The sequence below is a fragment of the Ornithorhynchus anatinus genome, chromosome 2, assembly GCF_004115215.2.
Source record: "Ornithorhynchus anatinus isolate Pmale09 chromosome 2, mOrnAna1.pri.v4, whole genome shotgun sequence".
NCBI lineage: Eukaryota > Metazoa > Chordata > Mammalia > Monotremata > Ornithorhynchidae > Ornithorhynchus > Ornithorhynchus anatinus.
In genome coordinates, this window is record NC_041729.1 from 163496195 (window position 1) to 163640373 (window position 144179).

General features: G+C 47.1%; 1 protein-coding gene and 1 non-coding gene across 3 annotated transcripts; one reads left to right on the forward strand and one right to left on the reverse strand.

Annotated features, from left to right (window-relative positions):
* Positions 1 to 12762: 12762 nt before the first annotated feature.
* On the forward strand, positions 12763 to 76569 carry BCAT1 (branched chain amino acid transaminase 1). Of its 2 annotated transcripts, none has more exons than XM_029058749.2 (11): positions 12763 to 12879; positions 15709 to 15780; positions 30162 to 30362; positions 38518 to 38628; positions 40081 to 40200; positions 45862 to 46025; positions 54786 to 54928; positions 57762 to 57847; positions 61990 to 62130; positions 67347 to 67421; positions 76347 to 76569. In XM_029058749.2, the coding sequence occupies exons 1-11, from the start codon at positions 12817 to 12819 to the stop codon at positions 76386 to 76388; spliced, it is 1218 nt and encodes a 405-aa protein (XP_028914582.1). In that variant the 5' UTR covers positions 12763 to 12816; the 3' UTR covers positions 76389 to 76569. The 2 variants fall into 2 exon arrangements, with proteins under 2 accessions (XP_028914582.1, XP_028914583.1); XM_029058750.2 differs by lacking the exon at positions 12763 to 12879 and adding an exon at positions 14287 to 14406.
* On the reverse strand, positions 63483 to 63622 carry LOC114809901. Its single transcript, XR_003757672.1, has one exon. It is a non-coding gene; the product is annotated as a small nucleolar RNA SNORA7 (small nucleolar RNA).
* Positions 76570 to 144179: the final 67610 nt, after the last annotated feature.

The following is a 144179-nucleotide window of genomic DNA, read 5'->3' on the forward strand; positions in this document are numbered from 1 at the left end:
AAATAAAACAAGGGAGATAGAAGCTAAAATCCAGCACTTAGTACAGTGCCTGGTACACAGAAAGCTTTTAACAAATGCCATAAAAAATTAGTTCTGATATAATGCCCATCAAGATTCTAATAATTCCACCTGTCATCAAGATTCTAATACTCCCACTTGTCAACCAGCCTAAATTTAATGTGTGTTCAAATAGAAATGTAAGGACGTATGTTGTATTAAGTAAATTTACCCAAGTCGGTCAAGTAGACGGAAAGCAGCGTGACCTAGTGGAAAGAGCACAGGCCTGGCAGTTACGGGTCCTGGTTGTAATCTCACCTCCTCCAGATGCCTATTGTGTGACCTTGGGCAAATCACTTCACTTCTTTGTGCCTCAGTTTCCTCATTGGCAAAATGTGGATTCAATACCTGTTTTCCTTCCCAACTGTGAGCCCCATGAATGACAGGGACCGTGCCCAGCCTGATTAATTTGAATCTACCCCAGCGTTTAGAACAGTGCTTGCCAAATGCCATAAAAAAATGGAACTACTACTAGTGGGGAAGCAGCGTGGCTCAGTGGAAAGAGCACGGGCTTGAGTGTCAGAGGTCGTGGGTTCTAATCCCGGCTCCGGCACTTGTCTGCTGTGTGACCTTGGGCAAGTCATTTAACTTCTCTGTGCCTCAGTTACCTCATCTGTAAAAATGGGGATTAAAAACATGTGAGCCCCATGTGGGACAATCTGATTACCCTGTATCTACACCAGCGCTTAGAACAGTGCTCTGCACATAGTAAGCGCTTAACAAATACCATAATAATAATAATAGTGACACAGATCATGGCTTAGAGGCAAGAGCAAGGGCACGGGAGTCCGAGCTCGTGGGTTCTAATCCTGCCTCTGCCACTTGTTCATTCATTCAATCGTCTGTCTGCTGTGTGACCTTGGGCAAGTCACTTCATTTCTCTGTGCCTCAGTTACCTCATCTGGAAAATGGGGATGGAGAATGGGAGACCCATGGAAGACAGAGGCCCAGAGAAGTGAAGTGAAGGTTACAGAGCAAAGATTCATTCATTCATTCAATTGTATTTATTGAGTGCTTACTCTGTGCGTAGCCAGGACTAGAACCCAGGTCCTTCTGACTCGCAGGCCATGGCTCTATCCACTAGCCCACGCTGCTTCTATTTTTGCTTTTGGCCAAAGTAACCCTTCTTTTGTTCAGGCCTGTCTTCCTCAATCAGTATTGAAAACTAGTGTTCAGGGTTTAGGGATTTTTTTTTTCCGGAATATCACTTGGGAATATTACTGGGGACTTGCACTCCTGGCTTCCCCAGGATCCTGCTTTCCTGTTCTGCCTCTGGTTAAAAAGCAAATGGAATCCATTCATTTCCTTAATTAGGCTCCCAAAGTAAAAGGCCTATTTTTCACTTTATACCTCGTCCGGATGGAAAATCTCCAAGTGTTTTACAAATATTTAATTAATGAAACTCTATCGTACCCTTGGGGGAAAACTTTCCAATTAACTTGCCGCATCATTAAAAGGACAAAGCTCTCACCCCATCTGCTCCTTTCAGGTAATCTCGAGCTCCCCAGAACAGAAGTATTTTACGTTTACACCATCAGTCACTCAGTAGTAGTTCTGGCGCACCTACTGTGTGTAGAACACTGTGCTTGGGAGAATCCATTCACACATGCAGCTCAACTCTCACCTCTTCTGGTTGTGTAAAGGATGGTTTTAATAGCTCTTTGGCATTTTTGGCAGAGAAGCAGCATGGCTCAGTGGAAAGAGCCCGGGCTTGGAAGTCAGAGATCATGGGTTCAAATCCCAGCTCTGCCACTTGTCAGCTGTGTGACTGTGGGCAAGTCACTTAACTTCTCTGTGCCTCAGTTACCTCATCTGTAAAATGGGGATTACGACTGTGAGCCCTAAGTGGGACAACCTGATTAACCTGTATTTACCCCAGTGCTTAGAACAGTGCTCTGCACATAGTAAGCACTTAACAAATACCAACATTATTATTATTATTATTTTTGGTTTGCAATATCAGTCGTCCCTTGTGTAGACCCTTGACAACTCTCTGGATTAAAGTGAAATGCAACTAGGGTATTGATGCATCTTTTAGAATGAGCCTGTACTGTATCACGGACCCTCTCAGGGTGGCACCTGGAGAGTTTCCTGTCCTCTACCAGTCTCTGCTACGGGAGGGAGAGTGAAGCAGAGTCCTTTCCGGTCCATTCCCAGTTTGGCCAGTGGCTAGCGAGTGGCAGGCCATCCGCTACAGGTCAAAACTCACCCGTGCTGGACGGCAGCGGCCTGGGAGAGAATCGAGGGCGGAGACTCAAGTTGACTGTGCGGAAGGAGACGACGGTAAACCACTTCCTTATTTTTACCAAGAAAACTCTGTGGATCCACTACCAGAATGATGGCGGATGGAGGTGGGGCGTTCTGGGAAAGATGTGTCCATGAAGTTGCTATGGGTCGGAGACGACTCGACAGCATAAGACAAGACTGTGTCATGGAGAGATGGAACGATGGTTAAAATCATTTCCCATGGCTGGGAGATTTGAGGTTCTGAGGCCTTTGGGAATGTTACCCTCAAGGACTAAAAGAGAGGGAAGAAGTGGCGTGGATGTGGTATTAGTAGGAGTAGTATTTATTAAGCATTTAGTTATGAAGTAACTTGGCCAAAGGAGTGAGCAAGGGCCTGGAAGTCAGAAGGACCTGGGTTCTAACCCTGGCTACACCATTTAATAATAATAATAGTTATTCATTCATTCATTCAATAGTATTTATTGAGCGTTTACGATGTGCAGAGCACTGTACTAAGCGCTTTGAATGGACAAATCGGTAACAGATAGAGACAGTCCCTGCCCTTTGACGGGCTTACGGTCTAATCGGGGGAGAGGAACAGACAAAAACAATAGCAATAAATAGAATCAAGGAGATGAACTTCTCATTAAAACAATAGCAAATAAATAGAATCAAGGTGATGTACATCTCATTAACAAAATAAATAGGGTAATGAAGATATATACAGTTGAGCGGACGAGTACGGCGCTGAGGGGAGGGGAAGGGAGGGGGGGAGGAGCAGAGGGAGGGGGGGAAAAGAGGGCTTAGCTGAGGGGAGGTGAAGGAGTGGGTAGAGGGGGAGCAGAGGGAACAGAGGGATTATGGTACTTGCTAAGTGTTTACTATGTGCCAAGTACCGTTCTAAGCACTGGAGTAGATTCACGTTAGTCCCTGTCCCACATAGGGCTCACACTCTTCATCCCCATTTCACGAGGCCCACAGAAGTGAAGTGACTTTCCCAAGGTCACACGGCCACCTTGGGGCAGAGCCGGGATTAGAACCCATGACCTACTGACTACAGGCCGGTGCTCTATTCCCTAAGCTATGCTGGTTCTGCTGTATGACCCTGGGCAAGTCATTTCACTTGTCTGGGCCTCAGTTCCTTCATCTGTAAAATGGAGATTAAAAATGGGAGCCCCACATGGGACAGGGACTACGTTCCACCTGGTTATCTTGTATCTTCTCCGGCGCCTGGCACATAGTATATGCTTAACTAATTTCATAAAAAAATTGCTTACCAAGTGTAGAGCGCTGTACTCACCTCTGGGACAGAATACACAGGGGAGAATCCGACACAATCTCTGATCCTAAGGGGGCTCACGGTCTCAAACCAGGGTGGAAGGTTGTCAACGGGCTGGAAGGTCGTTGTAGTCAGGGAATGTGTCTGCTATTTTGCTCTCCCAAGCGCTTAGTACAGTGTCCTGTGCAAGGTAAGTGCTCAGTAAATATGATTGACCAACTGACTGACAACAGTGAGACAACATGTCTAGGATGAGAGATGTGATCCCATGAGTCATTTTAAGGTGGCTTGAGTTGGCACAGTTTTATTCTAATTAGAACCCTCCCGGGGCACTGAATAATGAAAGTTTGAACAACCCTCATGTGGAGACACAATGTGTTCGTGTTATTGGCTTAGTGGAAGGAGCCCGGGCTTGTCCCGTTGTTGGGCCGGGATTGTCTCTACCTGTTGCCGAATTGTACATTCCAAGCGCTTAGTACAGTGCTCTGCACACAGTAAGGACTCAATAAATACGATTGAATGAATGAATGAGTCAGAGGACGTGGGTTCTAATCCTGGCTCCACCACTTGTCAGCTGTGTGACTTTGGGAAAGTCACTTCACTTCTCTGTACCTCAGTTACCTCATCTGTAAAATGGGATTAAAAGTGTGAACCCCATGTGGGACAACCTGATAATCTTGCTTAGAACAGTGATAGGCACATAGTAAGCACTTAACAAATAATGATTATTATTATTATTATTATTACAAGATTGTCAGGTTTGAGAACAGTAGGATTTCAAAAGCCGCTCCCCAAGCCACTCATATTCAAAAGGCAGCCGTTGTCTCACTGAACACCAGACTGTGAACAGAAATCTCTTCCGCTCTGCCGTGTCTCCTCCTTCCTGGTTTGGGAGGAAGGATTCTTAGATATGATAGTTGTCAGGATAATGAAAATGATAATAATAAAAATAATTGTGGCATTTGTTAAGCACTTCCTATGTGCCAGGCACTACTAAGCACCGGGGTAGATAGCATGGGGTAGCATGGGGTATGAATCCATGACCTTTTGACTCCAAAGCCTCTGCTCTATCCACTCTGCTAGGCTGCTTCCCCAATGAAGAGGTGTCATGGATAATAATAATAATAATAATAACTGTGGAATTTGCTTAGCACTTATTATTTGCCAGGCACTATACTAAGCACAAGGGTAGATACAAGCTAATCAGGTTGGACACAGTCCCTGTCCCACATGGGGGTCACAGTTTCAATCCTCATTTTTACAGATGAGGGAATTGAGGCACAGAGAAGTGAAGCGACTTGCCCCAGGTCGCACAGTGGACAAGTGGCGGAGCCTGGAATGAAGGGTTTGGCATAGTAAGCGCTTAACAAATACCATTATTAAGGGCCCCTCCTCTCTCATCTTCATTCAGTCATGAAAATACAAAAGTCTCTAACAGCTCCAAAACGTGAGTGGTCCTTGGGAAAAAAGGAAGAGTCAGATAAAGGATACACGATTCCCTCAGCCTGCCATGAACTCCCCCAGACAACAGAAAGGAGGCTGAATTTCAAGGTACCAAAGGACCAAATTACGGAGTAGGGCTGTTTCAGTATTCTCTGCTCCCTTTCCAAGCGTGCTGTTAGAGCAGCCCTGTAATTTGGTTCAACCCGATTTAACAGGGGCTCTATTTAGTTCTGTGTACGTGGAAGAAGGAGAACATTTAACACCCTTGAACTTGAGCCATAAGGGGAGGGGTCTTTAGAGGAATAATCTGGGTTTTTCTATCACATGTTCAAAGATGTATGTTTTGACCAGGGGATCACGAATCCCAACTCTGTTGTACTGTATTCTCCCAAGCGTTTAGTACGGCGTAGTAAATGCTCAGAAGATATGACTGATTGATTGACTGATAACATAAAGGCTAATCGGCAACAGAGGTTCAGCTACCTGTTTGGAGCCTTTCCTTTTACCATCATCATGTTTGTTTTCTGTTTTAGTTTCATTTTTTATAGTATTTGCTAAGTGCTTATTATGCTCAGCATCTGTAATTGATTTCTAGATCTGTAATTCATTTCTAGAGCTGTAATTGATTTACTTCTATCTATGTCTGGCTCCCCCTCTAGACTGTAAGCTCATTGTGGGCAGGGGATGTGTCTATTCATTGTCGTATTGTACTCTCTCAAGTGCTCTGTACTCAGTAAATACGACTAAATGGATTGAAAGAATGAACGAATGAGCCAGTCACTGTACTAACCGCCAGGGTAGAGAAGTAGCGTGATCTAGTGGATAGAGCATGGGCCTGGGAGTCAGAAGGTCATGGGTTCTTTTCCCAGCTCTGTCACTTGTCTGCTGTGTGTCCTTGGGCAAATCACTTCACTTCTCGGTGCCTCAGTTCCCTGATCTGTAAAATGAGGATTGAGACCGTGAGCCCCACCTGGGACAGGGACTGCGTTCAACCCTATTTGCTTATATCCTCCCAGCGCTTAGTACAGTGCCTGGCACATAAGAAGTGCTTAACAATTATCAAAATTATTATTAGATACCAATCAACCTGGACACAGTCCCTATCCCATACTGTGCTCACAATCTAAGTCAGAGGGAGGAGGATTTGAATTAATGATGAGTTGAGTTTCTAAAGTATTGCCCTCTTTCCATTCTTGGCAGATTATCTATGTCTCCGGTCAGTTATCATAATTTGATGTATTGGGCCCCCTTTCTGGAAGCAAGTCCTCATTTCTTTCTTTCACCATTGCACAACTGGTGTAGGGCAAAGACTGGCAAGAATCTTACCACGTCATTGGCACAAGGGCAGCAGAAGAGTCAATCCCCCTTGCCTCTTTTCTAAAAGCAGAAAAAAAATTGTAACTCTCCCCACATTCTTCCGCCACAGTAATTATTGTAAGTAACCATATCACATCATCAAATCATTATGTTTATGGGCTCAATGTTCTGTTCTTTTTCCCGACTGTTTTGTGGGTGATGTTCGGCTCCGAAAATGGCTCTGATTTTATCTGAGCAGTTATGCCAACGCAACGGGTAAAGCCTGCTTGAGAAACAGGAATTCAATCCACTGCCATTTCTAGGTGAACCTTCTGGACTTTCTGGTGTTTTCTAGGTCCAATGTCACCCTTATGACCGGAAGTAGAACTAAAAATAAAATGATGTATTAGGGTTGGGGGAAGGAAGGATGTTCAATAGTATTTATTTATTTATTGAGCACTTACTATGTGCAGAGCACTGTACTAAGCGCTTGGAATGAACAAATCGGCAACAGATAGAGACGATCCCTGCCATTTGACGGGCTTACGGTCTAATCGGGGGAGACGGACAGACGAGAACAATGGCAATAAATAGAGTCGAGGGGAAGAACATCTCGTAAAAACAATGGCAACTAAATAGAATCGAGGCGATGTACATTTCATTAACAAAATGAATAGGGTAATAAATATATACAGTTGAGCAGACGAGTACAGTGCTGAGGGGATGGGAAGGGAGAGGAGGAGGAGCAGAGGGAAATGGGGGGAAAAGAGGGTTAAGCTGCGGAGAGGTGAAGGGGGGGTGGTAGAGGGAGTAGAGGGAGAAGAGGAGCTCAGTGTGGGAAGGCCTCTTGGAGGAGGTGAGTTTTAAGTAGGGTTTTGAAGAGGGGAAGAGAATCAGTTTGGTGGAGGTGAGGAGGGAGGCCGCTCCGGGACCGCGGGAGGACGTGGCCCGGGGGTCGACGGCGGGATGGGCGAGCCCCAGGGACGGTGAGGAGGTGGGCGGCGGAGGAGCGGAGCGTGCGGGGTGGGTGGTAGAGAGAAGGGAGGAGAGGTAGGAAGGGGCAAGGTGATGTAGAGCCTTGAAGCCTAGAGTGAGGAGTTTTTGTGACTGGCAACCTTACCTGATGCTAAATCCTTCATAGAAATAACAATAACTATGGTATTTGATAAACGCTTACTACCTGCCAGGCACTATACTAAACGCTGGGGTGGATACAAGCAAATAGAATCGACACAGTTCCTACCTGCATGGAGCTCTCAGTCTTAATTTTCATTTTACAGATGAGGGAAGTGAGGCCCAGACAAATGAAGTGACTTGTCCAAGGCCACGCAGCCGAAAAGTGGTGAAGCCGGGGGTTAGAACCCATGACCTTCTGACTCCCAGGCTCGTGTTCTATCTGCTAGACTTTGTTTTTTAAAAACCAGCCTCGCTACTTAACACTCCCCAACCTCTCCTCTCAGGATGCAGAGGTCTCCCTTCCCCATCTCCCCCAGGTACAAAAAAAGAAAATAAGTCTTCCTCTCTTGTCCCGTCACCCGATACGTTCCTCATCTGTGCTGCTGCCTCTAGCTTTAAGCTCCTAGCAGACAGTGTGTGGAATTCCCTGACCAGTTGCTACTCTGACTCCTCCCCTATTAAGGAGAAGCTACGTGGCCTAGCGGATAGAACCGGAGCCTGAGAGTCAGAAGGACCTGGGTTCTCATCCCGCCTCTGCCACATGCGTGCTGTCTGACTTTGGACTAGTCACTTAGCTTCTCTGGGCCTCAGTTCCCTCATCTGTCAAATGGGGATGGAGACTGTGAGGCCTACATGGCACAGGGACCGTGTTACGTCCTCCCTTCTCAAAGCTGACGGACAATGACTGTCTCCCGCTTCTGAGCCTTATCGAAGGCACATCTCCTCCAAGGGGCCTTCCCAGACTAACCCCCTCTTTTTCCTCTTCTTCCACTCCCTTCTGCATCACCCTGCCTCGCTCTCTTTATTAATCCCCCCATCCCAGCCCCACACCACTTAGGTCCCTGTCATATTTTTATATGTATCAGTGTCTGTCTCCCCCTCTAGACTGTAAGGTCGCCGTTGGCAGGGAATGTAATTGTTATATTGTTAGACTGTACTCTCCCAAACTCTTCATTCATTCATTCAGTTGTATTTATTGAGCGTTTACTAAGTGCAGAGCACTGGACTAATAATAATAATGTTGGTATTTGTTAAGCGCTTACTATACGCAGAGCACAGTTCTAAGCACTGGGGGAGATACAGGGTAATCAGGTTGTCCCACGTAAGGCTCACAGTTAATCCCCATCTTACAGATGCGGAAACTGAGGCACAGAGAAGTGAAGTGACTTGCCCGCAGTCACACAGCTGACAAGTGGCAGAGCTGGGATTCGAACCCATGACCTCTGACTCCCAAGCCCGGGCTCCTTCCACTGAGCCACTCTGCTTCTCTAAGTACTTGGAGAGTACAATACAGACATAAAGAAAAATCCCTGCCCACAATGGGCTTACAGTCTAGAGCCCTTGGTACAGTGCTCCATAAATACAGATGAGTGAATGAATTAGCTTGTATCCACCCCAGTGCTTAGTACAGTGCTTTGCACGCAGCAAGCGCTCAGTAAATACGAATGAATGAATTAGCTTGTATCCACCCCAGTGCTTAGTACAGTGCTCTGCACGCAGCAAGCACTCAGTAAATACAAATGAGTGAATTAGCTTGTATCCACCCCAGTGCTTATTACAGCGCTCTGCACACAGTAAGCACTCGATAAATACGAATGAGTGAATGAACGAAATTAGCTTGTATCCACCCCAGTCCTTAGTAGAGCGCTCTGCACACAGTATGCGCTCGATAAATATGAATGAGGGAATGAACGAAATTAGCTTGAATCTGCCCCAGTGCTTCGTACAGCGCTCTGCACACAGTAAGCACTCGATAAATACGAATGAGTGAATGAATGAATTAACTTATATCCACCCCAGTCCTTAGTAGAGGGCTCTGCACACAGTAAACGCTCAATAAATATGAATGAGTGAATGAACAAAATTAGCTTGTATCCATATGAATGAGTGAATGAACGAAATTAGCTTGTATCCATATGAATGAGTGAATGAACGAAATTAGCTTCTTTAATAATGTTGGTATTTGTTAAGCGCTTACTACGTGCAGAGCACTGTTCTAAGCGCTGGGGTAGATACAAGGTAATCAGGTTGTCCCACGTGAGGCTCACAGTCTTAATCCCCATTTTACAGATGAGGTAACTGAGGCACAGAGAAGTGAAGTGACTTGTCCACAGTCACACAGCTGACAAGTGGCGTAGCAGGGATCCACCCCAGTGCTTCTTACAGCTTAGTAAGCGCCTAACCAATACCAGAAAAAGAAGAATAAAGGCAGCCCCTGGAGAATCCATGTGTTTGGCACACCTTTGCTCCACAGAACCAGGCAGGAGTCCATCCAGCTGAAAACTGAACATGCTCGGGAAGAAACGTTTCCACGACTTGGGCCAGGCCGTGTTTACTCTGACTAGTCAGCGTCTAGGGACGTGTACAAACTGCCCCGCTGCAGCAAACGGGGCCCGTCTCACGGGCCGGGCTTCATTCTGCTCTTTGGAAAACACCGGGAGGACCAAGTGGAGAGCAGACAGGAATGGCAGTCATGAGATCTGGATTTTAGTCCTGACTCACCACTGGCTTCGTTCGATCATATTTATTGAGCGCTTACTGTGTGCAAAGCACCGTATTAAGAGCTTGGGAGACTACAAGCGTGGCTCAGTGGAAAGAGCCCGGGCTTGGGAGTCAGAGGTCATGGGTTCGACTCCCGGCTCTGCCACTTGTCAGCTGCGTGACTGTGGGCGAGTCACTTCACTTCTCTGTGCCTCAGTTACCTCATCTGTAAAATGGGGATTAACTGTGAGCCTCACGTGGGGCAACCTGATTACCCTGTATCTACTCCGGCGCTTAGAACAGTGCTCTGCGCATAGTAAACGCTTAACAAATACCAACATTATTATTATTACAATAGAACACAGACACATACCTGCCCACGCCGAGCTCACGGTCTAGTGTGATCTGATCACTTGGTTGCTCTGTCCCTCAGTTTCCTCATCTGTAAAGTTGCCATTAAATACCTGTTCACTCTCCCCCTTTGATTTTGAGGCCCGGGGAAGCAGCATGGTGTAGTGGGTAGAGCCTGGGCCTGGGAGTCAGGTCTTGGGTTCTAATCCCAGCTCCTCCGCTTCTCTGCCGTGTGACCTTGGACACTTCACTTCTCTGGGTCTCAGTGACCTCATCTGTCAAATGGGGATTGAGACTGTGAGCCCCACGTGGGACAGGGACCGTGTCCAACCCAATTGGCTTGTATCCACCTCAGCGCTTAGTACAGTGCCTGGTACATAGCAAGCACTTAACGAATACTACAGTGATGATTGTTATTATTATGTGGGGGAGGGAATGTGTCCAATCTGCGGGTATTTTATCTCTCCCGGTGCTTCTGAGGTGCTGGGCCTGGCCTAGTGGCAAGAACCCAGGTTTGGGAATCAGAGGGCGTGGGTTCTAATCCTGCTCTGCCCCTTTTCTGCAATGGCAAGTCCCTTCACTTCTCTGGGCCTCGGTTACCTCATCTGCCAAATGGGGATTAAGACTGTGAGCCCCACGTGGGGCAACCTGATTAGCCTGGATCTACCCCAGTGCTTGTCACATAGTAAGAGCTCAACAACCACTATTATTATTACTATTAGTGATGAAGTCATACACGATGAACTGCATCTGCAGAGCAATGGTCATCCAGGGAGGTGGCCCGGCGGGGTGGGGGGTGGCTTTGGGGTTGGGAGGCTGGGTCATAGGCTGGGGGAGGGGTCCCAATGTTGGCCTGGCTGGGGGGTGGGGGATTTGGGGGGCAGGGTCTGCCCTCTGGGAGGGGGTGGGGGAATATGTCATCTGTGTGACCTTGGGCAAGTCACTTAACTTCTCTGTACCTCAGTTCCCTCATCTGTAAAATGGGGATTAAGACTTTGGGCCCCATGTGGGACAACCTGATTACCTTGTATCTACCCCAATCCTTACAACAGTGCTTGGCACATAATAATAATGTTGGTATTTGTTAAGCATTTACTATGTGCAGAGAGCCGTTCTAAGCGCTGGGGAAGATACAGGGTAATCAGGTTGTCCCACGTGGGGCTCACAGTCTTCATCCCCATTTTACAGATGAGGTAACTGAGGCACAGATAAGTGAAGTGACTTGCCCACAGTCACACAGCTGACAAGTGGCAGAGCTGGGATTCGAACCCATGACATCTGGCTCCCAAGCCCGGGCTCTTTCCACTGAGCCGTGGAACAAATACCAACATTATTATAATTTTAAGGTGGAGGGAGGGAAAGAGGGGGAGATGAAGGGGAGGGAGGGAGGGACGGGAGGAGGGGGAGCAGGAGGAGGAGGAGGAAGGAGAGAAGGGGGAGAAGGGGAGGAATGGGGGAGAGGAAGAGGAGGAAAGGGAGGAGGTAGAGGAGGAGGGGAGGGGGAGGAAGGGAGAGAAGAGAGGAGGAGGAGGAAGGGGAAGAGGAGGAGGAGGGGGAGGGGGAAGAGGAGGAGGAGGAAGGGGAAGAGGGGGAGGGGAAGAGGAAGGAGGAGGGGGAAGAGGAGGGAGGGGAAGAGGAAGGAGGAAGAGGAGGAAGAGGAAGGGGAAGAGGAGGAGGAAGGAGAAGAGGAAGGGGAAGAGGAGGAAGGGGAAGAGGAGGAAGGGGAAGAGGAGGAGGAAGAAGAAGGAGGAAGGGGAAGAGGAGGAAGGAGAAGAGGAGGAAGGGGAAAGAGGAGGAGAGGGAGGAGGGGGAGAAGATGAGGAGGAGGAGGAGGAGGAAGGGGAGAATGGAGGAGAAGGGGGTAAGAGGTAGGCGTCGGTGGCCGGAGATGCCCGCAGGACTGGCCTTGTGCGGGTGGGGCGGGGGGGATGGACGGGGGGATGGACGGGGGCCCGGACGCCTGGGGGCCCGGACGCCTGGGTCCTCACCCCCTCCCTGAAGGAGGGGACGGGAAGGGAGGGGCGGGGGCGCCGGGGAGGGGCCGGCCTGGGGCTGTCTGTCTGTGTGTGGGGGTGTGAGTGTGTGTGGGTGTGTGGGGGGGGGGTGTGTGCGTGCGTGCGGGAGCCTCCTCCTCCTCCTCCTGCTGTTGCTGCTGCTGCTGCTGCCGGTGCCGGTCCTCCGCAGAGCGCGCTGCTCGCAGGCCCCAGCCCTCGGACCCCCAGCCCCCCGGACCCCCGGACCCCCAGCCCCCCGGACCCCCAGCCCCCCAGCCTCCCGGACCCCCAGCCCCCCGGACCCCCAGCCCCCCAGCCTCCCGGACCCCCAGCCTCCCGGACCCCCAGCCTCCCGGACCCCCAGCCCCCCGGACCCCCAGCCCCCCAGCCTCCCGGACCCCCAGCCTCCCGGACCCCCAGCCTCCCGGACCCCCTGCCTCCCGGCCCCCCAGCCCTCCAAGCCCCCAGCCCGGGGCAGAGCGTGGGGCGCAGCGTGGGCCCCCGGCCGGCAGCATGGCCTCGTCCCCGCCGGGCCCCGGTTCCGGTCCTGCTCCCAAAGCCGCCCGTTGTTGCCAGGTAACGGCCCCCCACCCCGATCCCGACACCCCTCCCCAAACACCCCCAACCCACCCCGACCCCCCATTCTTCCCCACCCTCCATGCTCCTGCCCCCCGCCCCTCCCCATCTCCCCATCCCCCCCAAACACCCCCCTCCTCCTCCTCCCCCAGCCCCCGCCCCTCCCCCATCTCCCCCCAACCCCTCCCCAGCCCCCACTCTCTCACCAGTGACCCCCACCGCCTTCCCTGACCCCCCATCATCCCCCTCCTCCACCCAACCACCTCCAACGCACCCCCAGGCCCCTCCCTCGACCCCCCCATCCGCCCCCAACGGCCCCCAACGGCCCCCCAACCTCCATCCTCTCCCTCCACCCTCCCCATCTCCCCCCCAAAGACCCCCATCCTCCTCCTCCCCCGGACCTCCCGACCCTCTCCCAGCCCCCACTCTATCATCGACCCCCCCACCTCCCCCGACCCCCCCATCCTCCTCCTCCTCCACCCCAATCACCCCCAACCCACCCCCAGCCCCCACTCTCTCATCGCTGACCCCTCATCTCTCCCCCCCAACCACCCCCCAACCCCTATCCTCCTCCTTCTCCACCGCCCCATCTCCCCCCGACTGTCCCCCGACCCCCCATCCTCCCCCACCGCCCCCTTCAATCCCCTTTCTCCTCCACCTACTGATCCCCAACAGCCCCCCAGCCCCCACTGTCTCATCGCTGCCCCCCGACCCCCATCTCTGCCCACCAACCGCCCCCGACCCCACCACCCCTTTCAATCCCCCTCCTCCACACCGCCCCCCAACCGACCCTCCACCCCCATCCTCCTCCTCCTCCACCACCCCCAACCCCTCACCCATCTCCCCCCAACCACCCCCCGACCCCCCCATCCTCCCCCACCACCCTCTTCAACCCCCTCCTCCGTACTGCCCCCCAACTGGCCCCCCAGCCCTCACTGTCTCATCACCGACCCCTGACCCCCCAATCTCCTCCTCCTCCTCCACTGCCCCCAACCCCTCCCCCAGCTGCCACTGTCTCATCGCCCCCCCCCATCTCTCCCCACCAACCACCCCCCAAACCCCATCCTCCTCCACCGCCCCTTCAATCCCCTTCCTCCACCAGACTGACCCCCAACCGACCCCCCATCCTCCTCCTCCACTGCCCCCCCCAAACCCTCCCCCATCTCCCCCCCAACCTCCTCCCGCCCCCCATCTTCCCACCAACCTCCCCCCAGCCCCACCATCTCATCTACCGCCCCCAGCCCCCTCCCCCCACACTGTCTCATGGAGAAGCATAAGGGTAGGGTAGGGTACTAGGGTAGGGAGAGCCTGGGTCTGGGAGCCCCAAGGACCCGACTGCTCATCCCGCTCCCCCCGCCCCCGTCGTCTGCTGGGTGACCTTGGGCCAGTCAGCTCACTCGTCTGGGCCTCAGTTCCCTCCTCTGTCAAATGGGGATGGAGACGTGGAGCTCCACATGGAGACAGGGTCTCGGTCCAACCCGCTATGTTTGGATCCACCCTAGCGCTTAGTACAGTGCCTGGCTCGTGGTGAGTGCTTAAATCCCACCCCTAGTCTGATGATTAAAGCTGTTTTCCCCCCACCAGCCCTCACGGTCTCATTGCCGCCCCCCGATCCCCCTACCCCCGGCCCCCAGGACCCGCCAGCCTCCTCGGAAGGAGGAAGTGATGACCACCACAACCACCACAATGACACCATGAGGCGGACAATGACATCCCCTCAAACAATTGTTCCTTGTCCCCCACCCCGCCCTGGCCCTGGCTCAGCAGGGCCATGTATTTTTCTACTGGACTCTCCCAAGCGCTTAGTACAGTGCTCAGAACACAGTAAGCACTCAATCCCAACCCCTTCAGGGGCAAAAAGACCCACATCCCCGCTCCCCCTGCCTCCAACAGCCAGGGGCAGGATGCAAACCCAGAAGATAAAGGAATATATGCATATATTATATATATATTTATCTATAATTCTGTTGGTTTATATTGATTCCTGTTTACTCGTATTGATGTCTTTCTCCCTCTAGACTGTGAGACCCTTGTGGATAGGGATTGTCTCTCCTTATTGCTGTATTGTACTTTCCAAATGCTTACTCCAGTGCTCTGCACACAATAGGCACTCAATAAATAAGATTGAATGAATAAATGAGTGAATGAAAAGGAAGGGCAATCTTGGCCTCTTTTTTTTTTTAAATGTACTTGTTGAGCACTTACCACATGCCAGGCTCTGTAGTAAGTGCTGGGATAGATAACCAGTTAATCAAGGTGGATACAGTCCCTGTCCCACATGGGGCCCACAGTCTTGATCATCATTTTATAGAGGAAGCACGTGAAGCACAGAGAAGCTTTCCCAAGGTCACACAGCGGGAAATGGCAGAGCTGGAATTAAAACCCAAGTCCTCTGACTCCCAGGCCCGGGCTCTGTCTGCAATGCCATGCTGTGACTTCCTTCCATTCATTCATTCATTCAGTCATATTTATTGAGCACTTATTATGTGCAGAGCACTGTACTGAGCACTTGGAATGTACAATTCGGCAACAGATAAAGACAATCCCTGCCCAACAACGGGCTCACAGTCTCAATGAAGTGGTCAACCTAGTGCTCTGCATACAGTAAGCGCTCAATAAATACGATTGAATGAACTCCACCGTATGCCTCACCCACCTCTTCCTCCTCTCCTCCAGTTCGTCTTTGTTACGGGATTAGGAAAAGGGTCAGGATTTAGAGGTGGCCCCCGGCCAAGAGTGAATGGGTTTCAATATTTATGACGGACCGTATCGGATCCCCCTTCGTTTGCACGAGGCCATCTTTTGATGTAGACTTTGTTTTCTTGGCAGGGTTGTCATCCTGACTGCTCAATGGGTGGTGCAGGGAATGGAGGTATACAGAGGGTCCAAGACACCTTCAAGGTAAGATGCCGACCAAAGCTAGGGGTTGAGGTGTTAACGTTTCTGCTTCCACAGTGCTTCTCACCCACTCGTTTGAGCCTGCACATTGGAGTGTTGTTGTTTGGCGGTCTGTGTTTTTTGTTTGTATTTTTTTGGGGGGGTGTTAAGCAGTTACTATATGCCAGACACTGTACTAAGTGCTGAAAAAATAACCCTAGACTTTAAGCTTGTTGAGGACCGGGAATGTGTTCTATTTATTGTTACAGCAGCGTGTTGTTAAGCAGCATGGCTTAGTGGAAAGAGCACGGGTTGGGGAGTCAGAGGTTGTGGGTTCTAATCCATGCTCCTCCACTTGTTTGCTGTGTGACCTTGGGCAAGCCACTTAACTTCTCTGTTCCTTAGTTCCCTTGTCTGTAAAATGGGGATTAAGACTGTGAGCCCCACATGGGACAACCTGATTACCTTGTATCTACCCCAGCACTTAGAGCAGTGCTCGGCAACATAGTAAGCGCTAACAGATACCATCATTATTATCATTATCGTACCTAGTACTCCCCCAAGCGCTTAGTGGCAGTGCTCTGCGCACAGTAAGAGCTCAAAAAATATGACTGAATGAATGAAATAAGCTGATCAGATTGGACATGGTCCATTTCCCTCTGTGGGGTTCACAGTTTTAACCCCCATTTTCCAGATGAGGGAACTGAGGCCCAGAGAAGTGAAGTGGCTTGCCCAAGGTCACGTAGCAGACAAGGGGCAGAGCTGGGATTAGAATCATTCCCAAGCCCCTGCTCTCTGCGCTGGGCCATGCTGCTTCTATGTTTAGTGGCGAAATCATTTGGAGAGAATGCATTAACCCCTGTCTCACATGAATGGAGAATGTTCATTCCCGATTGCATCAGCTGTTTTAATGCCAGAATACCCCACCCTATAAATTCGCTAGTAACCACAGTGAAATTTTCTCCTATATAGCATTTTGTAAAAAAAACACTTTCTCTTACTGTCCTGACTCTAAATACTGTATAGAAAGCTCCCTAGTGATTAATATAATAATATTGGCATTCGTTAAGTGCTTACTATGTGCAGAGCACTGTTCTAAGCGCTGGGGAGATACAGCGTAATCAGGTTGTCCCACGTGAGGCTCATAGTTGATCCCCATTTTACAGATGAGGTAACTGAGGCACTGAGAAGTGAAGTGACTTGCCCACAGTCACACAGCTGACAAGTGGCAGAGCCGGGAGTCGAACTCATGACCTCTGACTCCGAAGCCCAGGCTCTTTTCCACTGAGCCACGCTGCTTCCCATGGCCTCTTTACTGAAATTTGTCAGCTTGTGTGGACAAGGAATGTGTCTGTTATCTTGTTCTATTTGTCTCTCCAAGGCACTTAATACAGTGCTCTGCATACAGTAAGTGCTCAAAAAATACGATTGACAATTAGCTTCTGCATTTCCCTCTGCTGTCAGCCTTTCAGCTAGTTCACTGCTTACTATCAATCAATCAGTCAATCAATAGTATTTATCGAGGGCCTACTGTGTGCAGAACACACTACTGAGCTTTTTTGGGAGAGGAAAGTAGGACAGAGAACAGACCCAAGAGAACAGAGTTGGTAAACTGATCCCTCAAGGAGCATAAAGTCCAGAAGTAATCAGACATGTGTGGCTTGGTGGAAAGAGCCCGGGCTTGGGAGCCAGAGGTCATGGGTTCGAATCCTGGCTCTGCCACTTGTCAGCTGTGTGACTGTGGGCAAGTCACTTCACTTCTCTGTGCCTCAGTTACCTCATCTGTAAAATAGGGATTAACTGTGACCCTCACGTGGGACAACCTGATTACCCTGTATCTACCCCAGTGCTTAGAACAGTGCTTGGCACATAGAAAGCGCTTAACAAATGCCAAAATTATTATTATTGTTATTATTCAAACAAATTCCGGATGTGTATTTCATTCATTCATTCAATCGTATGGCTTAGTGGCAAGAATATGGTCTTGGGAGTCAATCGTGGTTCTAATCCTGCCTCTGCAGCTTGTCTGCTGTGTGACTTTTGGCAAGCCACTAAACTTCTCTGTGCCTCAGTTACCTCATCTGTAAAATGGGGATTGAAATCACCCCCACGTGGGGCAACCTGATTACCTTACATCTATTCCAGTGCTTAAATCAGTGCTTGACACATAATAAGCATTTAACAAATACCATAATCATTTGTTTATTATTCATTCCTTTATTTTATTGAGAGCTTACTGTATGCAGAGCCGTGTACTAAGTGCTTGGAAAGTACAATAAAGCAAATAAAGAGCGACAATCCCTGCCCACAGAAGGCTCGCAGTCTAGAAAGGAGAGGAGTTGAACTGCATTAAGAAGCATTTTCACTAGTGTTGGCGCTGCTTTTTTTTTTTAAAGTGATGTAGTTGGGGAACAGTTAAATAAGGATTTTAGAGAGTTTTCTATTACTCCTATTGGCTGTGACCCCTTAGAGTGAGAAGCAGCGTGGCCTAGTGGAAAGAACCATAGGCCTGGGAGTCAGAGGGACCTGGGTTCTAAACCTGGATCAGTCACGTGTCTGCTGTCTGACCTTGGGGAAGTCCCTTCACTTCTCTGTGCCTCAGTGAAATCATCTGTATAATGGGGATTGAGACTGTGAGGCCCACGTGGGACAGGGACTGTGTCCACCCCAATTTGCTTGTATCCATCCTTGCACTTAGAACAGTGCCTGGCACATAGTAAGCACTTAACAAACACCACAATTATGATTATGATATTATTATCAGCCTGACCATGTAGAATAAACCACATTTCTGGCTTTGCTGTAGCAGTAATCCTGGACTCTGACAATTGCCTGCTGTATAACTTCAGGCAAGGACACTTAACTTTTCTGAGCCTCAATTTTTTCAACTGTAAAATGAAAATTAAATCCTTCTTCCTCCTATTTAGACCGTGAGCCGTATGTGGTTCACGGGACAGTGTCTCACTCGATTTGGAATAGTATCCACCCCAGCACTTAGTACAGGGTTTGGCACAGATTAAAGCCCTTAAGAAATACCACGATTATTACTGTTTGTGGAAAAAGACCAGCACATAAAGCTGTATGAGGTAATGGTAAGAAGCAGCGTGGCTCAGTGGAAAGAGCACGGGCTTTGGGAGTCAGGGCTCATGAGTTCGAATCCCAGCTTCTGCCACTTGTCGGCTGTGTGACTGTGGGCAAGTCACTTAACTTCTCTGGGCCTCAGTTCCCTCATCTGTAAAATGGGGATTAAAGACTGTGAGCCCCACGTGGGACAACCTGATTCCCCTATGTCTACCCCACGCTTAGAACAGTGCTCGGCACATAGTAAGCGCTTAACAAATACAACATTATTATTATTATTCAATGGTGAAATTAGTAAACAAAAGACATTCCAGTTAGTGGAGTATTCAATATTTCCTGTCAGTCAGTCAGTCAGTCAAGTTGGTCATTGGTCTGTTGGTCTGTTACCGATCTGTAAATTCCAAGCGCTTAGCCACAGTGCTCTGCACATGGTAAGCACTCAATAAATACTATTGAATGAATGAATGAATTTGTATTTATTGAGCATTTACTGTGTTGCGGATTACTGTACTATGCACTTGGGAGGGGACAATACAACAATACCCAGACACATTCCCCTGCCCACAAGGAGCTTTACAGCCCAGAGGGAAGACAGATGTTATAGAAATGAATAAATGGCAGATAGGGACATTATAATCCCCAGGTAGACAAGCTTGCAAAAGGTTTTGCAAAGTGCAAAGGAATAGGTATTGGGAAAGAAAACCACCCTGCCGTGGTTCTGCTGGTGTGACCCTCGGGCAAGGAAGTGACCCTCTCTGGACCTCAGTTTCCTCAGCTGCTCTTCCTACCTCCTAATCAATCAATCAATGACATTTATCGATGCTTTTACTGGGTAGACTGTAAACCCAGTGTGGGCAGGGAGTGTATCCACTGGATTATTTTGTATCTTTCCCAGGACTCAACACAAGCAATACCCCTAACTAAAATGGTCCACCTCACCCTCCGAGTCTTGGCAAAATAGCTGTTATTTCTCACTCTTCCTGCTTATTTTATTCAGGTCGTTTCATAATCCAGTCCTTTATGACGTGCCAGGTTCTTCCAGAAGTACGTGGAATTAAACATTCAGCATGGAAAATGAATAAAAATAATTGGAGCCTATGAAGACACTGATTCATTATGCAGGAGAAAATCTCTTTTTATGTGAATAGTACTTTGATGTTTGGTAATGTTTATGAAGGAAATGCAAAAAAGATTTGAATAGTTTGAAAAGGCAGCGGATCTTAAAGTAATCTGTTATCTTTTTTTTCAGTGATGTGATGGAGAAATCCGTAGTTTTGCAGAGTTTCCTTGAACTACAAAAATCTAACCTTTTTATACTCTCATGTTTCTTTTACTTTGTCAGTTGACAGGTAAAGGTAATTGCAATAAAATAAACTGCCATCCTCATATCTGAAGATTGGAGAGAAGCATTCATATTGCTAAAAGATGTCATTATTGTTAAGGTGGATTTGGTAAAATTTCCATACAAATATTTCTTCTGGAAACCACTTGGGGTGATGGTCTTGGGTATTGGCTTTTCCCAAGGCAATTTTTACCCTTAATCAATCAATTAGCAGTATTTATGGAGCACCTACTCTGTGCAGAGAACTGCACTGATTGCTTGATAGAGTTCAAATAATTATAATAATAATAACGGTGGTATTTTGTTAAGAGCTTAGTGTGTGCTAGGCACTGTACTAAGCACTTGGGAATATACAATACAACAGAGTTGTCAGACAGATCCCTGCCCTCAAGGAGCTTGAGGTCTGGGTGATTACGTGCCAGTCTCAACAAAACTGAAGTCTTCAAAATCTGCTTGAGATTTATGTAATAATAGTAATTATGGTATCGTTAATTGATCATTACAATACTACTAATTATAAATAATACTATTGATAATAAAAATTATGGTATGGTATTTAAGTGCTTACTATATGTCAAACATGTTCTAAGTGCTGGGATAGATACAAGATAATCAGGTCAGACAGGGTCTCTGTCCACAGGGGGCTCACAGTCTTATCCCCATTTTACAGATGAGGTAACTGAGGCACAGAGAAGTGAAAGGACTCACCCAAGGTCATACAGTACACAAGTGGTAGAGCCAGGATTAGAACCCACGACCTTCTGACTCACTAGGCCAGGTTGCTTCTAGGCATAATTAGAATGATTAGAGATGTAGTGCTGTGTGGAATGACAAATCAGCATCAGTGGGCCGAATCATTCTCGGTCTCCTACGCTGGAGCCTCCTCCCCCTCCCCATCCTTTAACTGTTGGAGTTCCTCAAGGGTCAGTTCTCGGCCCTCTTCTGTTCTCCATTTACACTCACTCCCTCGGTGAACTCAATCCGCTCTCACGGCTTCGACTACCATCTCTACGCAGATGAACGCAGATCTACATCTCCGCCCCCTGTCCTCTCCCCCTCCCTTCGGGCTCGCATCTCCTCCTGCCTCCGGGGACGTCTCCACCTGGATGTCGGCCGCCACCTAAACTCACATGAGCAAGACTGAGCTCCTCATCTTCCCTCCCAAGCCCGGGTCCGCTCCAGACTTCTCCATCACCGTGGATGGCACGACCATCCTTCCCGTCCCGCAGGCCCGCAATCTCGGTGTCATCCTTGACTCGTCCCTCTCGTTCACCCCACACATCCTATCCGTTACCGAGACCCGCCGGTTTCACCTCTACGATATCGCCAAGATCCGCCCTTCCTCTCCACCCAAACGGCTACCTTACTATTACGGGCTCTCGTTATATCCCGGCTAGACTACTGTGTCAGCCTTCTCTCTGACCTCCCTTCCTCCTCTCTCGCCCCGCTCCGGTCTATTCTTCACTCCGCTGCCCGGCTCATCTTCCCGCAGAAACGATCTGGGCATGTCACTCCCCTTCTTAACAACTCCAGTGGTTGCCTATCGACCTCCGCTCCCAAACAAAAACTCCTCACTCTAGGCTTCGAGGCTCTCCGTCACCTTGCCCCTTCCTACCTCTCCTCCCTTCTCTCTTTCTACCGCCCACCCCGCACGCTCCGCTCCTCCGCCGCCCACCTCCTCGCCGTCCCTCGGTCTCGCCTATCCCGCCGTCGACCCCCGGGTCACATCCTCCCGCGGTCCCGGAACGCCCTCCCTCCTCACCTCCGCCAAACTGATTCTCTTTCCCTCTTCAAAACCTTACTTAAAAATCACCTCCTCCAAGAGGCCTTCCCAGACTGAGCTCCTCTTCCCCCTCTACTCCCTCTGCCATCCCCCTTTTACCTCTCCGCAGCTAAAGCCTCATTTTCCCCTTTTCCCTCTGCTCCTCCACCTCTCCCTTCCCATCCCCACAGCACTGTACCCGTCCGCTCAACTGTATATATTTTCGTTACCCTATTTATTTTGTTAATGAATTGTACATGGCCTCGATTCTATTTAGTCGCCATCGGTTTTTACGAGATGTTCTTCCCCTTGACGCTGTTTAGTGCCATCGTTCTCGTCTGTCCGTCTCCCCCGATTAGACTGTAAGCCCGTCAAACGGCAGGGACTGTCTCTATCTGTTGCCGACTTGTTCATCCCAAGCGCTTAGTACAGTGCTCTGCACATAGTAAGCGCTCAATAAATACTATTGAATGAATGAATGAATGAATAAAGCCCCAGGCTGGGAGTCAGACGGACCTGGGTTCTAATCTCCTCTCCACCACTTGTCTACGTGTGGTCTTGGGCAAGTCCCTTCACTTCTCTGTGCCTTTGTTACCTCATCTGTAAAATGGGGACTAAAACCAGGAACCCCATGTGGGACAGGGACTGTGTCCCACCTGACAAACTTGCATCTACCCCAGTGCATAGTACAGTGCCTGGCATATAGTAAGCGCTTAACAAATGCCATCAAAAAAAAAAATAAATCCAGTATTTTATACATTCGGGATTTCGTGCTTTGTGTTTTTGTCTGAGTCAGGCATTGAGAGAGTCAGATGATACATTACATGAGTGAACATATAACTTCAAATCTCATAAACGCTCACCCTGGATGCTGCTTGCTATCTGATGTCTCCTTTTGCCCTCATTATGGCAGCTTATCTTTTTTGGGAAGTCTACATTAGAATACATTAGAGTAGTACCTTTTGAATGAAATGGATGATGTGTCCCACTCTGAGCCACCGTTGCTCCAAATTCCGCTCCTCCTGCCACAGCCCCTACCCTGTTTTCTCCTCGTCTCCAAGTCATCTTACTGCTCTGTTTCATTCTCATTTTCATTTTTATTGTGATTATGTTGTCTTGTTTTTATCCATCTGTCTCCCCTGATTAGACTGTGAGCCTGTCATTGAGCAGGGATTGTCTCTATCTGTTGCCCAATTGTACATTCCAAGTGCTTAGTACAGTGCTCTGCACATAGTCAGTGCTCAATAAATACTATTGAATGAATGAAGGAATGAATAACGTCTCGCCTTTGTAAGCTACTCCGTTACCAGAGGTAGAAGCAAAGTAGCAGAGGTGGAATGTGTCCCAGGATTTCAGAAAGGGGAGCATAGCACAAAAGGCTCTCGCCAACTCTCCCCATCTATTCTCCGTCTCCACAAGGAGCAAAGCCTAGTGGTCCTGGGTTCTATTTCTGGCTCTGCCATTTGTCTTCTCTGTGACCTTGGGCAAGTCACTTCACTTCTCTGGGCCGCAGTCACCTCATCGGTAAAATGGGGATTGGGACTGTGAGCCCCATGTGGGGCGGGGACTGGGTCCAACCCTATTGCTTGTATCCACCCTGGCGCTTAGTACTGTGGCCTGGCACATAGTGAAGTGCTTAGAGATACTATAATTACTAATGATTATTATTATTATTGTTACTGGATAGAGCACAGTTCTAGGAGTAAGATGACCTGGGTTCTAATCCCGACTCCATCGCTTGTCTGCTGTGTGATCATGTTCATTCATTCATTCGGTTGTATGTATTGAGCGTTGAAGTGTGTGCAGAGTACTGTATGAAGTGTTTGGGAGAGTACAGTATAACAATAAATAGACATATTCCCTGCCCACAATGAACTTACAGTCTAGGGAGGGGAGACAGACATTAATACACTTGCTTTTCTGTGCCTCAGTGACTGTCACCTGTCAGCTGTGTGAATGTGGGCAAGTCATTTCACTTCTCTGTCCCTCAGTTCCCTCATCTGTAAAATGGGGATTAAGACTGTGAGCCTCATGTGGGACAACCTGATTACCCTGTATCTACCCCAGCTCTTAGAACAGTGCTCTGCACATAGTAAGCGCTTAATACCAAAATTATTATTATTATTATTACCATCTGTAAAATAGGGCTAAAGACTGGCAGCTCCGTGTGGGACAGGGATGGTATGTCCAACCTGATCACCTCGCATCTACCTCAGTGCTTAGAACAGCACATAATAAGCACTTATCAATTACCTGGCACTGTCGTCTCCTGGTTCTCCTTTTATCTCTCTGGTGGTTCATTTCAGAGCACTGGCTCTGCTCATTCATTCACGGGCTCATTCATTCATTCGTTCAAACAATCATATAATTGAGTGCTTACTGTGTGCAGAGCACTGTACTAAGTGCTTGAAAAGTACAGTAGTTCAGCAGCAAAGAGAGAAAATCCCTGCCCACACTGGGCTTACCTTCTATTCTCCACCTACACCCACTCCCTTGGAGAACTCGTTCGCTCCCATGACTTCAACTATACTTCCATGCAGATGCTACCCAAATCTCCATCTCCAACCCTGCTCTCTCTCTCCTCTCTGCAGTCTCGCATTTCCTCCTGCCTTCAGACATCTCTTACTTGGCTGTCCTCCTGTCACCTCAAGCTTAACATGTCAGAAACAGAGCTCCTTATCTTCTCACCCGAACCCTGTCCTCCCACTGGCTTTCCCATCACCGTAGACGTCACCGCCGCCCTTCCTGTCTCACAAGCCCATAACCTTGGCTGTTAACCTTGACTCCTCTCTTTCATTCATCCACATATTCAAACTATCACTAAATCCTGTAGGTCCCACCTTCACAATATCACTAAAATCCACCCCTTTTTCTCTCCATCCAAACCGCTACCATGTTACTCACCTTAATTACCATATTATCAATCACTCATCCTGTCCCACCTGACTGCATCAGCCTCCTTGCTGACCTCCCAGATTCCTGTCTATCCTCACTCCAGTCTATACCTCACTCTGCTGCCCGGATCATTTTCTACAAAAACGGCCCAGGACATGTCACTCCCGCTCCTCAAGAACCCCCAGTGGTTTCCCATCCACCTACGCACCAAACAAAAACTCCTCACCACTGGCTTTAAAATCACTCAGTCACCTAGTCCCTCCTACCTCACCTCTCTACTCTCAGCGTGGCTCAGTGGAAAGAGCCCGGGCTTGGGAGTCAGAGGTCATGGGTTCGAATCCCAGCTCTGCCACTTGTCAGGCTGTGTGACTGTGGGCAAGTCACTTCATTCTCTGGGCCTCGGTTACCTCATCTGGAAAATGGGGATTAACTGTGAGCCTCACGTGGAACAACCTGATTACCCTATTTCTACCCCAGCGCTTAGAACAGTGCTCTGCACATAGTAAGCGCTTAACAAATACCAACATTATTACCCTCCTACTCCACTTGTCGCTCCCCTAATACCAACCTTCTCACTGTGCCTCCATTTCATCTGTCTCACCTCTGACCCCTCGCTTGCATCCTGCCTCTGGCCTGGAATGCCCTCGCTCCTCAAATCCAGCAGACGATGACTCGCCCTGCTTTCAAAGCCATATTGAAGGCTAATCTTCTCCAAGAGGCCTTCTCTGACTAATTTCCCACCATTTCCTCTTTTCCCACTCCCTTCTGTGTCACCCTGATTTGCTCCCTTTGTTCATCCCCCCTCCCAAGCCCACAGTACTTATAATAATAATAATAATGTTGGTATTTGTTAAGTGCTTACTACGTGCCAAGCACTGTTCTAAGCACTGGGGTAGACACAGGGTAATCAGGTTGTCCCACGTGAGGCTCACCGTTAATCCCCATGTTACAGATGAGATAACTGAAGCACAGAGAAGTGAAGTGACTGGCCCACAGTCACACAGCTGACAAGTGGCAGATCCGGGAGTTGAACCCATGACCTCTGACTCCGAAGCCGGGGCTCTTTCCACTGAGCCCCACTGCTTCTCTATCTGTCATTTATTTATTTCTATTCATGTCTTTTTCCCCATCTCAGACTGTAAACTCTCTGTGGGCAGGGAATGTGTCTGATTATTGTGGTATCATACTCTCCCAAGCACTTAGTACAGTGCTCTGCACAGAGTAAGCACTCAATGAATGAATGAATAACAAAAAAATGAAAGACCAACGAGGCTGGGTCCAGGATTTGGTCTTAGCCGGGCGTGAGGGAAAGAGGAGAAGGAAGAGAAGAGCTATGTCGTGGCTGTGAAATTGAACGGTGGCTGGGGGTGTGTTGGGGAAGGTAAGAAAGGGAGAGGTGAGTGAATAAAGGAATAAAACAAATGAACTCATTTCTCTGGGCCACTGGCCGGTAGCAGAGTCAGTGCTTAAGGTAAAGAGGAGTCTGACCCAGATCGAAAGAGTGATGAGGTCAAGGAAGAAAGAGAAATCTCTCGTTTTGAGTCAGTCTCACACTATGTTCTCTCGGGGCTCCGAGTGACACATTGACGACTCAGCGAATGGTTTTTTGACAGAGTTATCACCGCAACAGGAAGCCGGTATCTTCGGAGGCAGGTTTCCCCACAGGACATCTCTCCCGTGAGGCTGCCATTTCACATCTGTCGTGTCTCTGGGTTGGCCGTACCGTCTGGTGATTAGACAGCCATCGGGTCAGAGATACCGGCAACGCAGATTGCTCTCTGGGCTCGCGAAAACCTTCTAATAACAGTGAGAACTGTGGGCGTTTGTTAAATGTTTACTAGGTGCCCAGCACGGTGAGGTAGACACAAGATAATCCAGTTGACACAGTCCCTGGCCCACAGGGGGGCTAATGGTCTTCTCTCCCGTTGGCACAGGCGTACCCAGTTTTCTTGTCAGCCCCGTCAGTGAAAGGCCAAGATGAGAAGCAGCGTGGGCGTAGTGGAAAGAACTCGGGCCTGAGAGTCCTCTAACTAACCCCGGCTCCGCCACCTGCCCGCTATGTGACCTTGGGCAAGTCATTTAACTTCTCTGGGCCTCGGTTTCTTTCATCTGTAAAATGAGGGCAGGCAAGGTGGGTTCTCACTCCAACTTCGACTCTGAGTCTCACACGGGACAGGAACGGTGTCTGACCTGAATCGTTCGTATCTGCCCTAGTGTTTAGAACAGTGCTTGACACAGTAAAGTGCTTAACGAAAATAATAATGATAGTAGTAGTGATAATAATAATAATAATAATTGAAAGGACACGGAGGCAATAATAATCCTAAAAATCGTAAAAATAATAATTGAGTGAATAATAATAATAATAATTCAAAGGACACGGAGGCAATAATAATAAAAATGGTAAAAATAATGATAATTGAGTGAACACAGAGTTGGGAGCTGTGATTTTTCTGTCCTGGGTGTCCTCACAGAGAGGCCAGACCTCTCTTGTACTCTTCCCTTGCGCTTTGCACAATAAATACTCAATAAATATCAACTGAACAAATGCTAAAAAGGTAGGCTCTCGTAATAATAATGAGGTATTTGTTAAGCGCTTACTGTGTGCCAGGCATTGTACCAAGCACTGGTGCAGATATGAGCAAATCAAGTTGGACACAGTCTCAATCCCCATTTTACAGACGAGGTCACTGAGGCCCAGAGAAGTGAAGTGACTTACCCAAGGTCACCACAGCAGACACGTGGCAGAGCCGGGATTAGAACCTGCCGAGTCCAGCCGAGTCCACTACGCCATTTCTGCTTCCCACGTAGCTAGCTTTGTGGTCGCCTGTAGTAGCCGTGCGTGCGATAGTAGATGGCTTCATTCTGCATTTACGATTGGAAGCAGCTTAAGGGCAGGAGCCAGACCTACCGACTCTATTGGGCTCCTCCAAGTGCTCAGCTCAGTGCTCTGCACACAGCCCCGGTTACACACTGACTCTAGACGGTTAGCCCGACACGGGCAGGGAACGTGTCGGCTAATTCTGTTGCACCGGACCCTCCCAAGTGCTTGGTACAGCGCTCGGCACATAGTGAGTGTCAGGTTGATATGCTCGATTGACTGACTGACTTCAATTTCACCGGCCCAAATTTCACTTTAGAAAAATCTTTTCCAGCAACATCGAAGAGAGTGCTGATACAGACACGGACTTCCCGCGTAGGTGGAAGTAAGGCCCTAAGTTATTTGATGACCCAGCTCTTTCCTCCATGGTTTTTTTTTTTCCTTTCTATTGTTTATCTTGCGCTTCTGATAAAACACTGATATGGCCTCTCTTCATCCACCAAAGCGTGTCGATGTCAATAACGACATTCCTTTTCATCCCTACCGGTTTGGCGCTTAGGTGGGGAGCTTTTGGAAGGAAACTGAATCTCCCTTTGGGTTTGACAGGAAACCTTACCAGACCGAAACACCAGAAGCGCCCCTAGGGCGCTGAGAACAATGCTTTCGAACAGACCGAGGGACATGTTTTAAATAGTGGAACGTCTCGTCAAGTCTCCTGCTGTCCTCTCGACCAAATCACCTTTTGATTTCTCGACGTATCTTATTCAGATGAACTTTTTGATATTGCCCCAAGGATGCAGAGATATACACTTTCAGATAAGAGGTTTGGGACAGAGTTGAAAAGAAAAAAAAGGAATTGTAGACAGAGGTAAAGTGATGTTTGCTCTTACCCAGTCTCATTTGCAGTAGTAGCGATAGTAGCAGTAGTAATACTTGTTGTAGCCGTAATAATCGTTCTGCTTAGTGACTGCTTACTCTGTGCTAGACACTGTGCTTGGCGTCGGGGTGAAAATAAGCTATCAGATCAGACATAGTGTCCTCTCTTGCAGCTCCCAATCTAAGTAGAAAGAGCACAATAGACAGGCATGGAGGACATTTAGGAGGAATTCCAAATCCAATGGGCTAAAATAACAGTGTTCCCATCGGTGAAGAGGGAAGTGCTCAGAAATATCGGCCTAGTGGCTAGAGGCCGGGCCTGGGAATCAGAAAGACCTGGCTTCTAATCCCAGCTCTGCCACTTGTCTGTTGTGTGAGCTTGGGCAAGCCACTTCAATTCTTTGGGCCTCAGTTTCCTCATCTGTCAAATGGAGATTGAGACTGTGAGCCCCCTGTGGGACAGGGATTCTCTCCAACCCGATTTACTTGTATCTACCCCAGCGCTGAGTAGGGTGCCTGGCATATAGTAAGCATTTAAAAAACATCACAATTATTATTATTATTGAGTCCATATCTATTGAGCATTTGATTACTCACCACTGCACCCACAGTATTTATGTATGTATTTACGTTTTTGGAAGTACAGTGCTTAACCCCATCACTGATTTTTTTTTTTCATTTTGCCTTCCACTGATCAAGTCTATCCCTGGAATTTATCAAGGATCTAGTGAGCACAAAACACTGTGCTCAGCACCTGGGAGAATACAGCAGAAGCAAGACCAACTGTCCTGGTCCTCAAGGGGAAGTGTCACTTCACTTCTCTGTGCCTCAGTTACCTCATCTGTAAAATGGGGATTAACTGTGAGCCTCACGTGGGACAACCTGATTACCCTGTATCTATCCCAGTGCTTACAACAGTGCTCTGCAAATTTAAAACGCTTAACAAATACCAACATCATCATTATTATTATTACAATGCTCTGCACACACAGGAAGTAATCTCCTACTAACATTGACAATAATAGTGTTTGTCAAGAACTTACTGTGTGCCAAGGACTGAATTAAGCCCTGGGGTAGATACAAGATCATCAGTTCCCACATGGGGCTCCCAATCTAAAGAGGAGAGAGGGAGAAGAGGGATTGAATCTGCATTTTGCAGATGATGGAACTGAGGCACAGAGGAAGTGAAATTACTTACCCAAGGTCACACAGCAGGTGTGCAGTAGAGCAGGGATTAGGATCCGGGTCCTCTGACTCCCAGGCCGGGGACTTTTTCCACTAAGCCTCACTGCTTCTCTAAAGCAGCAGCACTCAATAAACACCATTGATAGATCAATGGGTTGAGGGAGTTTTAAAGGGGGGGGTCAAAATGGTGCCCATAGAGACCAAGTAGAACTGGTCTACGGTTCTGTAACTCCTCTTCTTTTTTCAGTGTTGACCTGCATTCCCAGTCTGAACACAGGTGACACCAACTGCTTTTTCATCTGGTAAAGGAGGGCTCCTTTTCCAGAATTCCTAGCAGTGGCCAGAGATTCCAGCCTTCTGTCACACGTCTACCAGAAACTCCACAAGGGCTCGACAGACCAACTCAAAATGCATTTTTCTTTCTCCCCCGTTCCCTCCATCAGGCCAAAGATCTGCTGATCACCCCGGCCACCGTTCTGAAGGAGAAGCCGGACCCGGAGAGCCTGGTTTTTGGGACCGTTTTCACCGACCACATGCTGACCATAGAGTGGTCTTCGGATTCCGGATGGGAGAAGCCTCACATCAGACCCCTGGAGAATCTTTCGTTGCACCCTGGCTCATCAGCTCTGCATTATGCTGTGGAAGTAAGGGCAGCAATGGGGCGAGGGGCAGAGGGGAGAGAGAAGAGAAACATGCACCGGCCACGTGTGTCCATGGCCGCTACGGAGAGGGGTCCTTGCAAGATTACGGGGCATTTTAACTGATTTCTTGGGTGATTTTTTTTTTTTTTGGAATGTGCCTTTTAAGTTCTAAGGATAATTGATAATAGTGGTGTATATGAAGTGCTTACCATGTTCCCAGCACTGTGCTAAGTGCTAGGTTAGGTCTAATACAATCTGATCAGACACAGTCCCTGTCCCACATGGGGGCTCATGGTCTAAGAGCCTGTTAGCTCCTTGGAGGCAGCGATTGTATCTACCAACTCTATTGGTAGAGCAGGGGCCTGGGAGTCAGGGATTTGGGTTCTAATACCGTTTCCATCACGTCTCTGCTGTGTGACCTTGGACAAGTCACTTCACTTCTCTCGGCCTCAGTTACCTCCTCTGTAAAATGGGGATTAAGACTGTGAACCCCACTTGGCACAGGGTCTGTGTCCAAACACATTTGCTTGGGTCCACTCCAGTGCTAAGAACAGTTGAGACTTCATAAGTGCTTAACAAATACCACACTTATCATTTTTATTATTGCTTTGTTCTCTCCCAAGCATTTAGTAAAGTGTTTTGCAAACATAAAGCACTCGGTAAATACCACTGACTGATTGATTGGTTGAGGGAGAGCAGATATTGACTCCCTAATTTACAGATGAGGAAACAGACCCAAAGAAGTTATGTGACTTCCCCGTCAATGAGTAGGTGTGAGGCAGAGCCCAATTTAATACATATTTGAATATGTACTAAAGAAATTGCCGAGCATGTCGGTAAGAGCAGGGAGAAATCTGAATTGATATTTCCTTCTTTTTTAATGGTATTTTTAAGCGCTTAATAATAATAATGTTGGTATTTGTTAAGTGCTTACTATGTGCAGGGCACTGTTCTAAGTGCTGGAGTAGATACAGGGTGATCAGGTTGTCCCACGTGGGCTCACAGTTTTAATCCCCATTTTACAGATGAGGTCACTGAGGCACAGAGAAGTGAAGTGACTTGCCCACAGTCACACAGCTGACAAGTGGCAGAGCTGGGATTCAAACCCATGACCTCTGACTCCCAAGCCCGGGCTCTTTCCACTGAGCCACGCTGCTTCCCTGCTTACAAGGTGTTAAGGGGGGTCTAAGCTCTAGAGTAGAAGTGGCATGGCATAGTGGATAGAGCAAGGTCCTGGAAGCCAGAAAGACCTCAATTCTAATCCCAGCTCTGTCACTTGTCTGCTGGGTGACTGGGCAAGTCATTTCACTTCTCTGGGCCCCAGTCACCACATCTGTTAAACAGGTTGTGAGCCCCACATGGAACAGGAACTGCGTCAGACCCGATTTGCTCTGGGTACGGTGCTTGGCACATAGTAAGTGCTTAACAAATACCAGAATTATTATTATTATACACGTTAATGAGGCTTCATCGTGACTCCACTTATTCTTAAGATGATCTCAAGTTTTCAACCTCCCCTTTGAGAGTAACCGAGGTTCAATAGGAAGGTCCAATCAATCGGTGCTATTTATTGAGCGCTTACCATGCACTTGGGAGAGTCCTGTACAACAGAGCTGGTTGTTGTCGTGTAAACTCGAGACCGGAAGCTCATCAAGGGCAGGGAATATGGCTGCTTATTGTTTTAGTGAACTCTCCCAAGCATTTAGTACAGGGCTCTGCACACGGTAAACACTCAATAAATACGATGGAATGAACGAATGAACGAATGAACTGGGAGACACGCTCCCTGCCCACCACCAGGTCACTTAATGAGAAGCACCAAGGGAACAACCAGAAGCCAGGACGGTTAATATTTTGCTAAATGCCCGAGCCCCGAAGATCCTGCAGGCAGGTGACAGAGAGCCGGTCAGCACGGTCGTTTGTGAAGGTGGACGGGAGAGTTGAAGACTCTTGGACCTTTCGGAGCGACGCATATTAAGAGGCGTATAATCAGATGACCTTGTACGGGCACAAACGGGAAGCGTGAAGGAATGAGGGCAGCACGTCCTTCCGCTCCTTGCCCCCAGCGACAGGATGTTGGTCAGGTGCCTTCGGATCGGTTGCTTCCGTTCCCTCCCCCTGACCTGAAGTAATGATGGTATTTGTTAAGTGCTTACTATGTGCCAGGCGCTGTACTGACCGCTGGGGTGGAGACGAGCAAATCGAGTTGGATGCGGTCCCTATCCCTAGATAAATAGGCTCATAGATATATACACAGTCTCTAATTTCTGCTTGTATCGCCATTCCTAGAGCTTAGTACAGTGTTCTGCATGCAGTAAGCACTTAATAAATACAATTACTACTACTATGACCACCATCACTCCTCTTCCTCCCACCTTGTTTACTGAGTGACCTTGGGCAAGTCACTTGACTTCTCTGTGCCTCAGTTACCTCATCTGTAAAATGGGGATTAAGACTGTGAGCCCTGTGTGGGACAGAGATTTTGTCAACCTGATTAGCTTTCATTTACCCCAGTGCTTAGAAGAGTGCTCGACATAAAGTAAGCACTTAACAAACAGTCAGGAGATCTGGGTTGTTGTCCCAACTCTGACAGTGGCCTGACATGTGACCTCAGGCAATCAATCAACCAGTCGATGGTATTAATTGAGCGCTGACTGTGTGCAAAGCACTGTACTAAATGCTGGGGAGGGGCAAGTCACTCGGTTGCTTGACTTCTCTGGTCCATGGATTCCTCATCTGTAAAATGGGGATAATAATGGCTCCTTCTCTCTACTTCAGGGGTACATTATGAGGGCAAAGTTGGAGAATGAATTAGAAAACATTCTAGGGAATATAAAGGAGTTGTATAAATTGAAGTTTTCATAAATATGAGGATTTTTGTCCTTTGATTCTAGGAGGTGGAGTACAGTGCTAAGCACTTACTTACTAAGCTCAATAAATACCATCGATTGAAGGATTGGTATGTTTACTGAAATCATCCCTCTGAAAAATGGCAAGGCCAAGTGGAAAAAGCACGGCCCTGGAAATCAGAGAAAGTACGTTGTAATCTGAGCACCCCCACTTACCTGCTGTATGGCCTTGGACAAGTCTCTTAACTTCTCTGTGCCTCAGTTTCCTCCTCTGTACAGTGGGAATCAAATACTGGTTCTCTTCACCCCCACAACCTCTGCTCTTAGACTCTGTGTGAGCTCAATCGCTCCTATGGCTCCAACTACCACCCCTACGTGGATGACTCCCAAATCTCCATCTCCAGCCCTTATCTCTCTCCCTCTCTGCAGTCTCACATCTTCTTCAGCCTTCAGGACATCTCTACTTGGACGTCCTGCCGTCACCTCAAACTTAACGGATCTGAAACAAAACTCTTTTTCTTCCCACCCAAACCCCGTCCTCCTCCTTTCATTCATTCAATAGTATTTATTGAGCGCCTACTATGTGCAGAGCACTGGACTAAGCGCTTGGAATGGACAAATCGGCAACAGATAGAGACAGTCCATGCCCTTTGACGGGCTCACGGTTTAATCGGGGGAGACGGGCAGACGAGAACAATGGCAATAAATAGAGTCGAGGGGAAGAACATCTCATAAAAACAATGGCAAATAAATAGAATCAGGGTGATGTACATCTCATTAAACAAAATAAATAGGGTGATGAAGATATATACAGTTGAGCGGATGAGTACAGTGCTGAGGGGATGGGAAGGGACGGGGGAGGAGGAGAGGGAAAGGGGGGAGAAGAGGGTTTAGCTACGGAGAGGTGAAGGGGGGATAGAGGGAGCAGAGGGAAAAAGGGGGGAGCTCAGTCTGGGAAGGCCTCTTGGAGGAGGTGAGCTTTAAGTAGGGATTTGAAGAGGGGAAGGAATTAGATTGACGGAGGTGAGGAGGGAGGGCGTTCCGGGACCGCGGGAGGACGTGGCCCAGGGGTCGACGGCGGGATAGGCGAGACCAAGGGACGGCGAGGAGGTGGGCGGCAGAGGAGCGGAGGGTGTGGGGTGGGCGGTAGAAAGAGAGAAGGGAGGAAAGGTAGGAAGGGGCAAGGTGATGGACAACCTTGAAGCCTAGAGTGAGGAGTTTTTGTTTTGAGCAAAGGTTGATAGGCAACCTGACTTTCCCATCACTGTAGACAGCACCGCCATCCTCCCTGTCTCACAATCTGGTAACTTTGGCTTTATCCTCGACTCATTTCTCTCATTCGACCCTCCTATCGAACTGTCACCAAATCCTGTCAGTTCTACTTTCACAACATCATTAAAATCCACCATATTCTCTCCATCCAAACTGCTGCTAACGCAGATCCAAGCACTTCTCCTCTCCCACTTTAACTATGGCATCTGCCTCTTTGCTGCTTCCCGTCTCTTCCCCATTTCCGTCCATACTTCACTCTGCTGCCTGGGTCATTTTTCTCTAAAAACGTTCAGACCACATTTCCCCACACCTCAAGAAGCTCCAGTGGTTGACCATCCCCCTCGGCATCAAACAGAAACTCCTCACCATTGGCTTTAAAACCCTCAACCTCCTCCCCCATCCTACCTCACCTCACTCACTTCTTTCTGCAAACCTGTCCATTCACTTCATTCCTTTAACACCAACCTAATCACTCTCTTCTATCTCTTCTATCTCACCCCCCCACCCCTTGCCCTCATCCCGCCTCTGGTCTGGAACTTCCTCCCCCTTCATATCTGACAGAGCATCACTCTCCCCAACTTCAATGCTTTAGAGAAGCAGCATGGCCTAATGGAGAGAGCATGGGCATGGGAGTTAGAAGGACCTGAGTTCTAATCCCAGTTCTGCTAGTTGTCTGCTCTGTGACCTTGGGCAAGTCACTTAGCTTTTATGTGCCTTAGTTATGTTATCTGTAAAATGGGGATTAAGACTGTGAGTCCCTTGTGGGACAGGGACTACGTCCAACCCTAGTACAGTCCCTGGCACGTGGTAAGTGCTTAACAAGTACCACAATTATTATTATTAGTAGTATTATTATCACATCTTCTCCAAGAGGCCTTCCCTAAGCCCTCATTTCTCCTACTCCCTCTCTCTTTTGCATCACCTATGCACTTATTGAAAATTCAAACAAAATTCAAAATTCAAAGGGCCTTCAAAATTCATCCCTCCCTCAGCCCCACAGCACTTATGTTCATACCCATAATTTATGTAATGTCTTCCCTTCTAATTATGGTAGTAATAATTATGATACTTAAGTGCTTGCTATAAAGCAAGCACTGTTCATTCATTCATTCATTCAATAGTATTTATTGAGCGCTTACTCTGTGCAGAGCACTGTACTAAGTTCTTGCAATGTGCAATTCGGCAACAGATGGAGACAATCCCTGCCCAGTGATGGGCTTACAGTCTAAACGGGGGAGACAGATGGCAAAGCAAAACAGAACAAAACAAGAACAAGACAACATTATCAAGATAAATAAAATCAAGGGGAATTACACCTCATTAACAAAATAAATAGGCTAATAAATACTATATACAAATGAGCACAGTGCTGGGGGGGGAGGGGGAGGAGCAAAAGGGGGGGGAGGGGAGGTGAGGGGGAGCAAAGGGAAAGGGGGGCTCACTCTGGGAAGGCCTCCTGGAGGAGGTGAGCTCAGTAGGGCTTTGAAGAGGGGACGAGAGTTAGTTTGGCAATGTGAGGAGGGAGGGCATTCCGGGACAGCGGTAGGACATGGGCCAGGGGCCGACAGCGGGATAGGCATGAACGGGGGACAGTGAGGAGGGGAGCGGCAGAGGAGCGGAGTGTATGGGGTGGGCAGGAGAAAGAGAGAAAGGAGGTGAGGTAAGAGGGGGCAAGGGGATGGAGAGTTTTGAAGTCAAGAGTGAGGGGTTTTTGTTTCGTACGAAGGTTGATAGGCAACCACTGGAGGTTTTTGAGGAGGGGAGTGACATCCCCAGAGCATTGATGATAATGATCCGGGCAGCGGAATGAAGAATAGATGGGAGGAAGGGAGATCAGAGAGGAGGCTAACACAGTAATCCAGTTGGGACATTATGAGAGCTTGAACCAGCATGATATCTGTTTGGATGGAGAGGAAAGGGTGGATCTTGGCGATATTGTACAGGTGAGACCGGCAGGTGTTGGTGCCAGATTCGATGTGTGAGGTGAATGAGAGAGCTGAGTCAAGGATGACACCAAGGTTGTGGGCCTGTGAGACCAGAAGGATGGTCGTGCCGTCCACAGTGACAGGGAAGTCAGGGAGAGGACAGGGTTTGGGAATGAAGATAAGGAGCTCAATTTTGGACATGTTGAGTTTTAGATGGCGGGCAGACATCGAGGTGGAGACGTCCTGGAGGGAGGAGGAGAGAACAGAGGAGGAGATGTAGATTTGTGTGTCATCTGCGTAGAGATGATAGTTGAAGTCGTGGGAGCGAATGAGTTCACCAAGGGAGTGAGTGTAGATGGAAAACAGAAGAGGGCCAAGAACTGACTCTTGAGGAACCCGTACAGTTAGTGGATGAGAGGGGGAGGAGGAGCCCACGAAGGAGACCGAGAATGAATGGCCAGAAAGATAAGAGGAGAACCAGGAGAGGACGGAGTCTGGGAAGCCAAGGTGAGATTAGTGTGGAGGAGGAGGGGATGGTCGACAGTGTCAAAGGCAGCTGAGAGTTCGAGGAGGATCAGGATAGAGTAGGAGCCATTGGATTTGGCAAGAAGGAGGTCATGGGTGATCTTTGAGAGAGCAGTCTCGGTAGAATGGAGGGGATTGAAGCCAGATCGGAGGGGGTCCAGGAGAGAGTTGGAGTTGAGGAATTTAAGGCGGTGAGTATAAGTGACTCGTTTTAGGAGTTTGGAAAGGAAGGGGAAGTGGGGTGGAGAGAGGGTTTTTTTAGGATGGGGAGACATGGGCATGTTTGAAGGCAGATGGGAAGAAGCCGTTGGAGAGTGAGTGGTTAAAAATAGAAGTTAAGGAGGGGAGGAGGGAAGGGGAGATAGTTTTTATAAGGTGAGCGGGAATGGGGTCCGAAGCCCAGGTGGAGGGGGTGGCACTTGCGAGGAGGGAGGAGATCTCCTCTGAGCATGCTGCAGGGAAGGATGGGAAAGTAGGGGAGAGGGTTGGGAGCAGGGAGGGGATGGAGAAGGGGGAGGGATGACCTTGGGGATCTCACGCCTGATTGTGTTAATTTTCGTGATGAAGTAGGTGGCCAAATCATTGGGGGTGAAGAGTTCTGGTGCAGAGAAGCAAGATGGCTCAGTGGGAAGAGCCCGGGCTTGGGAGTCAGAGGTCATGCGTTCTAAGTCCGGCCCCACCACTTGTCAGCTGTGTGACTTTGGGCAAAGTCACTTCTCTGTACCTCAGTTACCTGATCTGTAAAATGGGGATTAAAACTGTGAGCCCACATGGGACAACCTGATCACCTTGTATCCCCCCCAGCGTTTAGAACAGTGCTTTGCACATAGTAAGCGCTTAACAAATAACATTTAGAGAAACAGCATGGCTTAATAGAAACGGCATGGGCTTGGAAGTCAGAGGTCATGGGTTCTAATCCCAGTTCTGCCACTAATCGGCTGTGTGACTTTGGGCAAGTCACTTCACTCTCTGTGCCTCAGTTACCTCATCTGTAAAATGGGGATTAAGACTGTGAGCCTCATATGGGACAATGTGATTAACTTGTATCAACCCCAGCGCTTAGAACAGTGCTTTGCACATAGTAAGCGCTTAACAAATACCATAATTATTTTTATTATTAGATACCTGTTAATCAGTTTGGCCACAGTCAGGTTGGACACAGATTGGACACAGTCCCTCTCCCTTAAGGGGCACTCAGTCTTAATCCCCATTTTACAGATGAGGTAACTGAGGCATAGAGAAGTGAAATGACCCACCAAAGGTCACGCAACAGAGGAGTGGCGGAGCCAGGATTAGAACCCAGGTCCTTCTGACTCCCAGGCCCGGGCTCTGTCCACTAGAATTGTAAGCTCCTCTTGGGCCGGGAACATGCCTGCCAACTCTGTTGTGTAGTACTCGCCCAAGAGCTCGGTTCAGTGCTCTGTAAACAGAATGTGCTCAATAAATACCATTACTTGATCGACTGGGACAGAGACTGGTTATCCTTCATCTCCCCCAGCGCTCCGCACTGAGCAGACGGTTAACAGATACCCCAAGGAGTTGGTCATCGTTGCTGACCTCTTGTCCCTGGTCCTTTTTCTCTTCCAGTTATTTGAAGGGCTGAAGGCGTATCGAGGGGTGGACGAGAAGATCCGTCTGTTCCGCCCGAAGCTGAACATGGACAGGATGCTGCGGTCGGCCGTGAGGGCCACCTTACCTGTATGTACCTTCCCTCAATCACCCTACCCCCTCCTACCTCACCTCGCCGCTCTCCTACTCCAACCTAGCCTGCACACTTTGTTTCTCCAGTGCCAACTTGCTCACTGTACCTCCCTCTCGTCTGTTTCGCCAACGACCTCTCGACCCTCCCTCCTCAAATCCGACAGACGATGACTCTCCCCCACTTCAAAGTCTTCTGTGAAAGCCTGTCTCCTCCAAGAGGCCTTCCCTGACTAAGCCTTCCTTTCCTCTTTCCCCGTTCCCTTCGGCGTCTCCTTGACTTGCTCCCTTTATTCATCCCCCTCTCCCAGCCCCACAGCACTTATGTCCATATCTGTCATTTATTTATTTCTCTTCACGTCTGCCTCCCTGCTCTTGACTATCAGCTCACTGTGGGCAGGGAGTGTGTCCATTTATTGTTCTCTTGCCCTCTCCCAAGTGCTTAGTACAGTGCTCTGCACACAGGAAGCACTCAATAAATACGATTGACTGACTCTTTTTCAACATGAGGCTCAAGGTGCCCTTCTTGTCACCTGGGCTGAGGCGGGGGTGGTCTCAGAAACCCTTGGAAACTACCGACCGTGTGTTACCGACCGTGTGTAAGATCATCTCATAGGAAATTAGACATGTTAGATCACATTGTGGAACTTTCAAATGACTTCTACTTCTGAATAATCAGAACCATCCTCTTTATGGGCAGGGAACATATCTGCTAATTCTGTTGTATTGGACCCTCCCAAGCGCTCAGAAGGCTCAAAGTCAGCACTTATATTCTTAGCTGTAATTTATTTATAATAATATCTTTCTCCCTCTCTAGATTGTAAACTTGTTGTGGGCAGTGACTATGTCTGCTATATTGTTTTGTTGTACTGTCCCAAGTGCTGATTACAGTGCCCTGAACAAGTGCTCAATAAAAACCATTGATTGATGGATGAAACCAATCTATGGGAAGCCCCGCAGATTGCCCCAAAAGTTACATGGCCGAAGGTCATAGTTTCCATTTTTATTACCGTTTCAGCTTATTAGTGGAGGAATTCTTCTTAGGCCCCAAATAATCTCTTTAAATCTCTCTTTCTCATCTCTCATTCTCTCTCTTTCCCTGCCATCTTGCTCCCTCTTTTACCCACGAACATAATTCACAAATTTCGACCTCACTAGCATTAAAGCGATCAGCTTTGACTGTTTGGGAAGAAGACAGATGAGCCGTGGTATTTAATTAATCAATCAGTGGTATTTATCAAGTGCTTACTATGTGCCAGGCCCTGTACTAGGCGCTGGGGGAGGTACAAGCTAATGAGGTCAGACACGGTCTGTTGGTTTAGAGCTAAATCCCAAGATCCTTTGCTGTGTTTGACATTGCTCCTCCTGAAATGCCATATTTAAAGGGAGATCTTCCACATCAGTGTCCATCACATCAGTGATTCCCCTGATTGTGGTCTTCCCTCCTTGCAGGAATTTGACAAGGAGGAGCTGCTCCAGTGTATCGTCCAGCTAGTCAAGGTGGACAGAGAGTGGGTGCCCCACTCCACCGCTGCCAGCCTCTACATCCGCCCCACGCTCATCGGCACCGAGGTGAGAACCGCCGGATCTTTCACTGACAGGGATAAGAATCGGTAGGGAGAACGAGAAGCAGCGTGGAGAGAGCACAGGCCCGGAAGTCAGAAGGTGCTAGGTTTAATCCCGGCCCCGCCATTTTTCCGCTGTGTGACCTTGGGCAAGTCACTTCACTTGGGGAAGCAGCGTGGCTCAGTGGAAAGAGCCTGGGCTGCGGAGTCAGAGGTCATGGGTTTGACTCCCAGCTCTGCTGCTTGTCAGCTGTGTGACTGTGGGCAAGTCACTTCACTTCTCTGGGCCTCAGATACCTCATCTGTAAAAAGGGGATTAAAACTGAATCCCCCCAGCGCTTAGAACAGTGGTTTGCACATAGTAAGCGCTTAACAAATACCACCATTATTACTTCACTCTCCCTCATCTGCAAAGTGGAGGTCAAGACTGGGAGCCCCTTGTGGGAGGGGGAATGTGTCCCACCCGATTAGCTTGTATCTACCCCAGCACTGTTAATCAGGTTGGATACAAGTTAATCGGGTTGGAAACAGGTCCTGCCCCACATGGGGCAGGTCTTAATACCCAATTTACAGTTGAGGGAACTGATACCCAGAGGAGTGAATTGACTTGCTCAAGGTCACCCAGCAACAAAGGAGAGAAGCCGGGATTAGAAACCAGGTTCTTTGTCTCCAAGGCCCATGCTCTATCTGTTAGACCATGCCTCTTCTCTAACTTCTCTTTCTCTCACTTTTCCTACTGTAAAATGGGGATTCAGTGCCTGTTCTCCTTCCCACTTAGAGTGTGAACTCCATGTGGGTCAGGGGCTGTGTCTGACCTGATCAACTTGTGTCAGGACCAAGGGGTCCAAGATCACAGGGTTGGAGGTCTCTCGGTCTCAGCCAGCCCACCCCAACTGTCCTTGGGCTATTCAGAGTCTTCTCATTCATGCATTCGTTCATTCAGTAGTATTTATTGAGCGCTTACTATGTGCAGAGCACTGTACTAAGTGCTTGGAATGTACGAATCGGTAACAGATAGAGACAGTCCCTGCCCTTTGACGGGCTCACGGTCTAATCGGGGGAGACGGACAGACAAGAACAATGGCAATAAATAGAATCGAGGGGAAGAACATTCATTAAAACAATAGCAAATAAATAGAATCAAGGTGATGTACATCTCATTAACTAAATAGGGTAATGAAAATATATACAGTTGAGCGGACGAGTACAGTGCTGAGGGGAGGGGAAGGGAGAGGGGGAGGAGCAGAGGGAAAGGGGGGAGAAGAGGTGCCCCTCAACTGGAGACTGTCTGCTCCTTGAGGGCAGAGATCATGCATGTTCACTCTACTGAACTCTCCCAAGCACTTAGTTCAGTGCTCTGCCCGAAGTACACTGTAAGCTCCTGGAGGCCAGGGATCATTTGAGAAGCAGCATGGCCCAGTGGCTACAGCATGAGCTTGGGAGTCAGAGGATGTGGGTTCTAATCCCAGCTCCGCCCCTTGTCTGCTCTGTGACCTAGGGTGAGTCAGTTGACTTCTCTGGGCCTCAGTTACCTCATCTCTAAAATGGGGATTAAGTCTGTGAGCCCCACGTAGGACAACCTGATTACTTTATCTACCCCAGCCCTAAGAAGAGTGCTTGGCATGTAGTAAGCACTTAACAAATACCATAATTATTATTATTATTTGTATTCACTCTCTTGTGCTCTCTCAAGCACTTAGCACAGTGCTCTGCACACAGTATACTGTAAGCTCCTTGAGAGCAGAGATCTCCTCTACCAAGTTTACTATACTCTCCTAAGCCCTTAGGACAATGCTGTGCACACTGAAAGCCATCAAATCCTAGAAATCAGGGATTACCTGCTCTAAATCTATCAGTCAATCAATCGGTGGTATTTATTAATCCTTTACTGTGTGCAGAGCACTGTCCTGAGCACTTATCTATTGTTCTCTCCCAATTAAATCGTCATAAAACTATAAAATAGTCCTGGAAGGCTGAGAGAGTATTATTTTCTGCACTTCACCAATCAGCAGATGACAGGGAGAGAGCTGACTAAAATGTGGTATAAAACTGCAAGTCTCTTGTCAGCTTTGTAAAAGAAAGTCAATAAATTGAACCATTCAACCTAGGCAGTTATTGTCTTCAGAAGTGGAGCTGGCTCTCCCTATCCTCTATGCCCCTGCAACAAAGCCACAGGAAAGTACTTAGTTTAATCTTAATTTCCTGTGGTAATAGGGTGGAGAGATAATTCACAGATAATCCCCAAACCTAATTTAGCTAGCACTTTCTGGCTTTCTTCCTCTCTCCCTTTGTAAGCATTTCACCACTAAGCAAAATTGCCCCCAGATGATTTTCATCTCTTTTACAAATCTCCCTCAGCAGCTCGGTGTGCAAAAAGCGGGAAAGCTGGATTGAGGGGGAGGAAAAGGACAAGGAGCAATTGGATAACCAGCACTCCTCTTTTGATGGTATTTATTAAGCATTAACTCTTGGCCCCTCAGCCCCCCTTCCCTTTTTATAATAATAATAATCATCTTGGTATTTTTTAAGTGCTTACTATGTGCCAGGCACTATACTAGGCGCTGGGGTGGATACAAGCAAATCAAGTTGGACCAAATCCCCCAGATGAGGGAACTGAATCAAAGACAAGTTAAGTGATTTGCTCAAGGTCACTCACCCTGAAAGTGGCGGAGCCCTGATTTTTCTTTACCTATTTTTCAGTGATGTCACATAGTAAATAGCAGTAGCAACGGCAGCCGCGGTGTTTAGTGAGTGGCTGCTTAGGAGAGATCATCAAAGCACAGGCACCCTCCCTTCTCGCAAAGAGTTTACAACCGAATGGGGAAGCCAGGCCTAAAAATAAAAATCAGCAAGCAGTGGAATCAGAATGAGGGAAAACATTCATCCATTCAGCCAATCATATTGATTGAACATTTACTCTGTGTAGAGCACTGTACTAAGCACTCGGGAGAGTTCAACACAACAATAAACGGGCACACAGCGATAATTTTGTTTGCTTGTTTTTATGGTACCCGTTAAGCGCTTACTTTGTACCAGACACTGTACTAAGTGCTGGGATGGGTACAAGTTAATCTCTTTGGACACAGTACCTGTCCCATGTGGAATAAGAGGCAAAACAGTAGGCAAAACACACGTTGGATCCCCGATTTAAAGATGATTTTGAGCCCCGTGTCAGAGAGAGACCATCTAACCCGATGAACTTCAGAAGCAGCGTGGCTCAGTGGAAAGAGCACGGGCTTGGGAGTCAGAGGTCATGGGTTTGAATCCCGGCTCTGCCACTTGTCAGCTGTGTGACTGTGGGCAAGTCACTTAACTTCTCTGGACCTCAGTTACCTCATCTGTAAAATGGGGATGAAGACTGTGAGCCTCACGTGGGACAACCTGATTACCCTGTATCTACCCCAGCGCTTAGAACAGTGCTCTGCACATAGTAAGTGCTTAACAAGTACCAACATTGTTATTATTATTAACTTGTGTCTCCCCAGCATTTAGAACAGTGCTTGGCCCATAGCAAAGACTGAACAAATACCATTATTATTATAAGGTAATCAAGGCCCAGAGAACTGAAGTGACACGCCCAAGGTCACCCAAAAGGCGAGTGGCAGAGCCGGGATTAGAACCCACGTCCTCTGACTCCCAGGCCTGTGTTCTAGCCTCTAGACCACACTGCTTCCATCAAATGTACCTATATAAACCAGTGCTGTGCCTCAGGTGATGGATCTAGAGAAATATAAATAGCGTGTAGGCGTCACACCTTGCCAAATATTCAATTTTCTTTAATTGGAGACACTAACCTTTCTGTAACTCATTATTTCCTCATAATTAGTCAGTCATGGTAGTAGTAAAAGTGAGACCTAGCCAATAATGTGTTCTTGCCAGTAGTAGTAATAATAATAATGCTGGTATTTGTTAAGCGCTTACTATATGCCAAGCCCTGTTCTAAGCGCTGGGGTAGATACAAAGTAATCAGGTTGTCCCACGTAGGGCTCACAGTCTTCATCCCCATTTGACAGATGAGGTAACTGAGGCCCAGAGAAGTTAAGTGACTTGCCCAAGGTCACACAGCTGACAAGCGGCAGAGCTGGGATTAGAAACATAATAGGAGTAGTAGCCGTAAGTTCGTTGTGGGCAGGAGATATGTCTGCCAGCTGTGTTCTATTGTACTGTCCCAAGCACTTAGTACAGTTCTCTGCACACAGTAAGTGCTCACTAAATTCCATTGATAGGCTGATTGATTGCACGCATGGCCTAGTGGAAAGAGCAGGGGCCTGGGAGTCAGAGGACACAGGTTCTAATTCCAGCTCCTCCACGTGTCTGCTGTGTGACCTTGGGTAAGTCACTTCACTTCTCTGTGCCTCAGTTCCCTCAGGTGGAAAATGGGGATGGAGACTGTGAGCCCCATGTGGGACAGGGACTGTGTCCAACACGATTGTCTTGTATCTATCCCGCTGCTGAGAACAGTCCCTGGCACATAATAAGCACTTAAAAGATACCATAAAAAAATACCACCCTTATCAGGGGAAGGCTCAGTGGCAAGAACATGGGCTGAGGAGTCAGAGGACGTGGGTTCTAATCCCGACTCCCCCACTTGTCTGCCGTGTGACCTTGGGCAAGCCACTTAACTTCTCTGTGCCTCAGTTACCTCATCTGTAAAATGGTCATTAAGACTGTGAGCCCCTCGTGGGACAACCTGATTACCTTGTAACCACCCTAGCGCTTAGAACAGTGCTTGGCACATAGTAAGCGCTTAACAAATACCATCATTATTATTATGATTAAGGCGATTTGGCTCTACTGGGCCACCTAGTGGACGCAGTCCATTTCTGCAGTCATATTCTGGGCCCGAGGACACAGGATCCTTTGGGGCCAATTTGCTCAGTTTTTCTTTTTTTTCTCTTTTATGGCATTTGTTAAGCGCTTACTATGTGCTAGGCACTGTTCTAAGCACTGGGGTAGAAACAAGTTAATCAGGTGGGACACAATCCCTGTCCCACAAGGGGCTCACAGTCTCCATCCCCATTTTCCAACTGAGGGAACTGAGACCCAGAGAATGATGATGATATTTAAGTGCTTTCTTATGTGCCCAGCACTGTTCTAAATGCTGGCTTAGATACAGGGTAATCAGGTTGTCCCCCATGGGGCTCACAGTCTTAATCCTTATTTTACAGATGAGGTAATTGAGGCACAGAGAAGTGAAGAGGCTGGCCCAAGGTCACACAGCAGACAAGTGGCGGAGCTGGGAGGAGAAGCCAGGTCCTTCTGACTCCCAGGGCCGGGCGATAGCCACTAGGCCACACTGCTGGGTTCGTGGCAAATGGCGAATGAACGCGAAGACTAGTAATAATAATAATAATAATGTTGGTATTTGTTAAGCGCTTACTATGTGCCGAGCACTGTTCTAAGCGCTGGGGTAGACACAGGGGAATCAGGTTGTCCCACGTGGGGCTCACAGTCTTCATCCCCATTTTACAGATGAGGTAACTGAAGCATGGAGAAGTGAAGTGACTCGCCCACAGTCACACAGCTGACAAGTGGCAGAGCTGGGATTCGAACTCATGACCTCTGACTCCAAAGCCCGTGCTCTTCCCACTGAACCACGCTGCTTCTCCAGCGGGGGGCGGGGGGGTCTCTTCAGTCTGTTGTCCCCACACTCTCCCTTCCCCCGCAGCCTTCTCTCGGAGTGAAGAAGCCCACCAAGGCTCTGCTCTTTGTCATCCTGTGCCCGGTGGGGCCCTACTTCGCCAGCGGCAGCTTCAACCCCGTCTCCCTATGGGCGAATCCCAAGTACGTCCGAGCGTGGAAAGGAGGCACCGGGGACTGCAAGATGGGCGGGTAAGAGACTGACGGATCGACACTGCCTCTTCCACGAGAGGTCCCTCCGTCCTCATCAGCAACGGCCGGTTCCACGTCCTTAGAAAGCCCCGATTAGGCCTCCGCGATGACGGCTCATGAGGAGGGGCCTAACGGCAAAGGGCTACTGAAGGGCGGGCAAATGGCAGCACGACTGGGACAGGGAAAGGGACTTGGAATCTGACAGGATTGGAGCTCTCACTAAAAAAATTCAACCTGAAATTGCTCCCACAGGGGCTTGTCACTTTGGGTGCTGGGACCGGAGGATTTGGAGGGAGGAGGAGAAAGAGGAGAAAGATGAGGAGGAGCAGGAGGAGGAGGAGAGATGAGAGTGCCTGATTCCCAAGTGTGGTCTCTCTGGTGACTGTAGAGAGTGCCCCTCATTGGCTGTTGACTCCAGGACCATCACTCCCGGGCGTCCCTCATCTCCCTCACTGGCTGGGTGAGGCTGGCAAGATCATGCCTACCAACTCTATCGGACTAACCTTCTCACTGCTGTCCATCTTGTCCATCTCGCCACCCACCTCTCACCCACATCTTGCCTCAGACCTAGAATGCCCTCCCTCCTCATAGCCGACAGAAGATGACTCTCCCCACCTTCAAAGTCCTATTGAATAATAATAATAATAATAATAATAATGGTATTTGTTAAGTGCTTAGTATGTGCCAAGCACAATTCTAAGCACTGGGGTAGATACAAGGTCAGGTTATCCCGCATGGGGCTCACAGTCCTAATTCCCATTTTACAGGGGAGGTAACTGAGGCACAGAGAAGTTCAGTGACTTGCCTAAAGTCACACAGCTGATAAGTGGCAGAGCCGGGATTAGAACCCACGACCTCTGACTCCCAAGCACGTGCTTCTTCCACTGAACCATGCTGCTTCTCAAGGCCCATCTCCTCCAAGAGGCCTTCTTTGACTAAGCTCCACTTTTCCTCATCTCCCACTCCCTTCTGCATCACCCTGACTTCTTTCCTGCATTCATCCCCCCTCCTAGCACCACACCACTTATATGGTTCTCTGTCACTTATTTCTTTCTATTAATGTCTGTCTCCCCCTCTAGACTGTAAGCTCGTTGCAGGCAGGGAATGTACTAAGCGCTTGGGAAAGAACAATACAACAGTGAACAGTGACATTCCCTGCCTACAGTGAGGTTACAGTCTAGAGCAAGGGAGACAGACATCAATACAAATAAATAAAATGACAGATAAGTGCTATGGGGCTTGGAGTGGGAAGAGCAAGGGGAGCAAGTCAGGATGACACAGAAGGGAGTGAGAGATGAGGAAAAGTGGGGCTTGGTGTGGGAAGACCTCTTGGAGGAGATGGGCCTTCAATAAAACTTGGAATCGGGAGAGAGTAATTGTCCGTGGAATTTGAGAGGGAGGGTGTTCCAGGCCAGGAAAAAGATGTGGGCCGGCGGTTGGTGGCAAGACAGTCGAGATGGAACCACAGCGGACAGGTTAGCACCAGAGGAGTCAAGTGTGCGGGCTGGGTTGTAGAAGGAGAGAAGCCAGGTGAAGTAGGAGGAGGCAAGGTATTGGAGAGCTTTGAAGCCAATGGTGAGGAGTTTTTGTTTGATGCGGAGGTGGGTGGGCAACCACTGGAGTTTTTTGAGAAGTGGGGTGAATAGGCCTGAACGTTTTTGTAGAAAAATGATCCAGGCAGCAGAGTGAAGTATGAACTGGAATGGGAAGAGACAGGAGGCAGGGAGGTCAGCAAGGATGCTGATGCAGAAATCCATGTGGCATAGGATGTGTGATTGTACTAACATGGTAACCGTTTGGATGGAGAAGAAAGGGTGGATTTGAGTAATGATGTGAAAGTATTTAGTGACAGTTTGAATATGCAGATTGAATGAGAGAGAGGAGTCAAGGATAACGCCAAGGTTCCGGACTTGTGAGTCAAGGAGGATGGTGGTGCCGTCTACAGTGATGGAAAAGTCAGGCAGAGGACAGGTTTGGGTGGGAAGATGAGGCGTCGAGCCCCATGAGGGACAGGGACTGTGTCCAACCCGATTACCTTATATCTATCCCAGCGCTTAATATAGAGCCTGGCACCTAGGAAGTGCTTAACAAGTACCATAAAAAAAAGATAATAATGAAAGGTGTCAGAGAGTTTCTGCTATCATATTAATCAGACCACAAGTGACCTTTTTTTAAAAAAAGCAGGGGGCAGGGCCGTGTCTTCCTTGCAAATTCCTTTCTGTACCTTTCCTCCCTCCTTCCCTCCCTCCCCCGGTATGTTCTCCTCTGTCAGGGAACTCCCGGGGCCCGAGCAGGGGGAAAAACGGAGGACCGGAGCCTGCGCCAGTGTCCAGGGCTTCCCGGAGTCTGCGAGGACCCCAACGGCACGGTCTGTGTCTTCCTCCCCGCCTCCTCCTGCAGCTCTCGCCCTCTTCCCCTTCCGGCCCCAAAACTCCGCTCAGGCACCACCACCACTTCCCCGCCTCGCCTTACCCCCTTCTTTCCTCCCTCAGCTTTCCTTTCACTTCCACCCAACCCTCCCACTGCCACCCACTTAAGGACAAAATAATTTATAATAATAATGACATTTAAGTGCTTACTATGTGCCAGGCACTGTGCTAAGCACGGGGGCAGAGACAAGCTAATTGGATTGGACAAAGTCCCCGTCTCCCATGGGGCTCACAGCCTCTATCCCCATTTTACAGATGAGGAACTGAGGCCCAGCAAAGTGAAGTGACTTGTCCAAGGTCACACGGCCAGACGAGTGGCGGAGCTGGGATTAGAACCCTGACCTTCTGACCCCCAGACCCGTGCTCTAACCACTGTGCCGTGCTGCTTCTCTAACAGACCAAGCTCCTGCATGTGTTTGCGTGTGTGTGTGTGTGTTTGTGCATGTGCATGCGTATGCAGGCACATGGGGGTGGCCTTGGGTTTCCACCCCCAGATTCCCAGATCCGTAGTCCATCCCTGCTTTGCCCTTTCCCAGCTCAGCTTGAGTTTTTCCTGTCGTTTCACCTCAGAGTTTCCCTTCTCCCACATCTTCCTCCCCCTCCCCAGACTGTGATGTTGTAGAGAAGCAGCACGGCCTAGTGGCATGAGCACTGGCTTGGGCATCAGAGGATGTGGGGTTTAATCCTGGCTCTGCCACACTCTGTTGTGTGACCTCAGGCAAGTCACTTCACTTCTCTGGACCTCAGTTCCCTTATCTGTAAAATGGGTATGAAGACTGTGAGCCCCATGAAGGACAAGGACTGTGTCCAACCTGATTATCTTGTATTCATTCAATAGTATTTATTGAGCGCTTACTATGTGCAGAGCACTGTACTAAGTGCTTGAAATGTACAAATAGGTAACAGATAGAGACAGTCCCTGCCCTTTGACGGGCTTACGGTCTAATCGGGGGAGACAGACAAGAACAGTGCCTGTCACATTGTAAGTGCTTGATAAAAACCATAATTATTATTATTAGGTACTTGGGACCACAGAATGCTGAGGAAAGTCAGTAATTGAATGCTTACTGTGTTCAGAGCGTTGTACTAAGAACTTGGGAGAGGACAATGGAACAATAAACAGACATTTTCCTTGCTCACAAGGAGCATTCTAGAGGGGGAGACAGACATTTAGAGAAATAAATAAATTACCTGTGAAGCTACCTTTTCCCTCTAGACAGGAAGGCTGTTGTGGACAGGAAACGTGTCTGCTAACTCGGTTGTAATCAGTCTATCGTATTTATTGGGTGCTTATTATGTGCAGAGCACTGTACTAAGCGCTTGGGAGAGTATAATACAACAATAAACAGGCACATTCCCTGCCCACAGGGAAGCAGCATGCCCTAGTAGATAGAGCATGGGCCTGGGAGTTAGAGGGTCATGAGTTCTAGTCCTGACCCTGCCAGTTATCTTCTGGGTGACCTCGGGCAAATCACTTCACTTCTCTGGGCCTCAGTTCCCTCATCTGAAAAATGGGGATTAAGACTTTGAGCCCCACCTGGGCCAAGGATTGTGTCCAACACGATTATCTTGACTCCACCCCGGTACTTAGAACGGTGCCTGGCATGTAGTAAGCGCTTGACAAATACCTTAATAATTATTATTTCCTGTCTAGAGACTCTCTCAGATGCTCAGTTCAGTGCTCTGCACACAGTAAGTGCTCACCAATGCCACTGACTGATTGACTGATTTGTCAGTAGCAGGGCCAAGTGGAAAGAACCCAAGCGAGGGAGAGGAGAGGAGGGAGCTGAGGAGCCAGGATTCTTGCTGCCCTAAATAAAGTAGAAGAAATCCCCAGGCCCTGGGGCTTGCCTGCCCATCTGTGTCTAGGACTGGCAGGGAGAGGAGGAGGAGGTGGCCTCTCTTTTTATTAGAAAATAAATGAAAGCGAAAGCCTGGGCTTTGGGGTTTCTTGGGCCCGTGGTTATGATGAGCCGGGAGAGGCGGGGGTGGGTATGCATTTTATTTAAATAAAAAAAGAAAATAGATTCCCCAGTGCTGGGGCTTCCCCGGTCTCTGGTTCTGAGTAGTCGGGAGAGGCAGGGTCGGGCATTCATTTGATTTAGGAGAAGCAGAGTGGCTTAGTGGAAAGAGCCCGGGCCTGGGAGTCAGAGAACGTGCGTTCTAATTCTGGCTCCGCCATTTGTCTGCTACGTGACCTTGGGCAAGCTGTTTCACTTCTCTGTGCCTCAGTGACCTCATCTGTAAAATGGGGACAGAGACTGTGACCCCCAAGTGGGTCAACCTGATTACCTTCTAACTATCCCAGTGCTTAGAACACTGCTTGGCACATAGTAAACACCTAACAACTACCATTATTATTATTATTATGATTTAAAAAGAGATAAAAAATAAATTCCCCAATATTAGAGCTTCCCAATCTCTAGAGAGGGCTGTTACAGGGAGGAAAGTGGCATTCTTTTAACTGAAAAATAATAAAGAAATGAATCTCCCGGCACTGGTGAGTTTGGGTTCTCTCCCTCCCAGGCACCGGCTCCTATCCGCTCTGGGTCTCTCCACCCTCTCTCCATATATTTCTGTGTTTCTCCACCCTACTCTGTTTCTCTCTGCCCCCTGGTTCAGAGCAGTTCAGTGCTCTGCACACAGTAAGTGCTCACCAATGCTACTTCCCTGTGGGTATTAAGTCCTTGAGAGAATACAATATAGTGTGGCTTAGTGGAAAGATCATGGGCTTAGGAGTCAGGAGTCGTGGGTACTAATCCCGGCTCCACCCCTTAGCAGCTGTTTGACTTTGGGCAAGTCACTTCACTTCTCTGTGCCTCAGTTATCTCATCTGTAAAATGAGGATTGAGACTATGAGCCCCATGTGAGACAACCTGATTACCTTTTCTTTACCCCATTGCTTAGAACAGTGCTTGGTACATAGTAAGCACTTATACCATCATCAAAATCAGTTTGACAGATGAGGAAACCAAGGATCCCAGAGAAGTAAAAAGATTCTCCCAAAGCGGCACAATAACACTTTGGCCGTCTTGGGAGTCGAACCCAGGGCTCTTGACTTTCAGTTGAAGACAAACGACCTTCTAGACTGGAAGCTCGCTATGGGTAGGGAATGTGTCTGTTCATTTTTTTATTGTACTCTCCCGGGTGATCATACAGTGCTCTACACATAGTAAGTGCTCAATAAATAGCATTGACTGACCGACTGACTTCCCAGGATCTCCTGGACTCGAATGAACTGTGATCCCAGGGTTCCTCAGCCCTCTCTGTGTCTCTCCACACCCTCTCTGTGTCTCGCTGCACCCTGGGAGCAGGGGGGTGGGGAGGGGAGGAAGGAGAGAGAGTTGAGGTTCCTGTTGGGACCTCTGGTCTTCATCATGTAAATCGGAATGGGTTTACTCTGTCCCCCGATTCTCCCGTCCATCCTGTATTTTTTTAATGGTATTTGTTAAATGCTTACTATATGCCAGGCACTGTCCTAAGCGCTGGGGTAGATGCAAGGTAATCAGGTTGGACACTGTCTTGTCCCACATGGCACTCAGAGTCTTAATCTCCATTTTACAGATGAGGTCACTGAGGCCCAGACAAATGAAGTGACTTGCCCAGCAGACAAGTAGCAGATTCAGAATCAGAACCCAGGTTGTTCTGACTCCCAGGCCCGGGCTCTATCGCAGTGCCTGGATGTTTAGTTCTTCAACGAGAACTGGTTTTGCTTCACATTTTAAGTAGAATGGATTTTCACTAGCCTGTAAGCTCCCTGTGGGCAGGGATCATGTCTACCAATGCTAATAATAGTAATTATGGTATTTGTTGAGTGCCTATTATTTGCCAAGAGCTGTACTAAGCACTGGGGTAGACATACAATCATCAGGTCTCACAGTCTAAGTAGGAGGGAGAATGGGTATTGAACGCCCATTTTACAGATGAGAGAACTGAGGCACAGAGAAGTTAAGTGATTTGCCCACAGTCACACATCTGACAAGTGGCAGAGCCTGGATTTGAACCCATGACCTCAGACTCCTAAACCTGTGCTCTTTCCACTTGAGCCATGCTACTTCCCTTGCCCCCTCCTACCTCACCTCACTAACTCTCCTACTCCAACCCAACCCGCCCACTCCGCTCCTCTAATGCCAACCTACTCACTGTCCCTGCATCTCGTCTATCTCGTCGCCAACCACTTTCCCACATCCTCCCCCTAGCCTGGGCCTCCTCCCCCTCCATATCTGCCAGTCCACCACTCTCTCCTCCTTCAAAGCATTATTAAAGTCACATCTCCTCCAAGAGGCCTTCCCCGATGAGGCCCTCTTTCCCCCAGCTCCCTCTCCCTTCTGCCTCATCTCTGCATTTGGACCTGTGACCTCTGGGCATTTGATATTTGCCCCACCCTCAACCCCACAGCACTTACTTTCAATTATATGTTCTAAATTCCTTATTTTTATTAATGTCTGTCTCTCCTTCTGGACGTAAGCTCGTTGTAGGTAGGGAACATGTCTACCAACTCTGTTATATTGCACTCTCCCAAGTGCTTACTAATAATGCTTTGCACATAGTAAGCTCTCAGTAATTATAATTGATTGATTAATTGATTGTACCGAGTACTTAGAAGAATACAGTAATAATAGCATCGGTAGACACATTCCCTGCTCACAAGGAACTTACAGTCTAGAGGCTGATACAGACAGTAATGTAAATGAGTAAATTTTGGATAAGTGCTGTGGGGCTGAAGGTGTATAATAATAATAATGTTGGTATTTGTTAAGCGCTTACTATGTGCAGAGCACTGTTCTAAGCGCTGGGGGAGATACAGGGGAATCAGGTTGTGCCACGTGAGGCTCACAGTTAATCCCCATTTTACAGATGAGGTAACTGAAGCAAAGAGAAGTGAAGTGACCTGCTCATAGTCACACAGCTGATAAGTGGCAGAGTGGGAATTTGAACCCATAACCTCTGACTCCCAAGCCCGGGTTCTTTCCACTGAGCCACGCTGCTTCTCTGGAAGGGCATAAAGGGTGCAAATCCAGGTTCCAGGGTAGCACAGAAAGGAGCGAGACAACAGAGAGTGAGGGCTTAGACAGGGAAGGCTTCTTGGAGGAGATGGGATTTTATTATTCCTTCATTCGGTCGTATTTATTGAGCGCTTACCGTGTGCACAGCACTGTACTAAGTGCTTGGAAGAGTACAACAATAAACAGACACATTCCCTGCCCACAATGAGTTTACAGGTTAGGGGTGGGGGGAGACAGATAATAATATAAAGCACTAACCTTCTTTTTCTTCCCCATTCTGAGCTCCTTGATGTGGACTTTAGTTACGCATTAAATTACTGTGATGTCTTTGAAGGTGGTACTTGTTAAGCACTTAATATATTCGAAGCACTGTTCTCAGCTGGCGGAGATACAAGTTAATCAAATTGGGCACAGCCCCAGTCTCACATGGGGCTCACAGACGTAATCCCCATTTTACAGATGAGGTAACCGAAGCCCAGAAAAGTTAAGTGACTTGCCCAAGGTCACACAGCAGACATGTGTTGGAGTCAGAATTAGAACTCAGGTCCTTCTGCCTCCCAGGCCCGTGCTCTATCCGTTAAGCCAGACTGCTTCTCTCTCAAGCGCTTAGTCCAGTGTGCACACAGTAAGTGCTCAATAAATACCACTGATGGGTTGATGGATTGTTTGAACGCTGGGTGGGAATTGGAAACGGACTAGCAACAGCCCACGTCTGCTGAGATGGGAAGCCTGCCTAATAATGATGTTGGTATTTGTTAAGCGCTTACTATGTGCCGAGCACTGTTCCAAGCGCTGAGGTAGATACAGGGTAATCAGGTTGTCCCACATGAGACTCACAGTTAATCCCCATTTGACAGATGAGGTAACTGAGGCACAGAGAAGTGAAGTGATTTGCCCACAGCTGACAAGTGGCAGAGCCCGGGATTCGAACCCATGACCTCTGACTCCCAAGCCCGTGCTCTTTCCCTGAGCCACGCTGCGTGCCTTAGACACGTTTCAGTTGAGAACCGACCAGAGAATAGAATTTGCTCAGAGAAAGCCCGTCTTCTTCCGGAGAACTCTTTGGGAAGCCTATCAACCAATATTTATAATTATCTTTATAATCGTGTGTGCATGGGTGTGGGAGTGTGCGTGCGTGTAAAAGAGAATTGAGATCGGTGGTGTCAAGCCGAAACCATTTAAATGACAAGGATGAAGCTGGTGATTTTTTTCTATTCTGTTTTGAAACTATCGTCGCTATGCGCCTCAAAGTTCATTTGCATTTTGGGGGAGCAGAGGAGAAACCCAGCCTGATGACGCTTCCTGTGTTTCCTCTTTCACAAAAGGAATTATGGTTCTTCCATTTTCGCCCAGCGAGAAGCTCTGGATTATGGGTGCCAGCAGGTTCTGTGGCTCTATGGAGATGACGAGCAGATAACCGAAGTCGGGACGATGAATCTTTTTCTCTTCTGGGTAAACGAAGATGGAGGTAACGTGAGATTTCAGCTCATCGTTCTTCTTCGGCTTTCCGGGTTGGTCGAGGCCTTCGTACTTTTGGTGACAGATTTGGTTTGCCGTTGACGTCTGGTTGAGCTCAGTTTTCCGCAGAGCTGATGAGAATGCCTGCCCACCTTTGAATTTTTTGTAGAAAAGGAGAGTTTGCACCCTATCGATCGATCGATCAGTCGTATTTATTGAGCATTTATCATGTGCAGAGCAGCGTGTGTTAGCGGATAGGCCATGGACCTGGGAGTCGAAAGGACTTGGGTTCTAATCCCGGCTCCGCCACTTGTCTGCTGGGTGACCTTGGGCAAATCACTTCACTTCTCTGGGCTTTAGTTGCCTCATGTGTAAAATGAGGATTAAGACTGTGAGCCCCACATGGGACAGGGACTGCAACAGAACTGATTTGCTTGTATCCACCTCAACACATAAAGAGAATGTGATACAGTGCATTAACACCAATAATGATAATAATAATAACAATGATAGCACTATTAAGATTTACTAAGTGTCACACTGTGCTAAGCACTGGGGTAGATACAAAATAACCAGATCAGATACAGTCCCTATCCCACCTGGGGACCACAATCTAAGGAGGGAGAACAGGTTTTTAAACCCTACTGAACAGATGTGGAGGCTGAGACACACAGAACTTCTGTGTGTTACGTACTTTGGCCAAGGTCACTCACCAGGCAAATGGTGCAGGGGAAATTAGAACGCAGGTCCTCCTATTCCCAGGTCTGTGCTCTTTCCTCTAGGCCATGCTGCTTCTTGCCTGTGCTGTGTGACCTTGGGCTAGCCACTTCACTTCTCTGGGCCTCACTTATCTCATCGGCAAGGTGGGGATTGAGACTGTGAGCCCCACGTGGGATTGGGACTGTGTCAATCTTGACTATCTTGTATCTATCCTAGCAGATACCATTAAAAAAAAAAAGACAGGGGCAGGATTAGATCCCAGGCCTTCATTCCAGATCCTATGCTCTTTCCACTGAACCATACTGCTTCTCGAAGTTGCCCGAGGACACACACTATTACTCCAACCTGTCCATACCCTCCATCACTGTAGACTTCCCCTCTCAGACTGATGCTGTTTATAACAGATTCATTCATTCAATTGCATTTCTTGAGCATTTACTGTGTGCAGAGCACTGGACTAAGCACTTGGGAGAGGACAATACAGCAATAGTCACGTTACTTGCCCAAGACAAGCTGCAAGTTGTGTTAAAAATTCTAGAAGCAGGAGCATTGCGGCAGGAAGGTATCTAGTGAAGAAGAGAGGACCGTTCCTCACAAAGTGGACGGTCTGGTCCTCAGGTGGGACCGGCGGAGAAGCAGTGTGGCCTAGTGGATAGAGCACGTCCCTGGGAGTCAGAGGGACCTGGGCTCTAATCCCGCCTCTGCCACTTATCTGCTGTGTGACCTTGGGCAAGTCACATCGCTTCTCTGGGCCTCAGTTACCTCATCTGTAAAATGGGGATTAAGACTGTGAGCCCTGTGTGGGGCAGGGACTGTGTCCAACCTGACTGTCTTGTATCTATCCAGTCTTGACACACGATATGTGATAAGTGCTTAACGAATACCGATATTATTATTGCTACCTTCCCACCATCAACATCTACATAATAATAATAATAATAACAGTAACTCCGTGGACACATCTTTCCCAGAACACCCCACCTCCGATCATTCTGGTAGCATATCCGTAGATTTTTCTTGGTAGAAATGCGGGAAGTGGTTTACCGTTGCCTTCTTCCGCACATTAAACTTGAGTCTCTGCCTTCGACTCTCTCCCGTGCCGCTGCGGTGAGTTTTGGCTCGTAGCCGACGGCCTGCCACTCGCTAGCCCCTGGCCGAGCTAGGAATGGAATGGACGGGCCTCTGCTTCCCCCTCCCTCCCGTAGCCGAGGCTGGTAGAGGACTGGAAACTCTCCAGATGCGATTCTGAGAGTGGACCGCACGCTGTAATAATAAGAATATTGGTATTTGTTAAGCGCTTACTATGTGCAGAACACTGTTCTAAGCGCTGGGGAAGATACAGGGTCATCAGGTCGTCCCACGAGAGGCTCACAGTTTTAATCCCCATTTTACAGATGAGGTAACTGAGGCACAGAGAAGTGAAGTGACTTGCCCACAGTCACACAGCTGACAAGCGGCAGAGCCGGGATAAGCTCTCAATAAAGTAAGCTTCTTTAGACTGTAAGCTCAGCGCGGGCAGGGAATGTTCTTTTGTCCTCTCCCAAGCCTTCAGTACAGTGCTCTGCACACAGGAAGCGCTCAGTAAATGCGATCAAATGAATGAATGAAATGATCGATAGGAGTTTGATGAGGAGTTTTGAGATGTCTATTTTTTTTGGTCCTCTCCCGAGCGCTCAGTACAGGGCTCTGCACACAGCGTGAAGCAGCGTGGCTCAGTGGAAAGAGCACGGGCTTTGGAGTCAGAGGTCATGAGTTCGAATCCCAGCTCTGCCACTTGGCAGCTGTGTGACTGTGGGCAAGTCACTTCACTTCCTCTGTGCCTCAGTGACCTCCTCCGTAAAATGGGGATGAAGACTGTGAGCCCCACGTGGGACGACCTGATTCCCCTGCGTCTACCCCAGCGCTTAGAACAGTGCTCCGCACATCGGCGGCGCTTAACAAATACCAACATTATTATAATAATTACAATGTTCAATAAACGATGAATACGATGAATAGTACGAGGAATAGCTCAATAAATATGACTGAACTGAACCGAATTGAGTCGATCAGGACCATCCCCGGTTGAATTTTTCTTCCCTCTCTCCTCCCGCCCCCCCGCGTCTCGTTTTTCTAATCGGCAGAGGAGGAGCTGGCCACACCACCTCTAGATGGCATCATCCTTCCAGGAGTGACGAGGCAGTGCATCTTGGACCTGGCACGCAGATGGGTGGGTGTTCGCGGCGTTGGACCTCCAGATTTCTATGGCCGGGAGATGAACGGCGGGGCGGGGGGTGGAAGGGAGCCCACCCTACGCGCCGAAATAATCACCACCACCCGTCTCTCCGCCCCCCTCCGGCTCCGACCCAGCCTATCTGCGCTTTCCATCGGAGCACGAGTGAAGAGAGCTCGTTTGGAAGAGGCCGTCTTGGCGGGTCCATCAAATAACCGGCCTCCGATCCAAAGGAACCTGTCGGGCAGGATTGGGCAGTTAAAAAGGAAAAGGGAAAAAAAAGAAAGAAGGCTTCCAGGCTGGAGTCTGGAATGCAAATATGTGGAGCGAAGACTTAGCTGGGTTTAGAGAAGCAGCGTGGCTTAGCGGAAAGAGCACGGGCTTGGGAGTCTAGAGGTCATGAGTTCTAATCCCCACTCCGTCACTGATCAGCTGTGTGACTTGGGCAAGTCACTTCTGTGTGCTTCAGTAACCTCATCTGTAAACTGGGGATTAAGACTGTGAGCCCCATTTGAGAAAACCTGATTACCTTGTCTCTACCCCGTCGCTTAGAACAGTGCTTTGCACATAGTAAGCGCTTAAGGAATCATTGTTATTATTTTCCCTCCATCCTTTTGTCTGTCGACCACTCAGTTCCGAAGAGGTAAATGAATCAGTCACATTTACCGAGCGCTTGCTGTCTGCAGAGCACTTCACTGAGCAGCTGGGAGAGTCCAGTATAACAAAGTTGGTGAGGCACATCAATGTCTGTCTCCTCCTCTAGACTGTAAACTCATTGTGGGCAGGGAATGTGTCTCTGTGTTGCTCTATTGCACTCTGTCAAGCACTTAATACAGTGCTCTGCACACAGTAAGCGCTCAGTAAATACGATTGACTGACTGAATGACCAAGGGGCCGGTGGCAGAGTCAGAAGGAGAAGCTTGGTCTCCCAAGTCCCAAACCCACTTCCTCTTGCTAGGCCGCCCTGCACTGCACCGGTATTGTACTTCTTTTTTTAATGGTGCTTACTTTGTGCCAGTCACTATACTAAGTGCTGACTTAATAATAATAATAATAATGGTATTTTTTAAGGGCTTATTCTGTGCCAAGCACTGTTCTAAGCTCTGGGGTAGATACAGGGTAATCAGGTTGTCCCACGTGAGGCTCACAGTTTTCATCCTCATTTTACAGATGAGGGAACTGAGGCCCAGAGAAGTGAAGTGACTTGCCCAAGGTCACCCAGCAGACAAGTGGCGGAGCCGGGATTAGAACCCAGGTCCTTCTGACTCCCAGGTCTGGGCTTGCTCCACCAGACCTTACTGTTCCCAGGACTCCTTGAGTAATAATAATAATAACAGTAATAATAATAGTTGTAGTGTTTGTTGAGCACTTACCATGTGCCATGTGCCAAGCACTTGGGTGGATACAAGCAAATCGGCTTGGACACAGTTCCTTGTCCCACGTGGGGCTCGTGGTCTCAATCCCCATTTTACAGATGAGGGAAGTGAGGCCCAGAAAAGTTAGGTGATTTGCCCAAGGACCCACAGCAGACAAGTGGCGGTGCCGGGATTAGAACCCGGGTCCGTCTGACTCCCAGATCTGGGCTCTGGCCACTAGGCCACCCTAGAGGAGGTCAGGGGGTGGCGGATGGGGGCAGAACAGCCTACCACAGCCTCTCGTTGGGAGCGAGGAGGGCAATCTCATGCAGGTAATGCATGTTAACAAAAGACAGGGGCCTCTGTCCATGCTTGGCTTCACCCAAGCAGCCGTGCCGGCCAGTCCGACGTCTTAAACGCGAAACAAAGCATTCGTTCATTCAGTCGTATTTATTGAGCCCTTACTGTGCACGGAGCACTGTACTAAGCTCTTGGGAGAGCACCGTACAACAATAAGCAAGCACGTTCCCTGCCAATAACTAGCTTACGGTCTAGAGGACGAGCGACAGACGGAGCCGCCCGCCCTCTGCGTGCTTCAGGAAATTCCCAGCTGCCATCGGAGGCCCGGTCCTCTACCTCAGTGAGGCCGGCAGACACATTCGACCGCTTGGCTCCGGGAAATATTTTGCCAGACGCCGAGCCCAAGATGGAGGCTTAATAAGGCATCCGGCAGACGGAATTCTCCGGGGGCACTTGGAAGGCGTTCGAGAGGCCCTGGCAAAATCCCGACCGCCCGGGGAACGAGGTCCTGTCCTCGCCATAATCCAGCGCCGCAAATGAGAAACACGTCGATAAATCCACGTGCTTGGCGAATCGTCTCTCCACCCCGGGCCGGCAGGGATTTCTGAAAGGAGGAAAGGTGCCCAGACTGAACCGCTGCGGCCTGGCTGGCACTTTGGCAAAAGCCGCCGGGATCATTTCAAACAGCCTGCCCTGCGTAGCGTTAGACTCGTGCGCTTTGGAAGATCAGTCGTGTGTGTTTTAATGAAAAGAGAAAAAGAAACGAGTTTCCAAACTGAGCGCCGGCAGACTCTGTGTGGAAAATGCTTCAGGATTAAGCTTGCAGGAAAAATAGGCTCTAATGGAGGAAGGGTTTCCTCCAAGGCCCCCAACCCGGTGGATTTTTGACAAGCTATTTTAAAAGAGAGATGTGAAACATCAAGAGGGGAGGGGGTGGGTTGGGGGTGGGAGCTGCGTCTCACCAGGCAGGGCAAACTGCCCCCAGCCCCCAGATAAGGACGGAGAGCAAAAAAGCGGCTCTGTTTGACGTAATTGTTTTTCCCAAAGACTCAGCTTGTTTTCCGTCAGCTCGGCTAATCCTTTCGGACAGACGTCCCATCGAAGGCCTCTGTAACCTTGTGGGTTATAAAAACACGACAGTCGCGGTCGGCCAAGATGAAGAGAAAGCCGCCGATTGGCTCCACCTCCCCGGGTGGGGCTCCGCTGTCCGTCCTCTGTCACCTGGCTCCGGCCACCCAGGCCAGCTTGGTACCGTCCGGTGCTGGGTGTCCAGTTCTGAGGCTTCCGCTTTACTCTTGAAAAGAATAAATTGGGGTATTTGTTCAGGACTTAACTTGTGCCAGATACTGTACTAATGTACTAATGTACTGGTCATGGGTTTGAATCCCGGCTCCTCCACCTGCCAGCTGTGTGACTGTGGGCAAGTCACTTAACTTCTCTGGGCCTCAGTTACCTCATCTCTAAAATGGGGATTAAGACTGTGAGCCTCACATGGGACAACCTGATTACCCTGTATCTACCCCGGCGCTTAAAACAGTGCTCTGCCCATAGTAAGCGCTTAACAAATAGCAACATTATTATTATTATTACTAAGCGCTGCACTGGAGCCAAGCAAATCGTGTTGGACACAGCCCCTGTCCCTTGCGGGGCTCAATCTCCATTTTACAGGTGAGGCTCCACCACGTGTCTGCTGTGTGACCTTGGGCAAGTCACCTCACTTCCCACATTTGGAAAATGGGGATGAAGATTATGAGCCCCGTAGGGGACAGGGACTGTGTCCAACCCAAATTGCTTGGATCCACCCCAGTGCTTAGTACAGTTTAGCAAGTGCTTAACGGATACCATTATTATGATTATTATTATTATTGGGGGGTTAAAGATTATGAGCCCCATGGGGGACAGGGACTGTTCCAACCTGATTAGCTTGGACCTACCCCAGTGCTTAGACCAGTGCCTGACACATAATAAGTGCTTAAAAATACCATCTTCATTATTATTATTATTACCTAACCTGAGACATATATATTTGGTATCAGACAGAACATGCACCCAGGGGTGTAGATATGATATTACCACGTGTGTTTAAAAGAGAGTCAACTTTGTGAAGCCCTCTCTTCTCCTCTCTTTCCTCCTGTCCCTTCTCCCCCAGCCCCACCACTCCAAGATGAAGCCATTCAGAGAAGCAGTGTGGTTTAGTGGAAAGAGCACAGGCTTGGGAGTCAGAGGATGTGGGTTCTAATCCCGGCTCTGCCACTTGTCTGCTGTGAGACCTCGTGCAACTTACTGAACTTCTCGGTGCCTCAGTTCCCTCATCTGTAAAATGGGGATCAAAACTGTGAGCCCCACGTGGGACAACCTGATTACCCTGGATCCACCCCGGTACTTAGAACAGTGCTTGACATATAGTAAGAGCTTAACAAATACCACAGTTATTATTATTACGAAGGATGAAAATTGACGGTTGGCTTTTTACCATTCCCGTAGGGCGAATTTAAGGTGTCAGAGCGGTACCTTACCATGAATGACCTCATCGTCGCCTTGGAGAGAAACCGAGTTAAGGAGATGTTTGGCTGTGGCACAGCCTGTATTGTTTGTCCAGTTTCTGAAATACTCTATCGAGGGCAGGTAAGAAAAAACACTTTTATTTCTTTGCTTTTCACTACTTCCAGAGTCCCCGAACGATGGAGTTTTGTTGATTCGTGTTTGTCCCTCTAAGATCGGAAATGGAGTTGACCACTTCTTCACAAGGGTGTCAGAGGACCTAAATTCTAATCCCGGCTCCACCACTTGTCTGCTATGTGACTTTGGGCAAGTCTTTTCACTTCTCTTTGACTCAGTTGCCTCATCTGTAAAATGGGGATGAAGACTGGGAGTCCCATGCAGGACATGGATGGTGCCCAACTGGATTATCTCGTATCCACCCCAGAATTTAGTGGGTACCTAGCACATTTGTAAGTGCTTAACAAATACCATTTAAAAAAAAAAAGTTGTTTATTTTTCCCTTGAGGATTATTCTGTAATTGAGTTCCCCTGTAATGTGAGGTGTTGCGTTCTTGAGAAACCTCATATGACTGAGCTCTTCCATTAGAACATAATATTAATAATTGTGATATTTGTTAAGCACTTACATTGTGCCAAGCACCATTCTAAGTGCTGGAGTAGTCACACGGTAATCAGGTTAGAGACAATCCCTGTCCCTCCTGGGGCTCACACTCTTAATCCTCATTTTACAGATGAGATAACTGAGTCCCAGAGAAGTGAAGTGACTTCCCAGGGTCATGGAGCAGACAAGTCGCAAAGATGGGATTTGAACCTATGACCTTCTGACTCCCAGATCCGAGCTCTATCCACTAGGCCACGCACAGATCTCGTTTTCTTATCAGTTCTCTTCTCTGACACTCTAGCATACTCATTTTCCTCTCTGATGCCTCCATATTCATGGTAAATCCTTGCAGTCGAGTTCATTTCCAAAATACGTATTTTATTCTCCTTTGTCATCTGGCAGAAATCACCCCCTTAGACAGCTAGCTCCTTAAGGGCAGAACACGTGCATCTGGCTTCTATCCTTGTCTTATGCCTTCAAGTTGTTTCTGACCCATAGCGACCCCATAGACACATCTCTTCTAGAAGGCCCCGCTCTCCATCTGCAATTGTTCTGGTAGTGGATCCTTGGATTTTCCTTAGTAAAAATACTTTCATGCAGTAAACTCCAGTCTCCGCACTCGCCTCTCTCGTTGCCATTGTTTTTATGAGACGTTCTTCCCCTCGACTCTATTTATCGCCATTGTTCTCGTCTGTCCGTCTCCCCCGATTAGACTGTGCGCCCGTCAAACGGCAGGGACTGTCTCTATTTGTTGCCGACTTGTTCATTCCAAGCGCTTGGTACAGTGCTCTGCACATAGTAAGCGCTCAATAAATACTATCGACTTGAATGAATTGAATGAAATGCCGCTGCTGCCCAGCATGGGTGAGTTTTGACTTGTAGCCGATTGCCTTCCACTTGCTAGCCGCTGGCCAAGCTAGGAATGGAATGGGTAGACCTCTGCTTGACTCTCTCCCTCCTGTAGCTGAGACCGGTAGAGGACTGGAAGCTCTCCAGGTGCGACCCTGAGAGGGGGGCTTCTATCCTACTAATATAAATTATGGCATTTGTGAAACACTTGCTACGTGCCAGGCACTGTACTAAGCACTGAGGTAGATACAAGATCATCAGGGCAGGTGCAGTGTCTATCCCATATGAGGCTCACTGTCTAAGGAAAGCGACTAGAATTTAATCCCAATTTTACAGATGAGGTAACTGAGGCAGAGATAATTTACAGCAGACAAGTGGTAGAGCTGGGATTAGAAACCAGGTCCTCTGACTCCCGGGCCCATGCTCTTCTTTTTTTTTTGTCATTTGTTTCAATATTATTTCTTAAGAGCTCACTATGTACCGGGGACTATACTAAGCAGCGGGGTAGGTACAAATTAATGAGGTTGGACACAGTCCCTGTCCAACACAGTGCTCACGGTTTTAATCCCCAAGAGAAGTGAAGTGACTTGCCCCAGAGTTCAGTAGGCCATGCTGTTTGATTCATTCATTCATTCATATTTATTGAGCACTTGTGTGCAAAGCAGTCTACTAAGCACTTGGAAGAGTACAATGCAAGTTTCATATAGAAACTTCCTTCATTACTATATTATTTTAGGGAGATGTATTATTAATCATTATAAATTTATGTTTACATTATATTTACATGTACATTAACAGTTTCTCTATATATACATATATACACACACACATATATATATATATATATGTGTGTGTGTATATATGTATATGTGTATATATACATATATACACACACACATATATACATATATATGTGTGTGTATATATGTATATGTGTAAATAAATTATGTTCCCACTTGAGAATTTTTAGAGAAACTTAATTTAATAAAAAAAAAATAATAATAATAATTATGGTAGTTGTTAAGCACTTACTATGTGCCAGGCACTCTACTAAGTGCTGGGGTGGATACAAGATAATTGGGTTGGACACAAGCCCTGTCCCCATGGGGCTCCCAGTCTCAATCCCCATTTTACAGGTGAAGTCACTGAGGCTCAGTGAAGTTAATAATAATAATAATAATGATGGTATTTGTTAAGCGCTTACTATGTGCAGAGCACTGTTCTAAGCGCTGGGGTAGACACGGGAATCAGGTTGTCCCACGTGGGGCTCACAGTCTTCATCCCCATTTTACAGATGAGGGAACTGAGGCACAGAGAAGTGAAGCGACTTGCCCACAGTCACACAGCTGGCAAGTGGCAGAGCCGGGATTTGAACTCATGACCTCTGACTCCAAAGCCTGGGCTCTTTCCACTGAGCCACGCTGCTTCTCTAAGCAGTTGGTATTTGTTAAGCGCTTACTATGTGCCGAGCACTGTTCTAAGCGCTGGGGTAGACACAGGGGAAGCAGGTTGTCCCACGTGGGGCTCACAGTCTTGATCCCCATTTTACAGATGAGGGAACTGAGGTACCGAGAAGTGAAGTGACTTGCCCAAAGTCACACAGCTGACAAGTGGCCGAGCTGGGATTTGAACCCATGACCTCTGACTCCAAAGCCCGTGCTCTTTCCACTGAGCCACGCCGCTTCTCTGCTTCTTCTTGGGCATGAAGTGACATGCCCAAGGTCACACAGCAGACAAGTGGTGGAGCCGGGATTAGAATCCATGACCTTCTCACTCCCAGGCCTGTGCCCTATCCACTTTGCCATGTTGCTTCATATAATATGCTATTATTATGCAAATAGTAATAGCATCTAATAGTTATGCTATTAAGCAATTCCTATGTGTTAAGCACTGTCCTAAACACTGGGGTATGAAAACAAGTTAGATAGGGCACAATCCCTGTCCACAAATGGGACTCACAGTCTAAGTAGAAGGGAGAACAGGTATCACATCCTCATTTTACAGATGAGCATAGACAAACAGGATGGCCTAGTGGCTAGAGCCCGGGCCTGGGAGTCAGAAAGTCGTCGGTTCTAATCCCGGCTCTGCCACTTGCCTGCTGTGTGACCTTGGGCAAATCACTTCACTTCTCTGGGCCTCAGTGACCTTTTCTATAAAATGGGGGTTGCGACTGTGAGCCCAGTAAGGGACAGGGACTGTGTCTAACCCAATTTGCTTGTATTTATTCATTCATTCATTCATTCATTCATTCGTATTTATTGAGTGCTTACTGTGTGCAGAGCACTGTACTAAGCGGTTGGAAAAACAATTTTGCATTAGAGGCAGTCCCTGCCCACACTGGGCTTACAGTCTAGAAGAGGGGGGACAGACATCAAATAAGTAAACAGGCATCAGTAGCATCAGTATAAATTAATAGAATTATAATAATAATAATGTTGGTATTTGTTAAGTGCTTACTATGTGCAGAGCACTGTTCTAAGCGCTGGGGTAGATACAGGGTCATCAGGTTGTCTCACATGAGGCTCACAGTCTTCATCCCCATTTTACAGATGAGGTCACTGAGGCCCAGAGAAGTTAAGTGACTTGCCCAAAGCCACAAAGCTGCCAAGTGGCAGAGCTGGGATTCGAACCCATGACCTCTGACTCCCAAGCCCAGGCTCTTTCCACTGAGCCACGCTGCTATTCACATCAAAACAAGTAAAGAGGCATTAATATAAATAAATAGAATTATAGATATGTACATATATACCCAAGTGCTGTGGGGAGGGGAGGGTAGAACAAAGGGAGCAAGGCGGGGCAACGGGGATGGGAGGGGGAGGTGAGAAAAAGGGGGACTTAGTATCCACCCCAGTGCTTAGTACAGTGCCTGGCACATAGTAAGTGCCATAATAAATACCATAAAAAAGGGTGTTTATTGAGCACATACTCTGTGCAGAGCCCTATCCTGAGTGCTTGGGAAAGAACAATACAACAGAATGGTAGATGTGATCCTTGCCTACGAAGAGCTCTCATATTGTAAATCATATGTGTAATTGGGTTTTTGAGAGGCCTGCTATGAATGAAGTTCAGTTAAATAGACCCAACTGAAAGCTCTGAAATAAAAATACAAAGTCCAGATGTCAGCTGCTTGGCTTCACTCAGAATCCAAGGTTTAAGAGTGTGGGCCCTATGTGGGACAGTGACTGTGTCCAATCTAATTATCTCGTATCTACCCAGGGGTTAGTACAGCACTTGTCACATAGTAAGCACTCAGCAGCATGGCCTAGTGGATAGAGCCTGGGAGTCGGAAAGACCTGGGTTCTAATGCTGCCTCCGCCACTTGTCTGCTGTGTGACCTTGGGCCAGTCACTTCAGTTCTCTGTACCCTCATCTTTAAAATGGAGATGAAGACTGAATTCCATGCAGGACAGGTACTGTGGCCAACACGATTAGCTCGTATCTACCCCAGAGCTTAGAACAACGCTTGACGCATAGTAAGCACTTAACAAATATTAATATTATTAGAATTAAAAATATAAAAAATACCATTATTATTATTATGAGAATCAGCATGACATAGTGGATAGAGCATGGGCCTTGGAGTCAGGAAGTCATGGGTTCTAATACCGGCTCCACCACTTGACTGCCGTGTGACCTCGGGCAAGTCACTTCACTTCTCTGTGTCTCAGTTACCTCATCTGAAAATGGGGATTGAGACTGGGAGCCCCATGTGGGACGGGGACTGGGTTCAACCCGATTTGATTATATCTACCCCAGTTCTTAGTATAGTGCCTGGCACAGAGTAAGTGCTTAGCAAATACCCATTATTATTATTATTATTATAATCCATACCACAGATATTATTAATCAACCTCAGCTTCAAAGTGATGTCTCATGGCTCTTTCCTCAGACTTTGCACATTCCAACTATGGACAATGGCCCCGAGCTGACAACCCGCCTCCTGGACCAGCTGACTGACATTCAGGTAAGTGTGGCATCCTGTCGGAATGAGTCAGTGAGACTCTCTTCCTTGGCCTGAGAGCTGGGAAGGGGATCAGTTGGATCAAGCTCTCGTAATATCCCGACTGGATTATTGTATCAGGCTTCTCTCTGATCTCCCTTCCTCCTGTCTCTCCCTACTCCAGTCTATTCTTCATTCCGCTGCCCGGATCATCTTCCTACAGAAACGCTCTGGGCATTCGACTGTGAGCCCGTCATTGGGCAAGGATTGTCTTTATCTGTTGCCGTATTGTACATTCCAAACACTTAGTACAGTGCTCTGCACATAGTAAGCGCTCAATAAATACTATTGAATGAATGAATGACTATCACTCCCCTCTTCAAAAACCTCCAGTGGTTGCCTATCAACCTTCACATGAAACAAAAACTCCTCACTCTTGGCTTCAAAGCTCTCCATCCCCTTGCCCCCTCCTACCTCAACTCCCTTCTCTCTTTCTGCTGCCCACCCCATACAATCTGCTCCTCTGCCGCTCACCTCCTCACCGTCCCTCGGTCTCGCCTATCCCGCCGTCGACCCCTGGCCCACGTCCTCCCGCTGTCCTGGAATGCCCTCCCTCCTCACCTCTGCCAAACTAACTCTCTTCCCCTTCAAAGCCCTACTGAGAGCTCACCTCCTCCAAAAGGCCTTCCCAGACTGACCCCCCCCCTTCCCTCTGCTCCCCCTCCCCTTCCGTCTCACCCTCTGCTTTCCCCCCTTCCCCTCCCTTCAGCTCTGTGCTCATTTATATATATTATTTATTACCTTATTTATTTTGTAATGAGGTGTACACCCCCCTGATTTATCTTGATGTTGTCTTGTTTTTGTTTTGTTCTGTTTTGCTTTGCTGTCTGTCTCCCGCAATTAGGCTTTGAGCCCATCATTGGGCAGGGATTGTCTCTAACTGTTGCTGAATTGTGCATTCCAAGTGCTTAGTTCAGTGCTCTGCACATAGTATGCACTCAGTAAATACTATTTATCATAGTCTCCATGTTTCTTCCTGCCACTGGAGTCTGTGCTGTAGAAGCAGCTTGGCCTAGTAGATAGAGCATGGGTCTGGGAGTCAGAAGGTCATGATTTCTGATATCAGCTTTGCCGCTTGTCTTCTGTGTAAATCACTTCATTTCTTTGGGCCTCACTTACCTCATCTGGAAAATGAGGATTGAGACTGCGAGTCCCACGTGCGACAGGGACTTTGTCCAACTCAATTTGCTCTTATCCCCTCTAGTGATTTGTAAAGTGCCTGGCACAAAGTAAGTGCTTAATAAATACCATCATCATTGTTATTATTATTACTGTGCTTAACTAGTACCACCATTTAGACAGGTTCACCTATCCATACTGTCTCCATAGTCTTGGTTGGGTGGCTTCTACAAAAGCCTTCTCTGGAGGGAAAGAGAACTCAAAACTCTAGTCATCTTTTATAAATGAAGAAAGATTTTTCCAGGACTAATGTCATTGCTGCAAGGAGTGTAGGTGAACTGGCTAAGAATTTTATTAAAAAAATGGGAGAGGGCAGAGAGAGACAGAGACTGAGACAGAAAGAGAGAAAAGAAAGAGAAGCAGTGTGGCCTAGTGACCTGAGGGTCAGAGGATCTGGGTTCAAGTCCCCAAGCTCCACCACTTGTCTGCTGTGTGACCTTGGGCAAGTCACTTGGGCCACAGTTACCTCATCTGTAAAATGGGAATTAAAACTGTGAGCTCCAGATGAGCCCTGGACCGTGTGCAACCTGATTAGCTTGTCTCTACTCCAGAGCTTAGTACATTGCCTGGCACATAGTAAGCGTTTAACCAATACCATTAAAAAAGGAAAAAAACAGAAGGCATAACCAGGGAAGGGGGATGAAATGGTGGAGATTTAGCTCAAGCTATCAATTGGTGTTATTTATAAAGCACTGTACTAAGCACTTCAGAAAGTCCAATACAATAGATTCAGTAGACACGTTCCCTGGGAGCTAGATGGAAGAAAAATGAACACTGGATACATCACAGATCCAACAAAATATATTCTAGGTGGAATTCAGGAACTGGGATTTAGAAGAATTTGATCATTTTCTTAGTCCCAGTCAGAGCTAGTGGCGTTAAAACAAGGCGAACCTGTCAACCTCCCACGTTCCGAGACCGTCAAGTGATAGAATTGAAAACGCATAAAAGATAACAAAAGAGAAGCAGATGGCCCGGTTGATAGAGCACGGGCCTAGAAGCCAGAAGACCTGGGTTCTAATCCCAGCTCCTCCATCTGCCTGCTGTGTGATCTTGATCATTTCGCTTCTGGGCTTCAGCTTTCTCAATTGTAAAATGGGGATTCAATCCCTGTTCTCCTTCCCACTTAATAATGTTGGTATTTGTTAAGTGCTTATTATGTGCAGAGCACTGTTCTAAGCGCTGGGGAAGATACAGGGTCATCAGGTTGTCCCACGTGAGGCTCACAGTTAATCCCCATTTTCCAGATGAGGGAACTGAGGCTCAGAGAAGTGAAGTGACTTGCCCACAGTCACACAGCTGACAAGTGGCAGAGCAGGGATTCGAACCCATGACCTCTGACTCCCAAGCCTGGGCTCTTTCCACAGAGCCAGAATGTGAGCCCCATGTGAGACAAAGACTGTGTCCTACCTGATTAGCCTGTGTCTACTGCAGTGCATGGAACAGTGCTTGACACATGCTGAACGCCTAACACAGACCCCTCCCCCCAAAAAGAAGATGGAGAAGGAGAAAAATCCATCTAAAGTCCTTGGGCCATCCGGCATATTAACTGGTTTTTCTCTTCTGCCGATTATTTCATTGCAGATCTGCTAAGGTGTCTTTGTCTCCCCCTTCTAGACTGTGAACCCGTTGTCGGGTAGGGGTTGTCTTTATCTGTTGCCAAATTGTACTTCCCAAGCGCTTATAATAATAATAATAATAATGTTGGTATTTGTTAAGCGCTTACTATGTGCAGAGCACTGTTCTAAGCGCTGGGGTAGATACAGGGTAATCAGGTTGTCCCACATGAGGCTCACAGTCTTCATCCCCATTTTACAGATGAGGGAACTGAGGCACAGAGAAGTTAAGTGACTTGCCCACAGTCACACAGCTGACATGCGGCAGAGGCGGGATACGAACCCATGACCTCTGACTCCCAAGCCCGGGCTCTTTCCACTGAACCACACTGCTTCCCAATTATTATACACAGAGCTTATTACAGTGCTCTGCATACAATAAGCACTCAATAAATATGATTGAATGGATGAATGGTGCATGCTGAATCCCTGGCATATAATAATAATAATAATAATGTTGGTATTTGTTAAGCGCTTACTATGTGCCGAGCACTGTTCTAAGCGCTGGGGTAGACATAGGGGAATCAGGTTGTCCCACGTGGGGCTCACAGTCTTAATCCCCATTTTACAGATGAGGGAACTGAGGCGCAGAGAAGTGAAGTGACTTGCCCACAGTCACACAGCCGACAAGTGGCAGAGCTGGGATTCGAACTCATGAGCCCTGACTCCAAAGCCCGTGCTCTTTCCACTGAGCCACGCTGCTTCTCCAACCCCAACTATTCAGAAATCAGAACAGTGCATTGGCCTCCCAGCTCTTTGCATTCTGAAGTAGAATTAAATGGTAGCAAATCCATTCAGTCAGGCAAGATCCCAGCTTGAGCGATTCTCTCCAAGAAAAATAATTTAAATCCTCATTGAAAGAGAAGCATAGACTTGCATTGTGTCTTGCATTTGATCTCTCTGCCATTACGTAGAACTGTGGATACTCCCTATCAAATACTCCAATAGATGATGGTTTGGAAGTGGGAGGGAAGGAAAAAAACAACCTTTCCTTGCTCAAGCCAGGAAGTCCCAAGGGGAAAATCCTTTCCCAACCACAAATTTGGCTCTCTGTTTAACCTTCTGCTAGTAAGAGAAGATCTCTGTGGTCTAGCATTTAATCCAATTTAGATAATGATCCTTTAGAGGCTTCTTGGTTAGTTGAATTCAGCAACTATTGCCCCTGTTTTTCTAGTTTTTAAAGAAGCAAAGCCCCTTCTGACATCCGATTGGATTTATAGCGGAGGATTATTTAGGCAGTGTAATTGGAGATATATTGGGCGAACATTTCCGCAAAATGTGGAATTCTCCAAAAGGAGGTGTCCTGCACTGGCGGCTGGACAGAGCGATGAAAGTCAAAGTGTGGCAGGAAAATTGTAATTCACAAAGCCTTTGAGGTGGCCTTGGCTCGACGGTCACTTCCTTCAAGATCACGTCCACAATTTGGTTTTCTTTCATGCCCCGAAATGAGTGAATTTTAAACCAAAAATATTCTAGCAAAAACTCAATACACCGGAATACTTTTAGACCCACACCCCACTTGTGGACTCTAATAGGATTCAATATTTAGGATTTTCTTGCATTTAGAATACACTTGAAAAAAAGTGACCAAAACTAATAATAATTGTGGTGACGAAAACTAAAGATAACTGTGGTGGTTTTTAAGCACTCACTCTATGTCAAGCACCACATGGGATCCCAGTCTTAAGGGGAAGGGAGGAAAGATATTAAATCCCCATTTGACCCTTGAGAAAACCAAGACTCAGAGAAGTTAAGCAACTTGCCTAAGGCCACACAGCAGGCGAGTGATGGAGCTGCGATTAGATCTTAGATCCCCCGTCTCTTATTCCCGAGCTATTTCAGCCAGGCTATGTTACTTAGATTTGATCCCCTCTCAGGATTGCGCCTGGAAAGTTTCCAGGACCGGTTTCGGCTACCAGAGGGAGAGTCAAGCAAAGGCCTACCCCTTCCATTCCTAGCTTGGCCAGTGGCTAGCGAGTGGAAGGCAATCTGCTACAAGTCAAAACTCCCCCGTGCTGGGCAGCAGCGGCGTGGGAGAGAGTCGAGGGCGGAGACTCGAGTTGACTGTACGGAAGTCGGCAATGGTAAACCACTTCCCGATTTTTCCCAAGAAAACTCTGTGGATCCACTACCAGAATGATTGCAGATGGAGAACGGGGAGTTCTGGGAGAGATGTGGCGGGGTTGTTGCTCTGGGTGGGAAACGACTCAGCGGCATAAGACAAGACTTAGATTTGATACATTCAAAGCCATCAGCAATAAGATAGGGAAATTGAAATCCGGCTCACGTCCCGAGAGGGGCTGGCATCTCTGAAACGGAACCATCTCTTTCCCTGGTCAGTAAATCAATCAGTGGGGATGAAGAGTGTGAGCCCCATATGTGACAGGGACTGTCCAACCTAACTTGTATTTACCCCAGCGCTTAGAACAGTGCCTGGCACATAGTAAGTGCTTAACGAGTACCATCGTAACTAATTATTATTATGAATAATCATTTTCATTGTAGTTTTCACATATTATTAAGGAAAAAATCCTGCCTAAAGTGGGGGACAGACCATCTCCTCCTCTAGACTGTAAGCATGTTGTGGACGGGGAAGTGTCTGTTATGATGATGGTATTTGTTAAGCGATTCCTATGTGCCAGGCACTGTACTAAGCCCTGGGGGGGATTCAAGCAAATTGAGTTGGACTCTGTCCCTGTCCCATGTGGGGCTCAGAGTCTCAGTCCCCTTTTGACAGATAAGATAACTGAGGCCCAGAGAAGTGAAGCGACTTGCCCTAAGGTCACCCAACAGACAAGTGGCAGATCTGGGATAAAAACCCAGGCCCTTCTGACTCCCAGGCCCAGGGTCTAGCCACTTGGCCATGTTGCTTCATAATAATAATAATAATAATGGTATTTGTTAAGCGCTTACTATGTGCCAGGCACTGTTCTAAGCACTGGGGTAGATACAAGGCAATCAGGTTGTCCCACGTGAGGCTCGCAGTTTTATTCCTCATTTTCCAGATGAGGGAACTGGGGCACAGAGAAGTTAAGTGACTTGCCCTAGGTCCACAGCTGCCAAGTGGCGGAGTCGGGATTAGAACCCATGACCTCTGACTCCTCAGCCCGTGCTCTTTCCACTGAGCCACACTGCTTCTCTGCTGCTTCCCTGCATGATGAGAGTGTTTTCTTCCTGCAGCTCCAAGGACCAGAATCCCAACCAAGCCTGCCTGCCTTTCCCCCTCTTCTCTCCCTCCCCTGTCTCTCAGTTCCCAGGTTAATAATAAACTTCACTTTCCTTCCAGCCCTTGGCTAGATCTTCCATTTGAATGAAACATTTGAATGAAGAACAGATGTCTTTGGTTATTTGATATTCACCCCGCCCCCAAACCCACAACACTTGTGTACCTATTTTTAAATTATTCATTATAAATTATTTATTCCTATTCATGTCTGTTTCCCCCTCTAAAATGTAAACTGATATTCACCCCACCCCCAAACCCACAACACTTGTGTACCTATTTTTAAATTATTCATTATAAATTATTTATTCCTATTCATGTCTTTTTCCCCCTCTAAAATGTAAACTCATTGTGGGCAGGGAGCATGTCTGCTAATTAATAATAATAATAATAATTATGGTATTTATTAAGCGCTTACTATTTGCCAGGCACTGTTCTAAGCACTGGGGTAGATAGAAGATAATCAGGTTGGACACAGTCCATGAGGCATAGAGGGCTCACAGTCTTATATCTCTTCTAATGTATTCTCCAAAGCACTTAGAACAATGCCCTGCACATGGTAAACACTCAGTAAATGCCATTAATGAATTGATTTGTTGAGTGATTTAGAGTGAAATAAAGGAAAAAACACCAAGCAAGCAAAATAAACCTCAACTCCCACCGAGAAAGGATGAGTACTTAGCAGCGAATCTTTCCCTGGCAACTTTGTGAAGATACTTACCTGCTATTCCTCTGGATACAACCCCGGGCTGAGGAGTCAGAAGGTCATTGTGTTTAATCCTAGCGGTATTAAACAGCAGACCTGCCAGTGGTCTGCTGTGTGACCTTGGAAAAGTCACTTCCCTTCTCTGGGCCTCAGTGACCTCATCTATAAAATGGGGAGTGAGACTGTAAGCCCTACATGGGCCAGGGACTGGGTCCAACTCGATTTGCCTGTATCCACCCCAGCTCTTAGTACAGTGCCTGGCACATAGTAAGTGCTAAACAAATACCATCATTCTTTTTATTACTAGAGACATGAGGGCACCAAGTTCTAGGTTAACATTTGTTTGGCTTGTAAACTCCTTGTGGGCAGGGATCTTGTCTACCAGCTCTGATATTGTACTCACCCAAATGCTCAGCACCGTGCTCTGCACACAGTAAGTGCTCACTAAATTCCATAGTTGGATTGATTTGGGTCCTAGTGAACACGGATTAGATTCATGAGTTGTTTAAAGGTAAAGTAATCTCTTTCTGTTTCTCTTTCTGTTTCTCCCTCTCTGTCCTTCCCTCTCTTCCCCCGACAGTTCCGTGAGGAATCCCATCTCCCTACAGACAGGCTAAGTGACATTTGCAGAACACGACACTCTTTTTTCCTCTAGACCAGGCCTCTGGGCTCCCTTTGTTTATCCTTTCACAGTTCTCCAGTTCTCCATCATGAGCAGGGTTGAGCAAGCTGTGAGCAGCCATTTAATAGAATTTAGAACAAGAACGACAAACCACAACCCACCAGGCCACAAGGATTGCCTTTTAGCGGTAGGGGTGGGTGAGGAGAGGCACCCAAGATTTTCTTTTGTGTTGCCAAGAGTATTATGCTAAATGCCAAAAACCCTGTACCAGAAAAAAAAAGAAGCCCGGTAAAAATCCATTGGCCACAGGTGCAGAAATGGGGAGGTAATAGACGGATGCCATTTAAACTTAGGACACTGCCTGTAAATTCTTATGGACCTGCAGTGAATGATTTTGGTCCTAGTCCAGGGAAAAGCAGTGTGGCCCATTGGAAAGAACCCACGTCTGGATAGTCAGCAGACTGGGTTCTAATCTTGGCTCCACCACTTGTCTGCTTGTGACCTTGGGCAAGTTACTTCACTTCTCCATCCTTCAGTTAACTCACCTGTAAAATGGGCATTAAATCTTCCTTCTTCTGACTTAGAATGTGAGCCCTGTGAGACAGGGACTGTGTCCAAAATTGATTATCTTGTATCCACCCCAGCACTTAATAATGATGATTTATAATAACAATTATGGTATTTGTTAAGCGCTTTCTAAGTGCCAAGCACTGTTCTATACACTGGGGTAGATACAAGGTAGGTTGTCCCACGTGGCGCTCACAGTCTTAATTCCCATTTTACAGATGAGGTAGCTGAGGCAAAGACACATTAAGTGTCTTGCCCAAGGTCACACAACAGACAAGTGATGGAGTTGGGATTAGAACCCCCGTCCTCTGACTTCCAAGCCCGTGCTCTTTCCACTAAGTCACGCTGCCTCTAGTTAAAACAGCTCTTGACCCATAGTGAGTGCTTAGCAAATCCCATTTTAAAAAAGAGGGAAAGAGAATTCCCGGACCAAATTCTGCTGCCTTGGGATTTAGGTGGGTCTGGGCAACCAATCTATCCATCAGTGATATTTATTGAGCCCATACTTTGTACTGTACTAAGCAGTTGAATGCACTAAAGTGACCCCGGGAAGCAAATGAGCAAGCCTCTCTCTCAGTGACACTCATGGATACAGTCTCCCCCACAGCAGAGTGAGCTTTCAACCAAAGGACAGCTATTATTATATGTGGTATCTGATTTTGAAATGACTGAAAATGTACTAGTTATAGAGGGCAAACAGGTAACCAATCCCCATTTTACAGACGAGGAAACTGAGTCGCAGAGGAGTTTAGCGACTTGCCCATGGTCACCCAGCAGGCACGTGGTGGAATTAGAACACGGGTCTTCTGACTCTCGGGCCCGGGCTCTTTCTTCTAGGTCACACTGTCTCTGTTGGAAGTGCTCAAGGGACAGGTGGCAGAGATGGAGGGTGGGGCAAGGTCAGGTTTGGTTTGATTCCTCGCCTCCTGAAGTGTCTTCTTCCGCTCCAGAAACCCACTCTGTGCTTCCTTTGCAGTATGGAAGAGAAGAAAGCGACTGGACAATCTCCGTATCTTGAAAGAAAAGAAAAAGCAGAGGATAGCCGCTCCCTCTCAAAAAGAAGACACCATGATATTTGTGTTCCGGTAGATGTCTTTGATTACCTGTTTAGAGAAATGCATAACGTAGTTCCTGTGCTCCCGGAGAGGTTATTTTGTCTCTTCGTGCCAGAAAATGTGAATAACAACCCTACTACTCTACGCTTCAGGCTTGTTGGTGGAAGCTCCTCCCGCAGCCAGCGGAGGCCATAAAATCCAGAGGCGTCTCCGCGGCTCTTAGTACGCTCCCCCCGAGCCCCAGGTGCCATCCCCAAAGTCCCCCTTCTCCTTCTGCTCCAGAGCACAAAGCCCGTACCTTTCCCCGCCCGTTGTAGAGGGCTGTGTCGACGAGCTGCTGTTGGCGGTTCCCTCTGTCTGGGGAAGCGAGGCAAGCACAACCTCCAATTGCCCGGCTGACTTTGTCCTCCTCCTCTTCCTCTGGAAGAATGGGGTCTGCCCCTCTCCCTCCCTCCCCCTACGCTCTCGTCTTCTCCAGCTCTCAGCCCCCTTCTCTGTCTCGTGGCAGATTCCCGCACCGCCCGAGCTCCCCTGACAGAAGGCCTGCCCCTTGAACGCCCCTATCCCATCCCCAAATCCATGTGGGCAAACGGATGAGGCAGTGGAGCAGGTAGTTGGGCTTCTCTTTCCTGCCTGCTTCTAGACCCAAGACCCTGGTTCTTTCTTCTCTCTTTCTTTCTTTCATTCATTCATTCATTCATTCAGTTGTAGTATTGAGTGCTTACTGTATGCAAAACTTACTGTGTGCTTGAAAGAGTACCATACAACAAGAAACAGACACATTCCCTCTCCACAAGGAGCTCTCTCTCTCTCTCTGAGTCTCTCTCCCTCTCTCATCTCTCTTTCTGTCCCTTTCTTTTTCTCTTTATCTTTCTGTCTCTCACTCTCTCCATCTTTCTTTTTCTATGTTTCTCTCTCTCTCTCTCTCTTCCTCGCTTTTTCTCTTTCTTTCTCTCTCTTTCACTTTCTCCCTCTCTCTTTTTCTGTCTCCCATTCTTTTTATCTGTCTTTCTTATTCTGTATTTCTCATCTCTCTCCCTTTTTCTCTCTCTCTGTCTTTCTCTCTTTCACTCTCCCTCTCTCATCTCTTCCTCCCTTTCTCTCTCCCTCTTTCTCTCTCTCTCCCTCTTTTCAGGGAATCTACTCCCCTAAGACCTCCCGGTAAGAGCCCCACTATTGTTGCTTCTAAAGGAGCAGAGGTTCCTGACTCCCCTCCCACAGCAGTCTGTGCTAACATTTTCTCTTTAATTGCTTTTTGTTCTTCCTTGAGCATAGCAAACTCCCACGTGGAAAGCTTAATCGTCACACTTATCTCACAGCAAATGACATTAATAGCCTCTGCAAATGGATTTTTTTTTGAACTCCTAAATTTCTCTGTATTACTCTACTCCCTAAGGCCTCCCTTTGATGTTCCTCAAAGGTGTGTACCCACACCTCGAGGATACTCTTTAAGATGTAGAATACTCTTCTCTCTCTGTTTTGTTTCCTTTTTTAATTTCTTCACGGCTCACTCCCACTCCCAACCATTAATTCTGGGCTGTGAAATTAGATTCCAAACTATTGGAATATTCCCAGCGACAACTTTTATGTAGGTAGGGCGGCCACATTCTATTTCCAATCTGACCCAAGAACAAAATTGTTGGTCTAGAAACATTACAGAACATGTAACCCTTTCCTGAATCTATGTTACAAGAGCTTGTTATTGGGGGTCTGTATTTTATTGTCTACTTTGAGCTGCCTTGACCCTTCCCTTTGCCCTCACTCTGATTTTTGCCTTTCCTTGCCCGGAACTCCTGGGCTCAATCGGATGCCAGTCTAAGACAGCACAGCCTAGTGCATAGAGCACGGATCTGGGAGTCAGAGGTCGTGAGTTCTAATTCCGGCTCTGCCACGGTCTGCTGTGTGACCTTGAGCAAGTCACTTTACTTCTCTGGGCCTCAGTTACCTCATCTGTAAAATGGGAATTAAGACTGTGATCCCCGTGAGGGACGTGGACTTTGTCCAACCTGATTACCTTGTATCTACCCCAGCATTTAGAACAGCGCTTGACACATAGTAAGTGCTTAACAAATGTCACATAAATAATAATTATTATTTTTATTATTAAAGGTGACCCCGGAGAGACGTATTGGGTTTAGGGGATCCTTCCAAAGGATGAACCGTATTGTGTGTCGGCCTGAAAGTGGTACGATATTGTTCCATTTGACTCTCCCAAGGGCTTAGTAGAGTGCTCTGCACATACTAAGCACTCCATAAATACAATTGATTGAGTGAATCAGATCAGATGTCGACTGTAGGGAAAATGGCTCGATTGGCCTCTCGGCATCCGCTGGTGTTTAGGGCGTTGCTTGCCGAAGGGCACCTAAGGATTGAGTAGATAGAGATGTGAGGGAGGTAATTCCCAGCCTGGCTTCCTTTCTCCCCCGGCACCCTCTTTGCAGAAACGGGTGAGGAATTCCCCAGGGAGGGGCAGACCACGGTGGGCTGGACGCCCAGGTGGTCTAGCACGTTTCCCCTCTCCCCACCCCACAACGGCATCCAGGCCCAGCGGGCCCCCGTCTGATGGAGCGAGGATTTGTGGAGACCGAACGTCTATGTTGAGTGGACCGGCCAGAAGCCGTCCTTGGCTATCAGTGTGTGGGTGGGGAGAGGCTGCCCACAGGCCTGGGCTCCTGAGAAAGACAGCGGGGTTGGCATTGGTGGGCCAGACTTCCTGTCCACAGAGGAACAAGGCCAAATGAGTGGGGAGCGGGGAGGGCAGGTCTGAGGAAGCTCACTGGAATGGCCTTCGGGGCTACCAGTGGGCCTAGCAGGAGGACCAACCCTTGTTCCCCCTCTCCCAGTTGAAGTTCTGCTTCCTGCTTCCTGCTTCCTGCTTCCCTCCAATCCCCGGCCCGACCCCCTCAGGGATCCGAATTCCCAGGTGCTGCCTCCCTCCACCATTCCCAACTCTCACTCTGCCCTTGGGAGCCCACGTTTTCCCTTCCCATGCCCCCATCATCATCAATTCCCAACGGATGACGCATTTTCCTCCCCAGGCCAATCTAATGCAGGATGGCCCCCTGTCCGGACCCGAGCAGCTACCCTTTAGGGACAGAGACAAAGCCCTGACGCAGAGACAGGAGAGATGAAACACCGACATAGTTCTATTTTTTTTCCCCAAGATGGTAGTTGTAAAAGAGAGGGAACGTTGAGCTACCGTTGGGCTTCACCAAATGTGGTTTGTTCGAGGGTTCTGAAAGGCTTTGCCCACCTGGATGTCATGAGGACAGATTCTCTTTCTTCCAGAAGTTACTCTTTGCTCCCGTTCTAGCTTGTGGTCTGAGACTAAGTCCCTGTGGTTCTAAAACATTGCTGAGAAGCAGCATGGACTAGTGGATAGAGTATGGGCCTGGGAGTCAGAAGGACCTGGCTTCTAATCCAGGCTCTGCCACTTGTCTGTTGTGTGACCTTGGGTAAGTTACTTCACTTCTGGGCCTCAGTTCTCTCATCTAGAAAATGGGGATTCAGAATGTGAACCCCATGTGGGACAGGGATAGTGTCCAACTTGATTAGCTTGTATCTACCCTAGCGCTTAGTACAGTGCCTGGTACATAGTAAATGCTAAATAAATACCATAAAAATAACCAAAACCAAAAAAAATCAAAAAGAGAGGACTTCCACAGCTTCTCTTTTTCCCAGGCCCTGCGGACCTAATTGTAGTGGATTAATAGAGCAGGGAGAGTGCATTATAACTAGTTAAATTATCCATTTATCAGCCCTACATTAGAATAACACTAATTGATCATATAAGGCAGGAGATAGAATTCCATTAGGATCGAATGAGGCTAATCCGGTAACAGAGATCAACAAATTAATATCGTGGCTGATATTTGCATAATTGGCCGCAGTTATTAAATGTTTAATCAGGACTACCAAATGAGATTCGAAAAATGAACCGGCATATTAAAAACCTCTGGTGCACTGAATGATGACGAATGGAAATATTTGCCTGTTTCCTATAGTCTGTCCTTCCCGCTCTCAGAACACCCCAGGATAAAAAACAAAAAACAAAAACCCACCAAACCAAAAAACCGGGCTTTTAAATTGAAATTGCAGCATCCTCTGACTGTAATCCACCAGTCAATGAGTGGTATTTGTTGGGTGCTCTCTGGGTGCAGGGCACTGTACTAAGCATGTGGGAGAGTACGACAGAATTAGTAGACATGATCCCATGCCCACACGGACCTTAAAGCCTAGACCCCCTCTCGAATGATTCTGGGTCTTAGATTGGGATTCGAAGTCTCATGTGTCAGCCGGATGAGCAAGGTCCACTTCGGCTTTTCTCATTTCTAAACAGAAATTCTTCAGAGTGCTCCAGTGAGCATCAATTATGGGGTTGTTCCCAAAAGCTCTGCTGTCTTATGCCAGCTTCCACTTGGCCACTGAATCAAAATGTCATCAGCTCCTCTCCCGGTCCTAACGTGAGAACGAGCAAGATTCATCAATGCAAAGCGGTCATATTGGAACTATTTCTTGAAATCCGAACAAGATGGGAACGTTTTCTTATCCCCTCCTTCCCAGGTGTCGGTAGAGACACGCAACTCGCGGCTTCGAGATCGAAGCTGCCTTTTTAACTGCACCTCAGCCTTAGCGTCCTTGTCTATTGGAATGTGCTTTATTGGATTCCCTACTGTGAGTGGGATTGGGAATTTGAGGAGTTTAGCACTGTGGAGGACAGACAGGTCGCTCTGAAGCTCTTTTCCATAAGATGGTCTAAAGGCCCAGTGCTGTGGGTCAGGAGACTGGCTCTGCCACTGGCCTGATGTGTGGCCTTGGACCTGTCACTTGTCCTCTCTGGGTCTCAGTTTCCTCAGACAAATGGGGATAATATTATCTGCCTCAGCTTCCCGGGGATGTTGGGAGGATAAAATGAGATCACTTTTGCCAAAGTGTTTCGGAAGAATAAAAGTGCAATACAAAAAATACGGCATTTATTATTATTTTTGTTATTATTATTAAAGCAATAAAGCCGGTGCAGTTTAGCGTGCAGAATAGGCTCCTCACCAGGGAAATCTCGGCTTGTCAGGTTATTAGAGGGCCGGTGGTCACCCCTTCTCAGCATCTAACACTGTGGAGGATGAGACTCGATGACTCAGTGGTAGTACCTCAGACAAGTCACTTCCCTGTGCCTCATTTTCCTCATCTGGAAACAGGATAGAGACTGTGAGCCCCACACGGGACAGGGACTGTGTTCAACCTGATTTGCTTGTATCCACCTCAGCGCTTAGTACAGTGCCTGGCACAGAATAAGCGCGTAACAAATACCACAGTTATTATTATTATTATTACACGTAGTAGTAATCTGAGCTCCTGTTGTTCCCCGAGTGTTCGTTGGAGGGGCTTCGAGGAGAAGAGGGGCCGAGTGCTGAAGGAAGGAAGCCTCTGTCCCACCCCGGCCTTGCTTCCTTCCAACTCTCCCACATCTTGCTCAGTCTTTCCTGCTTTCAGTGGGCTTGGCTTGGTAACCCAGGTGCCAATAGAAGCAGTTTCAGGGGGCAGGTGGTTGTGATGAAGTGACCCCCTGATCCTTCAGGAGTTGGAGGAAAGGTCCCCCTTGGTTCAGCAGATTCCATATCCCTCCTCCATCTTTCAGTGGCCGATGACCCAGGCCAGATTTCGCTCACTGACTCAGAGGTTGCCACCTCTTTGTCACTCCAGGTTTCGCACCCGAGCCCCTCTAAGACAGCACCTCCTAATAATAATAATATTGATGGTATTTGGTAAGCGCTTACTACGTGCCACGTACTAAGCAAATCGAATTGGTTTAGTTTGGTTGAGTTTAGGTGGTCAGTCGAGAAATCAGCTAATCCCTGGGCACCTCAGAATTATCCCTTCTTATTGAGGAGAGAGAGTATAGGCCTAAGGAGAGGCGAATTAGGGTTTTAAGATATATCTGATCACAGGGACTGGGAGACAAAAAGCACAGGAGATTGAGGGATGAGCTAGGCAAATCCTTGTCCCATGTGGGGCTCACAGTTTCAATCCCCATTTTACAGATGAAGTAACTGAGGCCCAGAGAAGTGAAGTGACTTGCCTAGGGTCACACAGCAGGCAAGTGGCAGAGCTGCCATTAGAACCTATGACCTTCTGATTCCCCGTACTCTATCCACTATGCAAAATCTCATCTTTTACAGTCAGTTGAGCCCCACAGGGCAACCTATCGTGGTCGTTAGCCCGAACAAGATCCCTAGTGTTGGAAGATTCACCCTCCCACCTCCTCTCCCTGCCTCATGAAGGGTTCCCTGGGAGCTTCAGGAATTACCGAGTGGCCAAGTTTTTGTTTTTGGGTTTTTTTTTTTTTTACCTCACAGCACTCAGGAGGGTGGCTGGACATTTGAACCCAGAACAAGTTCTTCGCTCATGCAGAAAGAGCATGAGAGAGCTGCTCAACTAGTTCATTCAATCGTATTTCTTAAGTGCGTACTGTGTGCAGAGCACTGTATAAGCGCTTGGGGAAGCACAATACAACAATAATAAAGAGTGACAATCCCTACCTGGAATTTCCTAGGCTACAGAGAAGCCCGTCGAGTTTAGGTGGGTGGTCGAGAAGTCAGCTAATCCCTGAGCACCTTGGAATCGTCCTTTCTTTTTGCGGAAAGAGAATATAGGCCTAAGGAGAGGCAAATTAGTTCACACGGTTGTGCTCCTTGGGTCATGGTTTAAAAATGTGCCGGGCCACAGGGATTGGGAGGAGAAAAGAATGGGAGATTGAGGGATGAGGAAGATTTCCAGCCTTGGGGTTTCAAGAGATTTAAGGGCAGGGAGAAGAATTGTCTTGGTGCAAAAATGTCTGTGCCCTTGTCTCTTTTGTTGAAAGCTCAGATTTTCTCCTGGAGTGGCCAGCGACTCTCCCAAATGACCCAGTCTGTGAGGTAGGACATTCACCATGTCTAGTCCGTAAACTCGTTACAGACAGGGAACGGGTCTACCAACTCTGCTGTATTGCACTCTTAATACAGTGCTCTGCACACAGTAAGCACTGGGAGTAAGAGGTCATGGGTTCTAATCCAGGCTCCGCTACCTGTCTGTGGTGTGACTGTGGGCAAGTCACTTCACTTCTCTGGGGCTTGGTTACCTCATCTGGAAAATAGGGATTGAGACTGTGAGCCCCATGTGGGACAGGGACTGTGTCCAACCCGATTTGCTTGTAGTCACCCCAGCCCTTAGTACAGTGTCTGGCACATAGTAGGTGCTTAGCAAATACCATCATCATTATTATTATTATTATTAAGCGCTCGATAAGTACCATCTATTGATTGAGATGGATCGTTGCCAATATTGAAAGGTCTACAGGACTCCTAGATCTCCTAAACGTTCCCGCTCAAGGTGATTTAGGTGCAAGGCGCCTAAGCACACAGAAAGTATCTCGGAGATGTGGGTCTAGCTGAGGACATTCTACCTCATTCTTTTAAAAGAAGGTTTTCGGAGAAGCACAATGAAAACAGGCTTAATGGCTTGGCTACACACAAACCATCCGGTGTGAAAAAATGCTTTATATTTGTACGTCTGAAAGACCTGTAATAATTGTATTTTGCTGGCCGTGGACTCATTTATTGTTTGCAGTTTCCTCATTAAATCCTGTAATTATGCAGTGTTTCCATTTTCAATAAAAGAATTTAATGGACACCTGTTTGTACTGTGTTATGAAATCAGCATTGTCGGGTGTGGGTAATAAAGTCTAATTACGGATTTTTACAACAGCTTCAGATTTTGGTTGAGTGGGTGTAAAATAGAGTGTGGCATTTTAAAACTATTTCACCAAATGAAGGCCCAGAAAGGGGAGAGGAGTACTTACAATAATGATGTCTCTGGCGATTATGGTATTTACAGGGGTACTTTTTTAATGGTGCTTTTTAAGCGTTTACCATGTGTCAAAAACTGTTCTAAGCATTGGGTTAGCACTGTGCTAAGGGATGGGCTGGCTACTGATAATTAGTCGGACACAGTTTAATTAGTCGGACACAGTCCCTGGATGACAAAGAGGGGCTCATAATCTAAGAGGAAGCAAGTGCAGGTAATTTACCCTCAATTTACAGATGAGGCAAATAAGGCTCAGAGAAGTTAAGTGACCTTCTCAAGGTCACCCAGTGGAGAGTGACTAAGCTTTTTTCATTGGGTCATGCTGGTTGATAATCAATCAATGGGATTCAGTGATTACTTACTGTGTGGAGAGCATTCTACTAAGAGCTTGGGAAAGTATTAGAGTGAGTAGGCATGATCCCTCCCCTGAAGGATCATGGGCAAGTCACTTGAACACTCGATGCCTCAGTTCTCCTGTTCGCCCTCCCACACGGGATAAGGACTGTGTCTAAGCTTCTTCACTTATATCTATCCCAGAACTTAAAACAGTATTTGACACATAGTAAGCACTTAACAAATATCAATAAAAAAGAAAGGCTGCCTGAGGGAGGAAACTGACGATGATGATGGTATTTTTTAAGCACTTACTATGTGCCAAACACTGTACTAAGCATTGGGGTACATACAAGATGAGGCCAGACTCAGTCCTTCTTCCCACATGGGGCTCACAGTCTAATTGGAAAGGAGAACAGGTATCGAACCCCCATTTTACTTAAAGATGAGTAAACTGACCATGGCGGATAGTATTTTTTTGTTGTTGTTGAATGGTTCTCGTTTAGCGGGAACTCTGTGTGAAACACTGTTCAAAGCGCTGAGACGGTACAAGATAATCAGGTTGGACTCAATCCCCATCACACATGGTACTCGCAGCCTAATTAGGAGGCAGTAAGACTTAATCTCCATTTTACTAATTAGGAGGCAGTAGGACAATCTCAGTTGAGGGAACTGAGCTACAGAGAAGTTAAGCAGCATGGCTTAATGGATAGAGCACAGGTCTATCCAAGGTCATGGATTCTAATCCTGGATCCGCCACATGTCTGCTGTGTGACCTTGGGCAAGTCACTTCACTTCTCTGGGCCTCAGTTCCTTCATCTGTAAAATGGGAATTAAGACTTTGAGCCCTAAGTGGGAAAGGGACTGTGTCCAACCCAATTGTCGTGTATCTACCCCAGTGTTTAGAACAGTACCTGGCACATAATATGTGCTTAACCAATACTTTCGGTCCAATTATTAAGCAACTTGCCCAAGGACACACAGGAGATAAGCAGCAGAGCTGGGATTAGAACCCCGGTTCTCTGAATCCTAGGCCTGGGCTCTTCCCACTAGGCCATGCTGCTTCCCTGTTTTTCTCCCATTGGTTCTCTTGGTGAACAGGACTTGGGCTAGGCTTGTTTGGAGGCTGGCTAAATCCTTGTTTATGCCCTATCATTGGCCATGTCTCTAGCAGTGTGGTTGGTTTCACTCCATCACACGCCCTGTCGGTTGACCAGATAGGAATCAATAGGTTGGGGTACCAAGAAAAGTCACCCCTTATGACCTCTTTGCCCATTGGCATTTGGGATAATATTGAGAGGAAATTCCACCATCACAATATTCTTCTCTCACTTCTCTAATAATAACTGTGGTATTTGTTAAGCACTTACTCTGTGCCAGGTTCTACACTAAGTGCTGGGGTAGACACCAGCAAATCAGGTTGACCACAGTCCTTGTCCCATTCACACTCTTAATCCCCATTTTACAGATGAGGTAACTGAGGCCAAGTGAAGTGAAGTGACTTGTTCAGGTGAGACAGCAGACACGAGGTGGAGCCGGGATTAGAACCCAGTTCCTTCTGGCTCCCAGTCTGTGCTCTATCCATTAGACCATGCCACTTCTCTGTACCTTAGCTATTAAGTGAGTAGCCTTTAGCATATCTGGGGAGGCTATGGAACGAAGAATATTACTTCACAGGGGGGAAGGCTCACAGGAAAAGGAGTAAAGGAGAAAAAGTGGTATTTATTGAGTGCTTACTATGTGCACGGCACTCTACGAAACACTTGATAGATGAAAGATGCTGTGTTTTTCCTTTACATTGTATTAACTCACAATTGATTGATTATGATTGTGAGCCTGAATATTAAAAAGATCATCCTCATCATCAGCATCACCATCATCATGGTATTCACCATCATTATAATGGTAACTATAAAGAGCTTACTATTTGCCAAGAATTGTACTAGGCACTGGGGGTTAATGAAGTCTGAAACAGATCCCTTCCCAGGTGGAGCTCACTCATCCTTTATTATATTATTCTATAGAGAAAGGAAGAAAGAGAGACAGAAAGAGAAAAAGAGAAAGAAAAAGTGAGAAAGGAAGGAAAGAAAGCAAGCAAAAACGAGAGAAAAAGAAAGAGAAAGAAAAACAAGGAAGGAAAGGAAGGGAAGGAAGGAAAGGGAAGAAAAGGAAGGAAGGGAGGAAGAAACAAAGGAGGGAAGGAAGGAGGGAAGGAAGATTGGAAGGAGGGAAGGAAGAAATCCATGTGTCTGAATCTCTTCCCCGTTAGATTGCACACTCCTTAAGGGTAGGTGTCATGTCTTTTACCTTCCAATTACTTTCCTGAGCATATAGCAAGGGTTCTGCCCAAGACAGATGCTCAATAAATATTATTGACTGCTTGGTTAGTAAAAAAATTACATTTGATCAATGATCCAAGAAAGAAAATATTGAAGAAATTAAACAAAATTAGCTGCATAAACCTAGGAAGTGCAGTCTTAGAGGGGTGAGGTCAGCTTCGGTACCAAAAGAGGAATATCTTTTGTAATTATAATTATGGTATTTACAAAGTGCTCACTTGGTGCCAAGCACTGGGATAGATTACAAAATTATCAGATCAGACACAGTTCATGTCCCTCCTTGGTTAACCATCAACTCTGAACTTGTTGTGGCCAGGGAATGTCACTGTTTCTTGTTGTGTTGTACTTTCCCAAGAGCTTAGTACAGAGCTCTGCACACAGTAAGCCCTTAATAAATACGATTGATTGAATGAACAAATATAGTACTGTCAATGAGGTAGGAAGAGCAGATATTCTTATTTCACAGATGAAGACAGTGAAGCCTAGAAAGGTTGTGATGAATTTCTAATCATCCCATCCAAACCCTATCCTCCCCGTGACTTTCTTATTACTGTAAACAAGACCACCAGCTTCCCTTCCACACAAACGCATAATCTTGGCATTATCTTCTACTCAACTCTGTCATTCAATCCACATATTCAATCTGACATCAAATCCTGTAGATTCAACCTTCACATTGCTAAAATCCACCCTTTCCTCTCCACCCAACTTGCTACCATGTTAATCCAATCATTCATTCAATACTATTTCACTCATCCTATCCCGCTTTGATTATTCTATCGGCCTCCTCACTGACCTCCCTGCCTCTCTCCACTCTCTCTGGGAGTATCTCTCCACCACTTCAATCCTTTCTTGACACTGCTGCCCACCTCATTTTTCTAAAAAGAAAAGTTCAGTCCATGTGCCCCACTTCTCAAGAACCTCCAATGGTGTCATTCCACCTTCGCAACCAATAGAAACTCCACATTATTGGCTTTAAATCAATTTCAGTTCACCTCCTCCTTCCTTACTAGTCTGCTCTCTTACTACAACCCAGACACTACAATTTGCTCTCCTAATGCCAACCTCGCCCAACTCACCATCGACTTTTCCTTCCTCATGCCCTCCATTCATTCATTCATTTATTCAATCGTATTTATTGAACACTTACTGTGTGCCGAGCACTGTACGAAGCACTGGGAATGTACAATTTGGCAACGGATAGAGACAATCCCTGCCCAACAATGGATTCACAGTCTAAGAGAGGGAGACAGACAACAAAACAAGTAGACAAGCATCAATGCCATCAAAATGATCAGAATCAAAGATATATATGCATCATTAATAAAATAGAGTAATAAATGATATATACAAATAAACACAAGTGCTGAGGGAAGGGGAGGAACAGATATATAAACAAGTGCTGTGGGGCGGGGAGAGGAGGGAAGTACAAAGGCAGTCAGTCAGGGCAATGCAGAAGGGAGTGGGAGAAGAGGAAAAATGGGGCTTAGTCATGGAAGGCTTCTTGGAGGAGATGGGCCTTCAGTAAGTCTTTGAAATGAGGAAGAGTGATTTTTTGGATTTGAGGAGGGAGGGTATTCTAGGCCAGAGTCAAGATGTGGGCCAGGGGTCAGTGGTGAGACAGGGGAGATGGAGGTACAGCGAGAAGGTTAGTGGCACCCGGGGAGCGAAGTGTGCGGGCGGGGACGGAGGAGGAGAGAAGTGAGGTGATGTAGAAGGTGGCGAGGTGATGGATGGCTTTAAAGTCAATGGTGAGGAGTTTTTGTTTGTTACAGAGGTGGATGGGCAACCCCTGGAGATTTTTGAGAAGGGGGGTTACATTCCTGAATGTTTCTGTAGAAAGATGATCCAGGCAGCGGAGTGAAGTATGGACAGGAGTGGGGAGAGGCAAGGGGGTAGGAAGTCAGCAAGGAGGCTGGTGCAGTAATTTAGGTGGGACAGGATGAGTGATGATATTCACGTGGTAGCAATTTGGATGGAGAGGAAAGGGTGGATTTTAGCAATGTTGTGAAGGTGAGACCGACAGGATTTGGCGACAGATTGAATATGTGGACTGAATGAGAGAGAGGAGTCAAGGATAATGCCAAGGATAAGGGCTTGTGAGACAAGAAAGATGGTGGTGTCCTCTACAGTGATGGGAAAGTCCGGGAGAGTATAGCGTTTGGGCGGGAAGATAAGGAGCTCTGTTTTGGACATGTTCAGTTTGAGGTGATGGGAGGACATCTAAGTAGACCTGTCCAGAAGGCAGGAGGAGATGTGAGCCTGGAGAGAGGGAGGGAGATCAGGGGAGGAGATGTAGAGTTGTGTATCACCGCATGGAAATGGTAGTTTATGCCGTGGGAGTGAATGAGTTCTCCAAGGGAATGAGTGTAGCTGGAGAACAAGGGGAGCCAGAACTGACCCTTGGGGAAGCCCTACAGTTAGGGGATGGGAAGGGGAGGAGGAGTCCACGAAGGAGACGGAGAATGAACGGCCAGAGAGATGAGGAGAACCAGGAGAGGAGGGAGTCAGTGAAGCCAAGGTTGGATAATGTGTTGAGGAGAAGGGGATGGTCCACAGTGTCAAAGGCAGCTGAGAGGTCGAGGAGGATTAGGATGGAGTAGGAGTCATTGAATTTGGCAAGAAGGAACTCTTTGGTGACCTTTGAGAGGGCAGTTTCAGTGGAGTGCAGGGGAAGGAAGCCAGATTGGAGGGGGTCGAGGAGAGAACTGGAGGAGAGGAATTTGAGGCAGCGTGTGTAGATGACTCGCTCAAAGTTTGGAGAGGAAAAGTAGGAGGAAGATAGGGTTATAATTGAAGGGAGCTGTGGGGTCAAGGAAGGGTTTTATGATAGTGGGCAGGGAATGCATCTGTTTATCGTTCTACCGTACTCTCCCAAGCACTCAGTACAGTGCTCCGCACCCAGTAAGTGCTCAATAAATATGACTGAATGAATGAATGAGTCTGCCCAAGGTCTGGCCTGATTTGCCCTCTAATCTGTCCCCCTCAACTCCTGGTGGTATGATCTCCTGATCTTGACCTTTCCCTTCTGTTTACTCCTAACATCTCTCCTTATCGCCAGACTTTCTTATCACGGTGGTCCCTCTTGAAATTACTAAACCAAAAAACCAGTCTGTTAATTATCACTTACCTGTTTACGATTTCTTCTTTGGGTTGGTGAATTTCTGCCGCCATGGGAGAGCCCCTAGGCATATTTACCTATTTCTAACACACAAACAAGAGGTGCAGCTGTTGTTGTGGTGGGTTCTGGGTCGCCAGGTGGGGTAAATACCAGCTCCTGTTTTGCAGATGGGGTTCATATCCACGTGCGTTGGGAGATTAATGATCCCAGGGCACCTGGATCCAAGCCCTGTGGGCCCTTGATATTCACCCTACCTCAGCCTCACAGCACTTAGGGAAACAGCAAGGTCTAGTGGATAGAGCATGGGTCTGGGAGGCAGAAGGACTTGGGTTCTAATCCCCATTCCTCCATGAGTCTGCTGTGTCACCTTGGACCAGTCACTTTACTTCTCACTGCCTCAGTTACCTGAACTGGAAAATGGGGATTAAGACTTTAAGCACAGTACGGGACAGAGACTGTTTCCAACCCAATCGCCCTGCATCTATCCCAGTGCTTAGTACAGGGCCTGGCACATAGTAAGTGCTTAACAAATACCACAGTTATTTATCTCCATATTTGACATGTATTCATTCCTGTTAATGTCTGTCTCCCCCTCTAGACTGTAAGCTCATTGTGGGTAGGGAATGCGATTACCAATTCTGTTGCACTGAATTCTCCCAAGCGCTTTCTACAGCGCTCTGTACACAGGAACAATTTGATCAATACCATTGCTTGATTTGATAGATTGATTGATGGACTGAGTCTTTGAAGTTGTATCACCTACTCCAGGGTGCATAGTATAGCTTAGTGGCTAGAGCCCAGGCCTGGGAGTCACAAGAATCTGGGTTCTACTCCCAGCTCTGCCAGTGGTCTGCTGTGTGACCTTGGGCAAATCATTTCACTTCTCTGGGCCTCAGTTACCTCATCTGGAAAATGGGGATTAAGACTGTGAACGGAGACTGTGTCCAACCTGATTACCTTGTATCTACTCCACAGCTTAGGACAGTGTCTGGCACATAGTAAGTGCTTAACGAATACAACAGTTATTATTATTATGTCATTGGTTCCGGAGAAAAATAGAGTCAGCCGACGGTTAAGGTGGATCACTTGCCCTCTCCTCCTTGCTGAAACCTATGGACTCTACTTCACCCTTCATCCTCCTCAACTTCTCTGTGGCTGTGGACACTCAGCATGGTCTAACAGAAAGAGCCCGGGCCCAGGAGTCAGAGGACGTGGGTTCTAATTCCGGCTCTGCCACAGGTCTGCTGTGTGACCTTGGGTGAGTCACTTCATCTCTCTGGTCCTCAGTTCCCTCATCTGTAAAATGGGGATTAAGACTATGAGCCCCATGTAGGACAGGGAAAGTATCCAACCTGATTATCTTGTATTCTCCCCCAGCACTTAAAATAGGGCTTGGCACATAGTAAGGGCTTAAATAATAATAATGATAATAATGATGGTATTTGTTAAGTGCTCACTATGTCCAAAGCATTGTTTTAAGTGCTGGGATAGATACAAGATCATCAGGATGTCTCACGTGGGGCTCACAGTTTTAATCCCCATTTTACAGACGAGGTAACTGAAGTACAGAGAAGTTAAGTGACTTGCCTAAAGTCACACAGCTAAGTGGCAGAGCTGGGATTGGATTAGAACCCACGACCTCTGATTCCCAAGCCCGGGCTCTTTCCACTGACCCACGCTGCTTCTCACAGTTAAAAATGCCACACTTAACGATCATTGTCACCCCCTTTTAAAGTTATCCAACTTTGGCTTTGCCCACACAACTCTCCCCTGTTTCTTCTCCTTCCTCTCTGGCCACCTCTTCTCAGTTTCACACCGACTTCCTCTTCCATCTCTCCCTACCTAACTGTAGGTATTTTGCAATTGATCAATCATGGTATTTGTTGGGCACTTACTGAGTGCAGAGCACAGTACTAAGCGCTTGGAAGAGGGCACTCCAGAAAAAAATGGTAAACACGTGTTCTATTTTACTCTACCAAGAGCTTAATACAGGAAGCAGCATGGTGTCGTTGATAGATCCCGGGCCTGGGAGTCAGAAGGTCATGAGTTCTAATCCTGACTCTGCCACATGTCTGCTGTGTGACTTTGGGCACGTCACTTCACTTTTCTGTGCTCAGCTACCTGACCTATAAAATGGGGATTAAGACTGCAAGCCCCACATGGGATAGGACCTGTGCCCAACCCGATTTGTTTGTATTCACTCTGGCGCTTAGTATAGTGCCTGGCATATAGTAAGTGCTTAACAAATTCCACAATTTTATTATTATTAACCACAGTTTAAGTTTTTAACAAATTCTACAATTATTATTAAATATGAGTGACTGCCCACAGTGAGCTTACAGACCAGAGGGGACTTGGACAGAATAAGTGCCCCCAAAACATAATTTACTGATTGATTGATTGATGCAAATGTCAGCATGCTGCAATTCTGTCGCTCTACTGGCTCTTTGCATTCTTTGCCCCATTGGGAACAAGATTGGCAGAGCGGAGCCTGCGCTTCTCAAAACACTTCCTTTGGGCCATGTTAAATGAATGATTCATGGACTTAATTCTCCTTCACCTCTTGGCTACTTTCAAAACTGATTCTCCACTCTTGTCAGTCAGCCAATCATATTTATTGAGCATTTATTGTGTGTGCAGAGCATTCTTTCAATAGTATTTATTGAGCGCTTACTATGTGCAGAGCACTGTACTAAGCGCTTGGGATGAACAAGTCGGCAACAGATAGAGACAGTCCCTGCCGTTTGACGGGCTTACGGTCTAATCGGGGGAGACGGACAGACAAAAACAATGGCACTAAACAGCGTCAAGGGGAAGAACATCTCGTAAAAACAATGGCAACTAAATAGAATCAAGGCGATGTACAATTCATTAACAAAATAAATAGGGTAACGAAAATATATACAGTTGAGCGGACGGGTACAGTGCTGTGGGGATGGGAAGGGAGAGGTGGAGGAGCAGAGGGAAAAGAGGAAAATGAGGCTTTAGCTGCGGAGAGGTAAAGGGGGGACGGCAGAGGGAGTAGAGGGGGAAGAGGAGCTCAGTCTGGGAAGGCCTCTTGGAGGAGGTGATTTTTAAGTAAGGTTTTGAAGAGGGAAAGAGAATCAGTTTGGCGGAGGTGAGGAGGGAGGGCGTTCCAGGACCGCGGGAGGACGTGACCCGGGGGTCGACGGCGGGATAGGCGAGACCGAGGGACGGCGAGGAGGTGGGCGGCAGAGGAGCGGAGCGTGCGGGGTGGGCGGTAGAAAGAGAGAAGGGAGGAGAGGTAGGAAGGGGCAAGGTGATGGAGAGCCTTGAAGCCTAGAGTGAGGAGTTTTTGTTTGGAGCGGAGGTCGATAGGCAACCACTGGAGTTGTTTAAGAAGGGGAGTGACATGCCCAGATCGTTTCTGCGGGAAGATGAGCCGGGCAGCGGAGTGAAGAATAGACCGGAGCGGGGCGAGAGAGGAGGAAGGGAGGTCAGAGAGAAGGCCGACACAGTAGTCTAGCCGGGATATAACGAGAGCCCGTAATAGTAAGGTAGCCGTTTGGGTGGAGAGGAAAGGGCGGATCTTGGCGATATTGTAGAGGTGAAACCGGCAGGTCTTGGTAACGGATAGGAGAGCACTGTAGTAAGCTCTTAGGAGAGTATGATATAACAATATAACAGAAACATTCCCTGCACACAGTGATCTTACAGTCTAGAGGGGGAGAGAGGCATGAATAGAAGTAAATGAAATTAGAGTTTTGGACATAAGTGCTTTGGGGCTGGGAGGGGGCAATGAATAAAGGTAGCAAGTCAGAGGGACGCAGAAGAGAGAGGGAGAAGAGGAAAAGAGGGCTTAGTCGGGGAAGGCCTCTTGAAGGAGTTAGGTCTTCGGTAAGGCTTTGAAGGTGGGGAGAGTCATTGTTGGAAAGACATGAAGAGGGACGTTGAAAAGAGGGCTCAGTCGGGGAAGGCCTCTTGCAGGAGTTAGGTCTTCAGTAAGGCTTTGAAGGTGGGGAGAGTCCTTGTTGGAAAGATATGAAGAGGAACGTTGCTCCAGGTCAGAGGCGGGTACATGGACGAGAAGTCAGCAGAGTCATAAATAACACGGAGTTAGAGCGAGAAGGTTGGCCTTAGCGGAATGAAGCGTGAGGACTGGGTTGTGATAGGAGAGTAGTGAGGTAAGGTCGGAGGGGGCAGGTGATTGAATGTTTAAAGCCAATGGTGAGGAGATTCTATCTGATGCAGAAGTGGATGGGCAACTACTGGGGGTTCTTGAAGAGTGGCGAAACATGGACTGAATGTTTCTGTAGTAAAATGATCCAGGCAGCAAAGTGAAGTATGGATTGGAGTGGGGAGAGAGAGGAGGTTTGCTGACATACTTACCTCTCTGACTGCTCCATCTTGGACCCTTCCTCCTCCTCCTCTCATTCTGTGATGGTCTTCCTGGACTCTTTGCTGGCTCCCCTACACTTTTTACTCTACATTAGCTCTGGGGAAGCTCATCCAATGCACAAGCCACCAGAAATAGCCTCGTTTCAATGCTCTGACTCTCAAGCCCTGTGCTTTCCACTGAGCCATGCTGCTGTGTGACCTTGGGCAAATCACTTCACTTCTCTGTGCCTCAAGTAACCTCATCTGTAAAACGGGGATTTGAGACTGTGAGCCCCATGTAGGGGCAGGGACTGTGTCTGACCTGATTATCTTGTAGCTTCACCGCACTTATTATAGCTCTTGGCATATAGCAAGCACTTAAGAAATACCACATTTAATGGATAAAGTGAGGCCTGGGAGTCAGAAGGTCATGGGTTCTAATCCCGGCTCCACCACGTGTTGCTGTGTGGCCCTGGGCAAGTCACTTCACTTCTCTGGACCTCAGTTACCTCATCTGTAAAATGGGGATTAAGACTGTGAAACCCATGTAAGGACGGGGCCTGTGTCCAACCCAGTTTGCTTATCTCCACCCCAGCGCTTGGTACAGTGCCTGGCATGTCTTCATTCATTCAATCATATTTATTGAGCACTTACTGTGTGCAGAACACTGTACTAAGTGCTGAGGAGAGTACAATATAACAATAAGCAGACACATTCCTTGCCCACAATAAGCTTACATTTTAAAATAAGTGTTTAACATTTACTACGATTATTATTATTATATGGCTCCTCCACCCTCACTTCACCCCAGCTTCTGCCTGTTCCCCATTTAGCCCCACCTTGTCACCAACTTGCCCTATTCTTCTGACATCCCCGGGCATTCACTGAAGTCTCTTCCCCTTCTTTCTCTCGTTCAGTCTTAAATGAAAAGAAGTCTTCCCTTCCTCACTGTAAGCTTGTTGTGGGCTGGGAATGTGTCCTTTTGTTGTGATCTGCGCACAGTAAGCGCTCAATAAATTCAATTAAATGAATGAACGAATGAATAGTGGTTTTGACATCTCGGCAGATTTGATAGTGTGAACGACCACATGGGGGCGTTATCTCACTTTGAAAGAAATTTGCATTAAATAGCATTATTTTCTCCAGTTCTCGAATGGCTCCCCTACCCAGAACTTTACCATTAGACCTTTATTTTAGATTTCTTCAGTCTCATCTCCTCCTCACCTTCTTCTCTCTCCCTTCTGCTTGATTCTATGTATTGCCTTGATTCTATTTATTGGTATTGCTCTTGTCTGTCCGTCTCCCCCGATTAATAATAATGTTGGTATTTGTTAGGCGCTTACTATGTGCAGAGCACTGTTCTAAGCGCTGGGGTAGACACAGGGGAATCAGGTGGTCCCACGTGGGGCTCACAGTCTTAATCCCCATTTGACAGATGAGGTAACTGAGGCACAGAGCAGTGAAGTGACTTGCCCACAGTCACACAGCTGACAAGCGGCAGAGCCGGGATTCGAACTGTAAGCCCGTCAAAGGGCAGGGACTGTCTCTATCTGTTACCGATTTGTACATTCCAAGCACTCAGTACAGTGCTCTGCACATAGTAAGCGCTCAATAAATACTATTAAATAAAATAAAATAAATAAAAATAATGTCCTTATATCTGCCCCCCCCATCAATCACTTGATAAGTGATATTTATTGAGCGCTTACTGAGTGCAAGCATTTCGATGCTTATTCGATGCCAGCACTTTCATATCACTTCTGTTTGAGTACTTACTATGTGCAGAGCGGGGTATTTAGCACTTGGGAAAGTACAATATAACTGGGTTGGTAGACACGTTCCCTGCCTTATACTCGGCTATTTCCTCTAACTGTAACTCCACTTAGATTAGCATACTTTAGACACATAATCAGGAGGACTGATGCCCTGGAGAAGACACTAATGCTAGGAAAAGTCCAGGCAAATCGTGGAAGAGGCAGACCGACAGCTAAATGATGATGATAATAAATGATGATAATGACCGTAATGATGATAACGGAAGAACCCTTAGCAAGGTTAGAGATCATGACAGAAGACGGGAGGTCGTAGAGAAAATAGATCCATAGGGTCGCTATGAATCGGAAATGGCTCGATGGCACTTGATAATCATAATTATTTATTTTGCGTCTGCCTCCACACTGTAGACTGGAAGCTCCTTGAGGGCAAGGATCCTGTCTACCAAATCTATTTTTTTGTATTCTCCCAAGCATTTAGTATAGTGCTCTGCACTCATCAAATACTACTGACTGCTTGATCCAGTCCTGCAATGCAGCAGGGTATTATCAGACTCCAGGTCCCTGAGAATTTAGGTGGGGCAAGTCAAATTTTTCCTGGAAACCAAATCCTCCGGGTCTCATGTTCCTTGATACTTCCCATCGGATGACTCCTTTGTTTATTTGTTTGTTTGTAACGGTTTTTGCTAAGCACTTACTATGAGCCAAGCTCTGTTCAAAGCGTTGGGTAGATAATAATGTTGGTATTTAAGCGCTTACTATGTGCAGAACACTGTTCTAAGCACTGGGGTAGAAACAGGGTAATCAGGTTGTCCCACGTGAGGCTCACAGTTAATCCCCATTTTACAGATGAGGTAACTGAGGCACAGAGAAGTTAAGTGACTTGCTCACAGTCACACAGCTGAGAAGTGGCAGAGCTGGGATTCGAATCCATGACCTCTGACTCCCAAGCCCGGGCTCTTTCCACTGAGCCACGCTACAACTCAATCAGGTTGGACACAGTCCCAGGCCCACACTGGGCTCACACTCTTAATCCCCATTTTACAGATGAAGGAACTGGGCCAAGAGAAGTGAAGCGATTTGCCCAAGTTCACACAGAAGATACGTGGCAGAGCCAGAATTTGAATGCAGCTCCGTCTGATTCCCAGGCCTGGGTGCTATCCATCAGAGCGTGGGTAAGGGTGAGAAGGATTGGCTAAGAAATCTTTGCAGACTGATTTATTTTTATTGTGTCTAGAAGGATGACTTCATCTTTACTCTGCCTAAAAGCAAAAATAGTGGTGGCAGGATTCTTTGGAAACACTTCTTGAACAATATAAATTTGGGATGTGAAAGTAGCGTGGCCCAGTGGAAATGATGGCGGTATTTGTTAGCGCTTACTAGGTGCCAGGCACTGTCCTAAGCGTTGGGGTAGATACAGGGTAACCGGGTTGGGCACAGACCCTGTCCCACAGGGGGCTCACAGTCTTAACCCCCATTTTACAGATGAGGCAACTGCGGCCCAGGAAGTGACTTGCCCAGATCACAGATCACACAAGTGGTGGAATCCGAATAAGAACCCAGACCTTTCTGACTCCCAGGTCTGGGCTCTATCTACTAGGCCAAGCTGCTTCGCAGCCTCTCAACTTCTCAGAAAGAACGCAGACCTAAAAGTCAGAGAACCTGGGTTCTAGTCCACTTGCCTGCTGTGTGACCTTGGGCAAATCACTTCACTTCTCTGTGCCTTAGTTACCGCATCTGTAAAATGAGGGTTCAAGACCTGTTTTCTCTCCTATTTAGGCTGTGAGCCTCATGTGGGGCAGGGACTGTGTCCAGCCTGATGAACTTGTATCTGCCCCAGCACTTAGAATGGGGCTTGGCATATAGTAAAAACGTAACACGTATCAAAATTATTATTATCATGGCATAGTGGATAGAGCATAATCCTGGGAGTCAGAAGGTCATGGGTTCTAATCCCCGTTCCGCCACTTGTCTGCTGGGTGACCTTGGTCAAGTCACTACAGTTCTCTGGGCCTCAGTTACCTCATCGGTAAAATGGGATTGAGACCGTGAGCCCCACGTGGGATAGGGACGGTGTCCAACCTGATTTGCTTGTATCCACCTCAGTGCTTAGTACGGTGCCTGGCACATGCTAAGTGCTTAACTTGTACCATAGTTATTATTATTTTTAAGTAGCATGTCAGAATGTACGGTAGACATCTCAGACGACGTAGTACAAACTAAGTCAGAGATGGAGTGTGTTGATTTTTTATAGGTTGTTAGCTCTCTCACTGATGTGGCATATTTCCTGTTCTCCATCATTACAGGCATGGTACAGGCTTTGGTGATAAAAGGAAGGGAAAAAGGTGCTTACATGAAACATGGTTAATTATCCGTTAATTGGATGAAATGCCAATTAAATTGCCTAAAGGCCATATGCATATTCATAGATTGCCTTCAAAGAGCTCAATTACCAAAGCACATGAAAGAGATTATGAGTTCCTACTGGATCGTGAATTGGGCGGAGGAGGAGGAAGGCGAATTCAGGTTCTGTCCCGGGCTCCTTCTCCAAAATAACTGCAAAAATTAATTTGTCTCTCTGGAGTCTAGGAATACGTGGAGGGATAATTTTGCCAGCGAGCAGAGCCTGTCTGTAGCTCTTTGTGGACAGGAAACGTGTATCCTAACTCTGTTGCATTATCTTTTCCCAAGCATCCTGCACAAAGTGTGAGAAGCAGTGTGGATCAGTGGCTAGAGCATGGGCCCGGGATTCGGAAGGACCTAGGTCCTAATCCTGGCTCTGCTATCTGTCAGCTGTGTCACCCTGAGCGAGTCACTTTACTTCTCTGGGCCTCAGTTACCACATCTATAAAATGGGGATTGAGTGTGAACCCATGTGTGTTCCACCTGACTCAATCTACCCCAGTGCTTAGAACAGTGCTTGGCAATAGTAAGCTCTTCACAAAATTACCATAATTATTATCATTAGTGGTAGTAAGCGCTCAACAAATACAACTGATGGAGCATCATCGTCATTCATTCATTCAATCCTATTAAGTACTTACTGTGTGCAGAGCAGTATACTAAGTGCTTGGGAAAGTACAGTGGCATTTATTGAGCACTGTGTGCAGAGCACTGTGCTAAATGCTTGGGCGAGTACAACATAACAGAGTTAGTAGACACATTGCCTGCCCACAGCGAGCTTACTGTCTCGAAGGGGAAACAGTCATTAATATAAATAAATTAAATGAATGTCGGTAGATAAGTGCTGTGGGGTACCGAGGTAAGTGTTTAGGAGAGTTGGTAGACATGACCCCTTCCCGTGAGGAGCTTAAAGACCAGAGCGGGGGCGTCTCTGGTCTACTCAATCTACTACTAAATCTACTACTGGTCCCTGGTCTACTAAATCTACTACTAAATCTACTGTATTTTAGTAGATTAGGGATAATCCTGGTTCACGGTCATGGGTTTGTATCCCAGCTCTGCCACTTGTCAGCTGTGGGACTGTGGGCAAGTCACTTAACTTCTCTGTGCCTCAGTTGAAGCAGTGTGGCTCAGTGGAAAGAGCCCGGGCTTGGGAGTCAGAGATCCGGGGTTCGAATCCCGGTTCTGCCACTTGGCAGCTGGGTGACTGTGGGCAAGGCACCTCACTTCTCTGGGCCTCAGTTACCGCATCTGTAAAATGGGAATTAAGATTGTGAGCCTCACAAGGGACAACCTGATTACTCGGTATCTATCCCAGTGCTTAGAACAGTGCTCTGCACATAGTAAGCGCTTAACAAATGCCAACATTAAAGGAAATATTCCATCTCGAGTATTAAAGAAACTCCCGTATTTTGCTGTGGGTCCAACATTCCTATTTAGAGGTGGGAGAAAAACTGTATAAAAGACATAAAACTGCATTCATTCATTCATTCATTCATTCATTCAGTTGTATTTATTGAGCTCTTACTGTATGCAGAGCACTGTACTAAGCACTTGGGAGAGAGCCCTTGTTTATTGTACAGCAATAAACAGTCATATTCCCTGCCCACAATGGGCTTAAATTCTTTAGAGGGGGAGACAGACATCTATACAAATAAATGAAATGACAGATCTGGACATAGGTGGTGCGGGGTGGGGAGAGGGGGGACGAGCAAAGGGAGAAAATCAGGCCGTCGCAGAAGGGAGTGGGAGATGAGGAAACGTGGGGCTTAACCTGGGAAGGCCTCTTGGAGGAGATGGGCCTTCAGTAAGGCTTTGAAGGTGGGGGAAGTAATGGTCTGCAACATGGCATAGTGGATAGCACACAGACCTGGGAGTCAGAAAGTCATGGGTTCTAATCCCGACTCTGCCACTTGTCTGTTGTATGACGCCTGGGCAAGTCTTTTAACTTCTCTGTGCCTCAGTTATCTCTTCTGCAAAATGGGGATTGAGAGTGTGAGCCCCACATAGGACAGGAACTGTGTCCAACTCAATTGCTTGTATCCATCCCAAAGCTTAGTGTAGTGTGTAGCCCATAGTAAGCGCTTGACAAATGCCATTATTATTATATTTTATATCAAGTAGTTTATTATCCCCCACTGACTTGGGGCACAAGGGCTGAAATGGAAACCCAGTCTAATCAGTCAATCAGTAGCATTTTTTGAGCACTTACCGTGTGCCGAGCACTGAAGTGCTTGAGACTGTACAATATTACCGAGGTGGTTGACACATTCCCTGCCCATGAGTAAGAGCCTGTATTCAATCCACATTTTACCTATGAGGAAATGGAGCACGGTGAAGTGAAGTGACTTGGACAAGGTCACACAAGCTAATTGGTGAGCTGGAATTAGAACCAAGGTCTCCTGACCCCCAGGCCTGAGCTCATCCCACGGGGCCACACTGCTTCTAGACTGATCATTGAAATTCAGAAACCAAGGCAAAAATCCAAGACCGAACAGACCAAAAACAAATTTCGCTTTCTCACAGAGAAGCTATTAATCACACAGGACACACTGGGCGGGTGCTGAGCTTGAAGTCGGAATGCTTATTCCACGAATAAGTCGATCAGAGAGAATCATCAGACAGGAAATTACGAGTTCCTCAAATTCAAACTGCACAAATACAACTCCTTCAAGAACAAGTGGAACGTTATTAGCCAGTGTAGTTTTTGGGGTTTTTTTTTTGTGTGTTTGAAACATCCCTTCTTCCAATTTCCTTCAGTAGAGTTTGTCTGAAATGTTTTCATATTTAATAAGGTGTTTGTTAAGTGCTTACTATGTGTCAAACACTACTCTAAGCACCGGGGTAGATACAAGATAATCAGGTTGAACGCAGTCCCTGTCCCACATGCGGCTCAGAATCTTAATTCCCATTTTAATGTTGGTATTTGTTAAGCGCTTACGATGTGCAGGGCACTGTTCTAAGCGCTGGGGTAGACACAGGGGAATCAGGTTGTCCCACGTGGGGCTCACAGTCTTAATCCCCATTTTACAGATGAGGTCACTGAGGCACAGAGAAGTTAAGTGACTTGCCCACAGTCACACAGCTGACAAGTGGCTGAGCCGGGATTCGAACCCATGACCTCTGACTCCAAAGCCCGTGCTCTTTCCATTGAGCCACGCTGCTTCTTTTACAGATGAGGGAACCGAGGCACAGAGAATCAATGTGATTTGCCCAAGGTCACACAGCAGACAAGTGGCGGAACTGGAGTAGAACTCAGGTCCTTCTCACTCCCAGGTCTGGGCTCTATCCATTAGGCCACACTGCTATCTTCTTACCAACAGTATTCACTCCTAGGTTTCTTCACATCCCAGGTGTTCCGGCCTTAAATCTTTTAATTCAGAAGTATTTTTCCCCAAACATCTTACTGTTTGAGAGAGTGTAAACTCCTTGTGGGCAGGTCAATCAATCAATTGTATTTATTGAGTGTTCACTGTGTGCGAAGCACTGTACTAAGAGTCTGGGAGGGTACGATATAACAGAGTTGGTAGACACGTAACCTGCCTACAGCTTGCTTACAGTCTACGGGGGGGGGGACACATAGATATTAATATAAATAAATTACAGATAGGATAGGGAAGCAGCATGGTATTTGTTTAGCAGTTAGTATATACCAAGTACGGGGGTAGATAGAAGATAATCAGGTTGGCCACAACCCTCATCCCACATGGAACTCACAGTCTAAGCGTGCGGGGGAGGCCTAGTATCCACTAGGCCACGCTGTTTCTGTCTTGTTCTGCTGGAACAAGTGTTTTCATTATGACATTTGGCTCTGTATATATATATATATCTGTAGTTTACTATGTACATATCTGTAATTATTTTTATTGATGTCTGTCTCCTCCCTCTCGACTGTAAACTCATTGTATTGTACTCACCCAAGTGCTTAGTACAGTGCTCTGCACACAGTAAGTGCTCAATGAATATGAATGAATGATTAGAACCCCACCAAAAAAAGTTGTCTGAAAGTAGCTGGCATTTGGGATACGACAGTCTGCAGAGTTGGTAGAGTTATGTGCCCAAACATGAGAAGTGGCATAGTCTAGTGGATAGAGCCTGGGCCTGGGAATCAGAAAGACCTGGATTCTAACAGCAGCTCCCTGTTAGAATCCATGGGAGCAGTATGGCTCAGTGGAAAGAGAACGGGCTTGAGGGTCAGAAGGTCACGGGTTCCAATCCCAGCTCCGCCACTTATCTGCTGTGTAACCTGGGGCAAGTCACTTCGAGAGAAGCAGCGTGGCTCAGTGGAAAGACCCCGGGCTTGGGAGTCAGAGGTCATGGGTTTGTATCCCTGCTCTGCCACTTGTCAGCTGTGTGACTGTGGGCAAGTCACTTCACTTCTCTGGGCCTCAGTTCCCTCATCTGGAAAATGGGGATGAAGACTGTGAGCCTCCCGTGGGACAACCTGATTTCCCTGTATCTACCCCAGGGCTTAGAACAGTGCTCTGCACATAGTAAGTGCTTAACAAATACCAACATTATTATTATCATTATTATTATTATTACTTCTCTGGGCCTCAGTTACCTCATCTGTAAATTGGGGATTAAGACTGTGAGCCTCAGGTGGAACAACCTGATGACCTTGTATCTCCCCCAGCACTTAGAACAGTGCTCGGCACAAAGGAAGCATTTAACAAATACCATAATTATTATTATGCAGCACTTAGAACAGTGCTTGGCACATAATAGGCATTTAAATACCATAATTATTATCATTATTAAATCTCCATTTTATGGTGAGGAAACTGAGGCACTGAGATTCATTCATTTGTTCAATCCTATTTATTAAGCACTTACTGTGTCTAGAGCACTGTATTAAGCACTTGGAAAAGTACAATACAACAATAAACAGTAACATTCCCTGCCCACAATGAGCTCATGATCTAGAGGGGGAGACAGACATCAACTTGCCAAAGTCACCAAGCAGAATAGTGGAGGATTCAGGATTCAAACCCATGGCTTACTGGCTAGAGCCCGGGTCTGGGAGTCAGAAGGACTTGGGTTCTAATCCAGTTCCGCCACTTGTCTGCTGTGTGACCTTGAACAAATCACTTCACTTCTTTGTGGCTAAATTCCCTGATTTTTATACTGGGTATTAAGACTGGGAGCCCAACGTGGGACAGGGACTGTTTCCAACCTAATTAACTTGTATCAACCCCAGCATTTAGAAAAGTGCCCAACAAATTCTACTGAAAATCACCCCCCAAAAGAGGTTCTCTGACTCCCAAAATTGTGCTTTTTTGTAGAGGCTATCTTGGGTAGGACATGTGAGTTTTAAGGACCTCTGGTTGGCTAGCTCTTCTCCGGATGTGGATGATCCAGGCCTGAAAACGGGCTTGGAGGATTCTTGGGGCTGCTCATGGTCTTCTGAGCTCAAATACTCTAAACAATGAGCTCCTGTGAGGACTTTTTACTGACTGCTCCACACACACCATTTTTTCCCCCAAAGTTTTCAAAGGATAAATAGTGAGTGTAGACATTAAAGGAAAAACAGTGCCCTTGTACAAAAGATACTTTGTTCTTAAAATCTCGGGCTCACTGCTGTAATTTTGGTCAATATGTTTTTTTTTCCCTTTTAATTTATTTTCTGATGGCATTTTCAGTTAACTGTTGGGAATGAACCGTATTATTTATATTTGGGTGGTTGGGCTTGTCTGTGTGAAGCTCAGTTGTCGGTGGGACATTTGTCATATTAGCCTTATTAGCTTCTATGTTCAAGAACTTTGCAGAATTTTAAAATATTTATAACAATGGCTTTATTAAGCACTTACTGAACTGTAAGCCTCTGGTGGGCAGGGATCATCCATAATGATAATAATAATGATAATTGTGGTATTTGTTAATCTTTTGCTAAGTACTAGGCACTGTACTATGTACCGAGGTGGATACAAGCAAATTTGACTGGATACAGTTCCTGTTCCACATGGGGCTCAGAGTCTTAATCCCCATTTTGCAGATGACAGAACAGAGACATAAAGAAATCAAGTGACCTGCCCAAGGTCACACAGCAGACGAGTGGCAGAGCAGGGATGAAAACCCACATCCTTCTGACTCCCAGGCCTGTGCTCTACCCACTAGGCCACGTTGTTTCTCTCTTGTTCTACTGGAACAAGTGTTTTCACTATGACATTTGGCTCTGTATATATATCTGTAGTTTACTATATACATATCTGTATTGATGTCTGTCTCCTCCCTCTCGACCGTAAATTCATTGTGGGCAGGAAATGTGTCAGTTTAGTGTTGTATTGTACTCACCCAAGTGCTTAGTACGGTGCTCTGCACAGAGTAAGTGCTCAATAAATATGAATGAATGAAAAGAACCCCACCAGAAAAAGTTGTCTGAAAGTAGCTGGCATTTGGGATACAATGATCTGCAGAGTTGGTAGAGTTGTTACGTGCCCAAACATGTCCAGCATGGTCTAGTGGATAGAGACTGGGCCTGGGAGTCAGAAAGACCTGGATTCTAACAGCAGCTCCACCACTTGCCTGCTGGATGACCTTGGGCAAGTCACTTCACTTCTCTGGCCCTCAGTCACCTCATCCGTAAAATAAGGATTAAGACTGTGAGCCCCGCGTGGGACAGAGACTGTGTCCAACATGATTTGCCTGTATTTACTCCAGCACTTAGTACAGCACCTGGCACATAGTAAGCGCTTTACAAATACCGCAGCTATTATTATTATTACTATCAGTATTATGTGACGGCTACATGAATGCTTTTTTTAGCTTGGGAATTTTTAAGAAAGTGACTTCTGCATTGTAGCAGGTCGGCAAGTCAATGCTTCTTTAGATAATTAGGCAGGAAGGAATTCATTTATTAATTTCATTTCCCCAGCTCCCGTTGAGTTGCTTGGGGAGAAAACGTATTCAAAAGAACATGTGCTCTCAAACAGGATGCTTAACTCTGAGGTCCCATATTGAGGTTTATTGGCTTTTCTGAAGGGTGATCATAAACTTAACAACCTGGCATTATTTATTTTCTCCCTAAAATGCAACAGGCTGCATGCTGATACCCGTCTGACAGTGTGCCTTTGTGAATATGTAACTGAGAAAATTCATTCATTCAATCGTATGTACTGAGCGCTTATTGCGTGCAGAGCACTGTACTAAGCGCTTGGGAGAGAACAGAACAGTACAACAATAAACAGACACCTTCCCTACCCACAACGAGCTTACAGTCTAGAGGGCATGTGTGTTTCTTGGTGCGTTGGCCACTGCGTGTAGTTCTACTTCTCTGTCAGAGTTCACTGCTGGTCATCTTCCATCCTCATCGCTACTGTTATTTACTGAGTGCTTTTTATGGGCAGAGTACTGTACTAAGCACTTGAGAGAGTGCAACAGGGTTGGCAGATACGTTCGCTTCTCACAAAGAGTTTACAGGCTAGAGGGGAGGTTCACAGTTTAATAATAATAATTGTGGTATTTGTTAAGCAAGAGCTTACTATTTTCCAAACACTGTATTAAGTGCTGGGGTGGATATAAGCAAATCAGGTTGGACACAGTCCCTGCCCCACGTGGAGCTCACAGCCTCAATCCCCATTTTACATATGAGGTAACCGAGGCCCAAAGAGTGAAGTGACTTGTCCATGATCACGTAGCAGAAGAGTGGTGGAGGAGGGTTTAGAACCTGTGACCTCCTGACTATCAGGCCCTCGCTCTATCCTCTATACCACGCTGCTTCTTCTTCACAGCTTAGAGACAGTATCTACACCCACTCCCTGTGGACAGGGATTGTCTCCCTTTACTGCTGCATTGTACTTTCCCAAATGCTTAGTACAGTGCTCTGCCCACAGTAAGCGCTCAATACATACAACTGAATGACTAAATGAATGAATGGAAAACTCATTCACTCCAGTGATTTCAGCTCTATGTGGATGATTCCCAAATCTGAATCTCCAGCCCTGCTCTCTCTCCCTCTCTGCAGTCTTGCATTTTCTCCCACCTTGAGGATGTCTCTACTTGGATGGCCTGCCCACACCTCAAACTTAACATATCCCAAACAGAACTCTTCATCTTCCCACCGAATACCAAGTCACTGTACCTTGATCTTGTCTGCCTTGCTATCAATTAATCAATATGAGTCATTCAATTGTATTAAGTACTTATTATGTGCGGAGCACTGTACTACTACTAATTATTATGGTATTTGTTAATTGTTTACTGTGTGCCAAGCACTGTTCTAAGTACTGAGGGAAGAGTGTCAGAAGTGGGATTCCTCTTCCATTGCTTAGAACAGGGAGAGCAGCATGGCCTAGTGGCAGGAGCACAGGCTTGGGAGTCAGAGATCCTGGGTTCTAATCCCGGCTCCACCACTTGTCTGCTGGGTGACAAGTCACTTAACTTCCCTGTGCCTCAGTTACCTCATCTGTGAAATAAGGATTAAGACTGGGAGCCCCGTGTGGGACAGAGATTTGTTGTATCTACACCATGCTTGGCATTTGGTAAGTACTTAAAAATACTATAATGATACAATACAATGATAATACAATACATCAGAATTAGCAGACATGTTTCCTGCCCAAAACGAGCTTACATCTCTTGCCCACCACCTGCCTCTGGCCTGGAACTTCCTCCCCCTTCATAGCTGACAGACCACCACATTCCCCACCTTCAAAGCTCTCATAAAGTTCTCCTCCTCCAAGAGGCCTTCCCTGTCTAAGCGATCGATTCCACTCAATTTATTTATTCCAATATTCCAATATTTATTTATTCCAGTAAATACCACTGATTGAATGTACCTATCCCTGCACTTAGTACAGTTCTTGATATATAGTAATTGCTTAGCAAATGCTACAATTATTATTAATTATTATTAACATGATTCCTGGCCACGAGAAGCTGGTGTAGTGGCATGGATCTTTGAGGACTTGATAGCTTTGTAGCCTTCCACCCTTTGAGTGCTCGATATTCACCCCATCTTCAGCCCCACAACACTTTTGCCCATATCCATAATGCATTTTAATATCCGTCTCCCTCTCCAGACTGCAAACTCACTATAGGCAGGGAATGTGTCTACCAACTCCCCCAAGCGCATTGTACAGTATTTTACACAAATAAATACAATATCGGTGTTAGTGAGTAAATGTGCCTGTGCCCCCCAGCCAACATTTCTTTATCCCAGAAAAAACAGATGAGCTGACTATGAAGAAATCATCCATTGGTATTTATTGAGTGCTTATTCACCTCCAGATCAAACAGATACTCCTCAGCATTGGCTTTAAAGCCATCCATCACCTCGCCCCTTCCTACCTCACCTCGCTACTCTCCTACTACGAGCCAGCTCGCACACTTTACTCATCTAATGCCAACCTTCTCACGTAGCTGGATCTCATCTATCTCATTCATTCATTCAATCATATTTATTGAGCACTTACTGTGCACAGAGCACTGTACTAAGCGCTTGGGAAGTACAATTCAGCAACGACTCACCACCAACCTCTCACCCAAGTCTTGCCTCTGGCCTGGAACACCCTCCTTGACCATATCCTACAGACAGTGACTCTCCCCCACTTCAAGCCTTATTGAAGGCCCATCTCCTCCAACAGGCCTTCCCTGACTAAGCCCTCCTTTCCTCTTCTCCCACTCCCTTCACTGTTGCCCTGACTTGCTCCCTTTGCTATTCCCCACTCCTAGTGCCACACCACTTATGTCTATATCTGCCATTTATTTATATTAATGTCTGACCCTCTCTAGACTGTAAGGGTATATGTCTGTTATATTGTCCTTCATTCCGCTGCCCAGATCATCTTCCTACAGAAACGCTCTGGGCATGTCACTCTCCTTTTTAAAAACCTCCAGTGGTTGCCTATCAACCTTCGCACAAAACAAAAACTCCTCAGTCTTGGCTTCAAAGCTCTCCATCACCTTGCCCCCTCCTACCTCACCTCCCTTCTCTCTTTCTCCTGCCCTCCCCATACACTCCATTCCTCTGCCGCTCACCTTCTCACTGTCCCCCGTTCGCACCTGTCCCAACATCCACCCCGGCCCATATCCTACCACTGTCCTGGAACGCCCTCCCTCCTCACTTCTGCCAAACTCTCTTCCCCTCTTCAAAGCCCTACTGACAGCTCACCTCCTCCAAGAGGCCTTCCCACACTGAGCTCCCCCCTTCTCCCTCTGCTCCTCCTCCACTCTCTGCTCCTCTCCCTTCCCCTTCCTCTCCCCTCAGCTGAGTCCCCTTCCCATCTGCTCCCCACCCACTCCTCCCCCTCCCCTCTTCCCCTCAGCAATGTCTTCATTTGTATATATTAATTATCCTATTTATTCTGTTAATGAGATGTACCTCCCCTTCATTCTATTTATCGTGATAATGTTGTCTTGTTTTGCTTCGCTGTCTGTCTCCCCCGATTAGACTGAGCCCATCATTGGGCAGGGATTGTCTCTATCTGTTGCCAAATTGTACATTCCAAGTGCCTAGTGCAGTGCTCTGCACATGGTAAGTGCTCAATAAATACTATTGAATGAATAATAATAATTACATTACTTGTTAAGTGCTAACTATGTGCCAAGCACTTTTCTAAGCGCTGGGGTAGATACACGGTAATCAGGTTGTCCCACGTGAGGCTCACAGTCTTAATCCCCATTTTAAACATGAGGTAACTGCGGCACAGAGAAGTTAAGTGGCTTGCCCAAGGTCACACAGCAGACAAATGGTGGAGCTGGGATTAGAACCCATCTCCTCTGACTTCCAAGCCTGTGCTTTTTCCATTGAGCCATGATATTATACTCTCCCAAGAATTTAGTACAGTGCTCTTCATACAGTAAGAGCTCAATAAATAAAATTGACAGAGAGCAGTGTACTAAGCACCTGGGGGAGTCCAGTACAACAGAATTGATAGACATCTTCTGTCTCCGCCTAACATTTTGAGCCCCATGTAGGACATAGATTTTGCCTAATCTGACAGTGTTCTAGATTGTAAACTCATTGTGGTCAGGGAACTCGTCTGCTAATCGGTTGTAATGTGCTCTCCCAAGTAGTTAGTACAGTGCTATGAATATAATAAGTGCTCAAGAAATACCATCATTGATTGATTGATTGAATGTACCTATTCCAGCACTTAGTACAGTGCCTGATATATAGTAAGGGCTTAGCAAATGCCACAGCTATTATTATTCACCTGATTCCTGGCCACAAGGAGCTAGTGCAGTGGATAGAGCATGGAACTGGGACTCAGAAGGTCATGGGTTCTAATTCCCACTTCATTTGTTTGCTATGTGACCTTGGGCAAGTCATTTCACTTCTCTCTCAGTGACCTCATCAGGAAAATGGGAACTGAGACTGTGAGTCCCACATGGGACAGGGACTGTGTCCAACTGACTTGCTTGTCCCCACCTCAGGGCTTAATACAGTGCCTGGCACATAGTAAGTGCTTAACAAATACCACAGTTATTATTATTATTTTGGGTGTCATTGTTCATCAAACTTTTTAGGACCCTGAACCTAGTCCCAGGAGGGTAAGGAATTTATATATACTACAACTACCATCACGACGGGAGGCTTCTGCTTTTTCCTTGAAACAGCTAAGCAGTTTTGATTTTCATTTATACCCTCCACTGCACACAAATAGGAATTCTATTCACTGCTTCCCACTCCACAAAAACAGGCTGACAAGACAGGTGTCGCCTCTTTCACTGTTTTCCTAATGCAGCATTGAAAGAATCCTCAAGTAACTATTTCCTCTTTAATTAGACAGAACAATTGAAATTACTCAGATGACTTTCTTTGAGATACCGACTGGTCAGGCTGCTAGTGCACGAGACTAGACAGATACTCCCGTGGTTCAAATTCTTTAGTGAGTCTCAAAAATCATATCTACCTAAAAGTGTTCAGGGTGTTCTGCACAGTATAATGAAAAATTTACTTAGGGCAGAGATCACGTTGTCCTACCTTATTATACTCACCCAAGTGCTTAGTACAATGCTCTGTATAAAGTAGTAAGGTCCTTGAGGATGGGGTACAGTTTCTCAATCTACTGAAATGCAGCATGGTCTACTGGATAGAGCACTGGTCTGGGAGTAAGAAGGATCTGGGTTCTAAACATGGCTCCTCCATGTACCTGCTACGTGAGCTTGGGCAAATTACTTAACTTTTCTGTGCCTCAGTTACCTCATCGGTAAATAATAATAAGTTGGCATTTGTTAAGCGCTTACTATATGCAGAGCACTGTTCTAAGCGCTGGGATAGATACAGGGTAATCAGGTTGTCCCATGTGAGGCTCACAGTCTTCATCCCCATTTTCCAGATGAGGGAACTGAGGCTCAGAGAAGTTAAGTGACTTGCCCACAGTCACACAGCTGACAAGTGGCAGAGCTGGGATTCGAACCCATGACCTCTGACTTCCAAGACCGGGCTCTTTCCACTGAGCCACGCTGTAAAATGGGGATTAAGATTGTGAGCCCCAAGGGGCATAGACTGTGCCCAACCTGATTAGCTTATTATATGCCCTGGTGTTTAGTACAGTGCCTGGCACTTAGTAAGTCCTCTAGACTTGTAAGGTCATCGTGGGGAGAGAATGTGTTACTCTGTCATACTGTACTCTCCCAAGTGCTTAGCACAGAGCATTGTACATAGTAAGCACCCAACAGATATGATGGATTGATGAGAAGCAGCGTGGCTTATTAGATAAGGCACGGACATGGAAATCAGAAGGACCTGGGTTCTGATCCTTATTCCACCACATATCTGCTGTGTGACCTTGGGCAAGTCACTTCATGCCTTTGGGCCTCAATTATCTCAAATGTAAAATAGGGATTAAGAGGGCGAGCCCCATGTGGGACAGGAGCTGTGTCCAACCTGATTACCATGTATCTACCCCAGTGTTTAATACAGTTCCTAGCACATAGTAAGCCTTAACAAATACCACTAAAAAAACCCAAAAACAAACAAAAAGCCAAAACAAACCCCCAACCCCCCCCACACTAAAGTAAAAACAAACAAAAAAAGTACATGGAACCCAGTCGCTTTACTTAAGCGTGGCTTAGAGAGTAAAGCAGGGGCCTGGGAGTCAGAAGGACCTGGGTTCTAATCTCAACTCCACCTCATTCATTCGATCATATTTGAGCACCTACTGTGTACAGAACACTGTACTAAGCACTTGAAAGAGGACAATACAATAGGGAGTGACATTTCCTCCCCCAACGAACTTACAGTCTAGAGAGGCAGGGGAGATAGACATCAATACAAATAAAATGATAGATATAGACATAAGTGGTGTGGGGCTGGGCGGGGGAGGAAGAGCAAAGGAAGCAAGTCAGGGTGACGCGGAAGAGAGTGAGGGATGAAGAAATTTGGGGCTTAGTCAGGGAAGGCCTCGTGGAGGAAATGGGCCTTCAATAAGACCTTGAAACGGGAAGAGTCATTTTCTGTTGAATTTGAGGAGGGGCGGGCGTTCAAGCCCAGAGACAGGATGTGGATGAGGGGTCGGCGGTGAGACGGGCAAAATGGAGGCACAGCGTGAAGGTTAGTGTTGCGAGCCCCCGGCTCATACCAACCAAGACCTTCCTGGACTGGGGGCTCTTCAGTGACACATAGTACTGTTCACACCACACCTCTGATCACCAAGGTTACTGTGAAAAGTTTTCTACTTAGTTTTACTAACGTGCAAGGGAGTGACACATACATACACACACTCACCCAAGAGTCCAGTATCAGTCTGTTGTCAAAGGAGCCCGATCTGCCAATGCTTCTTCTTTCTCCCTCCAAGTGAGAAGCAGCAGGGCAGCCCTGCTATGAGAAGCAGTTTGGCTTAATGGAAAGAACCTGGGCTTGGGAGTCAGAGATCGTGGGATATAATCCTAGTTCTGCCACTTCTCAGCTGTGTGACTTTGGGCAAGTCACTTAACTTCTCTGAGCCTCACTTCCCCCCTCTGTAAAAAAATAAAAATGGGGATTAAGACGGTGAGCCCCACGTGGGACAACCTGATTACTTTGTATCTACCCCATGCTTAGAAAAGTGCTTGGCACAGAGTACGCACTTAACAAATACCATTATTATATGCTGCTTCTATCTAGCTGCTCTCAGCATGCATCTGCTCCTCTGGGCACCTCCAGGTGCTTCCCTGCCATTCAAAATGATCACCTTTTATCTGCCTTAGGTGTGGGGGTCTACGAGGCAGTCATTGATTGGTACAGGCCTGTTATCAGGTAGAACAGGGAGAGAAAGCCCTTCCTCTCGCCGTGCTCCTCCACCCCCCACCCCCCAACCCCACAGGCCAGCAATCACCTGGGTAACATGTCCCGAACGTTTTTGTAGAAAAATAATCTGGACAGCAGAGTGAAGTATGGACTGGAGTGGGGAGAGGCGGGAGGCTGGGAGGTCAGCAAGGAGTCCGATGGAGGGATAGGATGAGTGATTGTATCTAATGGGTAGCACTTTTGGATGGAGTGGAAAGGTTGGATTTTAGCAATGTTGTGAAGGTGGGACTGACAGGATTTAGTGATGGATTGAATATATGGGTTGAAAGAGAGAGAGGGGTCAAAGATAAGGCCAAGCCTATTGGGCTGGTGAGACAGGAAAGATGGTGTTGCCGTCTACAGTGATGGGAAAATCATGGGGAAGACAGGGTTTGGGTGGGAAAATAAGGAGTTCTGTTTTGGACATGTTAAGCTTGAGGTGATGGGAGGACATCCCAGTAGAGATGTCTTGAAGGCAAGAGGAAATATGAGACCGCAGAGGGAGAGAGAGCAGGGCTGGAGATGGAGATTTAGGTATCATTCGCAAAGAGGTAGTTGGAGAGAATGCGTTGTAGATGGAGAATAGAAAGGGACCCAGAACTGAACCTTGAGGGACCCCCTCAGTTAGGGGGTGGGAGGCAGAGGAAAAGTCTGCGAAGGAGACTCGTCTGCTGTGCGACCTTGGGCAAGTCACTTAACTTCTCTGGGCCTCAGTTACCACTTCTATAAAATGGGGATGAAGAGTGTGAGCCCCATGTGGGACAGGGACTCTGTCCTACTTGATTAACTCGTATCTACCCTAGGGCTTAGGACAGTGCTTGGCACATAGTAGGCCCTTAACAAATATCCCTAAAACCAAAGCAAAACACACACAAAAAAGTACATGGAAGACGGTCCCTGCACTTTAGCTGAGAAGAGAAAGCAGTTCTAACTACCAAATTCCTTGGGTGTGGGCATTACTAGCTAAGCCAAAGAAAAGACCAGTGAACATTAGACCCTGGACTCAAATCCTGACTTCATCACTTGCCTGCTCTGTGATCCCGAGCAAATCACTTAAATTATCTGTGTCTCGGTTTCCTCATCTGCAAAAATGGGGATTCGATGCCCGTTCTCCCTCCTATTTAGACTGTGAGCCCCGTGTGGGACAGGGGCTTTGTCTGAATTGATTATCTTGGATCTGTCCCTGTGCTTACTGACTGCTTGGAACATAGCACTTAAATACCGCAATTATTATCATTGTATTATTATTTTGCTGAACCAAAGTTTTTTTTGCAAGGCTGGTCCAAATGTCTGTACTGCACTGGCCTTTTCTGATCAGTTTTTCTGACAAGTTTGAGCTGGAGTATCTGAAAGCAGAAAGAACTGCGTTGTCTGCATAGCAACCACTTATATTTAAATCTTTGAGAACATAAATAATACCCATTGGACTCTGTACAAAACAAGATTTTTTCCATTTCTGTTTTAGAAACCACCAATTTGATAAATAGCGACTGAACTCCTTCAAGTCAACTAACAAAGAGGATTTCAAAATGATCAACCCAGCCATTTCTTAAAAGTTTTCAGTCTTTCTACAAATAAACACATGAATCCTGGGATGCACAGCAGTTCTTTCTCTGTTCTCACCAACGATTTCATCTTTTAAAACCCGGAGAATGATCAGTGTGTTTTAATAGCAATAATATGTAGTGATTTTTGACAAGTGCTTACTACATCCCAGCACTGTACTAAGCACTGGGGTAGATACAAGCTCTGGGTTAGGGCTGGATTGATTTTCTTCCAGACCCAATAAACGATCTGCTCTAATTTTCTGCAATGAAAATTTTTGCTGGGAGAAGCAGTCTGGCCTAGGGGGAAAAAATATAGGCCTGGGAGTCAGGAGACCTGAGTTCTAATCTCACCTCTTCCACTTGCCTGCTGTGTGACCTTGGGAAAATCATCTCGCTTCTCTGTTCCTCAGTTTCCTCAACTGGTATTCGATATCCGTTCACTCCCTCTCAAACTGAATCCTGAGTGGAACAGGGACTGTGTCTAATCTGATTGCATTTTACTGACCCCAGTGATTAGCATAGTTTTAGGCAGATAATAAATGCTTTAACAAATACAATGGATATTATTTTTGTCTGTCTGAGAAGGAGGCTACAGCTTCTTAATAACAATAATTATGGTATTAAGCCCGTACTTTGTGTGGGCACTGCACTAAATGCTGTTGGGGAATACATTTGGGCAACTCACTTCATTTCTCCATGCCTCAGTTGACTCATCTGTAAAATAATAATAATGATTGCATTTGTTAAATTCTTACTGTGCGCCAGGCACTGTTCTAAGCGCTGGGATAAATACAACGTAATCAAGTTGCCCCACGTGGGGCTCACAGTCTTAATCCCCATTTTACAGATGAGGTAACTGAGGCACAGAGAAGTGAAGTGATTTGCCCAAAGTCACACAGCTGTTAAGTGGCATAGCTGGGATTGGAACCCACGAACTCTGACTCCCAAGCCCAGGCTCTTTCCACTGAGCACTAAGCACTTTCCACTAAAGTGGGGAATAAGACTGTGAGCCCCCTCTTTGGGGCAGGGACTGTGTCCAACGCTATTAGCTTGTATCCACCCCAGTGCTTACTACAGTGCCTGGCACATAGTAAGTGCTTAACAAATGCCATAATCATTATGATTATTATCTATCTTTACTGTCCTCTTCCAAGTGCTTAGTGTCCATGCTCCACAAATACTGTTAATCGAGACATAAATCTGCAAAGGCTGTTCCTCTTGACCTAGTCCTCGGGGAATCATTCATCTGGGACAGGGACCTCCTCCCAGTGTAAACCCATTTTACAGATGGAGGCGTCTAAGCAATAGGATTGTTCAAAATGCTTAAATCATCCTCCACCTTAATAGGGGAAACACCAATGGGTAGTGGATAGAACATGAGCCCTGGGAGTCAGAAGGTCATAGGTTCTAATCCCAGCTCTGCCACTTGTCGGCTGTGGGACCTTGGTTAAGTCACTTCACTGCTCTGTGCCTCAGTTCCTTCATCTGTAAAATGGGGATTTAGGCTGTGAGCCCTATGTGGGGCAGCAATTGTGTCCAACTTGATTTGCTTGTATCCACCCCAGGGATTAGTGCAGTGATGGGCACTTAGTAAACACAACAAATATCACAATTATTATTATTATTGTTATTATTAAACAGGCCCAGCCCCCACCTCTCTACATCCCTGGAATCCTTTTAGGACATCGAGACGATCTGAAATACATCCTTTCTCTTCCTCTGCCTTTTTCCCTTTCCCCATCCCTTTTCCTCTCTCTCTCTCCCCCACTCCCTCTACCCTCCCTCTCTCCTTCTTCCATCCCTTTTCTCTCCCTCCTCCCTCTCCTTTCCCCCACCTCTCTTCCCTTTCTCCCCACCTTCCCTCCTCTTTCTCCCTGCTTCTGCTCTTTTAACAGTCTTTGCTAAGTGCTTACTATGTGCCAGGCACTGTTCTAAATGCTGGGGTAGATAGAAAGTAATCCGGTTGGGGACAGTCCCTGCCCACAGTGGGACTCACAGTCTTAATCCTCATTTGACAGATGAGGTTACCGAGGCCCAGAGAAGTGAAGTGGCTCCCCCGAGGTCACACAGTAGACAGGTGGTGTAGTAGGATTAGAACCCAGGTCCTCCTGAGTCCTAGGCCTGGGCTCTAGCCACTAGGTGATGACGCTTCGCAATCTCTTCCCTCCTCTCCCTTTCCTTCTCCCATCTCCCCCTTTCTCCACCCCTTCCCCTCCCCCGTCTCCCTTCTGCCTCTTTCCACCCCCACTTCCCTCCCCTCTCTACCCCTTCTTCCTCTCCCCAACGTTTTTCTCTCCCTCACGATGCCTCTGGGTTTGTCTTTCCTTGTTTCCCACAGTTGTTTTTGTCAGTGAACAATAGATGGTGCTAAGCATCCATGTTTCAAGTGTTGTCAGCTAGAGATGTTAATTATACATAATTAGGACCACATGACAGCAGTTCAAACGGTTCTTCATCAAAACCTACTAAATCATACAGCTCGAGAGTCGGGAAAAGCTACATCAGCTTAGAAAGGCCGTTTGTTCTTGGGCTTGAATTGCTTTTGCAGCCGAAGGAAGTTTAGTGTTCTGATTTTCAGTCCTGCTGTGGGGCCCAGGTCAGTGAGTCAGTAGATCCAGGTTTATTCATCTGATCATTTATTCGTATTTATCGAGCACTTCCTGTGTGTAAAGCACTTGGGAGAGCACAGTGTAACGGTAAACAGACACATTCCCTGCCCGCAGCGAGCTTACGGCCTAGAGGTATCAAGATAACCACGTTGGACATAGTCTTATTCCCATTTTACTCCCCATTTTACAGATTAGGTAACTGAGGCAGAGAGAAGTGAAGCGACTTACCCAAGGTCACACAGCAGGTACATGGTGGAGCCGGGGTAAGAATCCAGGTACTCTGTCTCCCAGGGCCTGTGATCTTTCCACTAGACCATGCTGCTTCTAACTTGGGACAATAAGCGAGCAGAAGCAGCGGGGCTTAGTGGAAAGAGCCCGGGGTTGGGAGTCAGAGTTCACTGGTTCTAATTCCGGCTCCGCCTCCTGTCAGCTGCATGACTTTGGGCAAGTCACTTCACTTCTCTGTGCCTCAGTTACCTCATCTGTAAAATAAGGATTAAAACTGTGAGCTCCACATGGGACAACCTGATTACCTGGTATTTACCCCAGTGCTTAGAACATGCTTGTCACATGGTAAGCGCTTAACAAATACCACCATCATTAATGAGGACACTAATAAAATATAGGGTTTTCTCATCATTATTCTTACTAGTCCTCTTAAAAGGTTTCTCCTGAAAGCATTTGAAAATTGAAAAAGACACCAAGTCACTCACAAGTTAGAGTGGGTACTGAACCTCACAAAGTGAGTGGGCTTTCAGTCATTTGTGTGACCTTGGGCAAGTCGTCTGACTTCTCTGTGAAAAATGAAATGTAATGAAATGAAGTGTAAAATGAAATGTACAATGGGGATTCAATCCCTGTTCTCCCTCCCCCTTAATAACAATAATAATAATGGTATTTGTTAAGCACTTAACTATGTGCCAGGCACTGTACTAAGCGCTGGGGTGTATACAAGCATATCCTATTGGACACAGTCCCTGATCCATGTGAGGCTCACAGTCTTAATCCCTATTTTCCAGATGAGGTAACTCAGGGCCAGAGAACTGAAGCAAAGTGATTTGCCCAAGTGGCAGAGATGGGATTAGAACCCATGACCTCCTGACTCCTAGGCCCTTGCTCTATCCACGATGCCATGCTTGAGCCCCACGTGGGATGGGGACTGTGTCCGATGTGGTTCTCTTGGTTCCGCCCCAGGGTTTCGCACAGTTCTTGGCATGTAGTGAGGGCATAACAAAGACCACGGTCATCGCTATTCATGGGGAAGCACGGATTAGCTGCTAGTATATCTTTTAAAACAGCATGGCACAGACAGAGTGTGACTGTAATGAACAACCCCATTTTCCTTCTTTCTCCCCCCAGAGACGGAGGGAACTACTCCCAAACACTGCCAAGAAAACTGCTCCCCAGATAGGCGTGCTCTAGTGGAAAGACTGTGACTCAGTCGAAAGAGCCCGGGCTTGGGAGTCAAAGGTCATGGGTTCAAATTCCGCTTTGCCACTTGTCAGCTGTGTGATTGTGGGCAAGTCACTTAACTTCTCTGTGCCTCAGTTCTCTCATCTGTAAAATGGGGATTAGGACTGTGAGCCTCACGTGGGACAATTTGATTGCCCTGTATCTACCCCAGCACTTAGAACAGTGCTCTGCACATAGTAAGCGCTTAACAAATACCAACATTAACATTAAAAGACTTTGGGCCTGGGAGTCCGAGAATCTGGGCCCTAAACCAATTTACGGAGCTCTTGCTGTGGCATAACACTGAACTAAGCACTGTACAGTATAATAGAGTTAATCCTAATATTAATAACTGCGGTAAGCATGACACAGGCCTGGGAGCCAGAACGTCATAGGTTCTAGTCCCATCTCCTCCACTTGTCTGCTGCATGACCTTGAGGAAGTCACTTCACTTCTCTGGGCCTCAGTTACCTCTTCTGTAAAATGGGGATTAAGACTGTGAGTCCCTGTGGGACAGGGACTGTGTTCAATCCGATTTGCTTATATTCCACTCAGTGCTTAGTACAGTGCCTGGTAGAATAGTAAACACTTAACAAATACCATAATTATTATATATTTATAATATATATTATAGTATGTATAATTATTGTTAAGTGCCAGGTACTGGACTAAGCACTGGGGTGGGTACATGCAAAATGGGTTGGACACAGACCCTGTCGCACATGAGGCTCACATTTTTAATCCCCATTTAAAAGATGAGGGAACTGAAACATAGAGAAGTGAAGTGGCTTGACCAAGTTCACACAACCGATAAGTGGCAGAGCTGAGATTTGTACCCAGGTTGTCATATTTCTTCACTTCTTAAAAAACTTCCAGGGACTGCACATCCACCTCCACATCGGACAAAAAACTCCTCACCTTTGGCTTTAAAGCTGTCCACCACCTTGCCCCTCCGCCTTCACCTCACTACTCTCCTACTCCAACCCAATCCCACACTCCGCTCCTCTCAACGCTAACCTTCTCACTTGGCTTCCATCTCGTCTATCTCCCCGCCGACCTCTCGCCCACATCCTTCCTCTGGCCTAGAATGCCCTCCCTCCTCAAGTCCGACAGACAATTACTCTCTCCCCTTTCAAAGCCTTATTGAAGGCACCTCTCCTCCAAGAGGCCTTCCCTAGTTAAGCCCTCCTTTCCTCTTCTCCCTCTCTCATCTGTGTCGCACTTACTTGCTCCCATAATGATAATAATAGTGATGGCATTTGTTAAGCGCTTACTATGTGCCAAGCCAGCCCCACAGCACTTAGGTCCGTATTTAAAATGTATTTATTTCAATTAATGTCTCCCTCCCCCTCTAGGCTGTAAACTTGTTGTGGGCGGGGAATAGTCATTCAATGGTATTTATTGAGAGCTTACTGCTGGCAGAGCTCTGTACTAAGCGTTTGGGAGAGTACGATAGAATGATATAATGGACACATTTCCTGACCACAATGAGTTTACAGTCCAGAAGGGGAGATAGATATTAATATGAAGAAATAAAATCAATACGTGCCAAGCACTGTACTCAGAGCTGGGATAAATATCAAATGTGGATCAGATAGAGTCCCTGACCCACTTGAGTCTTACAGTCTAAGTAGGAGGAGAGGTGTTTAATCCCCATTTTACAGATGAGGAAACTGAGACACAGAAAAATGAAGTGACCTGCTCAAAGACAAGCAGCAGACAAGTGGCAGAGCTGGAATTAGAATCCAGGTCTTCGATGGCCAGGCCTTATATTCTTTCTGTTAGGCCATGAAGGGAAGTGTGGAAAAATGGAAGGGGCTTATGCAGGGGGTGGTATCCAAATCTGAATAACCGGCAGAGGGACTCCAAACCTCATTCATCAGTACTCACAGGCCACAATAGAAGAGAGTGTGTGATTCATAAAATCTGAATAATGCGGGTAACACACACTTCTAGTTGTTAACTGCTAAGATCATTCTATGCTAAAGAGTTTAGGGGCTTTAAATCAAGTATTTTCAAATATTCCTTCTGGGGTAAAAAACATTCCCGATCGTCGGTCGCCGTAGAAGTAGCATGGTCTAGTGGCAAAAGCCCGAGCTTGGGAGTCAGAGAACGTGGATTCTAATCCCAGCTTCTCCACTTGTCTGCTTGGGCAAGTCACTTCACTTCTCTGGGCCTCAGTGACCTTATCTGTAAAATGGGGATTAAGACCGTGAACCCCATGTTGGACAGGGACTGTGTCCAATCTGATTTCCTTGTATCTACCCCAGAGTTTAGAACAGTGCTTGCAAATAGTAAGCACTTAACAAATATCCTAATTATTCTTATCAATTCATTTTTTATCCAAAAAAAGGAAATTCAGGATCACTGCACCATCAAACTGTACAAATGTCTGATGAACCGAACTTTCTCAGCAAGGCAGTCGGCCCGCCGTCTCTTTTATGCCAGAAGGTGTAGCTATGATATAGCTGAATTTAGAGCACAAAATAAAACAAAATGAACTGTGGTGAGACCGGATAAAAAATATAAACCATACTAAGTATATAGAAGTCGGGCACAAGGATTTCCATTATATGAGAAGAAGAGACCCTTTAGTGTATTATGTGTCCCCACTATAAATAGTTCAGCAAAATGTAAACAAGAAATATTTCCCCAGTGATCTTTGCAGTCTTGTAAACAGTAGCTCTATTTTCCTTTTGATTAAGCCTCTTTTTAAATAAAGGGACTTTTGTACAGTGAAATTTTGGGGAAAATAGTACAGCTCTAACTTTTTTACAACACGTTTTAGTATGTGGATCAAAAATGATATACACATCTCCCCATTATATATTTTATCTATGTAGAGAGAGGGAGAGAGGAAGAGGGAAAGAGTAATAATAAGCATTTACTCTGTGCAGAGCACTGTACTAAGCGCTAGGAAAAAATTCACAGGTTGGAATAAAACATGACCCCTGTCCCTCATGGGGCTCACAATCTGAAAATTTAAGTGGGGAGGAGGAGTTGGAGGCTGACACATCGGCAGTGATGAGACATTAAAACACACCATGCTCAAATGTACAAACTGGATTCAAAGTCTTAGCGGGGTTAGTGGAGTACAGAGAGAGCAGCATGGCTCAGTGGAAAGAGCCTGGGCTTCGGAGTCAGAGGTCATGGGTTCGACTCCCAGCTCTGCCACTTGTCAGCTGTGTGACTGTGGGCAAGTCACTTCACTTCTCTGTGCCTCAGTTCCCTCATCTGTAAAATGGGGATTAACTGTGAGCCTCACGTGGGACAACCTGATTACCCTGTATCTACCCCAGTGCTTAGAACAGTGCTCTGTACATAGTAAGTGCTTAACAAATACCAACATTATTTAGGAGAGACTGAGAGAGATATTAAAAGAGAAAACACTTGTGCACTTCCCTTCCTTCCTTCCTTCCCTCCTTCCCTCCTTCCTTCCTTCCTTCCCTCCTTCCCTCCTTCCTCCTTCCTTCCTTCCTTCCTTCCTTCCTTCCTTCCTTCCTTCCTTCCTTCCTTCCTTCCTTCCTTCCTTCCTTCCTTCCTTCCTTCCTTCCTTCCTTCCTTCCTTCCTTCGATCCCTCCCTCCCTCCTTTCCTCTTTCCTTCCTTCTTCCCCTCTAGACTGTCAGCTCATTGTGGGCAGGGAATTTGCCCATTAAATTGTTGTACTGTACTCTCCCAAGCACTCAGTACAGTACTTTACACACAGTAAGGGCTCAATAAATTTATTCATTCATTCAATTGTATGTATTAAGTGCTTACTGATTGCAGAACACTGTACTAAGTGCTTGAGAAAGTACCACACAACAATTTAATGGGCAAATTCCCTGACCACAATGAGCTCATAGTTTAGGCGGGGCGTGGGGGGGAGGGGAATCATCAATACAAATAAATAAAATGACAGATATATACACACAAGCCCTGTGGGTCTGGGGGGGGGAAGAGCAAAGGGAATGAATGAATGAAAAAGGGGGAGGGGTTGAGGGGTAAGGAAGAGGGAGAGATGGAAAGAGTTGTTCTTTGGGCTTTAAGATACTGCGACTTACAAAGAATTTCACCTCTGATTAAATATGTGTCTTAAAAAGGCCCCAATCTCAGCCCCACTGTGCACACAGAGGTTGCACTCTTGTGTTTCATGTTCTCAGGGCCTGGCATTCCTTTCTCTTTTATTAATAATAATAATAATAATAATAAGAGTATTTGTTAAGCACTTACTATGTGCCGGGTACTGTACTAAGTCCTGGGTACAAGCAAAAGAGCAGCATTGCCACATATGCAAGAACACGGCATGCGCATTAAGAAAAGAAAATTAACCAAGGTTCGAAGGAGTTGGACTCTGGCATAGTTTCCTCCTTCTGGCCCGGAACACCCTCCCTCTTCACATCGGATAGACGGTGACGCTCCCCATCTTCAAATTCATTTCGCAGTCCCATATCCTCCAAGGGGCCTGCCCTGACTAAACTCTCCCTTCCTCTTCTCTCACTCCCTTCTGGATCACGCTTGCACCCTTTGTTCACCTCTCCCTCAGCTCCACAACACTTGCATGGCCATTTCTGTCATTTACTTATTGATATTCACCTCTGTCTCCCCTCTAGACTGTAAGCTCCTTGTGGACAGGGAATGTTTCTACCAACTCAGACTGTGCTCTCCCAAGCGCTCAGTACAGTGCTCTGCACACGGGAAGTGCTCGATAAATACAACTGAGTGATTGACTGTTTGGTTACTAGGTATGTTTCCAGTCCTGGGGAGTCAAATTCAAGATGTATCATTGATTTTACCCAACAGGTCCACAACCTCTACCGAGTGTATGGGAAAGTTTGACTTCATGTTTATCAGTTTCAATCAGTAAATCTATCAGTGGTATTTATCGAGCACTTATTGTGTGCAGAGCACTGTACTAAGTGCTCGGAAGAGTACAATACAGCAGAATTGGAGTCATATTCCCATTCCCTACCCACCCAGAGCTTACAGTCTAGAGGGGGGGAGTCTGACATTAAAATAAATTATGTATGCGTACATAGAGAAGCAGCATGGTATAGTGTATAGAGCACAGGCCTGGGAGTCAGAAAGTCATGGGTTTTAATCCTGGCTCCACCCCTTTTCAGCTGTGTGACTTTGGGCAAGTCACTTCACTTCTCTGTGCCTCAGTTACCTCATCTGTAAAATGGAGATCAAGACTGTGAGCCCCACGTGGAAAAACCTGAAAACCTTGTACCTATCCCAGCATTTAGGACAGTGGTTGGCACATAGTATGCGCTTAACAAATACCATCATTATTTTTTTGAGAAGCAGCATGTCTTAGTGCAAAGAGCCCGGGTTTGGGGGTCAGAGGTCATGAGTTCTAATCCCGGCTCCACCACTTGTAAACTGTGTGACTTTGGGCAAGTCCCTTAATTTCTCTGTGTCTCAGTTCCCTCATCTGGAAAATGTGGATTAAGACTGTGAGCCCCACGTGGGACAACCTGATTACCTCGTATTTACTCTAGCGCCTAGAACAGTGCTTGGCACATAGTAAGCGTTTAACAAAATACCATTATTATTATAAGTCCTGGGGAAAAGAGGGTAGGGTGAATATCAAGTGCTTAAAAGGTATCGATCCAAGTGCAAAGGAGATGCAGAAGGGGGAGGGAGTAGGGGAAATGTGGGCTTAGTCGAGGAGATGTGATTTTAAACCCTAACCTGGAACTCCCTCTCTTCCTTATATGCCAGATGGCCACTCTCCCCACTTTCAAAGTCTTATCAAGGTCGTGTCTCCTCCAAGAGGCTTTCTCTGATTGAGCCCTCTTTTCCCCAGCTCCCTCTCTCTTCTGCATCACCCATGTATTTCAATCTGTGATCTTTGGGCATTTACTAAACACCTCAGCGCCACAACACTTATGTACATATCTTTAAATTATATATTATAAATCTTTTATTTCTGTTAGCATCTCTCTCCCCCTCTAGACTGTAAGCTCATTGCAGGTAGGGAGTGTGTCTTTTATTGTTGTATTTTCAATCTCCACTGGCTGTAATTTTTTAATTTTTTCTGTGTCTGATCCCAGTCTTACACTGAGAGGTGGAGAGGATGGGAGCCTGATTGTACTTATTGCTTAAACAACCACTCAATCAAAGCCCTACTGAAAGCTCACCTCCTCCAGGAGGCCTTCCGAGATGGAGCCCCTTTTTCCTCTGCTCCTCTTCTCCTCTCCATTGCCCCGACTCCCTCCCTCTGCTTTATCTCCTTCTTTGCTCCACAGCTCTTGTGTATATATGTACATATTTATTACCCTATTAATTTTATTAATGGTGTGTATATATCTATAATTCTATTTATTTATATTGATGCTACTGATGTTTACTTGTTTTGATATCTGTCTCCCCCCTTCTGGACTGTGAGCTCATTGTTGAGGAGTGATTGTCCCTATTTGTTGCTAAATTATACTTTCCCTGCACTCAGTACAGTGCTCTGCACACAGCAAGCGCTCAATAAATACAATTGAATAGATGAATGAATGAATCGATCAATTGCATTTATTGACAGGTGACGGAGAGCCGTGCACCGTACTAAGCACTTGGAAGAGCACAATATAACAAACTTGATAGACTTTCTGCCCACAACGAGCTTACAATCTAGAGGGGGGACAGATATTGATTTCAATAAATTGTAGCTTAGTGGAAAGAGCCCGGGCTTGGGAGTCAGAGGTCATGGGTTCTAATCCTGACTCCGCCGCTTGTCAGCTGTGTGACCATGGGCAAGTCACTTAACTTCTCTGTGCCTCATTTACCTCATCTGTAAAATGGGGATTAAGACTGTGAGTCTCTTCCCCTCTTCAAAACCCTACTTAAAACTCACCTCCTCCAAGAGGCCTTCCCAGACTGAGCTCCCCTTCTCCCTCTACTCCCTCTACCGCCCCCCCCCCTTCACCTCTCCTCAGCTTAACCCTCTTTTCCCCCCATCTCCCTCTGCTCCTCCCCCTCTCCCTTCCCATCCCCTCGGCACCGTACTCGTCCGCTCGACTGTCTATATTTTCATTACCCTATTTATTTTGTTAATGAAATGTACATCGCCTCGATTCTATTTAGTTGCCATTGTTCTCGTCCGTCCGTCTCCCCCGATTAGACCGTGAGCCCGTCAAACTGTCTCTATCTGTTGCCGACTTGTTCATTCCAAGCGCTTAGTACAGTGCTCTGCACATAGTAAGCGCTCAATAAATACTATTGAATGAATGACAACCTGATTACTTTCTATCCTCCCCAGTGCTTAGAACAGAGCTTTGCACATAGTAAGCGCTTAACAAGTGCCATTATTATTATTATTATTATAAATTAATTTTGCAAGTGGAAGAGCGATGCAGAAGGGAGTGGAAAAGCAGAAATGAGGGCTTAGTAGGGGAAGACCTCTTGGAAGGGATGTGGTTTTCATAAGGCTTAGAAGGTGGGGAGAGTAATCCTCTGTCAGATATGAAGAGGGAGGGCATTCCAGGGCAGGACGTGTGGCTGAGGGGTGTGGTAGGATAGACAAGATTGTGGTACAGTGAGAAGGTTGGCATTAGAGCAGTGACGTGCGTCAGCTGGGTTGTAGTAGGAGAGTAGCAAAGTGAGGTAGGAGGGGCTAAGGTGATTAAACGCTTTAACGTCTCTTTTGCTGACTCCTCCTCTGCCTCCCCCCTCAAAACCGCGAGAGTCCCTCAAGGTCCAGTTCTGGATCCCCTTCTATTTGTCATCTACACCCACTCCCTTGGAGAACTCAGTGGCTTCAACTACCATCTCTATGCAGATGATTCTCAAAGCTACATCTTCAGCCCTCATCTCTCTCCTTCTTTCAGGGTTGCATTTCCTTCAGGACATCTCCATTTGCATGTCCCTCTAATACCTCAAACTAACATGTCCAAAACGGAAAAATCTTCCCACCCAGATCCTGTCCTTCCACTGACTTTCCCGTCACTGTAGACACCACTACCATCCTTCCCTTCTGACAAGCCTGTAACCTTGGTGCTATCCTCGACTCATCTCTCCTATTCAACTTACATATTGATTCTGTCACAACATTGCTAAACTCCACCCCTTCCTCTCCGTCCAAACTGCCTCCACGTTAATCCAAGCGTTTATCCTCCCCCACCTTGATTATCGATCAGCCTGCCTCCTGTCTCTTCCCATTCCAGTCCATGCTTCACTCTGCTTCTCTGATCATTTTTCTGCAGAACCATTCAAGGCATGTTTCCCCACTCTCCAAGAACCTCCAGTGGTTGCCATCTACCTCCACATCAAACAGAAACTGCTCAACATCAGCTTTAAAGCACTGGGTCGCACTGGGTCACCTTGCCCCCTCTTACCTCAACTCGCTACTCTCCAACCGAGCCCGCACACTTCGCTCCTCTGATTCCAACCTACTCATTGTACCTCAACTGAACCTATCTCACCACCAACCTCTTGCCTACATCCTGCCTCTGGCCTGGAACACCCTCCTCCTTTGTATCCGACATATCCTCTCCCTTTCCCATTGAGTTTGGGGGAGTGGGAGAAGATGAGACCTCCTCTAGAGAGAGCAGCGGGGGAGACTGTGTCTTCTGGGGAGAGCCAGATTTCAGTGATAGTGAGGAGGAGGAGGGACTGGGTCAGGAACAGGTCAAGGATGAACGAAAGTTTTGCCGTGATGGAGCTGGGAGAAGGGGAGGGGGTGGGGTTCTCAGGGCACATTTGACTGAGTCTGAAGGGGGCTGCAGAGGGTGGGGACGGCATGAAGGGTGGGGAGGGGTTGGATGGGAGTGAACTGACATGAGAAGGGAGGGAGATGAGGGGCACTTGGAAAGGATGACAGAGATGAGGTGGGGGTGGCGAAAGGAGTGGAGAGGGGTTGGATGCTGGCTTAATGGAAAGAACCCGGGCTTGGGAGTAAGAGGTCATGAGTTCTAATCCCACCTCCTCCACTTGACAGCTGTGTGACTGTGGACAAGTCACTTAACTTCTCAGTGCCTCAGTTACCTCATCTATAAAATGACATTAAGACTGTGAACCCCACGTGGGACAACCTGATTACCTTAATAATGATGGTATTTGTGAAGCGCTTACTCCCCCAGCCCTTAGAACAGTGCTCGGCACATAGCAAGTGCTTAGCAAATACCATCGTTGTTTTTTATTATTATTATTATGGAAGGGCATGGGTTGTTTCTAGGAAGGGAGGACTGGGATTAGCTGACTGGAGGGAGGGGATTGAGGGGACAGGAGGAGGTCAAAGAAGTTTAGGTTGCAGGGCAGCTTGTCAACAGCAATAACTGCTTAATCCCATGGGTTCTGATTTAAATTGCTGAACTGGATGTGGGTCTTGGTGTCCGTAAGAGTGATGAGGCCAAGGCTTAGGAGTAATCAGAGGGCTTGATTCCATCTCGCCTGTCTCAATGCGGATCCCTAGCCCACCTCTTGCTCTGTCCTGGAACACCCTCCCTCCTCTAATCTGACATACAATGACTCTCCTCTGCTTTAAAGCCCTGTTGAAGGTACATCTCCAAGAGGTCCTCCCAGACCAAGCTCCACTTTTCCTCATCTTCCGCTCCCTTCTGCATCGCCCTGACTTGCTCCCTTTGCTTCTTCCCCGCTCCTAGCCCTAAAGCACTTATATACACATCTGTAAATTTATTTATTTGTATTGATGTCTCTCTCCCCCACTCTAGACTGTGAGCTCGTTGTGGGCAGGGAATGTCACTGTTTATCATTGTATTGTTCTTTCCCAAGCACTTAGTACAGTGCTCGTCAAACAGTAAGTGCTCAGTAAATATGATTGAATGAATGAATGTAAAGGCAGGCAGCTGTTTATATTTAAAATTCCAGGTACATGCCACACTTGCCTGCTGAGTGACCTTGGGTTATTCGCTTACCTTCTCTGAGCCTCAGTTATCTCATCTGTAAAATGGGAATGAATCCCTCCTCCCTCCAATTTAGACTGGGAATCCCACGAGGGACAGGACCTGAGTCCGACCTGATTAACTTGCATCTACCCCAGTGCTTAGTACAGTGACTGACTCATAGCAAATACATAGTGAACATTAAAAAAAAAGTTGCTGCAGATTTTAGCATTAAGAATGGAAAGGTATAGCATTCCCTCCATGGATCCAAATGACAGGCGATCACTTGATCGGGTACAAAGAGTCTTCTTTGACAACAAAATGCACCACCAGATGAAATCATTCTATAAATATGGAGCCTTTCCTTCCATCTCCACACACATACCTCACAGCCAACCTGCCCCTAATGGAGTTTTCCTGGCCCGGCTCTCGAACAATACTACCATTCTCTGACCGCGCTCAGGAGGAGAGAGTGTTCGGATTTAAAATCCAGAACGAACGTGTTAATGACCAGCAGCGGGGTGTGCTTGGGAGAACTGACCGGGCTTCTCTTCCTTAAGAAAACAGCCAACAAATATGGAGAACATCATCAAAGAAACCCATCCCTTGTTTGAACTAATGGAAATTCTTCTCCCTCACAGCATCCAACCCTTCAGAATGTTTCAATCTCTGTTCACTTCAAGGAAGTGCCCCGGTGTGAGAGAGAGAGAGACACTGTATAGGTCTGAACCCAAGACACAGAGAGAGATTTCTCTTGCTGCTGAATGAGCTCACATTCACATTCACTGAGTTTCCCCTCGTGGTCACGGCTTCTCCCATGAAAAAGTACCTCCCGGAGGTTCGTGTCTTGCTACAGATCAATCGCACAGTCAATCCCTGATATTTATTCAGTCAGTTGATTGCATTGACTATTATTGAGCCCTTACTGTGTGCAGAACACTGACCTAAACTCTTGGGGGGGACAGTAGAACAATAAAAACAGGCACATTCCCTGCCCACAATGAGCTGACAGTCTATCGAACCCTTATTGTATGCAGAACACTGATCGAAGCGCTTGGGAGAGTACGGTGCAAAAGAGAAGGTACAGATGATGTCTACCCATAAGGAGCTCATATGCTGGAGGGGAAGACAGATATTAAAATAAATTACAGATGGGCATACGCAGAAGTGCTTGGAAGAGGAAAATATCAATGTGCCTAAGGGGAACAGATTCATGTACATAGAAGAACCAGAAGGGAGGGGGCTTAAGGCAGGGAAGTGAGGGCTTATTCTGGGAAGGATTCTTCGAGGGGATGTGATTTGTGAAGGACTTCGAAGTAGGGGAGAGTGGTGGTCTTTCTGATTTGAAGGAGGAGGGAGTGACAGGCCAGAGGGAAGATCTGGACAAGTGAGAAAGATGAGATCTATCAGTCGACCAATCGATCGTCAATGGGCAGGGACTGTCTCTATCTGTTGCCGATTTGTACATTCCAAGCGCTTGGTAAGTGCTCTGCACATAGTAAGCGCTCAATAAATACTATTGAATGAATGAATGAATGAATTATCCTATTTATTGAGCACTCATTGTGTACAGAACACTGAACGCTTGGGACAGTACAATTCAAGACCGAGGTACAGACTAATCATTCCAATCGGCAGCTCCAGTAGACTGCTCCGGAAACTGTCTTTCGCTTTGGATATTCTACATACAGCTTCTACTCACTGATTAAGCTGGAGACAGTGTCACCTGGGATATGAATAGTGGCAGTGTGGCCTAGTGGAAAGAGGCTGGGATGGAGTCAGTAGACCTTGTCAGCACCAATGACCTGCTCTGTGACCTTGGGTGAGTCATTTAATCTTAAAATCTGATTTAAGTCACAGGAAAACCGAACCTCAGAAAAAGCTGAAAATTGGGAGTCAGTGTATCTCTCTCTCTCTCTCTCTCTCTCTATGTATATGTTATGGTACTTGTTAAGCACTTACTATGTTCCAAGCACTGTTCTAAGCACTGGGGTACATACAAGTCAATCAGGTTGGACACAGTCCCTGTCCCACATGCGGCTCACAGTCTAAGCAGGAGGAAGTAGGATTAAATCCCCATTTTACAGGTGGGGTAACTGAGGCACAGAGAAGTGAAGGGATTTACCCGAGGTCACCCAGCAGACAAGTGGCAGAGTAAGGATTAGAACCCAGGTCCTTTGACTCCCAGGCCCGGGCTCTTTCCACTAGGCCACGCTGCTGCTCAGCCAGTGTCTGAGGACAGAGTAGCATGGTGTCCTGCCTTCAAGAAGGAAGTGTCTCTCTGAGAGAAATCATGGTAAGGAGGTGAATGAGAAAGCAGTACTAGGCAGTACAAAGATTAATCAATCAAACATTAATCAACCAATCAATCAGTGGTATTTATTGAACACATACTTTGTGCAGAACACCGTATGAAGAGCTTGGGAGAGTATAAGAGTTGGTAGACATGGGGCCACGACATTAAGCACAAAACTAGAGATGACCTCTGTGTCCACTGTGGTGGCATTAATGATGATAATTGTAATTATGGTAATTGTAAATGCTTACCATGTGCTAAGCACTGTACTAAACCGGGGGGAAGATATAAGCAAATCAGGTTGGACAGTCTTAATCCCCATTTTACAGATGAGGGAACTGAGGCCCAGAGAAGTGAAGTGACTTGCCCAAGGTCACAGAGCAGACAAGAAGCAGGGTGGCTTAGTGGAAAGAGCCTGGGTTTGGGAGTCAGAGGTCCTGGGTTCTAATCCCAGCTCTGCCACTTATCAGCTGCATGACTCTGGTCAAGTCACTTCTCTGTGCCTCAGTCACCTCATCTGTAAAATGGGAATCAAGACTGGGATGCATACAAGTTAATCAGGTTGGACATGGCCCCACGTGGGACACCTGATTACCTTGTATCTACCCCAGCACTTAGAACAGTGCTTGGCACATAGTAAGTGCTTAACAAAAACCATAATTATTGATTATTAAGTGGCAGAGCCGGGATTGAAACCCATGACCTTTTGACTCCCTGTCCTGTACTCTATCCACTACACTGTGCTGCTTCTTGTTGTGGGCAGGGACTGTGTCTGTTTATTCTTCTTTTGTACTCTCCCAAGTGCTTAGTACAGTGCCCAGCAAACAGAAAATGCTCAATAAATATGATTGAATGAATTGAATGAACAGGCCAGGAGTGTCTTTTTTCAATATAATAACAATAATAATAATAATGATGATGGCATTTATTAAGTGGTTACTATGTGCCAGTCACTGTACTAAGTGCTGAGGCGGATACGAGCTAATAAGGTTGGACACGCTCCCTGTCCCACGAGCCCGGGCTTGGGAGTCAGAGGTTGTGGGTTCTAATCCCAGATCCGCCACTGATAAACTGTGTGAATTTAAGTCACTAGACTTCTCTGTGCCTCAGTGACCTCATCTGTAAAATGGGGATTAAGACTGTGAGCCCCATGTGGGACGACCTGATTACCTTGTATCTACCCCAGCGCTTAGAACAGTGCTCGGCACATAGTAAGCACTTAACAAATGCCACTGTTATTATTATTATTATTATTATTATTATCCCACATGGGATTCACAGTCTCAATCTCCATGAGGAAACTGAGGCACAGAGAAGTTAACTGACTTGCCCAAGGTCACACAGCAGACAAGAGGGAGAGTGAGGATTAGAACCCATGACCTTCTGACTCAGGCCTGTACTCTATCTGCTACACTATGCTGCTTCTCATGTCACCCTGCTTCTCAAGAAATACCAGTGATTGCCCATCCATCTCCGCATCAAACAGAAACTCCTCACCACTGGCTTTAAAGCATTCAAACACCTTCCCCCCTCCTCCCTCCCCTTATTACTCTCCTACTCCAACCCAGCCCGCCCACTTAGCTCCTCTAATGTCAACCTACTCACTGCACCCCGACCTCATTTATCTCGCTGCCAAACTCTCGCCCACGTCCTGCCTATGACCTGGAGTGCCTTCCCTCCTCATATCCGACAGACAATTACTCACCCCCGCTTCAAAGACTTATTGAAGACCCATCTCCTCCAAGAGGCCCTCCCTGACTAAGCCCCCCATTCCTCTTCTCCAACTCCATTCTGTGTCACTCTGACTTGCTCCCTTTATTCGTTCCCCCAAAACACACCATCCCCACAGCACTTCTGCCCAGATCTGTCATGTTTTTATTTATTCATATTAATGTCTGTCTCCTCTCTAGACTGTAAGCTCATTATGGGTAGGGATTTTGTCCGTTTATTGTTGTATTGAGCTTTACACAGAATAAACGCTCAGTAAATATGACTGAATGAATAAATGGATGAATGAACTATTTATTAGTATCATCATCTTTGAAGATAATGAATATATATTAGAATCCTTCCTTTCGGAATGGGACTGTGAAGGGTTCAGAACTCTATCTCCGTCGACAGGAGGCCACAGACCTACCCTTGGGAACCTGAGACTGAGCAGGAAAACCGACTGGACACGGTTCCTGTTCCATATGGGCCTCACAGTCTTAATCCCCATTTTACAGATGAGGGAATAGAGGCCCAGAGATTGTAAGTGACGTGCCTAAGGTCACACAGCAGACAAGTGGCAGACCTGGGGTTAGAACCCAGATATTATTTTCCAATCAACCAATCAATAACATTTATTGAGAAAGTTTGGCCTAATGAGAAAAGCACACGACAGGGAGTTGTGAAACCTGGCTTCTTACCCCTGCTCTACCACAGGGCTACTGCGTGACCTTGAGCAAGTCATTTACCTCTCCTGGATGCATTTTCCCCATCTGTATGGTGAGAGTCCTTTGTGAAAACAGGGACTGTGTTCAATCTGATTGTCTTTACCCCCACCGTTTCTTTTCAAAACCTCACCTATGCACAGTGAAATGCAGGACTGATTTCCTCTCCAAATGCCAACCACGATTATTTCTTACTGGTTAACCTCTGTGCCCTGTGTTGGTTACGATCCAACCGAAAGGAGCGTATGAAAGGAGCATTTTCTGTAAGGATTCAGAAGAGACTTGGCAGATGGCTGGCTGAAAGTCATTGGTTCTCCCTCCCTGTAGGTGTTCATTCAATTGTATTTACTGAGCACTTCCTGTGTGCCGAGCACTGTACTAAGTGGTTGGGAGAGTACAATATAACAATTATTGAGTTTTCTGCTGTGTCTCCTGATTGGCTTGATTGATCATTCCTATCTCCCCCCCCTTTTTTTTCTCTTTGGTATTGGTTAAGCGCTTACTATGTGCCAGGCACTGTTCTAAGCTCTGGGGCAGATACAAACCAATCAGGATGGACACAATCAGGAGTCCCACATAGGGCTCACAGTCTTCAGCCCACTTTACGGATGAGGGAACTGAGGCACCGAGAAGTGACGTGACTTGCCTAAGATCACGACAAGCAGACAAGTGGAGGAGGTGGGAACAGAAGCTCGTTGTGGGCAGGGAATCTATTCATTATTATATTGTCATCTCCCAAGCGCTTAGTACAGTGTTCTGCTCACGTACAGCGCTAAATAAATACGATTGAATGAACAAATGAATGAATAGAATCTTGTTAAGAGCCCCTGTTAGTATTTCTCATTCCTGAGTCGCCCTCCCGCTCCCTCCGAAAAGAGATCATTCTGCAGTCTGGAGAAGTATCCTACCAAGACCAACAATTTTATGTTCCAGGAAATTAAACAAAATTTCCAAAAAACAAAATAAAATAATTAAAAAAACCCTATTCCTGTGCAAGATGGATACATTCTCACACAGCTTCTGAGTTACCCACTTATACAGAGGGGACATTGAAGCAGTGAAGGGTGATACGGTTTTCTCTCCATTGGTCAGAGCTACTAGCAGACAGCGATGGGGATTAGTCTACTGTCCTGGAGCTGAGTGGAGGATCAGTTAATTGATAGTATTTATTAAGCATTTTGTGCCGAGCACTGTACTAATAGACGGGAAGCCGGGGTAAAGACAGGGCATGATTCCTGCCTACAGTCTAGCCGAGGAGACAGCTGTTAAGATAATTTACACGATAAGATGAATTAAGATAATTCACACGATAGAAGCGGCATGGCTCAGTGGAAAGAGCCTGGGCTTCGGAGTCAGAGGTCATGAGTTCGACTGCCAGATCTACCACCTGTCAGCTATGTGACTATGGGCAAGTCACTTAACTTCTCTGTGCCTCAGTCACCTCATCTGTAAAATGGGGATTAACTGTGAGCCTCACGTGGGACAACCTGATGACCCTGTATCTACCCCAGCACTTAGAACAGTGCTCTGCACACAGTAAGCACTTAACAAATACCAACATTATTATCATTATTATTATAATTTACAGGAAGGGAGAAGCGACTGAGTTTAAATAAATTTGTGTACATAAATGCTGTGAGGAGGAGGAGGTGGGGTGAGTATCTAAGTGCTAATCAAACAATCAATCAAGTAATGGTATTTATTGAGGGCACACTCTGTGCAGAACATTGAATTAAGCATTTGGGAGAGTACATGGGGAGGCAACATAGCCTAGTGGATAGAGCACTGGCCTGGCAGTGAGAAGGTCATGGGTTTTAATTCCGACTCCACCAATTGTCTTCTGTGTGACTATGGGCAAGTCACTTAACTTCTCCGTGCTTCGGTTCCCTCATCTGTAAAATGGGGATTAAGACTGTGAGTCCCATGTGGGACAGGGACTGTGTCCAACCCTATTATCTTGTATCTACCCCAGCACTTAGAACAGTGCCTGGCACATAGTAAACGCTTAACAAATACCCTGATTATTATTAATACAATAGAGTTGGAAGACAAGATCTCTGCCCTCAGGGAGCTTTCAGTCCAGTGCTCTGGTGACTCAGAGCTGGGGAGTCGGAGAGTGGTTCAGCTTGTCCTCGAGGAAACAGTTCAGAACTGGGTGTCAGGAGTCCTGGGTTCTAATTCTGACTCTGCCACTTACTTGGTATTTGTATTTAGACAAGTCGCTTCACTTCTCTGTGCTTCAGTTTTGTTATCTGAAAATGGAGATGAACTACTTGTTTTCCTTCCACCTTTAAAAATAATAATGATTATGGTATTTGCTAAGTGCTTATTATATGCCAAGCACTGTTTTAAGTGCAGGGGAAGATACAAGGTAATCAAGTTGGAAACAGTCCCTGTCCCATGGCGGGCTCACTGTCTTAATCCCCTTTTTACAGATGAGTTAACTGAGGCACAGAGAAGTGAAGTGGAATGCCCGAGGTCATACAGTAGACAAGCGGCAGAGCAGGGATTAGAACCCATAACTCCTGAGTCTTGCCTCTAGGCCTTCAGACTACGAGGCCTGTGTAAGGCAGGGACTTTGTCAAGTCTGATTACCTTGTATCTAAGCCAGTACTTGGCCCCTAATAAGTGATTCACAAACACCACATTTACTATTAGTATGAAAAGAAGCCTCTGTCCTAAAACTCAATAGAGCACTGTATTTAGTGCTCCCTAGCAGAATAACCAGAAACTCGAAACCAGAACCCCCCCCCTACACATTATGAAATGGTTTGATCCACTAGATTTTAAGATACTTTTTTAAAAAATGGCATTTATTACCCTAAACACTAGGGTCCCCTCTCAGGATGGCACCTGGAGAGTTTCCTGTCCTCTATCAGTCTCGGCTACAGGAGGGAGAGTCAAGCAGAGGCCCGTCCATTCCATTCCTAACTGGGCCAGTGGCTAGTGAGCGGCAGGCCATCGGCTACAAGTCAAAACTCACCTGTGCTGGGCAGCAACGGCACGGGAGACAGTCCGAGGCGGAGACTCGAGTTGACTGCGTGGAAGGAGGCGATGGTAAACCACTTCCGGATTTTTACCAAGAAAACTCTATGGATCCACTACCGGAATGATGGCAGATGGAGTGTGGGGTGTTTTGGGAGAGATGTGTCCATCGAGTCGCTATGCGTTGGAGACGACAGCATAGGAGAAGATAAGATTCATTCTAAGGAGCACTTATTTAAACTTTTTTAAACTTAAACATCTCTAAACTCTGACATTCCACCCTACCTGAAATTTTATTTAAGTGTCTGTTTCCCCCAATCAATTTTAAGTTCCTCTTGGGCAGTGATTTTGACTACTAACTCTCTCATAATCTCCCAAATGCTTAGTACAGGGCTCTGCACAGAGTAGACTATAAGCTCCTTGACTACAGAGAGTGTTTCTATTAACTCTATAGTATTCTTCCATGGCTTTAGTACAGTGCTCTGCACACAGTAAGTACTCAATAAATATCACTGACCGATTGATGGATCAGTCTGTCCTGTCCCCCCTGACTTCAACAGTCCCAGCAGGGCTGGTCTGAAAGCCAGGGAAAGTGACAACAGCCTAAGCACTAATTAAAAAAAGAAAAAGAAAAATGGCTTCCTCTAGGAAACCTTCCCTGATCTATCTCTCATCTCCCCACCATACAGCAACATAATAATGTTGGTATTTGTTAAGCGCTTACTATGTGCAGAGCACTGTTCTAAGCGCTGGGGGAGATACAGGGTAATCGGGTTGTCCCACGTGAGGCTCACAGTCTTCATCCCCATTTTACAGATGAGGTCACTGAGGCCCAGAGAAGTGAAGTGACTTGCCCACGGTCACACAGCTGACGAGTGGCAGAGCTGGGATTCGAACCCATGACCGCTGACTCCCAAGCCCGAGCTCTTTCCACTGAGCCACGCTGCTTCTCTCTGTTGCTGCTTCTCATAGGAACATCTATGACTCAAGACCCTGAGCAGTCAGGTATTCTCTCTTGCTCCTCAACCCTCAGTACACTACTTATGTACATATCAGGACAGTATTTACATACATATCAGAGAAGCAGCTTCCGGGCTCTGCCACTTATCTGCTGTGTGACTTCGGGCAAGTCGCTAAACTTCTCTGTGCCTTAGTTACCTCATCTGTTAAATGGGGATTAAGACTGTGAGCCCCATGTGGGACAAACTGATTACCTTGTATCTACCCCAGTGCTTAAAACAGTGCTTGGCACATAGTAAGCGCTTTACAAATACCATTATTATAATTGTTGTGTGATCTTCAGATTCTCTTGCTTCCCCTACCAGTAATTTATTTTAGAGTCTATCTCCTTTGCTAGATTGGAAGGTCCTTGAGAGCCCCGGGATCAGGTCTACCAACTCTATTGAACTTACTGCTGTGTGACCTTGGGAAAGTCACTTAGTTTCTCTGGGCCTCAGCTATCTCATCTGTAAAATGGGGATTGAGACAGTGAGCCCCACAAGGGACAGGTACTGTGGCCAACTCTATTTGCTAATAGCCAGCCTAATAGTACAGTGCCTGGCACTTATTAAGCACTTAACAAATACCATTATTATTATTATTATTATTATTATTACTCTCCCAAGTGCTTAATACCTATGTGGACTTTGTAGATCTCTCATGAAGCCTTAGAGCAGGTGGAATTTTCTTTCTTTCTTTTTTCAAATAGGGTCACCTCTGATAATAATAATAATAATAATAATAATTGTGGAATTTACTTTGTGTTAAGTACCGTAGTCAATCGCATTTATTGAGCTCTTACTGTGTGCAGACCACTGTACTAGGCACTTGGGAGAGTACAGTATAACAATGAATAGACACATTTCCTTCCCACAGTGACTGTACTAAGCACTGTGATAAATATAAGATAGATAGATATATATAAGATATACGAAATATGAGATTCCACAAGGGGTTTCCAGGCTAAGGAGGAGAGAAACCAGGTTTTGGCTCTCCGTTTTGCAGCTGAGGGACCTGAAGCATAGAGAATTAAATGACTTGCCCAAGATCACACAGTAGATTCATGGCAGGACCAGGATTAGAACCCAGGACCTCTGACTCCCAGGCCTGTACTCTTTCCACTTGGCCTTGGTAACTGATGATTCCCTTGTAATGTTGACAAGTAAGAAACTCGGATGATGTGACTATTGCAAGCATGATCAACTTTCGATTATTCGACTGAAGATGAGCTAATCCTCAGTACTTTTGGACAAATATATATTTTTTATATAGGAAATGATTTATTTCATTATGGCGTACTGTTATTCATTCATTCATTCAATCACATTTATTTAGAGCTTACGGTGTGCAGAGCACTGTAATAAGTGCTTGGAAAGTACAATTTAGGAATAAAGAGAGACGATCCCTGTCCGCAATGGGCTTACAGTCTAGAAGGGGGGAGACAGACATCAAAACAAGTAAACGAACATCAATATAAATAAATAGAATTATAGATATGTACATATATACACAAGTACTGTGGGGCGGTGAGAGATGGGTAGAGCAAAGGGAGCAGATCAGGGTGAGGTGGGGGGAAGGGGGAGCTGAGGAGGAAAAAGGGGGCTTAGTTTGGGAAAGCCCCTTGGAGGAAGTTAGCCTTCAGTAGGGCTTTGAAGGGGGAAAGGGTGATAGGTGAATTAGAGGAGGCAGAGCCTTCCAGGCCAGCGGTAGGATGTGGGCTAAGGGTCGACGGCGGGACAGGAGAAAACGAGGCACAGTGAGAAGGTTAGAGGCATCAGAGGAGTGGAGAGTGCGGTCTGGGGTGGAGAAGGAGAGAAGGGAAGTGAGGTAAGAAGAGACAAGGTGATGGAGAACTCTGAAGCCAATAGTGAGGAGCTTTTGTTTGATTCAGAGATTGATAGACAACCACTGGGGATTTTTGAGGAGGGGGTTACATGCCCAGAACATTTCTATAGAAAGATAATCCAGGCAGCAGAGTCAAATATGGACTGAAGTGGGGAGACACAGGAGGTTGGAATGTCAGAAAGGAGGCTGATGCAGTCATCCAGTCGGGATAGGATGAGTGACTGTACTAACGTGATTGTACTAAGAGAAGCAGCGTGGCTCAGTGGAAAGAGCCCGGGCTTGGGAGTCAGAGGTCACGGGTTCGAATCCCCGATCCGCCGCTTGTCAGCTGTGTGACTGTGGGCAAGTCACCTAACTTCTCTGTGCCTCAGTTACCTCATCTGTAAAATGGGGATTAAGACTGTGAGCCTCATGTGGGACAACCTGATTACCCTGTATCCACCCCAGCGCTTAGAACAGTGCTCTGCACATAGTAAGCGCTTAACAAACACCAACATGAATTAACGTGGTACAGGTTCAGATGGAGAGGAAAGGGCAGATCTTGGTGATGTTGTGAAGATGAGAAAGGTAGGCTTTGGTGACGGATCGGATATGTGGAGTGAATGAGAGAGTGGTGTCAAGGATGACATCAAGGTTGCGGTCTTGTGAGACAGGAAAGATGGTTGTGCTATCCACAGTGAGAGGAAAGGCAGGGAGAGGACAGGGTTTGGGAGTGAAGATAGGATCTCAGTCTTGGACATGTTGAGTTTTAGGTGGCGGGAGGACTTCCAAGTAGAGATGTCCTGAAGGCAGGAGGAGATGTGAGCCTGGAGGAAGGGAGAGAGAACAGGGAAGGAGGTATAGGTTTTGGTGTCATCCGCATAGAGATGATAGTTGAAGCCATGGAAACGAATGAGTTCACCAAGGGAGTGAGTATAGATGGAGTATAGAAGAGGACCAAGAACTGACCCTTGAGGAACCCCTAAAGTTAGGGGATGGGAGGAGGAGGAAGAGCCCACGAAGGAGCCTGAGAATGAACAGCTGGAGAGATAAGAGGAGAACCAGGAGAGGAGTGAGTCAGTGAAGCCAAGGTTGGATGATGTGTTGAGGAGAAGGGGTTGGTCCACAGTGTCAAAGGCAGCTGAGAGGTCGGGGACGATAAGGGTGGAGTGGGAACCATTGGATTTGGCAAGAAAGAGGTCATGGGTAACCTTTGAGAGGGCGGCTTTAGTGGAGTGGAGGTGGCGGAAGCCAGATCGGAGGGGATCCTGGAGAGAGTTGGAGGAGAAGAATTTAAGGCAGCTAGTATAGGTGACTCACTCCAGGAGTTTGGAAAGGAAAGGTAGGAGGGAGATGGGGCGATAACTAGAGGGGGCTGTGGGGTCAAGGGGGGGGGGCGTTTAGGATGGGGGAGACGTGGGCATGTTTGAAGGTAGAAGGGAAGAAGCCATTGAAGACTGAGCTGTTGAAGATAGTAGTTAAGAAGGGGAGGAGGGAAGGGAGGAGAGTTTTTAGAGAAGCAGTGTGGCTTAGTGAAAAGAGGACAGGCTCGGGAGTCAGAGGATGTGGGTTCTAATCCCGGCTCGGCCACTAGTCAGCTGTGTGACCTTGGGCAAGCCACTTAACTTCTCTGTGCCTCAGTTACCTCATCTGGAAAATGGGGATTAAGTGTGAACCCCACGTGGGACGACCTGATTACCTTGTATCAACCCCAGTACTTAGAACAGTGCTTTGCACATAGTAAGCGCTTAACAAATACCATAATTATAAGGTGCAAGGGAATTGGGTCTTAGGCACATGTTGAGCAGGTGGCACTTGAGAGAAGGCAGGAGATTTCCTCTGAAGATACTGCTGGGAAGGATGGCAAAGTTGAAAAGGGAGTCAAGAGGAGGGGGGGTGTTGGAGGGGGTGGGATGAATTTGGGGAGCTCAGACATGCTGGTATTAATTTTCCTAATGAAGTAGGTGGCCAGATCGTTGAGGGTGAGGGAGGGGGGAGGGTCAGAGGGCCTGCGGAGGGAGTTAAATACCTGGAACAACTGAAGAGGGTGATGGGCATGGGTGTTGGGGAAGAGTACAGATTTACGTGGAGGAGGATTGTGGGAGAGGAGGCAAGTGATAGGATGGGTCTCCCCCATCCTAAAAAAACCCTCCCTTGACCCCACAGCTCCCTCCATTTATCACCCCGTCTCCCTCCTACCCTTCCTTTCCAAACTCCTGGAGTGAGTCATCTACACTCGCTGCCTTAAATTCTTCTCCTCCAACTCTCTCCAGGACCCCCTCCAATCTGGCTTCTTCCACCTCCACTCCACTTAAACCACCCTCTCAAAGGAAGAGAAATAAATTTTGCTAGGCAGAGGAGAGGGCAGAGTTAAGGCAAGCAAGGACAAACCTGAAGTGGACGAGGTCGGGCTGATGTTTAGATTTCCTCGAGCAGCACTTAGGGGCTTGAGCATAAGAGAGAAGGAGACGGACCGTGGCGGTGATCCAGCACTGTGGGTTAGTGGTGCGAGAGTGACGAAGGGATAGGGGAGCCCGTGAGTTGAGGTGAGTAGAGAGGGTGGAGTTGAGAGCATCTATTTGGTCATCAAGAGTGGGTAGAATGGGTAGGGAGGCTAGGTGGGATGTCATGCGCTGTGAGAGCCGAATGGGGTCGAGAGAGCAGAAGTCTCTGTTGGGGAAGAGTACAGATTTACGTGGAGGAGGAGTGGGGGAGAGGAGGCAAGTGAGAAAGTTGTGGTCAGGGACAGGAATTTCAGAGTTGGTGGGGGTGGAGATTGTGCAGCGGTTAGGGATGATGAGATGGAGCGTGTGTCCAAGTTGGTGGGTGGGGGAGGCGGGGTGGAGGAGGAGGTCGGCGGAGGTGACGTCCACGTGGATGTCGAAGTCTTCAAGGATCAAACGGGGCATGGAGAAAGAGAGAAGGAAGGTGAGAAAAGGGTCAAAATGGTTCAAGAATCTGGAGGTGGGACCTGGGAGTCGGTAGATGACGGCCACAAGAATCTGGAGGGGGTGGTAGAGCAGTACGGTATGGGCTTCAAAGGAAGGGAAATCAAGGGAAGAGGGAGGAGGGGTGGTGTGAGAAGCAAGCCGACACCTCCTCCTTTCCCAGTGAGTCCGGGGGAGTGGGAGAAGAGGAGGCCTCCGCCGGACGGGGCAGCAGGGGAGGCCGTGTTGTTGGGGGCGAGCCGGGTTTCAGTGATGGCGAGGGGGGAGGAGAGGAACAGGACAAGGATGAAGGGGAGTTTCCCTTTCATTCATTCATTCAATAGTATTTATTGAGCGCTTACTATGTGCAGAGCACTGTACTAAGCGTTTGGAATGTACAAATCGGCAACGGATACAGTCCCTGCCCTTTGACGGGCTTACAGTCTAATCGGGGGAGACGGACGGACAAGAACAATGGCAATAAATAGAGTCGAGGGGAAGAACACCTCGTAAAAACAATGGCAACTAAATAGAATCGGGTGATATACATCTCATTAAACAAAATAAACAAAATAAATAGGGTGGTAAAGATATATACAGTCGAGCGGACGAGTACAGTGCCTAGGGGGTGGGATGGGAGAGGGGGAGGAGCAGAGGGAGATGGGGGGAAAAGAGGGTTAAGCCGCGGAGAGGTGAAGGGGGAGCGGTAGAGGGAGTAGAGGGAGAAGGGGAGCTCAGTGTGGGAAGGCCTCTTGGAGGAGGTGAGTTTTAAGTAGGGTTTCGAAGAGGGGAAGGGAATCAGTTTGGCGGAGGTGAGGAGGGAGGGCGTTCCGGGACCGCGGGAGGACGCGACCCGGGGGTCGACGGCGGGACGGGCGACACCGAGGGACGGCGAGGAGGTGGGCGGCGGAGGAGCGGAGCGTGCGGGGTGGGCGGTAGGAAGAGAGAAGGGAGGAGAGGTAGGAAAGGGCGAGGTGATGGACAGCCTCGAAGCCTGAGCTGGGGTTCCACTGGCCATACTTGGTAGCAGCCGTGGAGAGAACGGAGAGAGGGGGGAGGGCCCGGGAGGTAGGGAGGGCTTGGATGGGAATGAGTTGGTGGGGCTTGGGGCAGGGGGAAGGGGATGAGGGATGGCGCTGGGACAGAGGGATTCCAGGGAAGGGGCGGGGGGCGGAGCAAAGGGGGGGAGGAGTTGGGTGGAAGAGAGAGGGTGGGGGAGGTGAGGACTGGAATGGGCAGACAGGAGCCGGAACCGGGGTAGGTGGGGAGGGAGGACGCGAAAGGTCATGGTGAGGTCGGTGAAGTAAACAACAGCATTTAGAACAATTACCAATTAATATGTGATAGCGGTAACAACGTAATCGGATGATGCCCAGAGGAGATGGTTGAATTGGCCATGGGCCATTCAGTGCAAAAAGGCCAATTTATGCTTGTTACATCCTTGATAATGATAATGATAATAATAAAAATTGTGGTATTTGATAAGTGCATATTATGTGCCAGGCACTGTACTGAGCGCTGGGGTGGATGCAAGCAACTTGGGTTGGACACACACACGGGGTAACTGAGGCATAGAGAAGTGAAGCGACTTGCCCACACAGCAGACAAGCGTCGGAGATGGGATTAGAACTCACGGGCTTCTGACTCCCAGGTCCGGGCTCTATCCGCTAGGCCAGAGGTTCGCCGATCTCCAGAAACTTACAGTCTATTATGGGAGGCAGACAGACAAAAAGGAGTTACAAATATCGTAGGATTCTTTTGGACAGCGCTTTTCATTTCCAGAGTGCTCGTATACGACGTCTCATTTTTGCCCTCATGATATCCGTGGGGTAGGTGAAAAGGCAGCTATCATTATCCCCACTTTGCAGATGAGAAAACTGAGGTTCAGTGATTTGCCTGGAATCCATGGAGCTACAAGGAGCATCCTGGCACAATAATAATAATAATTAATGATAATTATGGTATTTGTTAAGTGCTTATTATGTGCAGAGCACTGTTCTAAGCACCGGGGTAGATGCAGGGTAACCAGATTGTCCCACGTGGGGGTCACATTTTTTAATCTCCATTTTCACAGATGAGGTAACTGAGGCACAGAGAAGTTATGGGACTTGCTCAAGGTCACACAGCAGACAAGTGGCGGAGCCAGGATTGGAACCCACGACCTTCGACTCCCAAGCCCGGGTTCTTTCCGCCAAGCCACACTGCCTCCTGGGTAGGGCACAGGCCGCGGAGTCAGAAGGTAATGGGTTCTACCAACTGTCCGTTGTGTGACGTTGGGCAAATCACTTCACTTCTCTATGCCTCAGTTACCTTGTCTGTAAAATGGGGATTGAGACTGTAAGGCCCATGGGGGACAGGGACTGTGTCCAACCCGATTTCCTTGTATCCACTCCAGCGTTTAGTACAGTGCCTGGCACAGAGTATGCGCTTAAGAATGCCAGTATTATTATTCCATATTATTCTATCTTCTATTATTGTTCTATCTTCAGCTGTACTCTCCCAAGCA

Excerpts from the sequence above, each read along its gene's own strand:
- BCAT1 (XM_029058749.2), top strand. The coding sequence starts at position 12,817 with ATGGCCTCGTCCCCGCCGGGCCCCGGTTCCGGTCCTGCTCCCAAAGCC. Across the intron at positions 38,629-40,080 it reads CCGTGAGGGCCACCTTACCT|GAATTTGACAAGGAGGAGCT; the intron begins GTATGTACCTTC and ends CCCTCCTTGCAG. Across the intron at positions 46,026-54,785 it reads GGGGACTGCAAGATGGGCGG|GAATTATGGTTCTTCCATTT; the intron begins GTAAGAGACTGA and ends CTTTCACAAAAG.